This window comes from Pezoporus occidentalis, unplaced genomic scaffold (assembly GCF_034315485.1).
Source record: "Pezoporus occidentalis ecotype Australia unplaced genomic scaffold, CSIRO_AGI_Poc_V1 ctg246, whole genome shotgun sequence".
NCBI lineage: Eukaryota > Metazoa > Chordata > Aves > Psittaciformes > Psittacidae > Pezoporus > Pezoporus occidentalis.
In genome coordinates, this window is record NW_026914350.1 from 365 (window position 1) to 144,543 (window position 144,179).

The 144,179-nt window shown below is 39.1% G+C and overlaps 1 protein-coding gene across 1 annotated transcript; it reads left to right on the top strand.

Moving 5' to 3' along the window:
• Nucleotides 1–8,886: 8,886 nt before the first annotated feature.
• Nucleotides 8,887–93,535, top strand: HIBADH (3-hydroxyisobutyrate dehydrogenase). Its single transcript, XM_062622731.1, has 8 exons — nucleotides 8,887–9,019; nucleotides 17,247–17,407; nucleotides 21,694–21,803; nucleotides 24,274–24,395; nucleotides 80,073–80,206; nucleotides 80,765–80,841; nucleotides 87,826–87,982; nucleotides 92,527–93,535. The coding sequence occupies exons 1-8, from the start codon at nucleotides 8,950–8,952 to the stop codon at nucleotides 92,683–92,685; spliced, it is 990 nt and encodes a 329-aa protein (XP_062478715.1). The 5' UTR covers nucleotides 8,887–8,949; the 3' UTR covers nucleotides 92,686–93,535.
• Nucleotides 93,536–144,179: the final 50,644 nt, after the last annotated feature.

The window sequence follows — 144,179 nt, forward strand, 5'->3', positions numbered from 1 at the left end:
CCTCCATCCCGGGTGCAGGATTCAGCATCTGCTCTTGTTCAGCTTCATGCCGTTGGTGATTGCCCAATGCTCCGGTCTATCTAGATCCCTCTGCAAGACTTCTTGTCCCTCAAGAGAGTCAACAGCACCTCGCAGCAAACTTGCCAATGATGCATTCAACTCCTGCATCCAGATCATTGAACAGAACTGGAACTAGTATTGAACCCTGAGGAACACCACCAGTGACCAGTTGCCAGCCAGATGTAGCCCCGTTGGCTACAACCCTGTGAGCCCTGCCATTCTGCCAGTTCTTCACTCAGTGCACCTTGTATCTGTTCATCTCACAGCTGGACAATGTGTCCAGCAGGGTGCCGTGAGGGACAGCAGCAAAAGCCTCACTGAAACCTGGAAAAATTATATCCACCACCATCCCTTCACTCACTAGGCTGGTGACCTTATCACAGAAGGAGCTCGAGTTAGCTAAACAGGACTTTCCCTGTGTGAACCCGCGTTGTCTGTGCCTGGTGATCACACTGAGTTGCATGTCAGTTTTACACTTCCACATTAAAGGGCATGTTACAATGAACTAAGAGAGGACTGATGATTCTGCCAGGACCCACGGTGCACTGCACTGTAATTTGGGGTGCTGTGTTCAGTGGATTTGCTTACCATCGACATTAACAGACACACACTTGTGAGACTAGATTGGAGAATTTTTTCTGTAAAGGACCACGGGTACAGGCCTGACATTGGGGCCCACGAATGGATGTGCCAGCCTGTGCAGAAGAACACCAGTCCTTTGCCTGTCAGAGCAAAACTCGTCAGTGCTTCCCTTTACCGAGCATGTGATGTGTGGCTGTAACACAGAGAAGAGATTTCAATCCATCGCCTCCTTTCCCCCACGGCCCTGCTCTTCTCCCGTCTAGGGAGGTCACTATTTCTTGGTGCTTTCCTTCCGGAGCACACGTTTGATGCCAGCTCAGGACACCGTGTAACCCGGCATCAAGCTCTCCCTGCACAGCTTCTCCTGTTTCCTGCCTTCGCTTAGGAAAGCTTTTGCAACAGCATCGCTGCTGCAGTTCCCTCCAGCTCGTCTCCCTCTGCCTGGGCTGCAGCTCTGCTGTTTCACACCGGTGTCTTCAGCACACGCCCTCCATTGCACTGACCAGGAGTGCTGTGATGTGAGGAGTTATTTGCACTAGCCCAGGAGATAGGGAGAGAGAGACAGAAATGTAGACATAGATGTAGAGATGTAGAGATAGAGATGCTATAGCTATAGCTGGAGCTAGAGCTAGAGCTAGAGAAGGGAGTGTTTGTGTATATTGTGTTTTCCTTGTTGTTTCCAAGAGGTGCTTACGCTCACTTTCTACCAGAACTGGGCAGAGGCAGCAGCATTTTCTACTAGTGCATGTGAAAAACAAAGGTGTTCTGCCTAAAAGAACAGTTTGCTCAAAAAGACACCAAATGCCCTCATTTCAGAGAGGAACGCAGCTGGGGCTGCCTTCTGCAGCCTGCACCGGCATCTCCAGTAACAATCTCGGTGACTTTCCCTTTTCCCACCCCGACAGACCACTCAAGAAATGAGACCATGGGAGAGACCAGCGCTCATTCTGCGTGTCGAGGATCTGAACAAACGTGCTGGGGGGATTTGTTGCCAATCTCTCAATCTCTGCCCTCCACACAATGCCCCTACGTGATGCTTAAATGCCCTACAGTACTGAGTCAGTGACTTGTTTAGCCTGAGCGCTGCAGGGAAAAGCTGCTCAGTCCACGCAGCTCAAACCACATTGGGATCCAAACACTTTATTGAGCTCTCGAGAACATGGAATTAGGCAGCAGCCAGTGAAGTGTTGCATTCTAGTAGTAATTCCAGAGGTAAACCCCCAAGCTGGACACATGAATGTTACTGAACACAAGCAAATACCTAAGTACCCTGTGTAACAAACGCAGAAGAGGTTCCTGAACTTCTGAACACACAGATGCATTTACAGGGACGCCCCGCAGCGGTGCCCGGTGCGTGGCCGCCACGGGCAGAGCCATCCCCCTGGGCCTCCTGGGCACAGGCACTGCCTCAGGGCCAGCAGCCCGAAGGCCTTTCTCCAAGACATGCTGGCAGAAGGGGCAGCAGCAGCAGGGCTGGGGTGGGGTGAGCAGGGCTGCGGGGGGGGCCCCGTCTACCCCCGTGTCATAGTGCCAGCACCCGGCAACGCAGCATCACAATGCTCCGGGGCACTATAAGAGCAGCGCTCTCCCCCAGTGCTTTGGAGCTCCGGTGCCAGGCACCGGAAGGGTTCTTGCTCCCAGGCTAGATCAGGCCAGCGGCACTTTGCTGCTCTTGGAAGCCCCTGCGGTGGCGCCAGGGGCAGGCAGAAAAGGCAGCGCCAGCGTCCCCTCGTCCCCTCAGAGGCATAACCAGCCCGGGGACCGGGAGCAGGTCTCGCTCACGTGCTCAGGGAGTAGCCGATCGCCAGCACTGGGGTCAGGAAGGAATTTTCCCCCGGGGCAGATTGGCACCGGTCCCCGGGGGTTTTTTGCCTTCCTCTGAGCACTGAGCGTGACCACTTGTCAGGGCTCCTCTGGTCCTGGTGCTCTGCCTTATCGCCTGGTGCTCATGCACCACGAAGGTGGCCCCTCGTGTCCTGCAGCTGGGGGGGGAAGGCTTTTTTGTCCCCAGGCTAGACTAGCAAGTGTCCCCAGGGTTTTTTGCCTCCTCCGCAGCCGAGCACAGCCCCTTCATGGGGCTCTTTTGGGCTATTGTAGCCCAAAGGCAGCTGCTCGTGCTCCACGCAGGTGGCCTTCACGCCCCGCATGCGGGGGGCAGGAAGCCTTCTGCACTCCCAGGGTGGCCCCAGCGTGGCCCCAGGACTTGCTGCTTCTCCTCTGTTGCATTGAGCAACCCCCCTTGTCAGGTCTTCCCTGGCCCATTCTGGCTGGGTTCTTGCACTACTCTCGACCCACCATGGCACCGCTCCTGCCCCGGATTTCCTTTCTCGGGCTGCAAGGGAGGGCTTTTCCAGCTAAACTGAAGGGTGGGTCAGCCTGCTGCTGGCTACATGTCTGCATCGGGTTAATGCTTCCGGGCATCAGCCCTGCAAGGTGTAGAAAAAAGAAAACAGAGTCTAAAGTAAGCTAAAGTTTAGGCTAAGATAAAGTCTAACCGATGCTAAACTCTAAGGTAACCTAAAGTCTAAGCTATGCTAAAGTCTAAGCTATGCTAAAGTCTAAGCTAAGCTAAATTCTAACCTGTGCTAATGTCTAAGCAAAGATAAAATCTAACCTATGCTAAAGTCTAAGCTAAGCTAAAGTCTAAGGTAACCTAAAGTCTAAGCTATGCTAAAGTCTAAGCTAAGATAAAGTGTAAGGTAACCAAATGTGTAAGCTAAGCTAAAGTCTAAGGTAACCTGAAGTCTAAACAAAGCTAAAGTCTAAACTAAGCTAAAGTCTAAAGTAACCAAAAGTCTAAGGGAAACTGAAGTCTAAGCCAAGCTGAAGCCCAAGGTAACCTAAAATACAAGCTAAGCTATAGTTTAAGTTAACCTAAAGTCTAAGGTAAGCTAAAGTCAAAGCTAAGATAAAGTCTAAGCTAAGCTAAAGACTAAGCTAACATCAAGTCTAAGCTAAAATAAACCCTAAGGTAACCAAAAGTCCAAGGTAAACAAACCTCCAAGGTAACCAAAAGCCTAAGGTAAATTGAAGCCTAATGTAACCAACAGTCTAAGCTAAGCTAAAGTCTCAGCTAAGCTGAACATGTAAGGTAAACTTAACTCTAAGCTAAACTGAATTCTAAGCTAATATAAAGTCAAAGCTAACCAAAAGTATAAGCTAAGCTAAAGTCGAAGCAAAACTAAAGCCTAAGGTAACGAAAACTCCAAGGTAACCAAAACACCAAGATAACCAAAAGTCCCAGGTAAACAAAAGACAACGGTAACAAAAAGTCCAAGGTAACCAAAGGTCTAAGGTAACCAAAAGAACAAGGGAACCAAATATCCAAGGTAAATAAAAGTCCAAGGTATACAAAAGTCCAAGGGAAACAAATCTCCAAGGTAACTAAAAGACCAAGGTAACCAAAAGTCCAAGTTAATCAAAACTCCAAGGTAACCAAAAGCCTAAGGTAAGCTGAAGTCTAGTGTAACAAACAGTCTAAGCTAAGCTAAAGTCTTAGCTAAGCTGAACATGTAAGGTAACCTTAACTCTAACCTAAACAGAATTCTAAGCTAAGCTAAAGCCTAAGGTAATCAAAAGCACAAGGTAGACAAAAGACAAAGGTAACCAAAAGACCAAGGTAACCAAATGTCCAAGGTAACCAAAAGTCCAAGGTAACCAAAAGTCTCAGCTAAGCTAAAGTCTCAGCTAACATAAAGTCTAAGCTAAACTCAAGCTTAAGTTAACCAAAAGTCTAAGGTAAACAAAACGCCAAGGTAACCAAAAGCCTAAGGTGACCACAACTCCAAGGTAACCAAACGACAAAGGTAACCAAAAGTGCAAGGTAACCAGAGGTCTAATGTAACCAAAAGAACAAGGTAACCAAAAATCTAAGGCAAGCTAAAGTCTAAGGTAACCAAAAGTCCAAGGTAAACCAAAAACCAAGGTAACCGAAAGTCTGAGATAATCATAACACCAAGGTAACCAAAAGTCTAAGGTAACCAAAAGTCTAAGGTAACCAAAATTTCAAGGTAAACAAAAGTCCAAGGTAACCAAAAGTCTAAGCTAAGCTAAAGGCTAAGGTAACCAAAATCTAAGGTAAAAGTAAAAGGTAAGCTAAAGTCTAAGGTAACCAAAAAGTCCAAGGTAACCAAAACTCTAAGGTAACCAAAACTCCAAGGTAAACAAAAGTCCAAGCTAATCAAAAGTCTAAGGTAACCAAAAGTCAAGGTAACCAAAAGTCCAAGGTAACCAAAAGTCAAGGTAACCAAAAGTCCAAGCTAAACAAATCTAAGTTAACCAAAAGTCTAAGCTAACCAAAAGACTAAGCTAAGCAAAAGTCTAAGTAACCTAAAGTCAAGGTAAAAAAAAAGCCAAACCAAACCTAAGGTAACCAAAAGTCTAAGGTAACCAAAAGTCTAAGGTAACCAAAAGTCCAAGGTAACCAAAACTCTAAGATAATCAAAATTCTAAGGTAACCAAAAGTCTAAAGCAACCAAAACTCCAAGGTGACTAAAACTCCAAGGTAAACAAAAGTCTAAGGTAAACAAAATTCCAAGGTAACCAACAATCCAAGGAAAGAAAAAGTCCAAGGTAACCAAAAGTCCAAGGTAACCAAAAGACCAAGGTAAAAAAGTTCGATATAATCATCACTCCAAGTTAATCAACAGTCTAAGGTAACCAAAGTCTAAGGTAAACAAAAGTCTAAGGTAACCTAAAGTCTAAGCTGACCTAAACTCTAAGGTAACATAAAGTATAAGCTAAGCTAAAGTCTAAGGTATCCTAAAGTCTAATCTAAACTAAAGTCTAAGGTAACCTAAAGTCTAATCTAAGATAAAGATGAAGGTAACCTAAAGTCTAATCTAAGATAAAGATGAAGGTAACCTAAAGTCTAAGTTAATGTCTAAGGTAACCTAAAGTCTAAACTAAGCTAAAGTCTAAGGTATTGTAAAGTCCAAGCTAAGCTAAAGTCTAAGGAAACCTAAAGTCTAATATAAGAGAAAGTCTAAGGTAAGCTAAAGTCTAAGGTAACCTAAAGTCTAAGCTAAGCTAAAATCTAAACTATGCTAAAGTATATGGTACCCGAAATTCTAAGCTAAGCTAAAGTCTATTGTAACCTAAAGTCCAAGCTAAGATAAAGTCTACGGTACCCTAAAGTCTAAAATAACCTAAAGTCTATGCTAAGCTAAAGTGTAAGGTAACCAAATGTGTAAGGTAACCTAAAGTCTAGCTAAAGACTAAGGTAACCTAAAGTCTAAGATATGCTAAACTGTAAGCTAAACTCAAGTCTAAGGTAACATAAAGTCCAAGCTAAGCTAAAGTCTAAGGTAACCTAAAATCTAAACTAAACTAGTCTAAGGTAACCAAAAATCTAAGGTAACCTAAAGTCCAAGGTAACCAAAAGACCAAGGTACCCAAAGGCTAAGGTAACCAAAAGTCTAAGGTAACCTAAAGTCTAAGCTAAGCTAAAGACTAAGGTAACCTAAAGTCTAAGCTAAGCTAAAGACTAAGGTAACCTAAAGTCTAAGCCAAGCTAAAGTCTAAGGTAACCTAAAGTCTAAGTTAACCTAAAGTCTAAGCTATGCTAAAGTCTACATTAACCTAAAGTCTAAGATATGCTAAACTGTAAACTAAGCTAAAGTCTAAAGTAACCTAAAATCTAAACTAAGCTAGAGTCTAAGGTAACCTAAAATGTAAGATAAGCTAAAGCCTAAGGTAACCTAAAATCTAAGATAAGCTAAAGCCTAAGGTAACCTAAAGTCTAAGTTAAGCTAAAATCTAAGCTATGCTAAAGCCTATGGTACCCGAAATTCTAAGCTAAGCTAAAGTCTAAGGTAACCTAAAGTCTAAAGTAACCTAAAGTCTAAGCTAAGCTAAAGTCTAAGGTAACCAAATGTGTAAGGTCCAGAGACAATCGACATCTCTGACCCCCATTAGAAGGCACTGGCCTCCTTCCCACAAAGTGACAGAGCCAACCCCTATGATGGGACGATACCCTTTCAGTCCCTTACGCTAGTGCAGGTTTGGGATGAAATGTCCTCTGGTATTTCCTAAGCATGTACTGTTAGGGAAAGAAGGAAGTTGGGAGAAAAAAGTTGAAACTTGGAAGAGACCTACAATGATCATCAAGTCCAAGTGCTCAACCACTTCAGGGTTGGCCAAAAGTTAAAGCATGTTATTAAGGGTGTTGTCCAAATGCCTCTGAAACACTAATGGGCACATTGCATTGGTCTCCTCTCTACGAAGGCTGTTCTAGTTTTTGGCCACCCTCTGGGTAAAGAAACGTTTCCTAGTGTCTACTCTAATCCTCCCTTCACCGTAATGTATTCTAACCTAACTTAACCACAACTAGCCTAAACTAACCTAAACTAAGATATAAGAATTTTATTTGCAAATAAATAAAACACTTTTTCCACCTGTAACCTGACTTGTGTCTGATTTGTGTCTGAATGGAATGGAGTGGAATGAAATGGAATTGAAGGGATGGGACAGAATGTAATGTGATGGGTGGAATGGAATGTGATGGGATGGAATGGAGTGGAATGGAATGGGATAGAATGGAGTGGGATGGGATGGGATGGGATGAGATGGGATGGGATGGGATGGGAAGGAAGCCTAAACTAGCCTAACCTAACCTAATCTGAGATAAAATAACTTTATTTATTAATAAATAAAATACTCTTTCCACCTTTAACCTGATTTGTGTGTGATTTGTTCCTTTGATAGTGTCTTTGGTCCTGAAAACCTCTTGGCATTTCAGCTAGATAACGGTCTCATCATGATACTACTCACAACTGTGAGTGTAAGGAATGGAATGGAATAGTCACACAATCATAGAATAGTCAGGATTGGAAAGGACCTTAGCATCATTTAGTTCCAACTCCCCTGCCATGGGCAGGGACACCACACACTAAACCATGTCACCCAAGACTGCCCAACCTGGCCTTGAACATTACCAGGGAGAATGGAACAGAACAGAAGAGCTATGACATGTTATGCATATAGTTCTGCATGACAAGCTGTGATCTAGGTGTGAGGGGCTATCTGCAGTGCAGGTCCCAAGGGAGGCCAGTCTCCTGAAAGACTGCGCCCCTGCAGCGAATGGAAGTCTATGAGGAGCAGGTATCTACTTGCAGCCCCTGTAGGACCCCACAGTGGACCCAAAGCAGGCTGTGATCCCATGGGAAGCATGTGCTGGAGCAGGCTCCTGGCAGGACTTCTTACCTTGTGGAGAGAGGAGCCTGAACTGCAGCAGGTTTGTTGACAGGAGTTGTGACCCTGCACGGGACCCATGCTGGAACAGTCTGTTCCTGAAGGATTCACCCCATGGAGGGGACCCACTCCGGTGAAGCCTGTGAAGAACTGCAGCCTGTGGGAAGGATTCACATTGGAGAAGTTCATGGAGGGCTGTCTCCTGTGGGTGGGACCCCACACTGGAGCAGGGGAAGAGTGTGAGGAGTCCTCCACTGAAGAGGAAGGAGCAGTAGAGAAAACATATCATGAGCTGACTGAACCCCCATTCCCTATCCCCCTGTGCTGCTGAAGGAAGGGGAAGTAGAGAAAACTGGGAGTAACGCTGCGCCCCGGAAGAAGGAAGGGGTCCTACTCTGAGATTTGTATGGCAATAAATTAACCCCCATCCCCCCAAGTCGAGTCTGTTTTGCCCATCCTGGTAACGGCATCTCCTCTTCCTTGACACACGAGCTTTTCGCTGTATTTTCTCTCCCCTGTCCTGTGGGAGCGGCTTTGATGCGCATCAGCCGTCCAGCCAGGGTCAACCCACCACAACGACGAAGCCAGTCACAGCCTATGTGCTGACTCGGCAAAAGCAGTACGAGGTGCCTTTTTCGCTCACCCCGAAGGTGCAGCTTACACCATGCTGCCCAGGCCGTGCGTCCCCGCATTTTCGCACCATGAACCGGACCCTCCCTCCACTTCAGCGGCGACACAGGAAGGGGAGGCCGCAGCGGGCAGGCGCAGCGGAGGAGGGCTCTAAGGAAACACCCCCCGGGGGCGCCGCAAGTCGAGGGACGCAGCTCCCCACCGCCCCCCCCCTCCAATGAGCAGCCCCAGCGGCTGCCCGGCCCCCGACCCGCCCCTCTCCGCGCACCGGGCGCGGGGACAGAGCCCGCCCCCATCCGTCACTGGCCGGCGGGCGGGGCCGGCCGGCAGCAGGGGGGTGGCTTTGTGCTCCCATTGGCTGGGCTCCGCCGAGGGGAGTCTGTGGTTGGCTGCGGCAGCTGCCGCTCGCAGTGCGCTGGCGGTGGCGGGCTGGGAGGTGTCGGGGCGGGTGGCGCTGGCCGGAGGTCACTCGGCGCGGGGCGCAGCATGGCCGCGGCTGTGGTGCGCGGGCGACATGCGGGCTGGTGGCGCTGGCACAGGCGGGTCGCGGCGATGGGTAAGGGCCCCTCCCCTCGGCTCCAGCGGGTCCGCTCTGACCGCCGGGCGGTCGTTGCCGGGCGGGGAAAAGCCGGGCCTTCCCCCGGGCTCGGCCGGAGAGCGCTGCTGCTGCACTGCCCTAGGTGGCCCACGGGCCCTCCGCACCCCGGGGCCCGATGCAGCAGTCGGCCCCGCGCCTGGCGGGCCCCGGAGCCGCCTGGCTGTGCAGGACGCCCGGGAACGGACCCCACAGGGCAGTAGTGGGGGTTGTCAGTGGCCCGGCGCGCTCCCGCGAAGCGGCCCCCCGCTGCTGCGTTATGTGGGGCCGTGCTGGAGCTTCGGAGTGGCTCAGCTCAGTAAATGTTTTCATTCACTTGCTTAAAATAGCACGCCTGGGAATTATCAGAGCCCACGAGTGGTGCCTGTGGCACCAGTGACGTGTTGGCAGTGCCTGTTACCTAGATTTGGGGTGTTTGACCCTCTCGATCATTGTATATGATTATTTTCCTTAAATTGAAGGTAAATCAAGCAGCACTTCCCGCTGTTCCATCTCCACAGGCAGTCACTCGCATATATGTTGGTTCACAGGCAGTGGAAGGAGCGAACACATTTAAATGTCCTGTCAGTGTAAGTGAAGGAAGAATACATTTGCAGAACTGGACCTAGATGTTTTCCCTTTTCAGAGTCCTGAAAATCATGCTATTGTTTTTTAGCACTGTTTCCACTGCGGAAGCAAATGATTGAAAATATACCTTTAGTAGCCTTTTCAATATAATATTGATAGCAGCCTGTGGTTCATGTGTGCCACTGTATAGTTAGGCTCCACACCAAATAGGTGAAAGTTTTTCAAGTAGCAAAGAGGAGGAAATATGTATTTTTAATGCTATATGGTTCTAAAATATTGACACTTTAAAAAGTGTTTCAAGAATTAATTACTTTTTAGTAACTTTTAAACATTTGTAATTCTCCTTTAAACCTCATTTAAACTGATCAGTGAAAAGTGTTTGACACAATTTTGAAATTAGCTTTCAGTGTTATCTTTGCTTGACTCTCTCAGTAATGCATGATTTTTATGGTTTTTTTTTACAGTTGCAGCTCTGGTACTGTGCTAAGGAATAGCTCAGGTGCAGTAGGCATATTGGTCACATGCTAGTAAAGTTAAATACAGGAGACCTGTTTGTGTATTTATTACTGTCTGTGATAACACAGTTCAAATCAATAGCTTTCAGTGTATTTTGAACTTGCAGTGCATGGTAGCTGGTGGAATTTTTGTAAGAGCTTTGAAATACACTGTCTTTGTCAATATCCCAATGGTCATATTTAACACAGAGAAGATAGAAGAGATCTTGGTTTTTGGTGGTAAGAGCAGGTGTGAGAAGCAACCGAAAACATTACACTGGCCCTTAAAGTTGAAAAATACAGTTTGTCCATGCCTGAAGACCTGAGTGAGAAACTGTGACTGAGTCTAAACAGAAATTGTGACTCTCCCAAGAAACTTCCATAGAACAGAATTTCACTCACAGCATTTATCTTCTGGCTTAGTAGTGACTGCTGAAAGTCCTGTTGGTTCTGACAAGTGTTTATGAGATGAAGGTCTAAGCATTAAGACTTCTTAACTGCTGAGCTCTACTGCTTAGTTATATGTTGAGATTTCCCCATCTCTAATGCGCTTATTAGGCTTGCCATCCTTTTCTTTAGTTTTGAATAGCCTAGAAGTTGTCTTTAGATCAGTGTTTTCTTCACGTATCATTCTGAGTGAAACACCATCCTAGCGAAAGAACTCTGCCAGATCCAAGAGCTGTCCAACACCATAGCTTGGTTAGTGAGCAGACTATCTTCATTCACTTACAAATGCTCCTCAATTTCTTGTCAGTTGCTCTTTGCAGCTGGTGCAGACCATGATGGTTTGTTTCTTCTGTATGATTATACTAGAGACTGTTAAATCGTCAAGGAGGAAAGTAACAGAATGCAGATTTTGGAGGAGCATCTAAAGTGTGTATGTTCATGTATTACCAAGTTAGACAGAGACCTTGTATTGTAATTTGCAGTTGGCAGTCACTGGCAAATGTGCTTCATGGAGAGGGTGTATATGACCTTACTTGGAGATACGTTTTTGGTGTATGTGGAAAAATCCTCCCCGGGGATTACTAGAGGGGATAAAGTGGGGGTTAATGAGGTGTCATGGCTGAGAAAGGAAGATTTTTCTGGTGAATGAAGATTCATCAACTCAAGTGTTCATCAGAGGAGACAGTACCCTGCTAGAGAAAGAAAATGTCTTTACAAGTAATTTTGAATGAATAGTAATGGCCCATTCAGTTAATAGTTAAATAGTACTTTTGTTCGTGCAGGAGTTGTGTTTGAACTGTCAAATGTTTGCATGCTCTGTTGCACAGAAGCGTTAATTACAAAGCAAGGATTATGACAGAAAGACCCGCCATGACACAAGTCAAGCACATTGCTAAATGGAGGGATCAAGTGTAGTGTACACTTGATACTCTTTTAGACGAAAAGTACTTCCTACATATTTTTGTCCTCAATGTATTAGCAAACACTTAATGAGGTATAGCCACAGATAAGAAAAATGAGGTAAGAAGACTCTGACTGTTGCAGGATTGCATGTCTGGTTTTCATCAGCAGACCTTTGCGGGGGCAATGAAAAGTAAATTGGATGTTTTTAGTGTAAAGCTGGCCAAATTTTGAGTCGGATAATCTTCTTAAATTATGATTTTGGCAGAGTGCAGTTCTGAAAATCATTGCATAACCTTTAAAAGCCTGTGACCCTGGGGCAACTTAAATTCCATTGGCAAAGCTGCTAGGAGCAGAAAGACCTAATTCTGCCTGTGTACCGCTGGCCTCTCTTAACTTCTGTATTTCTCAATCTAGTTCCCTCCAGGATCTAGATCAGTAGAGGTTTTGTAAGTTTCTATAGAGAAGTCTGCAAAGAACACAGAAGCTCTCTCTTTTCATTTTTTTTCAAAACACGAAGGAGAAAAGGGATCATGTCTTCTCTTGTACCAGATTGAGGATGCTAAATCAGTGGCAAAATCCTTTGTTTAGTGGCTTATATTGAATTGTGTCCCTCTCCTTGTTAAGTTACTTCATATGCAGCTGTACTTCCTGAGCAATACTAGTGACATCAGTAGCTGACCTTCCTCTGTGAATCTTCCCCTGCTCCTGTTAAATCTCTCCGACTGGGTTGGGAAAGAGCTCAAGTTTGACTGATGCAGAAAGATCGAGAATATTAATGCAACTTTGATTAGGAAATTTGTATGGGACAGGAATGTGTGGGCTATTCTCTCTTGTTCCAGATTTATTGGTTTCATTTGACTGTGGGGCTACAGATTCTATCCCAAGAGCTAGAAATTTTGGAGAACATGGTTCAAAATAGATTTTATAAAGCCAAAAAGTAAGTAATATAGTTGAGATTACAATTTGAGAGTTGCTGGTTTCTCAGTCCTGTCCTTGGCTGGTTAATCTGTGCTTTCCAGCCGAGTACAACCATGTTGGACCTTCTCCAGCTCTACTGTCTGTGGTCCTATCCAGCTGTTAGTTCTATTTTGTTTAAATACGAAGAGATTTCCTCTACACTGCATATTGTAGTGACTGTGCAGTCTGGTATTTGCAGTGAATTCAAGGCACCACTGGAGCTGAAATTTCTTCTAAGAACTGTAAGAGTCATTAGGTTGGGAGACAGTGTAAAATGAAAGGTAAACATCTAAACTTGTAACTGTAATCATTCAGATTAAAAAGATAATTGTTTTGAGTATCTTTATGTAGAAGCTTGAAAAGACAAGTTTTAGGTCATCAACAGGCCAGATATTCTATGGTCAAGATTGCAAACTGTGCATTCCTGAATTTGCTCTCTTAATGGATGTGTTCTATTCAAGAAAAGACATTCAAAGATTCATAAACAATTATTTTTTAATCAGATTATTTTTAAGGTAAAATTCTTATGAAATTGTAGATTAGGCCAAGTGCTACTATTGTAGGCTGACTTTTCAAAGCAAAACATTTTAATCTGTATTGTCTGTAAACCCCCAATATGGCAAGAGGGTCATAAATTAATTCTTCTCATCAATGGAGTCTCCATAGTCATGGGGCTCTGTGAGCACATGTTCCCTCAAGAGTATAATGAAGAATCTCCTGGGGAAAGCCCGAATTCTTTGGAGTCAGTGTAGCTGTAGCTGGTTTTACTGACTATTAACTTGATCTATAGATTAATCTGTGTTGCTGGTTCTGTTTCCAGTGAAGGAGAATTAGTTGCACATTGTATCAGTGCTTATTTTAAAAGTACCTTCTGTTACTTCTCTGTCCTCTGTTAGAATTTTAATGTGCACTGAGCATTTTTCCAGCCATGTGATTGCAGCAGGTTACTGTAAATTTTATGGTTGAAGTAAAATGGACTCAATGCCACAGGGACAGTTTCTGCGAATGCTTCTACAATTGATTGGATTAGTTAAGCCTATGTGTATGTGGCTTTGCAGAATACCATTGTTTGAATTATACATTTATTTCAAAACTGATCCTGTGCCATTTATCACATGGTGAACAGTGCCTGGATATTCAAGCTGGACATCACTTTCCATGATAGCACCTGTGGAGTTTCATTTAATATGAAGATGTGAAAAATCATGTCTTAAACATCCTCTGTTTGGCAAACCCCCGCTGTCTTAAGCAGTCATTAAAAAATATGCCATGATTCTAAATGCAGTTGATTCAAATTTAATTGAAATCGGGTATATCCGTGAGCTAATTTTGTCAGTCCTTGAAAGCAGTTTTTCTCTATTTGAGTACCTGGGGATCTGGAGTTTTTTTCAAAGCTGTTTATCGAATTACATAATTGTGAAGTGTCTAATTTAACACTGGGCTGTGAAAAGTTTACACTAAGAAGTCAGAAACCGAGTCAGGAATAGGACTATTTCTCTTACAGGGCCCAATTCCTGTGGATTTCAATATGTTCTAGTTAGCACAGACAGAAAATGATCCCTGATTCATGAACTAACATAAGAGAAAATCAACAGAGACAGACAAAGGGGAAAATAATAGAATACAGTGACTCAAAACTAAAAATACCAACAGCATGTTGCCTTGTATTCCAGCTTAGCTGTTGCTATGCCTTGTGGGGATACTGCAAAATTATGATTTTTAAGGAAGGTCTTACAGTAGAAGAATGAGTTGGTTTCATGGATATTTACATTGTGAACAGCTGCCTGAGAGAAGTAATAGAAATGCTTGTTGGCAACAGGCCTGTCATTGCAGTCCAATTACCAGTTCATGTCTTCATAGTAAGATGTGATGATAGCCATGAAAAGTTGTCAAAGCAAAGCAGTCTTAGGTGACATAATAGAGAAAAGTATGGCAGGATGCAAAGAAGGAACAACAGAAAGTAGCATGGGCAAAATGTCCTTCTGAATTCCCAATATTTCCATGAAGATCAAGGCAAGATTATTTCTGTTAAATTAACCCAGATGACCATGTTCTGAAGTAGCTGAGATCTCAGATGTGATGAATGAGGAATTGATCAAATTTAAGCAGATCATGGATGGATCTTCTAAGCTTTAGGTGTGCATGACAGGCATCACTGCTGGTGTTCTGATACAGAAAAAAAAGGTATCAAGAAAGTTTTCTGAAGATGCTGAAGAGATTTCTTGATGTTTAGCTTGAGATGATGGTTAGATATCCATGAGATAGTATGAGGAAAGCAGCAATCAGGATAAAAGTGAAGTCTACAAGAATGAGCCTAGACATGGCAGCCAGATTTATGCTTCTGATAAGGTTACTTGGAATTCACAAAGAAGACTGAGGTTTCGAAGCAAGGCTATCTTTAAAGGTAGACCAGGTTGCTCTGGGTGCTCCAAGGTTGCTCCAAGGATGTAGGTTCCACCACTTCTCTGTGCAGCCTGTTGTAGTGCAGAACCTTTCTCATCATCAGGGATGCTTTTCTTATTTCCAACTGGAATTTCCCTTCCTGCAGCTTCTGGCTGTTGTCCCATGTCCTATTGTTGTGCACCTCTATGAGGAATCTGGCTTCATTTGCCCTGTAACTCTTCTTTCCTCTCACTCTGTATGTAATAGAAGACTGCAGTTAGCCTTTGCTTAAACAAGATAAGCAAAGACAGTTCCCTTAACCTCTGGTCATACACCATATCATCCAGCTCCTTGTTCATAATACTTGATATCTGCTGGGCTGTCTGCAGTTTGACCACATCTCGGTATGTCCTTGCTAATATTGCATGTTATGTCATTTATCTTTTGCTGCATGGATGCACTACTTACTCAACTTGCTCTCTGTGGGAATCCACAGGTTCCGCAGAGCTGCAACCTGTGTAGCCAGTCCTCAGCTTGCCATAACATCTGCTGCCCAAAGCACAGGACATTGTATTTGTCTTTGTTGAACTTCTTAAGGCCCGTGTCCTCAACCTTTCTGACTGGTAGTCCTACCCTGCAGTTTTTCAGCTATTCCCCCCATTTGGGTGTCACATGTGGTCTTGCTGAGGGTGCTTATGTCCCATCACCAGAGTCACTGATGAAATTTTTAAACAGCAGCAGCCCCAGTATTGACCTATGAGGAACATCACACATAACTGACTGTAGCTGGTCTTCGAACCACTAATTACTGTTGTTTAAGCCTAGCATTCCAGACGGTATTTCATCCATCAGTCCAGTCCAGTGCATACTTTCCACATTTGGCTAGTGGAATATTAGAGGAGACTGTTTTGAAAGCTTTGTTGAAGTCAAGGTAAGTAAGATCCCCTGGTGCTAAGTGGTGGAGAAAGAAAGATGCTGAAAACCAGGACTTGAACTTCTTCAGGAAGCTGGAATCTTTGGGCCAACAAGAGGAGCAATCTTAGAGTAGTGTAAGTGATGTACTGGGTACATGATGATTACTATGGCTCATGATGGTGGTTTAGGCTCTTAGTTCATTCGTTTCCTAGATCTGACATCTAGCGCTTCTAAAAAAAGCAATGTGCTCTTTTCGTGACTTATCTCAGTTCTTACTCAGCATTTTCCCAGTGCAGTTTTCTTTTAAATTGTGCTACTTCTCTAGCTATGTAATTGCTGCAGGCATCCGTGGAAATTGTCTCAGACCAAAGTTCTCTCAACAAACCTGATTTATTAAATGTGACACTTCCAGAATAGTGCTGCAGATCAAAGAGCATGGCCATTGCTGGCTAAGAAGGAGCTTGAAGTCAGAAAGACTTTAAAATGATTAATCAAGTGTTATTGGCCTAGAGAGGATTCTTTGCTAAGCATTAGGACCTCTTAGAGTCTCGATCCAGCTTAGACATGCTCTCTGTATGTGTGCTTCAGTTACAGTAGTTCTGTAGTTAGTTAGCCTCTTTCTGGCTGCTTAGATGCCACATTCCTTAGTGTTTATTCTGCATAACCTTTTCCTTTGTTGTAAAGGAGAAATTATTTTATGAATTGGCAAAGAAATCTCAGCGCTGGCAAATTGTGCTAATTTGGAGTGATGAGATGGTAATTGCGGTAGATGAATACCCGCAGTGCTATTTCTTGTCCAGCAGTTGATACTTGCTACTACTTGTAAAAACTGACTGAAACTGTAGCATTTTCCACAGATTGTAGGTTATGCTTTATAGTTCGGTATTGTTAGTACAGCAAATAGAATGCAGGAGTTATTCCTGTAAAGACTTCATAATACTGTGTTTATGCTATAGTTTGTTTCAGTTTTTAGTATTTAGTATTTACATGGCTTAAAGGATTTGCAATGATTTATTATGAAAACTGTCACCTTGTATCTGGGTGCAGGATCAGAAGAGTCTAGTTACTGTCTGTGAGCAGCATGAAATAAAGTGACAGCCTTAGTCTATTTCTAGAGAGGAGGTGCTATATCCCAAGGCTGCAACCAAAGTTGCAAAGGAGTCTGTAAATTATATATAAAATTTTATTTTACCTATCCAGTTTAGGATTTAGACACATTAAAAAATACAGCCAAGCCTGCATGTTTTAAGTCTGTGTTTGAGCCTTCTCAGACTTTAGCTTTCAGGGATGTTGCTGAAGTTTGATTATTACTATACTTTGTGAAACACCCACATAAACCTTTGATATTAGAAAAACCATTCTGGGATGGTTTAAATTATGTAGAATAGGATTCACATTTCCATCGTTTTAAGCATGAAGTTGATTAAATCAGTGAAAACAGATAACATGCTAGCTTTTGTTTCAGCATTGTTACACATTACTCTAAAATACAAATATATTGATATATATTGTTTTGAAATCAGTGTGTTCCAGGGCAATGGCTTCCAAAACCCCAGTTGGATTCATTGGGCTGGGTAACATGGGAAATCCAATGGCAAAAAACCTGTTAAAACATGGATATCCAGTTATTGCATATGATGTGTTCCCAGAAGCTTGCAAAGAATTTCAAGACTTGGGTGCTCAGGTATAGTAATAAACTTTCTTTATTTCAACAATGACTGTATGTGTTGAATGGTTCCTGCATGCAACTCAACTAAATAATCTGGGGTTTTTTCTTGGTTAAGGTCACAATTGGAATTAAAACAGCATAGTGAATGCAATCAGAACCTAGGAGGTTTCACTTGTGGGCAAAGACATGATTCTAACCTAAGTAATTTTCATGCTGTTAGCCAGAATTGCTACCTTGCTGGACTTCTCTAGCTGGTTTTTTCTTCCCCCTCCTTTTTATGAGAGTAGGTTGATGGCCTGTTCTTTCAACCTCCTTCTTTCTCATGCTTCCTCTTCCCCCAGGTCTAGATGTCCAGTGGGCTGCTTTTCATCTGGTTCCTACTTTGACCTTTTCAGGTTAAATGACCCTAGTTAAAAATTCCTGCTGGCATAGCTGTAAGGGTTATAGGGACGTATGAGCTTTCCTGCTGCTTCAAGGTGCAGTCCTCAGGGGTAGGGGAAAATTCTAATTATTTAAGGAAGGTTATGGTGAGAGAAGAGGAAAGAACGAAAAAGAAAAAGGAGGGAAGGAAATCGATCACATTAAGGAGCTTTACCTTCCTGCCACATACCCTGCAAAATCTTGGCCCTGTTCCAGTCAGTGCTATTGCTTTTGTTGATCTGTTAATACACCCAGAAACCCTTTCAGTCTCTCAGATGGTTGGGTTATTTCTAGGTGTCTGAAATGCATTTGAATGTTTTTAACGTGCTTCAGAGCAATAGCAGTTTAGACGGTTGTGAGTGGGTGGATAGGTGCATAAAACACTGAAACAAAAGAATGTACTCGCATGAGGAGAAACCAATGGAAAAATAGTGCTCTGATTTGACAGTGTAGAGGATGGGAAGGAATTCTGTAGCAGTGGCAGGGAAATTGTAGGTAGATCTAGACAGAGGAACTGCATGCATTGAAAGTCTAAACTGTTGAAACTTACTGCAGCTGGTTTATAATAATGAGGTAATATCAAGGTTCCCAAAAGATGAAATGATAAAGTGTACCTATTGGTAATTAACTGCAGCTCCCCTTGAACAATTACAGAATCATGGCCTCAAGTGGAAAACTAAGCTTTGCAGCTTCTTTTCCTAATTACCCTTTTTATTTTGTTAAAGCAGCTGAGATCCTCAGGAATGAGCCAGACCCTTCTTGGGTCAGAGACTGGGCAAATGGAACAATTGGTTGTATTTTTAATCTGCATTCTGCAGTGGGATCTCTTTGCTGTGGCTGCCCGTTTAGATAGCTTATTGCCATAGTAATAGAATCCTTGGCATCCTCTGCAGGACTTAACATGTGATATTAAAGCTGAACTGTAGTACTTTCAAAAATAAATCCCAAAGTATGTTTTAAGATCGTAAATCACTAAGAGAATACATGGGTAGGCTTAAATACAAATAAAACACACTTAAAGAAAATATGCAAACATAACTTCTTCTTCTTGATCTATAGGTGTAAATCCTACCCTGACATTTTTTTTCAGGAGCTGGAAAATTGTGGGTCCAGGGGGCCTTACAGAAAGTGCTGTAGAAGGAATATTGGGCTCCAAGGGCTGGTTTCTCTTTAGTCTGGCTGGTAGGGTAAAATCATCAGGAGTGTTACAGAGGTGAATAGATTCCCCCCAAGAGACAGTAAAGTTGTCAGATGTTCATTTTTAAAGTCAGTGCTACTACCAAGGCATATGGAGGGTGATGGATGCTTGATCATGATTCCATATATTCTGTGACTCCACTTTATCTTCTAAAGTAAAGAACTGCGAGATAATGTATGTCAGGAGGCAGCCACCTGCCTGCTGATGGTGAATAGTAAGGGAAAAACTGTCTGAGCAGGAGCATATGGAACCGCTTGCGGTGAAACTTGGAGAAAGTTGCAAGGCTGCAAACAAAGGCGAATACTGAACCGTGCTGTGAGCAAGTAGGCTGCCTCCACACTCTACTGTCTTTCTCCTTCCTCCTAATTATCACTTTCTTTCTCACACATATGTGTCACACAGTTGCTTTGCTTCAGTTTATGTATCTATTTGACAGTTTGAGAACGTTACTGAAGTCATCTGGTGCATAAAGCAGCATAAAAACAGTTTCCTTCAGTGTATTCAGTAAGAATGGCATTTCAGGCAAGCAGAATTATTGACTTATCATAAATATAAATAAAAAATTAGGAAAGCATTTTGGACAGATATAAGCAGATGCACATGTTGAAGGGCATAAACCAATGTCCAGTTGAAGAAAAGTCTCCCCTACCTAGCTGCGCACTGGAAAAGTTTACTTGAACTGGCAGGTGTCAGAACATATATGAAACTTGGTGAGTATCACTTGGTGATACTCCAAGCCCGTATGCTCTATGTTAGTAATCAGCAATTAGTATTTGGTATGTTTTTTAAAGTTACACACATATTCATAATTATTTCAAATGCTTAATGTTTCTTTATAGCTTTCAAATAATTAAACTTGATTTCTGAGACAGAAAGTCCCAAATAAAATAAAAGAGGTTGTGTATACTGCTTGTTGAACCAGGTAAATAGGTTTCCTCTGGAATTATTAATCGTATTTGTTAACAGTACCAGAAAAGTCAAGAATGGCAATTCCGCTTCAATTCCTACTTGGTTTTTTTTGCTACTTACTTCAAGGTAACAAAATGATTTTCCTTTGTGGGGTTGTGGAAGTACTGTCCTAGTCTATGTACATTTTTAATCTCATTTTCTTCCTATAAAAGGTATGTCAGTATTCTGAAACACATGGATGGAATAAATTAAAGACACTACTATGTTTTTTTGTATATCTCTGTTGCTTAAGAATTGTTTAAATCTGTAACAAAAAAAACATCTATATCCTGTCTAGCCAAGTGCAAATGTGAGGCTGATGTAGTTTTTAAGCTGTGTCCAATATAGTATGTTTCTCAGCTTCTGGTCGAAAGGTGAAAATGTATCGCAAAGTCTTCAGCTGAAAACTTGTAAACCTCTAAGAATACTGGAGATAATAGTTTCAAATAAGAAGATGTATATAAATGCTGGTTCCAGCTACACACATCTTCTCTCTTTCTGTAATAATACCCATTGGAACTGAACCAAACCAAAGATACTCAGAACTAAAGACAAAGGTTTCATACTCTTATATAAAGAGCTAGGTTCTCCGGTCTCCAGGGAAGCAAGTCATAAAATTAACTAATCAGATATAGAAGCTTTTCTGCTTATAATTGCCTCATTTATTCCTCCTAAGCTTTGTTCTTTAGACTAGGGTATGTTTCCTTTTATAACTGTGTGGTATACCAGATGTTTTGTGTACTATTAACTTATTCTTTCAAACCAAAACCTGCCTCTTTCTAAGTCCCGTCTATGCCAGTTTCTTTTCCTTTTTTTTTCTGAGTGAGCTTTGTTCAGTGAGTATATACATTCTTTTCTTCTCTTACTTATTTTATAGTCAAAGTCAAGAAAGTTTCTTCTGCTGTATCCCAGAAGTCCTTCAAGATCGTATTCAGCATTTCTTACAAATGTGTATATAACACGCTTTCTTTGATGCTGAGTCATTATAAATGGATTGTATCTAAAAAGTGAATGTATTTACATAGGGCCTTTAGTCTCAAAACTAACAAAAATGGTAACAAATACCTGTAGTTATCAATAGATAAGGAATGGTGAAATGAGGTCATCAATTTGTTATTTATTTAGCTGCCAATACCTAATGATATGTTTTGAAACTTGGTCAGATATTTTTAGTGAAGGATGCTTGAGTTGATAATTTTCCTTTCTAAAAATGTCAGCTGTAACATTGTGAGGAACATCATCTGATTTTTTTTTTAAGGGGAGGCTGAAAGGTGCATTAAGTAATATTTTCTTTTACCTCAGTCTTCCTCTCCTCCAGTGTTGTACATAAGACAAGAAAAAAAGCGAGATTTTTGTGGTGCTTCCTGTTGTCCCTCTTTAGAAATGTTCTAAAGCAATATTTCCTATAGAGGGGTGGTTTATAGTGAATTGAAGATTCATGAGTGGATTGGTGGGATGCAAGCATCCCCATTGACAGATGTTCTGGAGGACCTTCTGTGGTAGGACATCCTTTCCAGATTTTTTTGTTTTCTGTTACTGGATCCAATTAATCAACGTTTCCATTAGGAGGGCAGGTTTTGCTGTGTTACATTTTTTTACCTAGCTTTGTTGTGACCAGTGCCCTGTGAATACTGAAAGCAAACTCAGGAAATGTGTCTGACGTCTCTTTTTCAGGAAGTGTAAGCTTGCATAATTTTAATATGGGTTTGGTTTTGTTTTTTTTTTTCTTTAAAAGGTAACAGATTCCCCAGCAGATGTAGCAGAAAGAGCAGACAGAATTATTACCATGCTGCCTTCAAGTCCCAATGCAAAAGAAGTTTACACAGGAGCAAATGGAATTCTAAAGTAAGAATTTTTTGCAGTTTGGAGCATTCCCAGTCCTGCTCATGGCTGTATTACATTGTTTGTCAAATGATTGCTGTTGCTGTGACTCTTGCTGTGCCTTCAGGGCACATCATGTTTTCCTCTGCTTTGTCATTACTGATATTTCTAATTACATGAGTTCTCTTAATCTGTGTTTGCATTTGAATGGCTTTTAGCTAAACTCTTCATTTATTTTCAGTAGAACAATAGTTCATGTGAATTTGAGGTAATTTAACTATTATCTACCTTCTCAGTTGCATGTTTCTTTTACTGTAATGTATTACAGACAAGTATAACTAGAATATTTGCTGGCAAAAATTATTTGCTCCAGTGCTTCTTTCTTTAACTTCAAATTCTATAAATTAAATGTTCTGAAGTGGTGTCATTTTGTCTCATGGTGTTAAAGTGCATTAACATGGAATACCTCACAAGGCTTTATTGTTTTCTACTCTTATTGCCTGTTTATTACACAAGAAATTATCTGAAGAGTTTGTTTAATGCAAAACTGGTTTTTAACTTTTGTGGAGAGATTTCCACAAATCCATAGTTTGTGGAATTCTAGTACTCACAGTTTTTGGACTTTTCAAATAAAAAAATAAATAGATTTAAAAGGTTTTTCTGTCCACATGTGCACTGCTCCTGACAGGCTGACTAGGGCTGCTCAGTACCTCTGAGGATTATGTAGGATCTCACAGCTATCCGGGTTAATAATGTAAAGGAAGAAACATACAGAAGACAAAAATACAGTAGATTGTCTAAAACGGATGATAGGCAATATTAAGGTGGACTGATAAGAAAATGAAGTAGAGGAGGAGTATTTCTATTCTTCTTGCAAAATCAGAAATAATAGCTGCTTCCTTCCCTTACTGTCCATAATTAATTCCTCACAAAGTAGGACTGAGCAGATCTAAGTATCCATAACTTAAGACTCTTCAGGGAAGGGTAATTGGATCAGTCCCACAATGCTGGGCAAGCAGCTGCAGGAGAATTGTATCCAGGATGGCGGCGCTTGAAGACTTTGCAGTACTTACTGATGTAATACAGCCAGTTAATCTTTTGAGGACCTAGATGTGGAAGAGCACAGGGGGAGCAGGGAATGTGGAAAGCAGTCCTGCATTGTTGCAGTTTTTCAGCCACTTCAAGAGAAGAAGGCATAATTTGACAGTAGTGGTTAATTGTCACACTAGAGTGACCTGGTCCTTGGTGATTGGTTTGACTTTGATCATATTCTGAAGAAGTCGGTTTCTTTATCTACTGAAGAAAACACTGAGGCTCTGAGTGTTTAAAGGTTAACTTTATCATCCTGTTGTGTTACCAAGGAACTGCTCCTTATTCTGAATGTTAGGGGAGATGATGTAGTACTGTATCTACCACAGTGGTTTTCATTTACATGTGTTCAAACTAACTGCAGCAGCTCATCCCACCTGTGAAAAAGGACAGGTTCTGCCCAGTATGTGGCACTGTTTGAATCTGAAGCTGTAGTAGGGCCCACGGTTGTATGTGTGTATTCAGACTATTTCCATCAATCTAGGCAGTTTGATTCGGCAAAATTCACTGTACTGTCAAGAGCACACAAGGTGCAGCAAAGCTCTTCATCTGTTATGCATAGCTTCAAATTACTTGCTTTTTTATGACAAAAAAATTATGCTGTTTGATTTCATGGTGGTTGCTGGTCCAGTGGACATGAAGTCATGCAATTGAATGGAAAGAGAGATAAAAAAAAAATCGTTTTTATTATTGTTGAGGGCATTAGAAAATTGTACTTTAATTGCATTTTTTGAACACTTATACAACTTTTTGTGTTCTACAGTTTGGGGTACAATTCTTCTGCCTAAATTTAGCAGCTATCAATGGGAAAATTTAACATTTTCCCCCCTGCTTCACTTTAGAACTGCAGTGGGTTTTTGTGGTGTTAGTTAAGACCTTTATGTTGAATAAATTTTAGCAATGATTAAAAGAATGCAGTCAGGCTATTCTGATAAGTACTTAAGATATTGTATATGTATAGAAAGAAAATTGTATTAGTATATATGAAATTTTAGGCTGCTTTACCATTTAGTTCAGTTGCTTGCAGTACATCTTAGATGATCCTTATGTGATATACTGCCCAAACTAGATGATTTTGATGTCCTTTCCAACCCTAACCATTCTATGATTCTATGGCAAGTTTTCCTAAGGCACCGTTTTTGTGTATTTTTTTTAATAATAGTGTTTAGGAAGCATATCCTTTCTTGTGTTCAGATTTTATTGTGTTTGAGTCATTTAGAACTGCGGTATACATACTCAGCAGTGTACATACTGAGCAGATCTTGCTCAGTAACGTTTAAAACTTTCTGTTTATTAGTGTACCAAAAAGTGTCTCTACATTTATCATGTTGAGGAAAGCCAGTACCGTGATAATAGTTGCAGATGTCTTGTACAACAAATAGTTAACAATAAATCTTAATTTTAGGAAAGTGAAGAAAGGCTCATTGCTAATAGATTCCAGTACTATAGACCCTGCAGTTTCAAAAGAATTAGCCAAAGCAGTTGAAAAAATGGGAGCCGTTTTCATGGATGCCCCAGTTTCTGGAGGTAAGTCTTCATTAAGAGTTTGCCCCATATTGGACATGTTGTCTCTTTGTTTGCAATTTCAGCCATCAGTTTGTACCCTTGCTGGTAAAAGTTGCTTTTCTTTGCTACATGTACAGCATTATTTTTTATTTTTTATTTTTTTAAGAAATGTGTGTTATTGTAGAAATATTTTTAAGATTGAAGAATTTGCTTTTATGTTAGACCTGGGAAAACTGAGCTTTCATATGATGTGGTACAGTGGTCCTTTTAATTTATTTTGTAAAGTTGTATTTTTATGCAGGTATTAACATCTCTTCAGTCTCCATACATTTCTTTCTGTTAGGGAAAGACTGTTTAGTTACCATTAAGCAGTTCTGCTCCTTTTTCCGTTAATTAACAAGGAAATAATGAAGAGAGGGATGAAGGATTTTGTTGTCTGAAAAAAAAAGAGAGCTTTCCTCTGGTTTTATAACAGTTGAAGAATGTGGGTGATACTTATATATTCTTGAAGTTGCTGATTACTGATCAATGAAATACTGAGTATTTCATCTCTTGTGAGAAATAACATAGGGCAGAGAGGTCTTTTATTCTGTGCAGAGAGGAAAGCAGAAGCACCAAATTAATGTTTTGAAAACAGAGCTATCATTGAATTCTTCTCTAAAACCCCTAGAATTAGAAGGTGAGGAAAACTCATATTGTGTGGGAAAATCTTGGAGTATTTACAATCCACTCTAAAATTTAATGTTAGTGGCATCATGAGAGTTCTTCATTTTCCTGTCTTTAATGAGGTAATTCAGATAGTTGTACCTGAAAGAGGATAAAAATGTGAAGGGTAAGAGAATGTAGCCTTACAGAATTTATAAGAGGTATGATGCTCAAGCTAGAAAGAGCATAGCCTGAATTACAGCTCATGAAGATGAGTGTGGGTGGGGAGCAAAAACTAACCATCCTTTTAATTTTCAACTGAAAACTAAGGCAGGGTTTGGCTACACACTAGAAGCCAAAATTTTCATTCAAATTCTAACGTTAACAGAAAGTTGGAAGATTAAGGTAGGTAATATTGAAAAAGATAATGGGGAAGACAAGATTCTTGCTTCTCAGACAAAATATTAATCCTTTTTTTTTTATAAAATTAGATAACTTGTCAGCCTGGGAATAAAAACCATGGGAAAAAAGTATACTGTGGGCTGATTACATATATCTGATCCTTTTCTAAACACAGCATGGCCTTCTACTTATCATTTGGGCAATTCTGACATCTTCCATGTGGTTCTTTTCAGTCCCTTTCCCCCAAATATGTTGTTTACCCAAGGGAATTATTTACCTTCTAGAAATCTCTGTAATTGTTTTTTAACTGTGAGGCTTTAAGGCTGCTATAACTACGAAGAATGAAAGAAAACTTTGATTCCAAACAACCCTACCTGTCTTGGGGGTTTTGTTTCTTGAGAAAATGGTGATGTTGAGTCTGGGTTTAATATACAGTGGACTGGTCTGAATACAAATTGCCTTTTTGGCATTAGTGGTTTATCTGAATACAAGTTATTTGGTGTTTAGTGTCAGTTACAGATGGAGTGATATTCTGAAGGAGGGAAAAGAACTGAGATTTAGCTTTCTAGTACATCATACATTTGTGAATGCCAGGGAGTGCTCTGTACAAATCGTGTTTGAAGTGGGCAGTTGCTAGAAATGTGGAGAGGTTAAGTGTGCTGGAAAGAGATTTTATGTTATGCTTTGTTATTTCCATCTTTCAGGACCTAGCATATCAAGTTTTTGGGTGTTTTTGAATGTCCTGACTGGATTGTTGGCCTTCAGACAAAAGACTAAATGGAGAAGTATGCTCAGCTCTTTAGAAATTGGCAGGCATTATTCTGTTGCTGTAGACTTGGCAGGAGTGTGAGGGAGGGTGTTTGTGGGATGCAGTGAGGAGGAAGAGAAAGCAGCATGCCTGAGCTGTTGTCTTTAGATCTGTCTGTTTACTAGCTGTTATTGGCAGACAATTCCACTTGTGTTTTTAGATATTTGGGTGTTGCCTGATGGACGCTCATGTTCATCTGCACTGTGAACAAGTTATTTCTCAAACTAAATAATATTTTGAATATTGCTTGGGTTATAAACCTTACAGAGAAATAATGGTGATTTTAATCCTGTCTTGATATTGCAACAAAGTATCTTAAGGCCTAGTGTTAGTGCCAGATTTTATTGGCTTATTTGCAGCCCTTAGCCCTGAAAGATACCCCTGATCTTTTTCAGATGGCCTGTGCACCAATGTAGTAGAGACGTCTTCTTCATATGATTCATCTGCAGCATTTACTTGCAGCTTACAGTCAGGATGCATTAGTGGAAATTGATGCACCAAGTTATTTTGTATTAACTGACTTTGAAAATACTTCTTATCCCTGTAGTTGCATGCAGATTACGCTGCTAATGCTGTCTAGAGATAGCAATCGGTTTACCCTGGGATTAGGATCTCTTGCAGGTCCACATGAGAAAGTTGTGTCAGAGTTCCCAGTGCTGCCCTGATTTGTGAGCTTTGTGAGAATATAACAAATGAGGAAACTTCTTCAAAATCTGTGTGGTTAGGGTTTTTTATTGTTTTGGTTGGTTGTTTTTTTAAATCTGGAGGAGTGTATCTTTTTGCAAAGATTGGTTTCTGCATCTTTGTATGTATTAAAGGCTTTTAAAGCACACATTGTCACAGAAGCGTATTTAAAACTGGCTTCTCCTGGTGGTGAAGATACTACTGGTTGAATAAAGGATCTAAATTTAGCCTTCAAGAATTGGGTTGAGTTTGTCCTTCCACTGATTTCACTGACAGTATGATACAGATTCCCACCTTGCAATCCAGAACAAGCCTTGCTAATGCTTTCACTGATGTTACTGTAACATTTCTCTCTTTAATTCAGTATACAAAATGTGGATTGTCTAAAGTACAGTCAGTGAAATGGCTTTTTGATTCCTGATGTGATACTTTCTTCATTGTAAGCATTGTTAGTGTTCAGATACTACCTACTGACTCTTGAAATTACATCAGCTCCTCTTAGGCTCAAAATACGTTGTACTGCATTCTGCTGGAACTTCACAAAAAGGTGTGACAGCTGGATTTACTTTTCTGGTTTTGGAGGTACAGATAAACTGTTTTCAATTCTTTTGTACGTGCAGTTCTTTATATCCGATAATGAAACTAGATCTTTTTTCTCATTGTTTCCTTTAGCCAATAAAAAAATCAGACTGCTAATTGTTAGTAACAGCTGTCATTCAGAGAACTGGAATCATGCTACAATGATAATAAACAGTAGAATGAAACATTACTTTTGTAGGAACCATGGCTTCGAGCTGGTTAGAAAAGGTTGGAGATTCTATTGCAGCTGTCATTTCAAACTGTTTGATCTCATAGTACTACTTCCATAAGTTCCAGCTAGCCATTAAGTGGTGGAAAGAACATAAGTAGTAGCACTTGCAAATTGAGATTTCAGCTCTCTGGTAATGTAAAGTAAAATGTGAGTCCTTGAAGGGCAAATTGCAGATTTATCTCCTGTATGACCAGATATGTACTTAATATGGAGCAAAGAAAAATAATGTTTATAAATACTGTGAAGATCTTTTATTTCATTTCAAAGAGCAATATGTTTCAATATTCCAGCTTTTTTATTAAAATTAAAAGAGGGCACCTGCTCAGAACTGAAGTGAATGTATTTCAGTGGCATCATCACACTGATAGCAGATTAAATAGGCCAAACGGTAACTGGTGAATGTGATTCTCTTACTTGAACATTGAACGTTTACTGCAGTGTCTTTTCAAAGGGAAGCAGAAGAGAGGGTCTTGAAGAAAAGTTAAGACTATGTATATGCACACCAGTGCTTGCAAAGATGATTTGAAAGATATTTTCAGACTAGACTAAATAATAAAAAATAGTAATTAGTGGTTCAAATGTTGTATCTCTTAGCTTGTAAATTCTGTTGTAATAAGGAGGCAAGGAGGCATCACTGATGTGTTTGCCAGATGTTTTGTTTGGTTTTGGCTTTTTGACCTGCTAATTCAGTGACTGGAATATCTGTTAAGATCCTTGAAACACTGTCATGATGAAGCAGGTTTATGACTTTGGAACTAATAATTCTGACCTGTCACCCTCTATGGCAGGTGTTCTTGTCGGTGAGGAAAAGATCTAACGGCATAGCAGTATTTGCTCCATTGTTATTTCTTGATTTATGCTTTTATGCTTTCTTTCTAAAGCCTGAATGCGTGTAGTCAGGATGGCCGCAATGTTCTCTGTGCTCCTGGTACTGAGCATATAATTTTCACATCATGTCTTCTTCAGCTCTTCCTCAGCCATTCCACATCTTGCCTAATCTTTCCTAACATGTTTCTTAATTTCTGTGTGTGCATTTTTTCTGGGTATATCTGATCTGATTAACTTTTTACAAAGTTGGTGATGTAGGTATGGTGGTAGAAATTACAATGTGCAACCTTAATGTTAAAGGTCATATGAAAAATGTTGTTGAGTTATTCTGAAATTTAAATGAGGTAAAAGTATTGCAGGAAGTAACTGATAAAAAAAAAAGGGAGAATCAAGTGAAATGAGGACAAAGAAATATTTTGACATCTGAGATGCTTAAAAACCGTCTGATTCCTAATAGCTTACATTTTGACCTCTTTAATAATACTTACGTTTGTCAGAATTAAGCTGGTTTAATAGACTTATTTTGTTTGAGAGAAGATGGAAATTAATTAAGATCTTGAAAATGTTACACATTCGATGAGGATGCAAAAGGTAGCAGGAGGCATGAAGAATAAACAGGTTTGTTGAGGGTATCATCTAAAAGTGTTCACTGAGGTGGAGACAATTATCCTACTATGACTAAAAGGGTGAAATGACTGATTTTATTAAAGTATAGTGTATTTTTTGGCTGTGCAGTTGTGTGTAGTCTGGCCAACTAGTGACCGATGTGTAGGAAATATATCTGTCTCCATTTATTCAAAGGTGTGAAGATGAGTTATTTGTGATGACCCAATGGGATATAACTAGGAATAATAGGCTGGAAATCGTTAAGGAAAGAAAAAAATGCATGCTGTGTCTACCAGGAAAAACGTCCTAATGACATTCTTAATGCATTGTGGAATAATTTTCCAAAGGAGGTAGTTGAAGCCAAGTATCTCAACATGCTTTAAACTGTACTGGGCAAAGTGCTAGGAACTATTCTGTAGGGAAAAATCTTTAACTGGCAGGAGGATGGCTACATGATCTAATAGGTCTTTTCCATCTCTAATGTCTGCAATTCTGTTGTGTTCTCACACATGGTGTTCAAAAACAGTTAAAGGAACACTGTCCAGATGGAAGTTAAAAATCCCTGTGGCACTCTTTGAAAAGGAGTAAGGGATAACTGTGGAATTAGAGCCAACATTCCTTTTCTCAGTAAAACTGGTTCTAATATCCATGGCTGTATGTGAGCCGTTATGGCATTGCTAATAGCTGCTCTGTTTGCTTGTGGTTACTTTAATGCTAGTATCTGTCTCATCCTGTCATGTGTTCTGCGATACACAGATTAAGAAAGTTCTTCACATTTTAGCCTGTCCTAAATCCTAGGGAATAAAATCATTTAATTTCATCTTTTAAATGTTGATTGCTTCTTCTAGAGAACTTTTAAAGTTAAGGAATTGCAGGTGGTGGTTGGAAATGTTTCTGGAATGTGTGATGACTTTGAAGCTTTCTACAAAGTTTGTTTTAATTTTGTATGTTTGTAAGCTTCTTTTTCTCTCTTTTTGCTCCTTAGACAGAGCCTTATGTTTAAAGTGTATATTTTTCATTCAGTCAAAAAAATCTAGTATGACTTCTGTGCTCAGGAGAGTGGGGATGATGAGCACCAGACCTTAATAACCCCTTGACTTCTTCTGAGTACTCATACTGTACTATGCTACTATGCTGAATGTGGATGGCACACGTGTCGGCAGCAAGCCCAACACCCCACGCACCAGAGCAGGAAGTACAGACTGGAAGGTGCAGCACAGAGTAGAACTGTCCTCACCAGCTACAAGCATTGGAAGTGCCACTGGAGAAAGTGCAACTTACTCTGAATCTTAATGCACTGAAGTTATACTTGCAATTCAGTGTTGCCTTAAACAGACTTTTTCAGTCTGTGGGTGCAACTCCTGTTGTTTAAAAATAATCCAGAGAAATAGTCCAGAGAAACCTGATTTACTGTCTTGGTTTTGGCTGGGAGAGAGTTAATATTCTTCCTAGTAGTTGCTACAGTGCTGTGGGTTTTGGATTTTTTCTGCGAATAATGTTGATAATACACCAATGTTTCAGATGTTGCTAAGTAGTGCTTATCCTGGTCAAGGACTTTTCAGTTTCCCATGCTCTGCAACAAGGAGGTGCATAGGAAGCCAGGAGGCAGCAGACAGGACATTTGACCCAAAGTAACCAAAGGGATATTCCATACCATGGAACATCATGCTCCGTATATAAAATGTGGGGAGTTGGCCAGGAGGGGTTGATCACTGCTCAGGGACAGGAGTTGGTCAGCAGGTGATGAGCGGTTGTATTGTGCATCACTTGTGTTTCTTGGGTTTTACTTTTCCCTCTTCCCTTTTTATTGTCTCCTTTTTAAATGACTATTATTATTATATTATATTTCATTATTATATTTCATTTAGTAAACTGTTCTTATCTCAACCCCCAGATTTTACTCTTTGTTCCAGTTCTCCTCCATGTCCCACCAGGTGGAGGTGATGGTGCGAGTGAGTGGCTGTGTTGTACTTGGTTGCTGGCTGGGGTTAAACCACAATACTTACTTAGATGGATTGAGCTACTGAAGACTTAGAATTACATGTTTTATTTTATCTCTGTTCTGGTTTCATCTGGGAAAATGTTAATTCTTCCTAGTACTTCCTATCACAGTAGACAATGGGATAAAGACAGTCTCTTAATCAGCAGGGGAGATCTGCAGATCTTAGACTAGACACATGAGAAGAAACATTAGCATCCTAAGTAAAAAAAACCAAACCAACCAAAACCCCAAAAACACAATAGATGGGGGAAACTATTTGTCAGTCAGGGACAACTGACCTTGCCTTTGAAAGTAAATTGTTTGTTGATCCCCTAAATGGCAAAATCCAGGATCAGCAGGAATAAATACTGGTCTTCTATAAACTCATATCAGGATGATGCTAGTATTCTGGGTTACTTATGTTTTCTTTTTAAAGTCATGGTGATGAGTTGGGCAAGGATGGGATTTAGGTGTGACACTCCAGAGCCATTCTAGGTTACTGGTTCATTGCAGAAAGTTCTCTTGTAGAGGAGGACATCTTTATATTTTGACAAATTTCTTGAGGTGTGCTAATAAAAAAGGGGAGAATGTTCTGTTGGAAGTACTCTCTCTGCGGTTTAAACAAATACCTAAAAATTATTCTGTATTTATAGTGCTTACTGTAGTATCGCCTGTTGTGAACCAATTCAATAGCTTGAGCTTTTGTCCTTGGCAGGACTGCTTGTAATTAATCCCCAGAGAGCACAGAGAAATATCAAGATTTCCTAATTCCTCCTCCTCCAACCACAATTTAAAAATCCTTATTGTTTATATGATTAAATAAAAGCATAAGAGAAACAGTATTGCATTTTACAGTTGATAAGCATTTAGTATTCATCTGTGAGCATACAATCTATGTAAACATTCACCTTTCAGTTTTAGTCCTGTTGGCTCACCACTTTGATCTACCGAAATGCAGGGGAGAGAGGAGTCACATACAGTTCTTTCATGCCAAGCACAACATAGGACCTGAAGTGAAAACAGAATTACTTACTGCACTGTAGTTGGCCTACAACTTTAAACCTTAAAACTTAGTTATCCTTTTCATTGCTGTAGTTTCACTGGGACAAAATCTGTAGAATTTCCTAGACTTTAGACAGCTTTAGTCTGTATCTATTCATAGGAAGAATTGAAGGGTGGCTTGACAGGAATGCAGTAGGGCATGGAAATACCACCCTAACGCTGACCCTTCAGTTTCTGTTCCTGGTTCTATAAGCAGTTGTGTTTTAATTATTCTGTATTTTGAAAGAATGTTAAATTTATCTGAAGTAAAATGGGGGGTGGAGAGGAAGAAGGTGAATTGTGAAATACTGTGTAATGCTTTATTAAAACCTGTACCTATTTTAAATAAATCCACCTAATGATTTTATAGCATCCCTTTAGGTTGTTTAAGTGTTAGTAAATAACAGGGATTTTAGAAGCATGGTTTAGGTCAGTACCAAAATACTAATCTGACATATAATCATTATCCATTTGCTTTATTTGATATGAGCTGCTGCAAACTGTAAGATCCTAGGTACTCAGTAACTACATTGTTTAACCATATGCAGTCAGAAACAACATGTTTTTGCTGTCATTTTGTTTTGCATTTGTGTTTCCTTTGCTTTCTGAAATTGTATGGTGGGAATGCATGGCTTGTGGCTCTTAGCATATTTGCAGGTGTGGAAGTACAGAGAAAGTTACACTGACTTTTAGCTCTGGCTGGGGAGCACACGATTTGCATTTAATTTGTGTTAGATTTCTTGGTTTTGCTTAAAGTCTTGACTTTTCAAAAATCAATATAAAAGCAACTTGTAGATCTGTGCATATACATGACTATACATAGCTCTTCAAACTCTGTTGATTTTTGATGTTGAACATTTCTCTGATTAAACTATTTCCCAGAATCGCTACAATTACCAGAAGTATAAAAGCAGTACTTGGGAGCAGCTAAAGGTTTTTTGTCTTGAATAAGGCATTTTATATTGAGTATGATGGAATAATAGAGATTTCTTCTCTCTTTTAAAAGTTGGAGGACAATTGGGAAAAGGAATTTTCAGTAGTGTAATCAGCATGTGGTACATTGTAGTAGAGCTCTTGTCAGAGTGTAACTTCCTATTTCTGCAGATACTTATCTTAGAATTTATATTAGTGGGGAGTTGGGGGTGTTGCTGGAGTAGTGGGAAGGTTTCATAGCAGAGGTGTTAAATGAGAAGCTGATGGGAATTTGGCAAGCAGGAGAGTTTCCTGAGATGGAGCATCCTCTTAGCAGCCTTGGGCTGAACCCTGGCTGCTTCTTAGGGCTCCCACCCTGTCCAAGATGGAAGTTCCTGCAGAGAGCACTAATAGCATCCCTTATGGCCTCAGTGTATTATGCTAAGGCGTGGGGTTTGACTGCTTTGAAACAATGCAATAAATGCCTCCCAGGGCCAAAATGGACATGCCTAATCACCTAAATGCAGAATTCCTGTGCTACGACAAACTGGACTATAGGAAGGTATTCCTATTTGTGGTGCAGTGACTGCACACCTAATAAAGAAGGTGATTAATCTGTTACTGTTTGGTCACTGGCACTTTTTTCCCACTGTATTAACATGCTTAGCAATTCTTAACACTAAATAGGTGCACGTAGTCACATTTAGTATGTTGTTTTCCTTAGCAGACAATTACACCAAGCCTGAGTGGAGCATTTTTTTGGTAACTGGGTTAAAGGATCCTTAGAAGATTGAAACAGTAGGCAGCAAAGCTTGTTAAGGAGCTTTTATTTTACAAGCCGTCAAGAATTCAGAATATGGCTTGCTTACTACTTAAAAAAGTCCAAACGTCCCTTAAAGACTCCATTTCAGAGCCAGCATCAAATCTATGCTGTACTTGTCTAAAAATCCAAACATGCACTCTTGGCTGTTACTGTTTACTGAATCAGAACCCTACTGTTTCCACTTGCACTGTATCTAATTTATCCTAAGTGACCACAAAAACTAAAATTATTTATATGTTGGCACCTAACAGCTCCACCATAGTTAAGGGTCTGTTGGCATTTCCATTATAAACCTTCCCTTTGAGAGGTTTATAACTTGGTGGTTTTACTTTTGCTTCAGGCTCAAATGTGGCATTTTCCTCCAATTCTTCTACAGAATTTCATTTAAGCCAGTTTGGCCATTATTTATTTTAGAGTGTGTGTGTTGGGGAGAGGAAGGGAACACACTATTTAATTTTGGTTTCAGAAGCTTTTTGGTCAGACTATATAATGAAAGAAAAATGGTGCTTTTTATTTTATTTCGTAGGTACTTAACCCTTCTTTTCATGTGTCCAAGTTACTAAACCCATGCTTTTTCGGGTTGCTCCCAGTGTTCATGTACCACACATTCACTCCCACCAACTCACCCATCTTGCCTGCGCCTACCCGATGGCATGCTTTAAGGAAGCATCCCCTTGGCTTCTGGCAGTGAAAGGTTTTGGGGGGAGTGGATGCAGTAGCATACAGTGGATGTCCTGTTGAGACGCCTCAAGCCAACCAGTCCAACTGAGAAAACAGATGGAGCTTAATTGGAAAAAGACAGGCCAAACGCAGTTGTCAGTCAAATGTAACCCTGTGTGGTTAAGAGTGGCATTTCCTATGGCTCTGCCATTTCTTGTGGGATGTGTGTAAATTGCTGCTTGGGTGCAGTAATCCTCTGAGTCTAAAAGTGGAGTGAGTTGCCAGTTTCCCTTGCTCCTGAATGCTGAACCACAGAGGAATTTCAACACTTTTTAAAGTAATAAATTCTTGCCACAGTACTCTATTATGATGATAATTAAGTTCTTGCCACATAAATAATACCTATCTATAATGTTTCAGTACTAATCATAGTAACACAGTATCAGTGTCCTTTTACATCGTGGTTTAAGAATACAAAGAGGGAAATTGTGTGCAGAGAGGTAGAAGCTTTTATTAGACCAAATGATACAGCTGAAAATAGAAGACAAGTTTCTGAGTCAGTTCCTTCATCACATGGTGCATTAAGCTGGAGAGTACAATAATGCTTTTTTTTTCCCCCTTTTGCTATTGAATTACAAGAAAAAACTACTCAGTGGAAAACAAAGTGGGGAGAGGATATGTGGCTTGACAACTTCTTGCATACTCATCATTGTGGGATCTTCTTTTTGCAGGTGGTTCATGCAGGTTAATCATTGGACAAATAAGTAATGGAACTGCTTTGTTGTATTTTGTCTTCTGTTTTATTAACAAGAGGGGGAAGGGAAGCATGAGTATAATTAATTATGGCAGCAGATACCTGTAGCTCATTGAACCATAAGGCATTAGATCCATTTAAGTACTTGAGTCTTTTCCATCTTGGCTTTTTTTTCCCCCCTAATTCCAGATGTTAATGAGTTCATAGGTCAAACATTCCAAATCTTGAATGTTTAAAATTTTATTAGTTTATTTTTAGTTTGTTGTCATTAACATTTAAAAACGCAGAAAGCTGAAACTTAAGTATATATTCAAACCCTCTATTTTCAGCTTTGGAGTCTAGAAACAGAAGCTTACAGAAACAGCAAATGTCAAAAGATGTATAATTACTTCATCGCTATCAAAACTTCAATTTTAAATACATTTTCACTGGTGTCCATTTATTGCTAAGGATCAAGAAATTTAAACTATATGCAATTGTGGAAAAGAAAATCATTAGAAGTACTTTAATAGAGCACATCTGGAAAGCTCCAGTTCCCATACTTAAGCATCTAGGGAAGACCATCCATTACAATGGGAATTTAGTGCAAACTGAAGAGGTATGTCCTTAGTGTCTGTTCAGTGTCTGCAGGGTAATCTGTCTTACACTTCTGAGTGACTGTCTTTGGAATTGAAGGATTTCAAAGCACTACATAGAGCTGACATCCTGGGCATGATTTGGGTGGAGTTTTCATGCAGCTATAAGCTAATAATTTTAATTATTTGGAAATATCCTTCATCACAAACTAAACATAGAGGATTTATTATTTGGTGTCAACTAAATTCAAGCATTTATTGTTTGCTATTTTCAGAATCTAACCTCACTACTACATTGTTTAAACCCTGTTAAATTAAAACGTAGCACAATGACTTATACTCCTTTCTGCCTTTCCTGGAAATGGAATAGTACTGGGTTAAAATATTTCGTAGTTAGTTTCAAAGCAGCATCTCCCGCAAATGCAACCTTGAAGCAGAACTATGTATTTAGGCTTCACAATTTGTTATGTTTCGTTACTACTTCATTTATGTGTCTTCAGCACAACAAACACTGACTCACTTTAAATGCTGTCCATCTCTTCCTAACTCTCTAACTGAAGCAGAGATAATGTCCATCCACTCTAGTAGGTGTATTACTGTTTCTCATGAGGTAGCAGCTGGGTATGAGCATTCCTTAATCTCTATCACTTTACAACTTGAGTATCCTCTACACTGGCTGATGAAATAAAACACATTTTCTGAATTCCAGTTGTTACCCTGGATTTCCAGTGATAAAATATGTGGGGAAAAAGAACTGGAGGATTGTTAACTGAAATGTACTTTTCTGTAAGTACGTGGTGTAGACTGCAGTTGCAAAGGAGTGTTTCTTTTATTGGTGCATGGCTTTAGTATAGGTGTAACTGTTCCTAATGCTCCTGTAGGTTGCTGAAACCACTGAAGTTTGTTTGCAGCTTTGCCAAGTGTTATTAGAATATATAACAACAGCTCTCACTAGGACAGTACCTACCTGCACTTGGTCACCTGAATGTGTTGCTTCAGCTGTATTTGAACTTCCCACGCTGAGGATGTGTTTTTGAAGGGCAACACGATTTGGATACCTTAGAACTCTAGAGATAATTTGTGCAGACAATCATTACTTTTCCTCGCTCATTGGATAGTTCTGATGAAAGCCAACAGATTTAACTGTCACTGTGAATAAGTACTCACTATGGTTAGACAGAATTCCACAGTTTTTATGTATTTAAATAAGGCCCTGTTTGTAAGTGTTGCACATAGGCTCTCAACATTTTTCTTTTCCTTAAAAAACAAATGAAAGCAAACAAACTAAAAATGGCCACAAATATGTAAACATGCTCCCCAAAAAAGCCAGTTCCTGGGTTTTTTTTCATATATTCGTGGAAATTTCTGTACTTTTTCCCCAGTATTTAGAAATTGTCAATATTCACTCACACTTATCTGTGTTTTAGTGTAGATGTTCACTATAGAAGGATATTCAAAAGTGCACAAGGTAAATATTACATGCAGGTGCTCCTGTTAACTCAGAAAAAAAGATTAAAATTTTAAAATCTAAATCTTAAAATTAAAAATTTAAATCTAAATTTACAGGAAAGACATAGGATAAATCTGATGTATTTAACTGATGATAATGGAAATGGTACCAACAAATACAAATAACTGCTGCCCCTTCTAAAATATGAGATTATAAGAAAGTGATTTATGTTATATTACAATACAGTAAAATCATATAACTTTACATGTATTAATGTTTCAGTTATTAACAGTTAATATTTGAATGTTTCACTTTCTCCTTCCTCTCTATGTTGACTCCATGTACAACTCAGCCCGCAGCAATTTCTTAGTATGAGTTTCTTAATGAGTAGAGATGTTGCACAATTAGTTTGATAGACTTTTCTTCTTTCTTTCTCTAGTTCTGTTGTGTATTTTAGACCTCTTATTCATGTAGAAAAGTAAATAAGGATTTAATTGCACTTCTCCCCTCAATGCTAAGCCACATATATGGCATACAACTGTCATAAGGGTTTCTTTTCTATGCCTTAGAATGACCTTAAGTTGACCTAAAATGACTAGTTTCTGCAGGGATTGGAATTGCTCAGGCTCAGAAAGGTTCTTGTCTGTCACTTGGTGACTGGTTCTTGTGCGTGTGTTTTAAATGACATCATAGTCTCTGTACTATCAGTTCCTAACAAAGACAGAAAAACTAGTTCCACATATCTTAATACAATCTGCATTAAAATGCTTCCATATACTCAGTGGAGCAGCAGAGATATCTATAGACACCATGGTTTTCTTTTTAAATAATACATGCTGGAATTATAATAGGTTTAAGATATCTGTCTGTTTCATTGCAAATCCATCTAAAATACTGATCATAATTCATGTTCCCTCATTCTTTCCACATTTAGGGGTGTTACCTGGGTTTGGAATAGCCAGCTGTCTCAAACACTATCCACGTTTTTAAAGGAATAAGAAGTCTTGGCAGACACTGGAACAATTAATTGGCTTTTTCAGCCAAGTCAGGTTAGGAAAGTATTTTGTGGGGAGGGGGCTGGGTGGGAGGGGAATACAACCTCCTGGTTTCAAGTTTGAGTTCTGTTAACCCTTTAGGAATGCTGGTCAGACTTTGCTATGCACAGTTCTCCATCTCTGACATTTGTGAAATTTATTTCTTAAGTGAAAAGATTCTAAACTATTAACATACAGGACAAACATGTTTTATTAGGGGGAGATGCCTGGTATGAGGTGACAAGTATTGAATTTAAATCATGGTGGGTTTAAAAATCTCTGAGGCTAAATAGAATTAGCATTAGAATCTGTATTAAAGAGCACTAGCCTCCTAGTATATACTTTTAGAACAGAAGGAGGAAGGTGACATCTGAGCACAGGATGACGCTATATTCCCATTGAGTTAAATGAAATATTTCCATGCTGGACTTGCTCACCACATTCAACACCTTGGCTTAACCATGGATGCTTAGTTAATATTTAATTTCCAGTTCTATAGCTTCGCTTATTTTCATTCTAAACCAGAACAAGTACTAAACACCAAATTTTAATTATGTCCTGAAATGTTTATTATGTTTATTATGTCCTGAAAGTATGTCCTGAAATGTTTAGTTTGAAGTCCTGGAATTGTTACTCAGTCTGCTTTTTCACAATTCTGTGTACATTTTAGTGCCAATGAATCAATTTATGGCAAAGAATTTTCAACTCAGTTGCTTTTAACAGTTGGCAGCCCTTGTTCCAAAGACTGTTTGTTTGTTTGTTTGTTTGTTTGTTTGTTTGTTTCAATTGTCTTTTACAGCGTAAACTGCTAGCAGTTTAGACTGGAAACTGTAAAGTTAAACTTTTTGGAATCGTTACTGCCCCAAGTGGGAATATAAACCATATTGAACAAAATTTATTTAGTCTATTAAAAAGTCAGCCTAAAACTGCATTTAATTAGTTTACACTATTACATCACTTCTAGTGGGGAGTAGAACTTAGGCAGAGTAAAAGGAGCTCTATCAGGTGAGCTGACTGTGGCCCATATGGGGCTTTAAGATAATGATGAGTTTAAATTTCCTCTTAGAGCTAAGTGAGAATAAAACTGGAGGCAATAAATACTCTTGGCCAAAGCCATTAAATGAAAAAGCTGGGAATTCTCCAGCTCTTGACTTAAATTGTTTGTTTATCAGCTGGCGCCTAGTCTGGAGTCAAGAGCTGGAGATTTCTATCTGTGACAGAACTTTGAAACTCTTGCAGGACACTTTCATTTTAACTTAAGGTAACTTGAGTTTATAGCTTTGGCTTTAAAGATTACTAATGATTTACTCATTTCCTTACCATTTAACCAGAGAGGACTTTTTCCCAGGAAGGGATCTGTGTTTATTTAGGGCCTTTGTCTGCGGAGGGATTAAAAGGCAGCCCACCAGCATTGTGAACTTGATGGTAATAAAAGGTCACCAACACACACCATAAAAACATTCTTACTATGGAATTAATTATACAGTGTAATTTTACAAAGCATTTCAGTAACCTTCCTTTTAAACTTTTGCTGTATTTGATTTTTCCTCAAATGGGGGAAATTCAACTTTGGCGTTAATTGTGTGAATTAGACTTTGTGTGTATGTGTACAACTGTTTACAGTATAATATACTCATCGGCAAGTTCAACTCACAATTGAAAACAATTGTAAAATTCCAGCTGAAGTTAGACCTAGACGTGAGAGCTTAAAGACTTAAAATACTGCACACTGGGAGCAACAGAATGCAAAAAAGACTTGTTAGCTAAGAAATGCAAATGGTTAACTTAAACATTGTTGCCATGTTTGGTATTTTTATAGAATATCACATATTTTCCAAGCCATTAAACACTGCCCAAACAAAATCCTCTTATTTTTTCTAAGCCACCAGGTGGCATTGCAGCCCAGCCTGCTCAAAATAGGCAATTGATCATTTATAGATTAGTGCAGAAGACATTCTCCCCTCCACCCCGTTCATTTTCTTTTACTTTTAGGGCTTAGCTTAGAATATCTGATAATGATGTTTAATATTCCTTAAAACCATGATTTCATTCTAGGTTTTGTTCACAAAGGTAAAAAGTGTTAAAATTGTCATAGCAGGGTATTGGCAAAACCTTTTTTTTTGCTTCAGTAATGTGATAGCAACAGAATTATGTTCCTGTTTAACTTAGGGAATGAGCTTAGATTCATTGGCAGTGAAGTTCACAAAAATATCTTAAAAGCTGTGGAATAGACAGGAGTAGAAGAATATGTAATCTGTGTGATTTTCTGTATCAAGTGCAATGATATCTTGCTATATTCAGAATAAAGATGAAAAAGTACAATTATGAAGTTGTGTTTTTTTCTCTTTTGCCTTAGAAGGATATATTTCCTCTATTTTCAATTAGCATTTTATTATACCTCCATACTCTTTTATAAATGGGCAAAAGAGATTACATACCCATGAAAAATAACTAGAAAATTGCCTTTCACAGATTAACTGAAATATTAAATAGCTCGTAATGTGTCATGTAGCCTGTTTGACAAATCTAATACAATTGCGTAGTCAAAAACACGGTAAACCTGTAGCGTGACTAAGGAGGATTCTTTTTCCCCCGTTTTGTATTTTTTGAATGTGTACTTTTATTCTTTCTCCGGAGACAGATGAATTTAAAGTATTACTGCAGTAATTTATCTGCAGTTTCACTAAATGCCACTCCTCTTGTGCTGCTGCCCTTTTTCTTAGGCCATTAAATGAGCATAACCCATTTTAAGAAATGTATATGTTTTCAAAGTAAATGTCTCTGACCTCCCACCTTGTTGAAGTCCAAATGTACATATTCTGCTGTAGTCTGAGTATCTGAGATGCAGCCTAACTGAAACACCAAAAATTCAGATACTAGGGGAATAAGAAAAACCCCATGTGGTAATTTAGGTAATGCTTTCAGCAAATCATACTTCAATATTGATTTCTTCACTAAGGAAAGTGGTACCTAAGATTAGGTAATTGAGGCTTTTGACCCTGGATATTAAACTTTTAAACTTGATACAACAGTCTGCCTCTAAGCTTTGTTGTATACTGATATTGCTACTTAACATCAAAAAGCTGTGGTAGTTTGCCTTTATAGATTGCGCCTGTGTTCTGGAATTGCCTCCTGCTGTCCTTGAACTGTTTCTTAGTTTAACGTGTTAGATTTTCTCATCAAAGCTTTTAAGCACAATGTTTAGTTAACACTTGTTCTATCAAATCTGATACAGTAGACTGGTTTGGAGTAAAACTGTTCTTTTCATTAACAAACACGATAGCTTCTTTCCCAGCACATCATGGGGTTTTTGTGTAATGATATGCACATGCAGATTTTACATTGCATGTAATCTTTATGTTTGCCCAGTTTGCAGTCATTGCTCTAGGACTAGAGTAAATGACTGTTCTTTGCCAAGATTCCAAAAGTAAACGGGCCTCATTAAAAATAATGGTTGCTGAGGAAAGAATCTCTGGAAGTTGAAGCAGTTTGCTTACAGACCTGTTTAACCATAACGCAATTTTGATTCCGTCTGCTGGTTCAGTTCAGTGTGACACTACTGCTGCTGAGAGCAGCTAGGGGATTCATGGCACAGAGGTGAAAAACAAGAATGTCTGGATAAAGGAAAAAAAAGATAGATTTGAGATCCGAAGCAGTGTTTGAGCTGGATAGACAAAAACTGGGGAGTGGGGAAAGAAAGGAGAAGAACAGAGTAATAAAATGCCTTTTAATGACTTCAGAAAACAGAATTCTCTTAGACTTTCCATTTGACATAATGTACATATTGTGTCAAAACCATGGCAATGCTGTGGATTGCTCTACCCATTTTTGAAGTAGTTTGAGAAACATGTTTTTTTAAATAAAAAATTCAATAAAAGCATATAGTGGTAATGTTTAATTACTATAATGAGTTACAGCTACAGTCATTTTAGAGTGGGTGGATTTTATAGTATTTGTGTACTTACTGCTTTAAACTTTACAAGAGTTATTTCCTACATAGACACTTCTCTTTTTTTTTTTTTTCACCCTTCTGTTTGTAAATGTTTTGGCTTGCGTCAGTGAAAATGGAAAAGCTTAAATATGCAGCCTGTGATCTTTAGAAAATTTGGAGAATGTTTGGCTACTTTCTTGTTAAAAGTTGGTGTTTTTGAGATACATCTACACGTGCACAAAGGATGTGGCTTTGCATATGATTTTTTGCAGTTGATATTCCTAGTAATATTTTGGTTTAACCCCATGTGAAATTTCAAAAGTATAAAAAGCCCTTTTCTTAAGGGGGGAAAAAAAGTGCATGTTCCTGAAGTCTCTCAGATTTGTAGCAGATGCACTGAAATGCCACAGCTGAAGTAAAACAAAATCCAATTTTTTATGTTTTTTATTAAAAACAAAAAACAAACCACTAGTTAGTGGCCAGGTAAAGATACCACTCTAGTGAGAACATGTAAAACTCCTAACCTCCGGTTTATACTCCAGGTCATACCTGCTTGAAAGTAAATGTAGAGGAAGAAATTAAAGCTGCTTCTGTAGAAAAGCCCTCAGGCTTTTAAAATAGCTGCCCAGAACAATTGTTTTCACCATTTTCTGGGATTAGAGAATTATCATTTCATAAACTGGGGGTAAAATAAATAAGTAGAGAGATTATAAGGTAAAACCCTTAGAAGTCCCAGCAAGTTTCAGAACTGAAATCTGCAGAATCTACTTTTAACGCAGAATTCGCAGCTGGCCTGTGTTGGGTAAAGGAGCAGGACTGAGAACAGTTCAGTGTCTTCAAGAAGGTTAGTAACTTTTCAAAGGTCAGTCCTGTTACTCATAGTTATACTTTCCTGTACCTTTGCTCAGGGCTGTGCCTGACTGGATTGCAGAACTTCTCCTTCCAGGACACCAAGTAACTATTAAGAAAAGCTGTTGTGTGGGAGAAGTGGGGTGTAGGCTGGAGTGTTTGTGAAACAAGTGTTAAACAATGAGGAAAATACAGCGATTGGAGTAAAAACCATTCTACAGCAACAGGAATATAAAATCCTAATTCTTATATGGTCTTCATGTGATCCACTTCATTTGATGATAAAGAGGGACGAGAAGGTGTCAGGGAACATCTTTTAAGTGTGTGTTTGTTTGACTGTTTCAGATTATTACTCTGTTGAAAAAAATAAAAAAAATACTCATTAGTGCAACAGGCAAGGGTTTCCTCTCATAGAGAAATAATACATGGCCTGAAAAGCATTTCTGTCCTTTCCTGGTTTATGAACAATGTGCCTGATATAAATGCTTTTGGAATTTTTCGTTTTCTTAAGAATGTCTGTTAAGTAAGGTGACAACCAGTAAATTCAGAATATTCAGTCTTGAAATTTTAAGTACATCATTGCTTATTCCTAATTTGACTTTTTAAAATTACTTCAGAAATAATGTTTTAAGCAAGTAATAAACTGTTTACAGTTCTCACCTATGGACTATATACTTTTTAGGTGCTAGTAGATAGGACATATTAAATAGCGTTTATGTGCACGTTTATATCCATGTTCTTTTCTCTTATCTTACGGTGCTCTACCTTGCATATCAGAAATTACCCAATAAAATGAATGACCAAAAGTGTAAAATTTGCTTACAACAACAAGAACCTAAAATAACCATTTTATAATGCCAGTGAGGTAGCTGACTATGTGTGTTATGGGGTAATAAGATATTCTCTGATGTGTTTACTGCATTCAGACTTCCATGTTAACATGTATTGAAGCCATAAAATGACAGTAATTGTAGTAGCATACACCTTACCTTCTTGCTGAATTATTTCTGTTGCATTCAACATTATCGAGTTAAATAATTTTTGTTGCAACTATAAACATTTTATGGAAAGGAGAATTGGTAGATTTTCAGTTTGTCAGTAACTTAAGTATGTTGTGGTCTCTAATTTTTTATCTGTGTAAAATCATGTAATGGTTAAAAGTTGCAGCACTGCACTGCCTCACAATATTGAGATAACTTTGAAATTATTTACATATTAATATAGTTTATTACATATGTATGATGTATAGTGTTATAGGAAACTCAGATTAACATGATCAGACACTGGAAAAATATTTGTTACCATTTTTGTCAAAACTGACATTCTCTGTCATTTCCACACAATGTGTTGAATGAGGGTGGTTGTGTTCTAAACATAGTATCAACACTTTGCCTTCTTTAATAGTGTCACGTTTTATATCATATTTTATAAGAATCCATTCCCTTTTAATTTAAAAAGGTTTTAGGTTTTTATCCATACTAATAAACTGTAGGAAAATTAACATTTTGATGGTTTTGAAGAAAAATTAATCAGCATAAGTGCAAGTTGTATCTGTTTCATTAAACTATACTTTGTCATGGATTTAGATTTTATTATTTAATACTTAACAATCTTCCTTACATTTTCCAACGCTGACTCACGTAACTATAGAATGTATCTCTGTTCCTCTGTTAACTTTATTTTTCAAGTGACACACTTGTGTCTTATGTAATGAAAATAACCTGTATCCTTTGAAAACCATTAGAGTAACAATAAGAGTAATCAACAGTAAGAGTACCAAACAGCAGGAGTAATCACTATATGCATGGGAAACAAACAGAAGGTAGCAATTGAGAGCTGTAGATACTGAATGACAATGAACTACTGAACGATGTGCTTTTCTTCTACTGATAGGACAATTTGAATGACTGAGGGCATGAATGTCTATGGTGAAAGAAAGTGAGGATGGAAAGGTATGTGTTTCCCAGTGAAAACAGACTGGCAAGTAAGGTGTTGGAGATAGTTTTGGGGCAAGAATGTTCTCTAAAGGAAGGAATTGAAAAGGCAAAGAGAAGACTGGCCTAGAAGTCTTAGTGTAGTCTAACATTTTCTCCTAAAATTTCTTGGGGAGGAGGAGGTGCTTGACTTTTTTGGGGGAAATTTTTTCTAAAAGTGAAAGTAGCATGCTGAAGATGCTGCTTTGCTTCATCTGTTTTCTTCATGTAGTCTCTGAAGCATGCAGGTCTAGATAGGTGAACAACGAAGAGAAGCAGCTAAGTAGAAAATGCTGTAATGAGTATCGGAGGAGACTGTGACACTGCTGGATTGTGGACTGCCCAAGAAAAAGGTGAAGTGTCACCTACATACATAAGACAGATCCAGAGTTACTAAGGGGAAGCAGGAAGGGGTCACGGGGACCCCTGACTTTGAGAGTTCTATACTGATTAACTCGAAGTGCCAAGGGTTTATGTCTCTCTCCAAATGAAGAATGGGATGCTTTTACACCTTGTTTTTGTGGGAGGAGTTTGTCTGAATGAGTATATTATACCATAAAGGAATAGCTTTGTTAATGTTAAGCTGAAAGTGTTCAAGGACAGGCTGGATGGGGCTTTAAACAACCTGGTATACCAGAAGGTGTCCCTGCCCATGGCAGGGGGGTTGGAACTAGATGAGCTTTAAAGACCCTTCCAACCCAAACCATTCTATGACTATATGATTCTTGCTTTGACTAATAGAAAAACTATAGACCTATTGGATGAAGAACATGATTTCCTCAAAAGCACATACAACCTGAGCACTGCAGAACTACGAAATCTAGAAAGTAATATTGTTAGTACATCCTAGACTACTTCCTGCATGTCAGAGCTGTTGTGAAATCCAGTCTATTTAAGGGGGACAAATTCTGTCACTCATTAGGAAGGAAGTATCAGCATGCTGTACTGTCCTGGTGTCTTATTTTCATAAGAGTTCTGATTTATAAGGACTTTTGGAGGTCATCTAGTCCAGCCTCCCCCTTGAAGCAAGACTGTTCAAAGGTTGGATGGGGTAGACTGTGGCTTTCTTCTGCCAAGTCTTGAAAACCTTCAAGTGTGGAAGTTCCGCTACCCTTGTCTGGTTAACCAGATTTATTGACGAACTCCTGTCCCAGCAAAAAAGTTTTGCAGCCATTTTGCAGAGATCGGATATATATTCCAGAGTTATATCCCAAAATGTTGGGGAAAAGAAGCATATGGAAGAATTAAAGCCCTTTGTAGGTCTACTTTTGTAGTCAGTCCTTATATTTTTGACATGTGACAGACCTGAAAATTCTGTGTCTTGTTTCATGAACACTGTACTTTAGACATGTTGCTGGAATCTTAAACATAACAGTTCCGAGAGTCTCAGAATTGGTCTTAAAATATTAAACAGTGGCAGTAATCCAAAGACACATGTAGCTGGACTTAAGATTCTCATTATCTAAGTAGATTTGAAAATAGGCTTTGCATGTCAAGTTGTGTTTGGGTTCCAGAATTCAGACAAGTTGATAGATGATCCTATAATTTCTTTGAGCATGTGGTTTTCACTGCTTGGATTCAGTCACAAATTTGGTGGCTTGTCTTTGCTTGGATAGATAGTGACAAAGCCAGAAGAAATTAAACAGGCAATACAGTTCTTTTTCTAACTTTTCAGCCTTCAAGAAATTGTTGATATATTTAGTCAATCAGCTCCTTGGATGCTTCTGTAAAAATGAAAAACGATGGTATGATTAGGACGTCTATAGCAATCCCATGACAACACAGTTGTCAAGTGATCTTTTATTGTCTGCATGTAATCTTTTTCTTAGAGGGGGGTCCTTTTATCACAGGGAAAAAAAGCTTATCTTCTTCTTTGATCAGTGTTTTCCTGTGTGCTTACATTAATAAGTCCTGGGAATTCCTTAAGAGTAGAAGCCTAATAATTATCTCTTTGCTGTCAAAGAGCTAGTCTAGTTGATGCTTGGTTTTTGCAATGTCTAATGTCAAGGTTCTATACCAGTAATTAGTACCAACACTTCCCACATACTGAATTTATGGCACTGTGACCACATTTTTACATATGTTGAGGGATACTTCAATAACCCTCTTAACATGAGGATATTAAGAAATATGCTGTTATTTCTCCCTAGAAATTTAATTTGCTATGGTTTTTGGTTTTTGCTGTCTGGCAGCAAGTGTAATATTGTGTTATTCTGTTAATGTTTTTCACCTAATTATACATGATATTTTATAGAAGCATCCTTTCCATCCTGCCAATGCAAAACAACTTCTGTTGAAGACCCTTTTAACTGGTAGAAGATATTAAGTGGCCAGATAAAGCAAAAACACAGGGGGCCTACCAGAATGCAAGTTACTGATATTGAATCTTTAACCTTACAATATTCTAGGAATGAATGAACAAAGGAATAGCTTCTTCTCACAAACTGGCACATGAGTAATCAATGAAAGTGGGATAAAAATCTTTTTCTTTTTTTTTTTAATGCTACATGAGACTACTTCTAATGGGGTCTTAGGAATTAATTTCTGTTCATTGCTGACTGAACTAGAGTTAAGGGATTATAAGAACCTATTTTGAAAAATGCGTACCAGAAGCACTGTCAGCAGCACACATGTATGTGTTATCAGTCTTACCAGCAGTACCTATGTATTTTGCTACAGGTCAGATGGTCAAGCCCTTTTCTGACTATTAACAACACGTCAGCTGTAAATCCTTATGCCTAAATTTCAGTGTTACAGAACTCCTCTGTCCGTTGCCATAATAATTGAGCTGTTTCTGAGCAGAAAATACTATAAATAGCTTCATTTGAAGCTTGCTTAGGTTTTAGGGGATTATTTTCATTTGTATGTGGGAAAACCACACAATCAGTTTTGGCTTGGAATGTATTGTAGCTAGTGGGTGACTTCATATTCTTCTCTTTAATTTTTCTTTTCATAGGATTGAAATCCATAATCTTGGAGTAATCGCCATACAGTTTCCATAACTTGTCTACATACAATTACTGTTGGTAAATGAATATGATAGATGGTATTTTTGGAGGCTGAATTTATCAATGGAAGGAAATGTTTCTTTGATAGCTAGATGCACAATTAGGAACATCAGTAGAAAAAATTATAAAGATTGTGAAATCAGCTTAGGTTGCTGAGGGACTAATACAATGCGGTTGTTACGGGAGAGGAATGGGCATGTTTGCTTACAGTGTTTTATGCCAGTACATAATTTTTTAAGTGTATTTGGGAGTTTCTGCATTGTGCTCTGTGGTGGGGATTTTTTCTGTGGCTGTGCTGGACCTTACTCTTTCTTCGTCATCACTTCACTTCTGTGACATGGGAATTCTATCCTGATTTGTATCTGCAGTGTGTTATTACAGTTTGTCCAAAGCCCAGTAGACTGGCAGACTTCTAGCTAGCCGCACATTGTGTGTATATGTTCTGCTGCCAGAGAGTTGGCAGGATTTGGTATCTGATCCTCTCCTTTACTTGTGTCCTCTACTGCACTCACACCATGGAATGTAGGTTCTTCAGCTCATTTCTGCATTTTGATGACTATAATACTTCTTGCTAGTGGCATTTACTTTCAGTCGTCTGTTTTTCATTTGAGCACTGATTCTGGTTTGCCTTCTTTTAACTTTGAAAAAGGTGAGTGATTGTCAAGAATAAATATAAAGAAAAAGTAGTTCTGAGCTTCCCTTCACGTATTCCTGGTGCTTCAGCCTACGCTGTTTCATTGACTTTCCTACAGATCATAAATACTGTTTGAGTGAGAGCTTTAGAAAATGACATTTAACATTATATAAATGATTGGTGCCTTATTATTCACTGAAAAGGCCAAGGAGTAGCAGTAGATAAGTCATGGGTCTTCTCCAACTCTGAAGTTCAAGTACAGATCATAGAGATGCTTTTTCATACCTTGTGATGAAAAGAGTTGATGTCTGAATGAAATCAGTACAAAATCAGTATAGGGATCTTATTTCCCACTTGTTCTCATGGGAAATAATCTCCCTGGGAGATCTGTAGGAAGGAGCCTATATGCCTCTTTAGCTTAATATAGTCAGTGCTGTGCATACATATGGAGATTACTGTAGGAGTTTCCAGTAAAAAAGGCTTTGCTTTAGGGGTTTGAAACTCTCACTGAAGAAGTACTGTTTGGGTGAATGCCATGACTTATTAGGGTGATGAATCTTAATGAATATTTCAGTTCATTCCTCTTGACATAGCCTTCAGTTCTGGTACCTGCCGTTTAGCAGCATTTCCAGAGTAACTAGGGTACCTAGGGTGCACAAGCACCCTTGTTTTGGTACCTGCAGTTTAGCAGCATTTCCAGAGTACCTAGGGTACCTATTGTGCACAAGCACCCTTCTTTATGTAACTCATACAATTTTACTGTAAGAGCTAAGGTGACTGTACCAAAGTCCACCTACTCTCTTCTCTGGTGGCTGGGAAGATGTTTCTAGGAACACTCCGATGACTTCTTTTTTTGCAGTGGCTCTACATTATCACCAAGACCGGTACTATCAACTTTGAGTCATTAAACATGGGAGAAATTGATTTAGAATGGGGCAGATTTGGAACATTGCTTTTAGAACAGAGAGAAATAAGTGATGAATAAAAAGTGCATTTCCATCTCCATGTCTGTCTTTTCTAGGAGAGCATTTTTCCTAATGATTAATATCCTTTTGCACTTGCTGCAATTAATTAGACTATCCAGTGTGGCTGGGTGTGGGACTGGCCAGAACAGCTATTCTTTTGAATAGATCCCTCAGTTAATACAGCTGAAGGAGAGGCTTGATCAACATAAATAGGATGACAGAGTGCCAGGACAAAAGGGAGGTGGACACGGCTGCTGTAATGAAAGGGGTAGTATCAGACCACCATTGTGGTGGGCTTGTTGCAGTAGAGGTTTGGGGAAAATTGCAGGAGGCTGGCTCAGGCTGGATGCTGGTACTACTATCCCAAACATGTGACCCAGCCTGTGTGCTCAGCAGAACATTAAAAGGGAGTGTATTAAGTGGTAAGAAATTTAATACAGTGCTTCCTACTTTGAAGCTGAGACAAGCCTGCTGTAGGGTTTAATTTTGCTTGGAAACTGATGCAGCAGGCTGTGCAACACAGCAGAGTAGAAGCAGAGTACAAAAACTGCTTGTAACATGTGACAAAGTCAATTGTGAAGAAGCCATTCAAGGGGCTAGAAGGAAGCTTTCTTTATCTAGGATGATTGAAAATTGTGACTGAAAAGTTCCTGCCTGTCATTCCATGAGATTAAATTCTCTGACCCACCATCCTTTTTTGTTTTTCTACTGGGTTATCTTATCTATGGTATAGCTATCGCTTTGATGGTTTAATTGTATGTGTTTCTTGACCTCTTTAATGATAGCCTTCTGTTGGCCTACTCTTACTTGACTTGATCAGGTGACCATATGGCATCATGCTAAGTTCCTCCACTGAAGTGTTTCAATGGAAACTGCTCCTCCTATGCAAGGGAAACTTCCTATAGTATAAATCTCTCTTCTGCTTCTCCCAGGGTCTCCTGTTTGTGGCTTGGGTCTCGTGGGTCTCATTGTGACTCTGCATTTTCCTTCTCCATGTCTCCTCTTGGCAGATCTGCTTCACACCATCTCTGTAGTTTGCCATCATCTTTTATTCCTGATGTTGCAGATTTTTCTTTCCATGTTTGTCTTATTCATAGGTTTTGTGACTCATAACTTCATTCCCACAGTTCATCGAAGTTCAGTAGGAGATGCTGGGAGCAGTGGAGAAACTAAATTTCTTTTCTCATGAAGAAGATACGGCTTGTCAGGTCTGGGAAGTATACTGAGAGTAGTTTCACTTAAATCTTCCATTAAATGGTTGAAACACAAATCTCAGATAATAGCCTGCTTGGCCAAAGCAACTGCGCTGAGGAAAGTGTGGCTTGTAGTTTTTTTGCTCAAACAACAAAAATGAATGCCAAATTCAAATGCCTTAGATTTAGTTAGCATAAACATCTTTTCATATGAGACCTCAGAGCCTCTGTTTGAAGGAATTGTTCCAGAGAACATGATTGAAATTGAAAAGATTTATTCATAATTGGCATCAACCTCACAACTGGGTGATGTTTCAGTTTGTGAGTTAACTAGTTTGTCTGACATGAAGTGTAGATTGTGCTGTAGACATGCTCAAAGCAGAAATCTGGTGACATTGGCACAAGGTTAAAAACTAGAAAATAGTTCAGTATGATCACAGAGTTTTTATTACCTCATCTTGATAATATTTAAATGTAAAATCAAAGGGCAGAGCTGAAAGGAACCAGAAGTCTGTGTACAGAGTGAACTTGTGTATTTCTTGCCCAGACTTCCTTTTGCAAAGTAATAAAGCTGCAGTAGTGGTGTACTATTGTTGTGTCAAAATTACACAAATTAAAGTTTGGGACAAAAATAAGTGCAGAATTTCATCAAGGCAGATCTACATCCATAGCATGCATTTTTATTAAATACTCCTTATTGTAATACAGTCTGTATCCACAAAGCAATTTGCGGAGATATATCTGTAATAAATGTTCTTGTACCCCTGTGGTTTAGTCTTTTTGAATGTTCTTTTTATGTGGTGGAATGGGAGGTAAATGTAAATATCAAATTTTATGGAGAAAAATATGGTGAAAAAAAATCTTTCTCCAGATGTTCACCTAATGATAAAGGAGGGAGCAATTCCTGATTTTTTGGCATATTAGAGATTCATACACCTTTTGGACAGGGCCATTCTAAAATTTGGTTTTGTTTTCATAATAACACTGTCCAAATAGTTTTTGTCCATTGCCGCCTCTTTACAGGTGCCTCTGTCAGGCCATGTCCTTGCCTATATTTGCAATTATTTTTTTCTTTCCAAAGGGTGAAGTCTACAGCTCATCTTTTGTGAAGTTCTGTGAAATGCTGGAACTGTTAATTATTTATTCTTTTACTTGGATCATGTGTGTTAAAATCTTGCAGCTTAACTGTATTTGTGTGTTTAGTGCGAGCTGGATGGAAGCTTGCTATATGGAAATAACGGCTCCCATCTGTTTTGGAATAAATTAGTTGTCATAGTGTCTTTACAAGGTGAACACTTGTCGTAGATATCCTTCTGTTCTGCCTTGATTGTATTTCTGACTTGACCACTTCAGTTTTCAGAGAACTTGAAAATTGCTCAAGAATGACCTTACAGACTCCATTATTAATCTCACGTACATAAAGGAATGGTTTTCACAGAAAACATTCAGCACTTTGCTCATAATGAGCTGAGGCAAGGAACATACGTGTTCCTACTTTCTTACCTTCCTCCTTTGGCTTGTATTTTGATAGAAAGGGATAAAGTAAAAGCAGATGAGCTAGGTTTTTGCACCAAGTGAAATACTGATAGAATTGCACTCAGGTCCACATATATATTCTTTTCTGGGCCAATTTAATGTCCGCACTTAATATTTGTGTACACATTGGGTCTAGTATGAATTCCTTTATGAGAACAGGTTCTGAGAAGACACGTAGTGATTGCTGGGAATGTGGGAAAGGTACAGCAGATACCAAACAGCTGCTGTTGAAAGGAGCCCAATACCATGCAGATGACACCTTCAGTGCAAAGGATACTCTCAACAGTATTTCAGTGAGCCTAGGAAAAACCCTGGCTGCCATCAGTAAGTAACTGAATGCAACAGGCTGGGTAACCAAAGTGAATCTTTACAAAAGGATGGGACCAAACGTTTTCCAGCAGCCTGGATGAATGATAGCTCTTCCTAGACATAAAGCTTGCCCTTTTTAACCCTTTAAAATGCCCTTGAATCAATGTCAGTGGCCCTAAGTGAAACAATTCTGATCTAACGAGGTTTTCCTCTCTAATCCCTCTGAAATCTGCCAGATTTCAGGAAAACTAAAGCTATCTTATTCTTCCTTTCTGTTCTGCACCTTTCACTATCTGCTGCCACTCTGTGAAACTATAAATGTTATGGATGGTAGAGTTGCCTCCCACCCCCACAAATTTATCTCCACATTGTGAACTGATTATCTTGAAATAAAAGGAAAAAAAACATACATTTAGAAGTCCTTCAAAATTGTTTTGGTCATTTGAGAGTAGAAGAGACCAAGATACATTGGCTTTTGTGGGATATGATTCCAAAAGAACATTCAATTAAATTGTACAGCAATAAATTAAGATACGTGATCAAGCAGCATGGGATCAAATACAGTTCAGTGTTGATAAATATAAAGTGGTACTCACTAAGGAAAAAACACCTGATTAACTCCTCATTGCTGCCTGATTTTGAATTAGCTGAATGCACTTAAGACATTTTCTTTTTTCAGGCCCCTCACTGTATATCTTTGCATGCTAATTAGTGAAAGCTTCTGTATAATGTGGATGGATGCAAAACAAATAATGTTAGCATCTATGAGAAGCAGGTCTGAAAAAATAATACTAAAATGTTAATCCAGTATAGAAATGAGTGATGTATCACACTGCTTTATGGATAATATATTCTGGTTGTACTGCTTTCACAAGGATGCAGCTAAAATGGGGAGACTTTCAGACCATTGAAATGGAATTTGAAACAAAGGAAAAGAATAAAATAATAGTTTACTTTTCAAAATTAAATCTCTGAAGGTAGGCAGTGGCAGAAGTGTACACTGGCACAGTGTAGACTGAATAAAGAGCTTGTCCATGGTTGACTTTTCTCAAGGTACGATGATAAAGGGACATTCAACCATATTTTATGGCAACAAAGTAAAAACTAGCACTCAGTTTTTTTCTCATGCAGTGCAGTATTAATCTATTAAATGAATGCACTTATGTAAGTTATCATTTAGGGCAGAAGCTTGTTAAGATTAAATTAAAGAATTAAATCAGCATATGTACCAAGATTTATCAGTATAAATCTACCAAGAACACCCACAGCTTCATTAGACACAATTAAACAAAAACCTAGGAGGCATATACATTTTCATACTTCACTGCATCAGGTACCTAGGAAATGACAGAGGTTAAGAATAAATTATTCTTATGTTATTCTCATGTAGGATTTCAGCCTTTCAGATTGAAAAAAAAAAAAGAAACCCCTGACTGTTAACTGGAATTTTTGAATATGTGTGGGGGAGTCTAAGTTGTTCAACCAGTTTTAATGAGAACTTTGCACCACTTGAGCTTTAAAGCTGATGTTTCAAATGAAACATCAGTGTGGAATCCTGCATAATTCAGAAGTAGAACTTGCCATGTGAACTGCATGATCAGACTTTCTGATTTCTTTGGCATTCTTGGAGAAAACCACAGTGTTTTTATAACTTGGTCTAGAAAAACCTGTGAGGTGCACCTCCTTACTTTTGGTAGGGAACAAGAGATTGGGATGAAAGAGTCAGCAATAAGCTATTTCTCCAGTGGCTGCTTGCATTCGTTCTCTTGGGAGAAATAGTTATACCCTTTTTCTTAGCATGAAACAGAACTATTAGGAGCTAGGTTGTTAATTCTGTGACTAAGGAATACAAAGAGTGAAATTACTAGTTGATGTAGTTAGGGTGGATCAGGGTGGATACTACCAGCTGGTGTAGTCCTGTCATCTTGAAGGTACTTTGCAGGTGACCTAGTTAGCTGACATTAGATTTTCTCCATTTTTATTGAAACACCTGTCTTTGTATTACCTATCCATGTCTTTTTTGCCAATGGAACGTGGGTCAGTATTGCTTCTTAACTTCCATTTATCTTGATTTGCAATAAATAAATGTTAACGTCATATAAATAGCAAAGAGCCTGATAATTTTGACAATATTTGCATAATTGTTACAGAAATTTTGTAGCAAACTTGACTTGGGTTTTTTTCAGACACTAGTATCCTGGGGGTGGTTTCATCAGAACTGTCTATATTGTTTTGTCTGGAGGGTGTCATTTAGGATTATTTCAATTAAACAGAACTTTCCCAGGGTACTCATTGATCCCTGCATAGGAATAATGTGGGTTTTGTGGATGGAAAGTAAAATGAAACTAATTTTAGATTTGGTATTCTCTCAGACTTTCCTAGTCTCCCATTTTTTTTAGAAAATGCTTTATCATGCCACCTCTTTAAAAAGGCGAGGATGAGGAAAAGGGATGTGAGTTCCATGCACAGCCCTCAGTTGATTTTCACAAGAATATCTTTGGCTTCGTTAGGAGTGAAGCCCTTAAAGCTTCTTCAAAAACAATGCTCCTAAATTAAAACCAGATATGCCAATAGTGTGCATTTCTATTATGCTTTTGCTCTTTCACTCTTTTTACCATCTACCCCCGCCCAGTTCAATAAAAATAATTTCCTTTGGGAAATATAATCTTTCTGACTTCTCTGAGGTTGTTTACACCCCTTGGTAGGATCCTTCAGCAAGGCTGTTAAGTTTTTTGATTGTTACTTTGCTTAATTGAATTTGGGTACCTTTATAAGGATTAAAGAGGCTGTTTCAAAATCATTTCTTCTGTCTAAGTTTTGTTCTGAATTCAGACATCCATTTTCTGATGTACTTGCAGATGGGTCTTTATTTTCTTTATCCCTCCCCATCAGTAGTACTTTTCCCTTTCACACTCCAGTCCCACTCTCATATTTCACTTCTGTTCAATTTTTTTTTCCAGTAAATTGGGTGTCTTCTAAATATTGCAGCCATTTCACTTAGTTTTGTTTGAGAATCTTCCCATACTATTGGTATGACTATGGTCCATGACCCAGTTATCTCAGGCCTTGGCAAATTGCATATTTTTAACTTCTCCTTGGCTTCTCATGATCTTTTGTCTCCCTGCTACTATCTTTCACATAAAGTCTTCATTTCTTGCAGTCTGCTGTATTTCCTGGAATCCTTTTCTTGGTTTCTGATCTCTGTCTGCATCACGTATCTTCTCCTTTCAAGAATTAATGCAACAATACCTCTCTCTCAAATACATCTTTCTTCCCATCTCCCTGTCTCATGCCAAGCGTTCTGCCAGCACGGTGTGCTGTGCCATTTTCCAGTTTCTCCCAAAGCTTGACTCATATCTTCCTTCACAACAGCTCAAGTTCCTAGGCATTAATGAACTCATACTGTTATGATTACATCTTGATATTTTTCCTCAGTCTTCCAGCACTGATTTGTTTTAAATTAGGTTAGCAGTCATTTTTGAAGACAAAACTTTTGAGGGTAAGTGATAACTTTTTGAAGTAATTTTTCCCCTAATCCTTTTCTCTTTACAGAAGCTCTCTGTTGAAAGGAGTTGGAAAGATGACTCAACACTTAGAAAGGCTTCTTCATTCCTGTGAAGAGAAAGAGAACTAGGTTAGAGAGACTTGGTTTGATTTGTTACCATCTGCCCTGAGACTTGAGTTGGTTGTAAAAGACACTGCATATTGATCTAGCTAAGTAACCATGCTGTAGCCTTGTACTCACTGTAGTTTAAAAAACCTCTCTAGTATTCCTGTTCACTAGCAATATTTCTTTTGCTTGGTGACAGTTTGAAAAACTGAAACATTTTGAAATTAATAGCTGCTAGTTACATACTTACACTAGTTTGTTCTGTGTTTTATCTGCTAGCATTTGATATGTCAGCTTTTGAATAACTCTTCAAAATTAAGGCATACAATTTCACAATAATATTTTTAGCAGAAACTTTTATTTATGTACTGAGCAAATCAACAGTACAATGCTTTCTAAATCTTCACCAAACTTTTCTATTGTACATTTTTATACTTATATGATGAATTCTTTATGTAAAATCTTTCTTATCTCTGCATCAGGGAAAACTACTAATAGCTCAGACTACATCTAAATTAGAATCAGTAAATAAATATTTTATGAAAGAAGTAGGTGGTTACTGCTGCAGCAGGCCTGCTAGTTGAACAAATCTGAACAGCAGCATGCTGGATAAAATGAGAAATCTTTCTTTTCATTACCTGTATCCCTGTTAAAGCAAATACCTCAAACACAATTCACTGCTTGCTTGAATATTCTGTTTCACATTTATTTGTTTGCCTTTTAAAATACTCGTCAGATGAGCTAGAATTCTGTCAAAGTTTTATAATTCCTGTTTCTAGTGGCAAATTATGTAGATAGTGTGGCTTTAACTCATGTTTGATTAGATTCTGTATGTTTTTAAATTAATTTCTCTCTAAGCTCTTTGCAAGGAATAGTAACCCACTGCAGAGAGGTTACAGTACTATGGACTCTGCCTGTTCTGCCTTAATGATACAAGGGAATAGTTGAGCAAGAATAAATGAGGTACTTTTGGTGGGTAAAAATGTGAGCTGACTGTCAGTGTGAGATTGGTTCTAGGAACAGTTAGCAAGCAGTAATAGGGCACACTTGAGTAATTGAATTTGCATAACAAGGCTTGCTGAAGAGATCTGACAGGGCCAGAGATTTGTCTGGCTGGAGATCTCCAGATGGACGTGACCACACAGCAGCTGGGTGGCACGTTTCTCAGCATGGTCAGCAACACCCAGACTGTCAGCTGGCCTCTGCAATTGCAAAGCCCTGGCAGGCCAGCTGGTGGCTTCTGACAGCCAGTGGCCCCGTTAGAGAATCTTTTCATTCTGCCTGTCAGGGTACAGGACCTGCAGGGACCGGTGGTAAGATGTAACAAGTCACCAGTGAGGGTTGTTAAGATGCTTCAGAAACCTGCTTCTGTTAAATACCGCTGTGAGTGAACCTTCTGAAAGCTTTTTCCATCCTTTAACAAGGACAAGACTAACCTGTTCTCCAGCATTTTGTTTGGAAATCTATCATTTCGTGTTAGTTTCTACTTGTTTAGTTTCAATACCAATATTACTGCATCTGACCATGCGTGCCCAGTGACAGAAATGCATTTTTATGTGCTTAGCAATTCTGTGAGGCAAAATACTAGAGCTTTTTCCCCCTGTATCCCTTCAATGGGCACTAATGTTGCTATATTCTAGATTTAGCAGGTTCAGTTAAGCAGAGCTGTTTATGGAAATATGCTGTAAAGGAACGTGTTAGTAACAGTTGAGGCAACAACTATATTACTCGAGTAGTGCACAGAAGTGTTTTATATAGGTTGGAAAAGAATATGCATAAGTCTAGAAATCTCTTCCTCTCTCATCCTCCAAGAAAGTGATGTAAAAAATTAGGTCTGTCCCTCTTTTGTTCCAAGTTGCTTGGTCCTAACATCCTTGAGCCCCAGGCACTAAGGATTAAGGTGTTGGATTTAAACTCTGTACCCCCTTGCAAACTCGGGAATGTTCCTGTTCACCAGGAGCTTAGCATCCAGGTCATTCCACTCCCAAAACAGTGATTAAAACTACTACGGGGAATTACATACTCTTACCCGCTTATTATTTCTGTCCTTACTGATGTTACTTTTCCCCATTTACAAGGTGACATAGTCAAAAAAAGTAGGTGCCTGCTGTCTAACATACAGGCTACTGATTTGGGCAGGTTTTTTTCTGATGCATGCAAACTCCCACAAACTGAGGGAACTACGAACAGGTTTTTTATTGGAGGTAATATCCCTAGCCGTTCTTATCTCTTGAGGATCAGCTTGCCTCACTGAGTTTATTTTACTTTCTTTTGGCAAGACTGGAGACAGACCTATTTTCTATTGTTCTTTAACAGTTAGTGTCTGGATTGTTCCTATGGTGTAGTCATCTATAGAGTTCTGTCAGATCAGTAGCCCTAACTTTTACCTGTTTTCTGAGAAATTCTGTTTCAAAGTTGAACATCAGTCTCTTCCTATTTTGTTCTCTCTCTTTCTGGCAAGTAGCATTCAGCCTCTGTAAACCTGACCAGTTGATTCCGCCACCAGGTTTTCTTTCTTCCTCACTTGATTAGTCCTGTCACTTACGATTATGACTTATCACAACCTTTATGTAATCCTACCTTCCACTTAAGAAAGCTTGGGTACTTTAACAGGCATTCCTAATTCTACTGCAGCCATGCTCTATTACCACTCTCAGGTCAGGGCAACCTGGCTGTAGGTTCATCTCTACTCCCTTCGTAATTTGAAGGTAGCCCGGAGACCCTTATGAGACTCCTTTAATTTAATGATTCCACCTCTGCAGGTAGGCTGGGATTCCCTGCCTGCACTACTGCACCCTAGCTTTAGTCACACTGCAGTGTTTTTTTGATGGAGGGTATTATACCCAACTGATAGCAGCAAAGGCATTCTTGTGCTCAGAGGATTCTGTATGGGTGAGAGCAGTGTGAAACAGCCTCATGAAGCATCTCATTCATTTGGTCCGTGAGCATGCTCTAACACACTAATTCAGTGCTGGGTTCCTACTCCATTTCTTTGCAAGCTGGCTTGAATTCCCTGCCTGAACTACTGCAACCTGGATTTAACAGTCTGGTGGTCTTCTGGCACTGTCTAGAATCAGCTGTATAATGTCCTAATGTATTTTGTCTCTTTAATGCATCTTGTGTTGTTGCAAGATGCATGAGTTCCTTTTTACTTAAGAAGATACAAATTAGAGTCTAAAAATAAGACCAAAAACTTCAGAATTTCGAGGGATATGTGAGTTTCTTTTTATCAAGAGCAATTTGATACCATCTCAGAAACAGTTCAGAGCAGCTTTTCTCTTTTGAAAGAACTCCATATGAATGGAGAATGAATAAGAGAAACTGTCAAAATAAAGACCACTTTGATTGTTTTATATAAAACAAGCTTTAGACATTTGTACTTGTATTTTTTCTTACTGACTGCAATAAATGCTCAGCATGCAATAAGTAATTTACAGAAAGTTTCACTTTGAAAGGAGTGGAATAATGCCATTAAACCTTTTAATTAATTATTTTTATATTTATATTTATTCATCAAAGAAGACTGAAATAACAAGTTATAAATTTTGTTGAGTCCTGTGGTGCCGCAACATAAAATTCACAGGCTGTGACTTGTAGCATGGGAACCTCAAAGCATTTCTGTTCAAACAGCAATGATCACTAAGCAAACCACTACTTTGGGTCTGTCAGGTTAAAAAAATAGGCATTTAGAGGACATACTTGACAAAACTGTCCTCCCTTGCCACCCTGAATTTTTGATACATATATTGTTTCTGGGTGGGGAAGTATTTTAAGCCTGATGTGTATATAATCCCTGTAAGTCCCTATGCTTAAGAAGCAGAAACCTTTTGAGTGCACTTGTATCTGATTCTGGAAATTTCCTTTTTAGGACATTAACCTGGAATTTAAACTGGTTTTGCATGAAATACCATTGACCAACCAATCTCTCCTGGCACAACAGTGCAAATATCTAATCAAAACACTGAACAGCTACCTCAAGAGGGAAGGCCTGGCAATTTCTGGAAATGCTTACATAATCATCTTACTGTTTCTTATGTTGAGTTCTAGCTAACCCTTGACATGAGATAGAAAATAACCTTTTAAAGCATAAGTGTGAATCTTTGCTTCCTGTAGGTGATTCTGATCCCTTTCCTTCTTGCGTGTGTGTGTGCATTTTGCACAAAGAAAAGCAGGAGTTATACTTGATATAAATACATGGAGACTGCACAGAGGTAGGAATGTATTCTGAAAAACTGTACACACAGCAAAATGAACTGTTGAATGCCAAAGTGCACCTTATATGTTTAGCCAAAAGTGATTAAGGGGCTGGTATTTCAAACAATGTAGCAGGTATGATTACCTTCCCTGATAAGATCATAATATTAGGCTGTGTTTAGCAGATCTGATTACTGTCTGTGTATAGTCTGTGCTAATTTTAGTAATTTCTGGTGTGGATGCTTTACTTTTATGCCAGTTGCTCAGAAGCTGGTTCAGACATTTAATTTTTTATGTAATTTCAAGTTTTAAATTCAAATTTGGGGCAGTAATTTATTTAAGATTATAGAGAATTAAATAAACAACTCTCTTCTCTCTTCTTTCCTTCACTCTCCAGGAAAAGGGAGATGCAGGTGTCATCAAAACCTCTTTTTTGAGGTTTCTCAGTACAGAGAGCACAGATTGGCTTCCTGCTGAGTCTCTGGATATGTAGCCAAAAAAGTTTCTATCAAGTACTGATCTGGTAATATTTCTGTATTTTCCCTACTCAAGCCCCCACAGAACTGTAGTTTGTCGATGAATAAGGGGTACAGCAGGAGCCAGGCTGTGTACTTCATGTACATGATTCACCTGTTAATCTAAGACTGTTTAAGAGTGTTAGAATTAACTCCATACTCTGAAATAAATTGCTGTAGTTCACTTATCATTCCCAGTTTCCTCGTCATTCTTCATGAATGAAAGCCCAAATCTCTGGTTGAGCTACATTTGGGGACAAAAAATGTTTCCTAATTACATAAGACCAGAGTAAGTACAGAAAGACTGCAGGATAACCTCTTAAAAACCTTATTTTCCGTGTTTATATCAGGCAAGTGCTGTTCTTTCTTCATCTACATTCCTGTGTACTTAAAAAGCTAATTTGAAACTGTAATGTTATCTCCCTATGAAGGCAAATGTATGTTTTCTTCTCATTTAGGAGCTTTTAAAAGCATACTTAAAATTATTCTAGCCACTGTTTTCTCTTTGCTAACATTTCAGAATGATCTTGGATATTTTATAGATAGCTATAAACCAAGTAAAAAACATGCCAAATTACATTGTTTATTCCATGTTCTTGCTTCCTTGTTATTTTTTTGTGACTGATGAGGAAAAAAGCAGTCCAAGTCTACTGAAGCAGTTACATACATGCATGCCAAAGTATTATAGAGATACTTGAAAATGGGAGTGTTTGGACTGTTCTCTGACTTCTTTCTTTAGTATTAACAGTAATTACATCTCTTCAGTACATGCAATTTAGTGCATTTCCAATGCAGTCTGATTTTTCTAAATAAAAAGTTTTGAAAATAGAAAAAAATGTGGCTTAAGATGAGAAAATTGTTCACCCTCAAGGATGGCTGTTTCTTTCCTTCCAGTGTATAAATCATGTACGTTCTCTGCTTTATTTTTGGTCCTTCCTTTCAACTATATTCCTAGACAGGATGCAGTTTTGTCCTCCATCCTTGTCTCTCCACCTTTCAAACTGTATTTGTATCTTTCCTTGATTACTTAACATGCGCTTCCACTCTAGTGTTGATACCTGCAATTTTGCTGAGTTTATTTACAGTGCTTGAGTTGCAAATAATATATATTGTATTTTGGTTGTTTTGTTCTCTTATATGAACCTCTTATATAATGAGGAAGAGTAGAAAGCAAATAAAATAACACAGCAAGTAAATAAGATTAACTGAACTACAGAGAGTTTGGAAAATTGGGATTTGTTTGGTTGTCACCTGCCTGCCTCTAGCCAAGAATGACAGGTCCCTTTTTTCTCAAGGTTCATCAGTTCCGTCTTCCATGTTGTGGTAAGCTAAGCTACCACCATCTTCAAGGTATTCCTGAGATGGTTTGGGAATCTGTCTGTCCAACATTAAGTAAGAATTCTCTTATTTGATACATTTTAACTGTTACTTAGAATCATAGAATAGTTAGGGTTGGAAAGGACCTTAAGATCATCTAGTTCCAAACCCCCTGCCATGGGCAGGGACACCTCCCACTAAACCATGTCACCCAAGGCTCTGTCCAACCTGGCCTTGAACACCGCCAGGGATGGAGCATTCACAACTTCCCTGGGCAACCCATTCCTTACATTCCTCACCGCCCTTACAGTAAAGAATTTCTTCCTTATATCCAATCTAAACTTCCCCTGTTTAAGTTTTAACCCATTACCCCTTGTCCTGTCACTACAGTCCCTAATGAAGAGTCCCTCCCCAGCACCCCTATAGCACCCCTTCAGATACTGGAAGGCTGCTGTGAGGTCTCCATGCAGCCTTCTCTTCTCCAGGCTGAACAGCCCCAACTTTCTCAGCCTGTCTTCATACGGGAGGTGCTCCAGTCCCTTGATCATCCTCGTGGCCTTGTTCCAACAGTTCCATGTCCTTTTTATGTTGAGGACACCAGAACTGCACACAGTACTCCAGCTGAGGTCTCACAAGAGCAGAGTAGAGGGGCAGGATCACCTCCTTCGACCTGCTGGTCACGCTCCTTTTGATGCAGCCCAGGATCCAGTTGGCTTTCTGGGCTGCAAACGCCCACTGCTGGCCCATGTTCATTTTCTCATCGACCAGCACCCCCAAGTCCTTCTCTGCAGGGCTGCTCTGAATCTCTTCTTTGCCCAACCTGTAGCTGTGCTTAATACTTAATGTACTTAATATGTACTTAATACACGTTTTTATCTTCAACACCGTGTTTATATGCAAAATCTGCCATTTGTGAGACTTGTAGTGTCTACCCAGCACGGCCAGGACTATGAAGGGTTTTTACCTTAGTCTGAAAGGAATTCTCTATTGCTGGACTTTGATTGTGTTTGGATAGGGGAAGAACAAGTCCCCACTCCCTTGTTCCTCTTTCTTTCCAGGAGGCAGAAGTGGTGAAATGACGTTTATTTGAACAGAGCAAAAATGACTGTGGTGAACAGAATCTCTTAAAGGGTTTGTAGTATGAGTGGGCAATGAGGAGCCATAAAGGCAAAGCAGCTTTGGATAGCGGAAGGGACTCACAGGTGAGCTAATCTGCAAGAGTAAGATGGGACCATGATTATGAAAGTGGTATCACAGTATCACACAGTATCACAGTATGCTGGAGATTGGAAGGGACCTCAAAAGATCATCTAGTCCAATCCCCCTGCCAGAGCAGGAACAAGAGTACACAGGAATGTGTCCAGGCGGGCTTTGAATGACCTCCCTGGGCAGCCTGATCACCCTACTGAGAAGAAGTTCCTTCTCAAGTTTAAGTGGAACCTCTTGTGTTCCATTAGTTACAGATAACAGAAGGGGTTTGGGGCATCCTATCAGACAGGTGTACAGTTTGTGTTTGATGGAGACGTAAATAGAACCTCTCTGTGTTAATGCTTCTTATTGCTAGATCTAATGCTTCCACGAGTGAGCACACCATGGCTGTGCTACTATATGGCAAACCCCTCTTTCCCTCTGTAAGTTCAGAGGAGGGGTGCAAAAGAGGTTTTAAGCTGCTGTCAGATACTGTTAACCTTTCAGACACACTGCAGCTAGCAGTATTTGCAGCTGCATAGGACAGCCTTTGCAAAAAAGCCAACACTTATTAGTCAACTGGAATACAAGAGCTGTTGGGTTTCTGAATGGAAAAGCAAAGCTTAAACATATGTCTGTGCTGGCAGCATGAATTACTTTCCTACGTAAGTATCCAGAATTCTTTTATTCCTTCTTTACGTTTCCAGCAGAGCTCTGAACTGGGAATTCAGACTTTAGGGTTCATGTGTTGTCCAAGTTTTAGTCAAGTCAGTTTGACATACTCTTTCCTTGGCTGCCAGTGGTTTTAAGTCAGTACTTTGAGTGATCATTCTCTTCTCACCCACAGTCATTCCATTCATATGTGGGCAGTTTTGGGGATTTCACTCAGTTCTTTTCCAGTCCCTTCTCCTGAAAATCCCTTAACCCTTTCTGTACCAAATGACAACAATGCAAAGTGAGGAGTTAAACCATTGTGGTTTTCATTTTAAAAGTAACTGCAGCAATTTTCACCTATTTTGCAATACTGTGTGTTAGCAGTAAACCCTAGTAGTCACTATGCTTGTGCCAGTTAGTATAACTTGACAGGTAAATGCCATGTAGTTCTATCAGCTTGTCTGATTTATTTATATACCCTGATGTGCAGAATCCTGAAAAGCTGCCTTTGAAGTTCTGTGTTTTCTGTAAGATTACTAGCCAGGTTAAATTAAAGAGATCTGGAGAAGATACAGCAAAATTGTACTAAACTCACTGTTACGGTAAATGGTGGGTTTTTTTCTTGTTTTCATGGTTTATTCTCCACAGACAATAGATATATTTATAAAAATTGTGTTGAGTGGGGCTGTATCATAATGAATTACAAAAGGAAAAAAGTTCACTGTAAATGTAATAAAATGAGGAGTGCTGCCCATATATTCATGAAGATAACAGGCACAAGTTTCTAATCTTCTTGAAGCGTATTGGTCTTACTAAGCTAAGGTAGCTTTCTACTATGAGCTGTGCAGCATCACTCGTACAAACCTTTTCCTACTTACAGATCTGTATTCCTATTGCTTCATTGACCTTAGAAAAGCAAGAACAATTTCTGATCATTTCTTGTTATGAATTGACAGTAGCAAGTCTTACACTAGCATATTCTAATTGTTTTTTCTTATTTGTATCAACCTGGGGTTTGTATTTGGACAGCCATTTTGAAATGTTTCACTGTACATCAAAATAATGGGTCCTAATGGATTGCTTCCTGCTTGACTAGACAGAAGTATATTTTATTTTATTTTAAATTGTACCGTAGCAAGTTAAAAAGAAACAGCAGAGCAAAATAAAGTGGATATTCTGTTAATGGCTCTGCTTGATCAGGTATTTGTATTCTGTGTATGGTTTTATTATATATTAAATTCTGGCAATAAGGTAGCTTTTCCTCTCAGAGGTCAGTAGTGTTCAGATTAATCAGGCTGACATTTCATGCCGGTGGGTCATGAACTGTTGATAATAGCATTAAATGGTGATTCACTTGCTGCGGGGAGCACAGCTCATTATCCAGTCACTATATTAAATCATCGCCACAAACAGCTAGAATCCTGTGTGAGTGCACGCACACACAGACATGAAAATCAGGGTGGGGATCTCTATCCTGTAGTTGTACATTTCTCTGTTTGTAACAGTTGTTAAAGCCGTTTCCAGAATACAGGGATGATGGACTTCTCCCTGTTTGGGAGACTGGTATAGTTCTCTCTGTGAAATCTGTTTATGTATGAAACGGAACTGTGTGGTTTATTTTCTAGCCTTTCTCTGATAAAGGGACATTATCTTTACAGTCAGTTCCATGTTAGACAAAAGCAAAGAAAAATACATGCATATCGTTCCTACAATGTTAGCGCTGAAAAAAGAAAATACGCAAAATGAAAATAACTGAAATCTAAATTATTTGATTGATTGCATTGAGTATGGATTTTTATTTAATACTGTGTTTCAGGGGCTTCTATATTAGTATCAGATGTGCTACTTCCTGTTAAAAACATTCATACTTAGAAAAAAGAAAAAAAAATCACTCTAGTGTAAGAAAACATGTATCTGTCATAATGGAAAATTTTAAAATAGAAGATTGTCAAAACAGCTTAACAGTCGATTAGTTATGTTGAATGAGGGTAAATTCCACCCTCCCCTGACAAGATTTTGCAGTTAAATGCAAATCTCAGTTAAACTTAAGTTGCATATTTTAAAAAATGAAAGTTGGGTTAATAGCATTGCAAAGTATGTGTTTAACAATTAATATGAAATGTTGGGCTTTTTTCTCCTACCTGGAGCAGAGAACTGGGGATTTTTCTCCCTCCCTATCCTCTGCCCCCTCTATCTGGGCTAGTATAATTTCTTCTAGTGTCTGTTGTTCAAAGGCAGTACTTAGAGATACTTCAAGATACAAAGACTTACTTAAGTATGAGCTTCTCAAGGTCTTTGTAACTAACACTGGAAAAGTGATTTTGTTTTTAATGTGTTATATATTTTTTTCTGGAAGAAAAGCATATAAATATTAATTAGCATGAGAACCGTGGTAACCTCAGTGTTAACTTTAAAACTGAGAAGTTGGGGGGGGGTTCACATGTATGTACATTTTGATACTTTTATGCAAATGGTTACTGAAAGGGAAACCTTTTTCTGAAGCAATTAGCACACTGTATACTTTAAGAGAAGTAAAAAAAAAAAAAAGAAAAGAATTGTGAAGGGAAACATTTTAAATTCCTCAAATTGCCTTTTTTTTCTTTTTCTCTTTTTTTTTTTTTTATGTTAAATAGCAGCTGAAACTGCCAAGAGAAACAAGGTAACATGAAAAAAACCGTAGGCCACTAGAGGTCACTGTTTGGTAATCAACTTCTAATGAACCAGAACTGTCAAGAAGCCCAATAAATTACACTGTGGATTTTTCTAATTATGAATTCCTATTTAATCATTCAATGACAAGTTAACTGTGGCAGCGGCTCTATGTACTTTGCATACGCAGTTATGTTAATGTACTATTATATTTCTTAGGATGGAGGTCCTCCATCATTAGAGCAGTTCATTACCAAAGACTCTCTTATCTAATCATAATTACTGATTATGAGAAATAATTAACTTTGTTACCCTCCTGATTCTGTTCATAGGCAAAATGCACTCTTCTTCTTTATTTTTTTTTAATGGAAGACCAGGGCATGTACTGACTTTTGATACCTTTACGTTAAAGAAAAGAGGTTAGTTTGGTTTTGTGCAAAATTGCCTAAGTTGTAGTGTTGGAATAATTACAGGTAGCGGGGGAAAAAAGAGGTACACGAGTTATTTTATAGTGGGTGTCCTTAAGTTATCATTCGGTACAGTGAAATGTGAAAATGTGTTTTGTTTCATGAAATTGCAGCATTTGGAATATGTAAGGATTTGCAAATTTAAACCATATGATTGCATATTTGCTCGTCCTGAAACAATAAAAGTAATAAGAATAGTATCTCTTTTTAAAGATATTTCCATACTAAACTTAGAATTAGTTCATACATAAGGAAGGATGATCTTTAATTAAATTACGAGGGTTTGAACTCATTGGATAAGTGTCATCAAGTACATTTGAGAACACTGAAGAGTACAGTGCATTTTAGGCTGGAGGGCAATGCTAAATCTAGTTCTCTGAAAAAGATGTACTATCTGTTTTGCAGAGGAGTAATAATAGAATTGTGCACAGAGGATCCCTAAACAGGAAATAGAACTGGGAAAGGCCTTATAACGAAGGGATTCCTTAAATGGAAACTATGTATCTTTCCAATTTAGGTTGCTTTCCTAGCAGTTGTTGTCATCTTGCGTTATTATACTGCTTTGCTTTTTCAGTGCCAAATAAAAGCTTTGAGAATTAACTCCAAATATGCTGAAGTTGGGCAGCAGAAAATGCTTTGTTACTGTAGGGATAGAGAGTTAGGTGTGCTTAAAAATAAGCATAAATTTTAAAGGAGAAGCTGTGTGGGCTGTTTACTGTATCTGAGGATATGATTCAATGCTGAAGTGCCTTGCAGAAAGGACAGACGGACCTGAAGCAATTCACTCTGATGGTGGTTCATGTTATCAAAAGAATCATTGGTTTCACATCACTGATTACACTTTAAGGAACAAGGTTCAAAAGTATGTTCAGAAATGTTCGATGCAGTCTTCCGTCCTATTATTTAAGCATTTCTTTCCCATTTCAGTTGGTAAAGCTGTGTCAGTTGTCCTGTCATAGACCATACCCAAAAGAGGTAAAATCCAAATTCACAGCCGGGCAACTCCAGCAGAACATACTGGAGGTGGATTTATTTTAAACTTATGAGCCTGACACTTTTTTCTGGCTATACATTGCTATTTTATTTTAAAATTTTGTTGAATTCCTGCTATTAAATACTGGATACTTTTTTAATGTTGTGAATGTCAATTTGCCCCTACTGTTTGTGATTGGTATGTGGCATTGCTACATCTTCAGCTCTTAAATAAACCAGAAATTCTTAAGAATAGGTATGCTATGCTATTCCACTCCATTTTAATGCTTTTTGCTTTATTTTTCTGTTTACAATGCTTTATTTTCTTAAATAACAGGAAAGGACTAATGAATGCATCAATAGAAATTTACCTGCATGACTTAAGGCTTCTGCAGCTGGCTTTCTAAGCAAACCTTTTATTAAGAAGAACACTTGAACCCATGCCTACCGAGTAATGAAGTAAAATGTGTACCTCAGTGTGATTATTTTTTTAGCAATGGGCTTAATGCCTTCATTATTCAGCAAAAAAAAAAACCATGCCTGCAGTGTTTTGGTGCTTTGGGGGGCCTATATGAGGGTAGCATGGTAAAGAAAATCATAAAGAATTGAAGTATTTCAAGCATTTTGTTTTTGTAAAAGGGGATTAATGTCTTGTTACAGTTGCATTAATACTAGAGAAATATGTAACCGATAATATTAAATTCCTGGTTTATTTTTCCTTCAAAGATTTTTGGTTTTCTGTTATAATAAAAAGGTTTCAGCTATTAATCTGTTCCACAATGTTGTGTAAACAAACTTGCGTTTTGCTATGGAGTTAAGGTAGAATGCAGGAGTATTTCATCTGTTCCCGATAGACATTCAAGTCCAACTAGCAGAATCTGCAAACAGGGTGGTGTATGTCTAACTGCTTTTTGTAATATAGAGAGTTCAGCAGGGTTGGCCACATGTCTGGTTTTGAATTTGTATGTATGTTGCTCAGTCAGAGTAGATGAGATGAAAAGCCATGATGGCAAAGTGGACTGTTGACTGTATTTGTGGCTTTTGCTATCCCACACAAAAATTAAGCTTTCAGGGTTTGATGTTGTTGTTTGTTTTGGTATCGTCTGTGGATTCTAGTTAGAGCAGATAGAATAGCTCTTGTGGGATTTTGCCTTCTCTTTTTCTAAGGGGACATAATAAATGTTCAACCTTTTGAGTTTTAGCTCCTATAGTTCCATAGCAGTCTTATTTTCTGGTGGCTGATCTTCTGCATAGAGTAGCAACGTCTGAAGAAAGTGGGTTGTTATGATCTCTGTGGGTGTTAAATGTGCAGCTCTGTCACCTTTCTAATGCAGGCAAAAGTTATTCTTGTTTCTGTACTATGTGATTGAGAGTAAGTTTTATTTCTAGGACTTGAAGCCTCATCTGAGCAAGTGGGAATTGTGCTAGAGCCCGTCTGTTGGATTTCAGTTGTGCAGAGGGTTAACGCTGGCCTACACAGTTAAGAAGCTGTGTGCATGTTCATGTTTTATTTTTGGAATTCCCTTAAAATACTAGAAATAAAAACAGTAGTACTGGGCAAGAAGACGGTGGGTTATTTTCTTTGTTTCCCTTGTATTTGATACTTCTTTTGTATTTGATACTGTGCTTACTTAGAACCTAGCAATGGTTAACCAGATAGCTTAGTGCCATGTGCTTTACATTTGGGCTGTCCTGAAGGCTGCTTTGAAACTTTGGTGTCTTGGATATATGGAGTGTACTGTTCTCGTTCTTCACTGGCTGTCCAACCTTCTTGCTAAGATTCAGATGAAAAATGAAATACTTATTTTGAGCTGTGCTAAGCTCTGTGCAGTTAGTTTTGCTGTCCACAAGTCTAGATGCTTGCAGTTGTTGTTGTTAAATTTCAATATTTCTGTATAAGTCTGCAGCCCCAAGTCAGATTTTAACCATATATCTAAGTATTAGAAATGGGTAAAGGAGTAGCTCAATCTGGTACTTGAGCAAAAAACACCTAAGGGCTTTTTCTGTTGTCTAGGGCTTTCTGGTGGAGTATGGATTAAAGGGGAGAATAGGAAAGATGTCTGGCATGAGCTACTATTTTTAGATGGTTTTGATAGAGTGTTTTGGGTACTAAAAATAAATAATTTAATCAATCATACTTCATTTGCTTATTGCAGTACTGTTAACCTTTTTACTTGCTAACTTTTAAGGTGCTTTGATACTTCTCTTTGATATTACAGTGACTAGAAATAAATGTAATGTTTTTAAAAAACCTGCTGCAGACAGAACAATCTCATCAGGCCTTTCAGCTTGTACTCTGTTGAAAAAGTTAAAGTATCTTCCCTGTGTATTTGCCTTTTGCAACTTATTTTCTTTGGCTAATCCTTTTGGAGGCATCAGTTGCTGCTTAATACCATCTCGTAAAATTTTTCTGGTCCGTTCTGCTCATATTAAACTGCCTTAATAACAGCTTCTACTCAGTTTTTGAATGATTTATTGAGAAGGGCATAATCTTTTCTATGTTTTGGCATCCTTCTATAATACATCTAAATCAAATTGAAAATTTTTATTCTGGTGTCCATGGCCAAGTTCAAGTACTGATCCCTATGCAGTTCCACTCAGGGCTTCCTTTAAAAGCATAAAGCTGCTCATTAATATTTTGCCAATTTTGTTTAATCAGTTCTTTATCCTTCCTTCTACAGTGCTTTCAACCTTAAGTTCCTGATGATGTTTACATCATTTTTTGTCCTCCCAAAAGGGATATTCTCTGCTACTATAACACATGTATATGCCTATTGTTTATATACATGTATCCTCATGGTTCATGTAAATCCCAAAGCATGTTCTCCTTGAGGCCCCCGAGGATCCTTGCATTTACAACACCCCTTCTCAGATTGGCATGTGGGACTGGGGAGTTTGGTGCTGTCTTTTGTCTTCGGACAGCACCCAGCAAAATAGGGACCCAACATGACAGCAAGGGAAGTGCTAAGGAAACATTGTTACAGCAGTTTCTGGCTGCACCTTCTACCTTCTTCTGATTATAGGAGGCAAAATCTGTTTAATTACTCCCTTTCATGCTGGGCTGCCAAGAACAGGTAGCATATTGTGCACTTCTCTTGCATCTTTCTTTCGGTCTCTGCTAGTGCTAGGAAAATAGCTGCATAGAGCATTAATGCTGATGCACACAGTCTGATCCACTCGTCTTCATTCTTGCCTCTGTGTGTGGGAGGGGGGAGTGGAGGAGGGGGAGGGAATTATTATTCTGCTGCTGACACAGGGAGAATGAGAGTGGCTTGATGCAACAGAAGATTATGTTCCCTGAGGATAAACAAACAGAAGGAGATAAATTAGGAGAGAGGATAATCCTGTTAATATGTGCATTCCTTAATTCTGATTCAGTTTTTCAAAATGTACAATTTCATACTGGTTAGAGATTTAATTACTACCTGTAAACCATCTCTTAAAGTTTACCTTTTTGATTGTGGAGTACCGCTTTGAGTTGGCATTTGAGATGCACAAATTTGCCCATAAATAGGAATTGTAGGTCGTGATATGAATATCATGCGAGTGAATAATCATGTGCACATCACCATCCTTTCCTCAACTGAAATAATAAACTTTTCTTCTCTGGACTTTTTCACAATACTGTTTGTTAGGAAGTCAGAGCACCTTATCCTTGCAGTCTTCTGTTGCTTTTTCAGCAGAAGCTGGGCCATTGTGATATTTATCTGAATTCAAACAAGGCTAATTAAAAGAGCTGCTGACAGTTGTTGTGATCTGACTTTGACTGGAGCTTGATGGTCATTATGGGTAAATAATGAACCAGGTCTGCAAATGTAGCAGCTGCCAACTTGGGATAGAAGAACAGCTATTGCGTCCAATTTAAGGATCTATCGACCGCTTCCCTTCTCCCTGCAGATCTCCTTCGTAGCAGAGAACTAATGTTTTCTAGTGCTTTGTTTTGTGGTTTCAGCTATTTCTGATACGGTCTATAATTTCCTCTTAAATATTTAACCTAGTCCATTATTAGCTTTCAGAGTTAACAACTTTTCCATTGGGCTTTCTTTGCATTTTTATTTAGTTTTGTTTCGTGGGAGGGGTTTTTTTGCAGTTTGTTTTTATGTACAATGTAACTGCCTAAATAATGATGATAATGTGTATTTAATTTGCCTGTTGCAGCAGAATAAAAATCCACTAGTCTTTTTTCTTTCTTGTAGCCATAATCTAACAAATTATATAATTGGATTAAGCTGGAAAAGAGATGCTTCTACTTCCTTAGGCACGCTTTTGTCTGGAGTAATATTGAATGCTTGTTGAATAAATCTTCAAAGCACTGACCTGAACCTCCATTTCCATTTTTGTCGAAACATCACTAGTTTATGAGGTACGGTGATGCAAAGCTCTATTTATCAGAAGAGAGAAACAGCAATGACTTTCATTAAGGTGCACTTCCAAGTATGTTGTCACTTCATCATGAGCTTTGCCTTGTCCCATTAGCAAGCAGGAACAGTGCTTTAAAGTGAAAATGGCAAATTTTAATAATAGGTTAATTTAACTTTCTTCTAGAACCCCTGCCATTATAAATACAGTACAGGCATTTAAAAGCCACTACAGAATTTGATATACACAAGAACTTGCACATCTACCCAGCATTTGCTCAACTGCCATTAAAAAAGGCAGCGTGCATTATGTAAAATGTACGAAGGCGCGTGTGCATAGTGCATAATGCAGCAGAACTAGGGATCTTGCTGGGAAGAAATGATCCCAAGCGTGCCCCTAAAAGACAAGTCTTGCTTTGAGCTATAATGATGAAAAATTGCCCATTTATTTGTGTCTTTGCGTTTCAGCAAAACCGAAACTTTGACTCGTTGTCTGTGGTGCCGCCGCAGGGGTTTTGTGCATGTATGTGTACGTCCACGGGTGTTTCTGTGCTTGCTCTGGAAAGGCCAGCAATACGTTAACAAGGGGTTATGTTATGCTGGTTTGTGTTAAACCAGATCACCCCCTAACATGTGCAGAGCCATTCATCTGTGTCACCAAAACCCAAGAGAACATCTGACATGGACTTTGAAACAGAAACAGTGATCACTTACAAATCAAACATGGCACGCTCTAAACCGATTGTGCACGGCAATCTTTTTGAGAAAGGACAACTAATTGAACATGATAAAGTGTAAAGTTAATTAACACCCTTAAATTTGTTGATTACTTTCACGGGATTATATTGTTCGTTGAGGAGCAGCTTTCCATCCCAGCTGTCGCCTTTTTAGCGAATGTCGCTGGTAAACAATAGAGACACCATAACAAGTCGTAAATGGTCCCTGTGACAGCAGCCCCTTGTGAGGCTGCATCTGTAGAAAATGATTAGAACAATTGCATTTTAAAGACGGCTCACATTGCAGCCGGGTCCCATAGGCCCTCTTCTTTATCTCCGTTGATGGCAGACTGGTTAAAACATTTAAGTTCTTTTGAGCAAATTAAGTGATTTACTGTGTTTTAGTTATAGAGCAGCAGAATAGCTTCATAGGTCTAGCTTTGATGCTGATTTTTACAAAAGCCCACTGAGTGGTGTGTTGTGGGAGGTTTTTTCTAAGACTGTTCTGTTTACTTGTATCTTGGAAATAGATTGAGGATGGCAGATGTTGTCTATGAAGCAAATAGAAAAAATTGATGCCCTATTAATATTTTATTAAATAACTAGTATCCTCGTGGTTGTTTTAAATGTATAGTATGATCTGCTTTTATTTCCAGGAGGGTTTTGTAGCTGATTTTGCCTATACATGTCTTTTAGTTGGTTTTGGATTTATATACATAGAAAACAATAGTACTTGTGTATCTGGGTTTAACTTTTTGTGAGTTGCAAAAGACAGAGTATTTCATGTGAGTTGGCAGGTACTTAATAAGAACTTCTCAGTCCTTAAAAACACATGCACAAGCTACACAGATGCAGGCTCTCAAGTTCAACCTATCTGAAAGAGAGCAAACATGACAAGAACTTGCTTGTTTGAGGCAACTACGGTCGCTTAAACTGCAAAATTTTGCAAAAATATTGAAATAAAGGACCGGTGTTCCCTTGCACTTGTATAATAGACAAAGCCTATTACAACTCTTAGGCTTGACATGTAAAACAGGAGAGAGGATTCAAACTCTAGCAACGTTTTTCTTGTTTACTTTTTTATCCAGTTTAGGTCACAAAAAGAGTTGTTAAAATGGCTCAGTAGAGTACATGTTGAATAGAAAAATTACGGAATAGATGCTTTTTCCCTAAGCTTCTTGAAGTCATAGCCTTCATCTCCAGGCTGTCCTTTGGAGTCTCTGAAGCAGCTGTGTTCACATTGTCTCAGTTTTTCTTCTCAACTTTGTCTGCAGCAGTTTTTTTTATCTGCAGGTGCAAAGCAACAGCGGTTTCAATATTTTGGCACAAGGGTACACGTGGCTGCTCTGTGTTTTCAGCAGTGTAACTGTTTTCAGTATTAGTACTGTGATGGTGCTGTAATGAGTAGCCTTATAATACCACTTCTTTTTAACTCATTTGTACGCTGCTCTTCTTATAGAAATGTAATAAAACTGAAACCAAAAACAGGTACTTTCCTGTAACATCTTTACATTAACATCTTTTCTCTAGCAAATTGTATTCTTAATAATCACACTGAAAACAAGATACTTTAATGATGTAGCTTTGGAGGTAAGACTTTAAATCTGGAAACGTGAGTGGCAAATTACAAGACTTTTTCCAACATGTTAAAAACTGTTGTAATGAGCACAGAAAAGTGAGTATTGAAGGGTAAGTTGGCTCCTGAACTGCCTGGCCTGGAGGCTAAAGTTTGTTAGGTCACCTCTAAACTGTCCCAAGATAGCTGCGACCAGTTGCTGATGTCATATGTGGGCTCCTAAGCCTTTTCATCTAGTATTCTGAACTCAGTAACTGCTCTGCACCAGGTTCACTGAGCAATCCATTGGCAATCAAAATGAGAAGCATGTGGATTGAACTGTTCCTTGCCCCACAGGTTACTCGGCCAGATGCAACAGGATGCTTTGAAGAGCAGTGGTTTATGTACCGCTCTTGCTAAACTAATTTTTCAGATCTTAGTCCAAAACTGTCTATACCCGAGTGGGAAACCCATCTCTAAGTATGTATGCCATAGTGCAGTGCTAGTCTGTAACTTCTCACCATGCTTTTTCACAGATTAACTTTTTGTATGCCACCTCACTAGCTAGATCTCTTACAATATTTGTCTGCAGACCTGTTCCTGACAGTTTATATATCTGGGAAAAATTCTGGTGGTGTTATGACCTTCGGACTTGATGTATGACGTACTGAGCTGCTCTGTGGGATCTGTTGGTGTGACCTCCTTAAAGGATTCTGCACAAAGATATGGGGGAGTCATCCTAGGGAGGCCACATGTAAGACTGCAGCCATGGGCTCCAGCAGTCTTGCTTTGCAATGGAGGGAATCTTACACATGCTAATCACAAATACAGTTTCTCAGAAAACTATCCCTGACAATGAGAAGAGGCTTTTAGTATCTTAGAAAGAGCAAATAGATTCTGAAGGACTTTTAACCTTAATCAGCAGTGGTACATAAAGCACTGTCTTGGGTGGTAAGATGTCTTTAAAAAAATCAAAATATGGAAAATAATTGTTAGCTTTTTTAAGTTACATTAGCTGCTCTGCTTTCTCCATTTCTGTCTTAGTGTTAGAAGCTGATAATACTTTACTGGCTTGTGTTGTTGGTATGGAATCTGTGATTGTGAAATAAAGCTGTGTGTTCCCATCTCATGATTTTTTATTTCTATTTTTAGCTGAAGTTAGCTTCTGCACTCCTAGACTCCCTGCCAATTGTTGGGTGTTTTTTTTTTAATTGCCAGTGTTACAAATTTGCTGTGTTGCTTGTTTAATTCTGATAAAATAGCTGATCGTTGACAAGGATTCTGGATGAAAAAAAGTTACCAGGTTTTAAATTTAATTTAAATTTAAATTTTAAATTAATTTAAATGAGTTTTTGGTTTTTAAAAGAGAATTTTCCAAGCCTTCTACATTATACAACAAATTACTCTTTTTTTTAGTACTTAACTAATTTATTTTTTCTTCTTGAAATGTAAGCATTTGAACAAGTGAGAGAGTGCAGCTGTCAGAAGATTAACCAGCTGAAAACTATTGTCAGCATTAATTTTGCTGTAATAAATGACTCTCTGAAGCTATTTAGCAGTCTGTAATCTAGATACAAGGCTATTGACCTATGATGGATAGTACTGGATTTTGTTTGTAAGCTTTGACTTAAATTGTCTACTTAATTTGCTGCAGGTCAGATCACAGGATTAGTGGTAAAGGCCATTATGTGGTTTGAATAAAAATAGCTAGAGGAATAGAATGAAAATCATTGTGTTTATTAATGTAGCAATCTTTGCAGTCATGTACATAGTAAACTAGTAGCCAACAAGATGACAGTGACCTATTTGTGTTAGGGTTTGCTCTTAGCCCAGTCCTGTGAGTTGCCTGGGGAGGAGTTGTTAAGTAAGATTAAGGATTGGGTACAAATAGGGTGTCTTTCAACCTGAGCAGGAAGAGCTTTACCACTCTAGATATTGGTGCCTCATAGACTGATAGTTTGTAAATCTATGGGTCTGACCAAGTTCTTCTGGATGCTCTAGTTCTGGACTCACCAGTTTAAGAAAGATACAGATTTACTAGAGTGGGTCTGGCTAAGCGCCATGGAGATGATGAAGAGACTGAGCACCTTTCATTAGAGGAGAGAGAAAGCTGAGACTGTGTACCACAAAGAGAAGGTTCAGGGGGGATCTTATCAATGTCTGTAAAAACCTGATGAGAGAGAATGAAGAAGAGGGAGCTGGGCTTTTCTCTGCAGTGCCCAGTGACAGGACAGGAGGCAATGGGCAAAAAGTAAAACAGATGGTGATTGTAGGAGGTCCCTTCCAATCCCAGCAGTCCTGCAGTTCTGTGGCTCTCGGTTGTAATATAGGTTGAGCAGCTACTTCATCAGTGGAAGCCTCTTTCCTCTACTCTGTTGCTTATTTTCTCATAACTGTAGGCTTTTCTTATTTTTGAGACCTTGATCTGTCAAATTTGTCTGAAATTATTTGGTGACTTCAAAAGATGGTACATGTTCGAAAGCAGGATCAGGGAAATAAATGCATAACAGATACAGAAAGGGGCATTTGTAGACATAGAGGAGTTGCACAAAGACAATGCATCAAGTGAAATTTTTATGGGAAAGCAAACAAAAATTCTTAAAATTCTTCACTGTGAGGAGCTGCAGTGTGGCTGTCCTTGATGTCAGAAAGGAAGTCCAATGCCAACCACTTCATTCTTTTGCTGTGGTATAGTGGTTACCTAAGGCTTAAACTTGAGATAAGCTTTGATTAGCATGCTATGATTGCACACTTTATCAGAACTTTTTGTGCACAAACTTGGTTGCCATGGTGGCTTAGTTGTAGATTTATTATTTTATCTTTCTGATATTTTATCCTGCATAATTTCATTTATTAATGGGAAACAAGGAAAACAGAAATGCCCTGTGTAAGTTACTTTAACAGAATAACTTCCTGTTGTTTGAGGTTCAGCTGTATTTTTTCGTTTGTTTTACAAAACACTTCAACTAATAAACTTTTTAAGAGTGCATTTTCATTTGTTCCTGCACAACATCTAGCTCAGCAAAGGCAGTTCCAGTTACACTTTGGAAACTATTTCAGTTGAAACATTTCTTAATGTTTCTTATGGTAGCTAGTTCGTGAGCAAGAATTATGAACCACAGCTGGAGAGCAGCCTGACTTATGGTAGAAACAAAATGGTCCACCGCGTGGAGTAAGAACAAATTTTCACTTGGACATTCTGTTTGTAAGAACACCATACCTAGTTGAGCACATTTAATTTGAAAGCAGGTCATCATCTGCAGCTGTATATCCTAACAGGCCAAAGTCTGATGCATAGCACAGAAAATGTATAGTAGCTATGCTTCTTGACAAAGTGAAAAATAATGAGGAAGTTGATGTGTTCATCAGTTTGGGCCAAATTTTCCTAGCAGCTAGCAGTTCTATCCATTAAATGTTGTGGATAAGATTAAGGTTGTATCACTAATTCATGTTAGAATTAGGCTTCTTTTAAGAAATAATATATTTCATGGAGATTATAAATATCGCATGACAAAAAAAAATGCTGGTTTTGTCCTTAGGAACTGTATAGTAAGTTCAAGGTCCTACATCTGTGTTGGGGGCAATCCCAGGCACAGGTTGGGCAGTGAAGTGATTGAGAGCAGCCGTGTGGAGAAGGACTTGGGGTGTTGGTTGATGAGACACTAAACATGAGCTGGCAGTGTGCGCTTGCAGCCCAGAAAGCCAACCGTATCCTGGGCTGCATCAAAAGGAGCGTGACCAGCAGGTTGAAGGAGGTGATCCTGCCCCTTTACTCTACTTTTGTGAGACCTCACCTGGAGTATTGTGTGCAGTTCTGGTGTTCTCAGCATAAGAAGGACATGGAACTGTTGGAACAAGTCCAGAGGAGGCCATGAGGATGATCAGGGACTGGAGCACCTCCCATATGACGACAGGCTGAGAAAGTTGGGGCTGTTCAGTCTGGAGAAGAGAAGGCTGCGTGGAGACCTCATAGCAGCCTTCCAGTATCTGAAGGGGGCCTACAAGGTTGTTGAAGAGGGACTCTTCATTAGGGACTGTAATGACAGGACAAAGGGTAATGGGTTCAATCTTAAACAGGATATTTAGGTTGGATATAAGGAAGAAATTCTTTACTATGAGGGTGGTGAGGAACTGAAACAGGTTGCCCAAGGAAGTTGTGAATGCTCCATCCCTGGCAGTGTTCAAGGCCAGGCTGAACAGGGCCGTAAGCAGCTTGGTCTAGTGGGAGGTCATCTAGTTGCAGCCCCCTAAAATGGGTCCTTTCCAACCCAAATCATTCTATGATTCTGTAATCAAAGAGCTATGGTGTGCGCTTACTGACCTGTGGTAAAGATAGGGCAGACTTACAGGAACTATATAGGAACAAAACTGGGAACAGTGTGTTTGTGTGTGAGAGAGAAAATCATGTTTACATTGTTTTTTACAGAGTTCTTTCTGTCTTTCTGTATGTGTTAAGTTTAGGAAACGTAACACAAAGTTTCTGAGATTAAGTAGAATTTCGCTTCAGGTTAGAAACATAGCAGACTGCAGAGGTTCAGAAGGCTTGGTTTTATATGCCTGTGTCCTTTAGATGTTCCATTATGTGACAATCAGGAAGCGTTAATGAAAATTAGCCCAGGTTTGGAAAAGCTGATAAAAGCAGAGTTAACTTTGCGCAGTAGTTTGTCAATAGTCGCATGGGAAGAGTAGTGCGACAAAACAAAATTTTTATTTAGTAGTTCAGATACAGTGAATTTTGTGGGGTGCGAAGGTGCAGGAAGGATTGATTGTTTCTTCATATGAGGCTACAAAGAGCAACATTGTCAGTTTTCTGCATTTCTTGTGAATTGTTTCTCTGCCAGTATGCCTGAATCTAAGGTGACTTTATCTTCACCAAATGTTTGAGAATTAAGATCTGTGATCCTGTAAGTAGTGGGACTATAGGCTTACTGGAACTATAGGCTTACTTTTACATAGACTTTGAGAAGTTCAGAATAAGTGAAGTATGAAGCGCATAACTTTTACATCATCAGACCCTTACTGGTAAGATAAACTACATAAGTTGTTTTTTTTTCAAATAGTGATATTAAATCCAATGTTGCCTTGATTCAGGTGTTGGAGCTGCTCGGGCTGGAAACCTTACTTTCATGGTTGGTGGAGTGGAACAAGAGTTTGATGCTGCCAAAGAGTTGCTGACATGTATGGGTTCTAATGTGGTCTACTGTGGAGCGGTTGGAACCGGACAGGTAATGCTTCCTGAGGCATTGCTAGTTACCTCAATCTTTTATTTTTGTCGCGTTGTTTTTCTTTACCGATGCCTACTCTTTTATTCCAGAACTAAAAGCATGTTAATATCTCTTTATACTTATTTGCTTGTTTACTTGTCTTCAACCATCTGTTTATAAAATAACCTCATGGCACTCTTCTCCACCATGTTGCATAGCTTAGCACCAAAACATCTGATGTGGTACTTCTCCACACTGGCTTGATGATACTATACTTCTTAGAGGGCACAGGTTTAATTTTGTTTCTTCTGAATTTAAGTTTACTGAATGTTCTGAAGGACAAAGAGCCCCATACGTGCCATGTATACTAACTGATCTATTGTACTAAATAAAAAAGGAACCATAGGGCAGCTTTCATTAACTTTATACTGTCATAGATCTGTGCTTACTGCTGCTGCTTTTAGAAGAGAGCTGTCAAACCAGATTTGATCATACTGCCCCAGACCTAGTTAAAGAAGATTCTTACGTGTTAGGTCTATGAAAACGCAGAAACTAATTGATAGTTTAACTTATTTTCAGGCTGCAAAGATCTGCAACAACATGCTTTTGGCCATCAGTATGATTGGAACTGCTGAAGCAATGAATCTTGGAATCAGGTTTGTTTGATTTATGCTACTGGATTGAAACCTTTTTCACTCTGTTAACAGGTTTTGTGGTTTACGGTTGACTTTTGCTGAGAGAATGATGGTTAGATGGCATAGATAAACTTTTGCCAGAAGTTCTCCTATAAAACATGCTAAAGGGATTATTTTACAGAAAGTATGGCTCTGCACAACAGGAATATTCTCTTATATTGGCTGTATAGGTTACATTCTGCATCTGAAGTTATGAGTTCATTTGTTCTGCTGTAGTGCAATGTACAATAATGTTTATCTTGCATTATAAACATGTAGAGGTAATATAAAGGTGACTGTATTCTAAGCTAATGCACAGTGTATTCAGAGTATTACACTCCCATATGGCTTGTTTGCTTTGCTAAATTGTTCCAAAATATATTGTAAAGTAAAATTTCCAGTACAGTGTGTGTATCAAATTAAGTTTCAAAGCATAAAAAAGAATATCTACCTTTCTGTTTGACTTTATCACTGCAGTTTGTCCTAATTGCCAGAACTGCTACTTTGTCAAAAGGATGGAGTATGCTCCACTGCATTATTGTCAATGCTAAAAGTACCATTTCTTTTCTAGGAGGTAATACATTTGACTTTAAGTGGCAGCATATTGAAGCAAAATTATTTTTCCATTCCAATTGTATCCTATTTATTTTGCTGTGGTCTTTGGGATTTTGTTTTGTTTTCCAATAGAGTGCATGGAAGTACCAGTTCAGTATCACAATATTTGAACCTTTCATAAATTCTCTTATCCAGATCTAAGTAATTTGCAAATTTATAAACAGGCAAGTTTTGTTTAAAGAGATTATCCTGCAATTGGGTATATTGTAAGGGCTCTTCATGAATTATTTATTTGCACAGTTGCATCCTAAAGTTGGCCTGCTAAAACTACAGATACCATAGATACTTACCAGCTGGGCTTTAGACCATGTGTTCGTGTGGTTTTGATACACTATAAAAGCCAGCAAGAGGGCATCAAGTGCTTAAATAAATAAAATAGAAGGCCTACATATGCACACATATACAAGGCAATGTAATGGATTCACATTTCCTCTTAATTACCATATCAAGATGCAGTTGTTTTATTGAATTGCCCTTGTCTCAGATGTTAGACTATCTTGACCTATTAAGTTGTCATGTTGTAATTGAGATAAAAGAGGAATTTGCTTTGCATCAGTGCTAATTGGTTTATCAATATCCTGTACCATTTACATTTTAAAATTGAGAGTCTGTAAGATACTGAAGCATGTCTGCATCAAGCTATAATAAAAACAGTAGCATTGTTTACAACTGTTGTAGTCCAATGTAGTGTAAAGCTTTCATCAGGTTCTGGTTTAAGTCATTGTTCACTTAATATAGCATGTGCAACTGATTTTTCGTTATATTTTTATCTACATTTGTAGGAATTACTAGAGTTACAATTTGAGATAAAATAAAATCAAGAGATTTGGAAGACACATATTCTGGCCATGTAAGCCCTGTGCAGAATGAGTTGATGTCTGCAGGCACTATAGCTTGAGGGGTTTAGAATTTTCATTTTTAATTTTGTCCTTTTGCAGTTTAAATTTTGACTGAATTTATATTTAGCATTTCTAAACAGAAACCCAATGTGAAGGTGACTATGCAAGCCTTCCTACCCTATAATCATGGTAATCAAGGAGGAACTGTATTTATTTAGAAGAAACCTCCTAATTGAAACCCAAATTATACAAAGAGCAGAGTCTTGTTTGTCTGAAAGCTGCATGAGATTTAAGACAGATGCAGTAATTTAAAGTCTTACGAAGTAATTTAGAGCCCTTGCATTGATTTTAATGTGCTGTGATTTAAATCCTGGAGAAGATGGTTTCTGCTTGTAACTAAAATAAGAGCTTTTTGCTTCTGGTGTGTACAAATTTCTTATGTACAAATTCACAGTTGCAATTCTAATTCTTAGTTTTGCTGTATTAATACATTTATTAGATTTTTTTTTTTAAGTCTAAAACTAGAAGGATAGTATGGCTGCCTCATCTGGAGAGAGTAGGAAGCTGAACCTGATTTATTAGACTGATGTATATCTGGTGAAGAAACTCTGACTCTGACCTAATAAAGGACACTGGGATTCTAAAAAATTCATAATAGGAATTAGGGAGCTTAGACATGTTCTCAACTTTAGATAGAGTATAAAATATTGTCATGCCATGCACTGTGTATATCTGCAGCATCATTTAAATCTTGAGGTTTAGGGACTTTGGATAATTAATTATTCAAAAAATTGCTGACTGAACTAGCTGTAGCTAGAAAGTCATATTACAGCAGCTTCCAGAAACCAATATATACTCTGAGCTGATACTACCACAATGTCCTCAAAACAGGGTAGTATTAATTCTATTAATAAGCCACCTTTTCTCTAATGTTTTCCTAAACCATGTAGTCTAAATTTTCATGTTCTGAAGCAGAGAGTTACTGGTTTATTCATTTCAGATTTTTAAGTTACATCTGCTATTGGTTTATTTATTTCATATTTGAAGTTACAGGATTTTTCCAAACTTCAACATAAGTAGTAAATAGAATGTGGTGGGGAGGAAGGAAAACAGACATTAATGAACAAAAATTCCACAGTGAACTCCCAGAAAAATAGGCAATATTTCTGTGTAGCTTCTGAATTTATATTTCACTCAGTTTTCTGCTTTAACATCACCTTTATGTACAAATCATCTTCATTAACAAATGAAGATGTGTGGTTTCATTGGAAGTGATTTTGTTTAAATTTCAAACTAACATTAAAAAATAAAAATCTATCCTGAGTTCTGACCACTGAAATTCTTGTTTTGTTATAGTTTGGGTTTTTTCCATTAATTTCCTGATGCTTTACAAATGGTGCCACTGAAAGTTAGAATGTGTGGCAGGTGTTCTGGAAATGAATTCACATTGTCATTTGTATTTTCTTTCTGTTCTAGCATGAAAGTGCGACTTGTCTGTAGAAGAATCTTGAGTAGATTTTGCTATACAGTTTTACAGATAATGTGGGTATTGCAAAATGCCTTACTGACCATGTCAAACCAATACACAGAGTACATGTAAACTTCACAAATAGGAAATAAAAACATTAGGTGAATACTGTCCACAGCCAGAGACTATTTTTCTTTTTGCTGATCATCTCAGTGTCAGTAACTTTCTTTTACTGAGCCCTGAGTTCCAGTGATATAATGTGGAATACTAGCAAAATAAAGATCAGAAATTAAATATTGTTAATACCTGGTTTGTGTTTAGGTCAGGTGGAAGTTACTGCCTGCCAAGGAGTTTGCCATCCCTTCAGAAACTGCCTGCACAGGCACAGGGAAGGGCTTATATGGCAACACAAGGCAGGGCAAGACTGTTTAATACGGTTGGGATATAAGGGACCAGGAGAGGAATAAGGGCTCTATGGTAATAACCTCACTGCAAAATCACTTTTGTGTTTCCAGCAGTAGAGAAAGGCTTCTCTGTGAGGGGGGCCTGCAGAGGCACCCAGATTTATGCTAAAAGTTGCAACTACAGCTCTTTCCTAAGCAATTTTACTGTGTATGGATTTGTGCCTGCTTCCTTTTTAAGATACATAAAGTGAAACAATGGTAAAAGAACCTTGTCCTCTGATGCTAAGTCTAAATGTGCTTCAGTCTCTAGATCTGGTTTCTGTGAGCACCCATGGATTGCAGCGGAAGACATGAGCAGAAATGGGAGTCAACAGCACAGAGAGGAGCATATGCTGCAGGCTGAGGGATGATTAGCCCTGGGCACATCCCCACTGCAAATTTAGAGTGCCTTGAAAAAAGAGAACACTGCAGCTCTCTGCTGTCTTCGGCATGGAGCTATAGCTAAATGTTGTGAAAGTTAGTAATGACACTTGAAAGCACTTACCTTGTTTAAATTGCCAATGGCAAAGTCATTTTTAGCTGTGGTAGAAGGGTCCTAAGGGTCTGCTTGAGTATTTGCAATTTCATATGGTATTTGTCCAAAGCACCTTGAGACAGGAAACTCTCAACAGTTCAGCTACTTCAGTTGTTACACCTTAAAATGAGACAAGGATGTATCTTTTTTGTGAGATGCCATTTAATTTTTCTGTCTGTTTCAGACTGAAATATTGGAGGAGTGTATGAAAATTACAGTACATGGTTTTATCAAAGCTCAGCAAAACTTGAGTTTTGAGAAGTGGCTCGCAGAGATCCTATTTTAACCTTTTTGGGAGTGTGCATGTATTTGTTGCTGAGTTTCTGCTCTTCAGTTCATTAGGAGTGTTATTGAAGAAGCGTTGATTTGAAGGAAGCAATTGGTTTTGCTCTGTTATAAGTACAATTATACATGGGTTTCTTCTCTGCTTATAAGGGAGAAGAACATTTTGGTAATTGTAAATTCACACGCGCATGCACAAGCTCTTGCCACATCCAATGGCAAGTTGTTATGGGGACTGGCAGACTGTCATCATTTTGATAGCTTGAGCAGTATATCTCTTGAACAGAAATGGAGCTCTTATGCAGAGAGTATCGTATGTTCCCAGCCAATTTACAGGGAAACAGCAATAACATTTTATCATGGTTGAGAGCCCAGTAGCTGCTTCCTATTAAACTTGCCCTTTCAGATACCTGTCTTGGATTAATTTGTTGATTTCAAATGGAAACTCAGTCTTCTCCACTGAAGCATGTCTTTCTAGGATAGACTCTCCTTGAATGACAATTACTGTATATTCTAGCTGGTTTCAGACCATTACAAGCTTTGGGCACAGGGGAAGACAGAGGACTTCTTCAGTAACTGATTTTAATATATGTCTAATTTTAACAGTCAGTTATATATGCACCAGTGGATGAATCCTCAGAAAGATGAAAGGCAAAGCACATCTAACTTGCTGTTATTAATGATACACTTGCTCAAAGGAGGAAAAAAATATATATTCAGGTCTCTTGAAGAGAATCTGTGTGGTGTTTAAGAGCAATGAATTTTGAAGAGGCAGGGATTTTAAACTGACACCATATTCCTTTTTCTTTTTCAAGAGCAAAAATATGCCAGATGTAGTGCAGACAATATTTCACATATCTGTATAATACACACATATCTTTTAAAGTATACTTTCACACTGTGAGAAGAGCATTCTTCAGGAAGGTTATATGTGTTTTGAAATAGCAAGCTCTCTGTCTTGCAGCATACTCTCAGCTGTAATTATGGGCCTCTGCATGCAGCTAGATAAGGCACAGGCAGGCACTGCATTGTTAAAAACACTGACCTGGGTGTAACAATGATAAGGAAACAAACAAGCCAAGAGATTTGTTTGGGGGAAAAAAAAAAGCAGCCTCTGTATATTTGAAAGCTCAGGTATTTCCTGCTCCCAGTGTGGGTTTTTTGAATGACAATTAAAGCTGTTATTCAGACTGGCTCTTGATAAAGATTTTGATGCACTGTGTAAGATGAAAGTACAATTCAAATACTGTGAAAATATATTGGTGCTGGAATATTTGGGGTTTGGGGATTTTTTTTTTGGTAAATAAATGGCCATCGAAAGCATTCAGTTGAGTCAGATGGTTGGAAAAAAGTGGGGAGGAGAATAAAGCTTGATCCCATTCAGGCCAGCAGGGGACTTCCCATTGAATACCAGGGGCTGCTGCAGCAATTCATAAATAAAAGTGCACAGCAGTAATGCTAAAAAGCTACTTTGGCGGTACAGAAAGTGATCCTAATGCTTTGTATTAGAAGGGCGGAATTGTGGGAGACACTTGCCGTCACAGGAACAGTAGTCATGCTGCAGGGCCCACTGTCGTAAGTGTATTTTTCAAATCTGAAATACCTATTGGAATAAATAGACATCAATTTTAGCAACTGTTCCATTGATAGCGAGCACCCAAAGCCTTGGGTCCTACAGCACCTGGAAATGGTGCTAGGATTGCCATGGCTAAGGAGATCTGCAAAAAGTCTGTGGTTTTAGAGCTAATGTAAAAAGTGTTGACTTCTATAAAAAATCTTTCTAGAAGGTTGTGATAGATCCCTTTTAGAATGTTCTTTCCTCATCTTGGAGTGTTACTGGAGATAATTCCCTTGCTTGCTTTTTTGTCAGGAGTGTAACTGAATATTTCTACAGGGCCAGATAAACTGCTGCTGCTTGTCACTGGTATAAATGCAGTTGGTGTAAAACTACACTTGCAACTTCATAATAGCATAAATATGAATTCATAAGAGGGTTAATTTCCTGTAATACTGAAGAACTTTCAGGGTCTACACTGAGCAGCAGTTTATGCCATCGGCTCCATGATAGAGCAAATGATGTTTCTACTTAGACAAGCTTTGTTTTATCGGGATCAGTAACCTTATCAACAGTTGACCCAGAACTATAATGCATGTTTGCGAATAGATAACATACGTCACAGAGCCAGATTTGCATGAGTATATGATGATTTAATAACAAATCAAAGAATGTACAGATGTATACAGCAGTAATATTTTTTAAGAAGTGTAGCATTTCTGTTCACATTAAAGCAGGATCATTTGCATTATCTTATATCAAAAATGCACTAGTGTTCACTTATAAACACATCACACAGGTACTTTCATGCTGCCACATTTGCTTGTGCTTTTTTTCCTTTGTTCAGCTTTAGAGAATATAATTTTGATAGGAGGAACAGCTAGGTGACCTAATAAGTAGCAGAACAGAAAATGCCTTTTAGTAATTGAAATACAAGGGAACTAATGTTCACTGAGGACCTTTATTTTTCTTGCACTTTCAGAATTGCTAGGTGAAGGGGATATGCTTAGTACAAAAGGAAAAAAGGTGTGAAAACCTACTGCTTAAATGGTGAATTGATGCTCTTTAATTCAAGATGCAGCATCCCTACCCCCAATATCAATACTCTGTCATTTTTCATGACTTATAATAAAGGGAGAGAAATGATTGTAGGGTCCTAAGATATAAAACAAGTCACCCATGTCTTGTGCATTTTGACATTAACACTTTTCTCCCTTGACCTTTGACAGATTAGGCCTTGACCCAAAGCTACTGGCCAAAATCCTAAATATGAGCTCAGGTCGTTGCTGGTCAAGCGACACATACAACCCTGTTCCTGGAGTGATGGAAGGAGTACCATCTGCTAATAATTATCAAGGTGGCTTTGGAACGACACTCATGGCTAAGGTACGTAACAGTTGCATGTAAAGTATGTGCAGTTGCTTCTCTCTGGGCTTCTAGCAAATGTTCTTCTCATTGAAAATTTATGATTACAAGGAAATATGTGTATATGAACAGAGGGGAAAACAACCTCTTAGGGTGGCTCTGAATTAATGTAGGGGGCTTTTCCTTACGGTCTAGACCCTTTCTGTCCACTGTTACTGCTGAGACACTCAGTGAGATTATATGCACTGTCTTTTTGAGTTCTGCCTTAATCCAGGAGTCCTGATGGACGCATGTGTATGGCAAGCATTCAGCAAGCCATTTAGGTACCTTTTACATGACTGCCCTACAATTTAGGAGCCTGAGCTCAAGAGAACAGTTCAGGGAAATCCAGGTGACCTAAGTAGGTGTGAATAGTGGCATAAACACTAAGATTTTGGGCTTAATCTCTTCTATATACCTTAAACTGTGCTACTGGACTAGCATCCCTTTTTCTTGCTAAGGCAACTGCCTATATGCTTGTCTTTCTGCCTAAGGCCATTTGTAATGCAGAAAGAGGTTTCAACGCACACCCAGCAGACTGATTTTTCTGCAGGTATCACCACGCTGTGAGCTCTACTGAATTGCCTTTGTTGGTGGCAGAAGTAGTGCTTCTTCTTATGAATAATAACCTAGTAATCAAAATTACTTGTCCACAAAGTGAGACATCTGGTCCTTCTCAGTATGAGGAAGTAAGTGGGAAACAAATCCTTCTCAGTATGAGGAAGTTGTAACCTGCAGTTATCCTACCCCAAGAGAATGTACTTACTGCTATGCTCTTGGCTGTTCTAGGAAAAGCTCTCTTCTGAGTCACTCTGTGGTCAGGAAAGCAAAGCTCTTATAGGCCAAAGGAAAGTAGGCAAGGAGGTCAGGGCCTGCATCCCACTGATGAAGACACACAGCTGGAGGAAGGAGCTATAGAACTCTGACTGTTGAACTACTTTTCTTTCAGTGCAGTGGTTGCCTAAGGTAAATTATGAAATCAGCCCTGGAAGAGAGCTCTCATCTAAGCATGCAAGTGCAGTAAATCTTTTCACACTGAATATTAGTATAATGGGGATACCGTCCTGAGGGAAGCATTTGTGTTCATACATAGAATCATAGGATGATTTGGGTTGGAAGTGACCTTAAAGATCATCTAGTTCCAACCCCCCTGCCATGGGCAGGGACATCTTCCACTAGAACACGTTGCTCGAAGCTCCATCCAGCCTGGTCCTTGAACAGATGGGGCAGCTACAGCTTCTCTGGGCAACCTGTGACAGTGTCTCACCACCTTCATAGTGAAGAATTTCTTCATAATATCTAATGTAAATCTACCCTCCATCAGCCTAAAGGCATTCCCACTTGTCCTGTCACTACACGCTCTTGAACAATGCTATGTTAAACTATATGGATGTAAGACTACTTGAATGAGACAGCTGATCATGTTCAGGATATTATTTGATGCAGTGGTGACCTCTCCTATGACACTGCTCCTTAATTTGTGGAAAGACTTCTGCTATGTCCATTTCATTCTGGTAAATGACATATCACGTAGATTGTGAATTGAGTTGGAGAATTTTTTTCTCGGAAATACAGAGCATGCTTTTGCCACTTAAGAAAAGAGAAAAGCTATAGTCAAAGGAGAAAGAGGTAGGCACAACCCTGAGGTTGAGAAGAAAATACTTCACAATGAAAATATACAAGTGACTCAGTAACAGTCACTAAACACAGTTACTAAACTTCAAGTTACTGCTCACATATCAAATATGGTAAAAGTCAAAGGTTTTCTTAAAAATATTTTGTCAGCAATGGGTGTGTCAAGCAAAGCCAGAGGATGCTTAAGTGTTTGGGACAGAAACGTTTGTGAGACACCTCAGAAAAGCTCTTCAGTCTTGAAATCTCATACTGAAACATAGAATTTGGTCAACAATGTGAAACCTTTTAAAAAGGTTTAAAAAAAAAATCTAGTTTACTTCACCTGTCCATCTTTGTGTCCAAGGCGTTGAAGGCCAGAAGTTCCATCATCCATTCACAGCACAGTTGCTAATTAAATGTCATCTTTGAATCCTGAAAAGAGGTAGATTTATGTCATACTATTCTTGAGTCGTGTCAGGACAGCCTTTCAGCTGTATTCCCAATGGCAGTTTCATTTATGTCAATAAAGGTAAGGAACCAGGTATTTCCAAAGTAAGCATTGGAAGCAGATTCTGAAAGAGAATTTGGTTCCCTATTCCAAGCTGAGAAAAAGCGCTTAGAATAGTCGGTACAGTGAGGCATCTGGAAGATGTCAGTTCCAGAGAGTATGACAGAAGCCATAAACAATTATCTGATTTTTACTTTTCCATAAAGGTCAGCAAAAGGCAAATTTATTTCAGAGCTGTTTTGTACTATTTCACTCAAAGAACTTCCAAACTCAAGACAAAAGTGCAAAACACCTCACAGCCTGAAAACTAAAGATAAGCTTTACTTACGTTTTGTTTGGTTATTTTTTTTTTTCTTCAAAGCTCTAATTTGTAGAATGGAATTTAAAAAAACAAACCAACCTTCCTGCACTTTGGGATTAGCAGTACTTGTCAATTTCATTATTGATACCTTAGCTGATGTTTCACCCGTCTTGGAGAGAGAGTTTCATTATTAAAGTGAACAGACCTGATCTATAAATTTATATTTGTGCTAGTAGTCTATTTATTCAGAATTTTCAGGGATTGCTTCTATGAATGTCCCTTAAGGAAGAAATGTATCACAATCATCCCTACCAAAAACAAGCACCTTCACTAGTTTGAAGTTGGCTATTTTGCCATTCTACTATTCCATGACACGATTTAAGCTTTTTTGAATAAATGGATGATATGGTAATAGGTTTCACATAAAGGGATTAGAAGAGGCTAGGAATATGTCATGGCATATCTTATTGTAAGTGATGTTAAAGTAACTGTTCCTGGATTTGTCAGGTCATCAGTCTTTCAACAGAATTGCTAGACAAGAAGGAATGATCTGCCCTGGTGCAGATGAAGAATATTTTGGACCCTGTGACATCTGATACGTATGTTTTTCCCATTTTCCTAGATCTTGAAGTCATTTGAGGGTAATAGGAAGAGTAACTGTAATTCTGATTGGTATCAGAATGACCTTTATAGAGCCGATTTACAGATCAAAGTGACATTTAGAGAGTAGAGTAAGATCTTGAATTTCCTTGTGCTAATTCAAATCCAGACACACAGAAAGTAAAGACCTGTCTTGTAAGTCATCTCTTGAGAAGCCAAAAGTGCATTCAGCAGTACTACAGTCACTCAGTTCTTCTGTATCAAAGATTTGTTATTAAAAGAAAATAAAAATTAAAACACATCAAATTTTATAAACCACCATAGTCCTGGATGGACAGAAAATCCAGGCATTTCCTAGTAACACTTGAGAGGTTCTTCAGCAACTTTTTTAAAATGTGGGCCACAAGCTGATTTTCTTAGCAAGACACTGTGTGCCGGCATTTCTTTCATAAACAAGAGATCTGTTTATATATCTAAGACCTTATTAGCTTTTCCTTCTTTGATTGCTTTCATGTCTGATTCAGGTTAGACTTCAAGACATCCTCCAGCCTGGCTTGTCATTTCTGTACAGCATGCGTGAAGCTGACTGTTTCTAGCTAACTGTGGTTTGTCATAGTTCCTGCTACTCACCTTTGAGTTCTATCCTATTTATTTCAGATTATAGGTGTAGTTGATGAAGGACTCTAGCATACTGTGATACTGTGTGACTCCTGGAGGAAAGGTTTAAAATTCATCCTCTTTGCAAAGTCCCCTTCTTCTTTTGCCCCACATTTAATATTTAAAAATGCAGTGGAATTATTCTCTATATCCCTTTATCTTCAGTCATTAAAGAAATCTTAATGTTGTAGCAGACCCAGGACAGTCCCCTAAGGAATTCTTTAATACATCCTTCCAGTTAGGCTGCAAACCATTCATATTCACAAAGTGGCCTATGCATCTCATTTGGTATTAACTAGTCACATTACAGTAAATGTATGTATGCTAAGTGGCTTCAAGTTTGTTATTATTTAAATCCTTCAGCTTGATTATTAACTTTTTTTTAGAAAGGAAGATGTTCTCTTGCCTGAACAAGAAAATTAGGACATTAGAACCTATGTGAAATGCTTAAGTGAATACCCGGGGAAACTTAGTTTTTGGAGATGACATAACAAAGTGAGGAAAACAAGTCTGAGTCTTGCTACCAGCCTATGTAGTGATCTAGACCCGTAAAATCCCTCCTGTCCTGAAGGAGATCACCTGCCTTGCAAAGTTTGGTTTTTTTCTGTTGAGTAACATTTAGTTACTGTTTTGAAAATTAAAAACTAAACAAAACTCCCTTCTTCCAGAACTGGAATTTTAAGGCTGGAGTGTTGCCTTTGTTGTCATTAGAGCTCTCTTCACAACAGAAACCAAATAACCTATAATATGTACTGGCTATTTACATCCTTGTTCCTCCCATGACTTTTTTTCTTTCCCTCTATTTTTTCTGTCTGCTGCCTTCCTCACTCTACTGCCTTCCCACAGGATCTTGGCTTGGCCCAGATTTCTGCCACCAACACAATGACACCAGTTCCTTTGGGATCCCAGGCACATCAGATCTACAGGATGATGTGTGCAAAAGGCTATGCCCTGAAAGACTTCTCAGCTGTGTTCCAGTTTTTACGTGAAGAGGAAACCTTGTGAGCTGTCCTTTGGAAATGGACATGATAACAAACCACATTTTTTTTATCCTTATGGCTCATTTGAGAAGTATGTGGGTTTAATCAGATACTGTGCGTCCTGATCCTATACAGACTAATCATCTTTGGTTGTCTAGATCACAACGAACTCCAGGGTTTTTTCATGATTCTTGAAAAAGCAAGCCAGAGGACGGGAATGTTTGGCAATTAGCCAGGCAGTGATTTCTTTTTTTCTTTTTGTTTTGTAAGAAGCATCAAAGTTTGTTCTTTTTTTCACTAGATGCAATAAATAAATACTTTTTTTATTAAACACTTAAATACTGCATAAAAAATAACTTACATTATGGCTACAAACTTAGGTGAATCTTGAATAGTAAAAGAATGTTGTATAATGATTTTATGACATAAAGTGATCTATTAAAATTAAAAATTAATACTTTATGGAAAAAGGGAATATTTGTTTAATGAAGAAACACAGCTCAAGATGGTTTGTCGGGTTTTTTTTTCCCTTGGACCTACTAAGCCTTGAATTGATCAGTAGTGAATTTTTCCTGGGATTCAGGTTGCAGATTAAGTTTATAGGCACACATTTCTAAGTGGAGAGCTGTTACAGCATGTTTACCTGTCAGACTTAGCTAAAATAGAATATGTGTCCCTCGTGTAAAGCTCCGTTACTGTATTTTGCTAACCCAATTTTATATTTTCTTGTTTTCTGTCACACATTTTCAGAACTCTAGAACAGCACTTATCAGAAGTTCTAACAAAGTGTACTTTTGTTTTAGGTAATTATTGGAGTATTTTAAATCTAAACAAACCCCATTATTTTGAAAAGAAATAAAAATCTGTACTGGTAAGTGGTTGCTGTATGATTATTTGCTTTTTGTTTTGATGCGCTCCTATACTCCCACAGTTAACCAAAACCTTGTACTAAGTTACCTCAATTTTTAATTTGCTTGGTTTTCTACAGATTATCTTGCAAAATCAAGCTTTTCAAGAGCTCTTGCTGTGAAATGAAGATGGTAATATATTTGCATATGTGTTACTTTAACCATTCACCATCCCTTTGGTCTTGCAACAGTACAGGTACACACTTGGCTTTATGAATAGCAATACTTACGTTGATTTCACTAGAACTACTTACATTCAAACTTACTTGCAGACTCTAGGCTTAATGGTCAATTATGCATTTACATTCCTGTTTTGGTTGTATGACAAATCCTTTTATATATGCACATTTGGGTAACAATTGTGTGCTCGAATTAGCTCAAGTCTGTGAATAATCTTCTGAAAATTTTGACATTATCGTTTAACACCTTAGTAACATTATACAGAAGTCATTAAACAGTACTGATTGATCTGTTCTCCTTTTAGTTTTCTTTGAAAACTGTTTGATATTCTAGGTTATTCAGGGATATGGGGCTCATGAATGTTATGTATGAGTGTAGGACTACTGTGAGCAATCTTACTTTTACAAATTGTTTGTCTCTCTTTTGATAAAACTACTGACTCCTGCCTCACTTAATACAGAGGATGGATCTAGTCTCATAATGAATTTGGGGGTGGGTAATAAAAGATGTTTTCGCCAGTAGGATCCTTGTTCATTTAGAAGTCTTGTGATAATGTATGAGGTAAGGAATTGTAGGAGAATCCTGGTTAAGTTTGTCTCTTCTGTATTTGACTTGGGGATCTGGCTGGCATCAGCAGGACTGCTGAGAGATGCTTCCTTTACCCCAGCCTGTAGCAGTGTTTGCTATGTGTTTGCTGGTAGCACTGGGATTACCAGTAGCCCTGGGCGTCCAGGAACCATAATCATTTGTTTTCTTTATGCATTATATGCACACATAAATGTTGGGATCTATGAGGGAAGAAATACACTCAGTGAGACTTTATGAAGTCTCTAGAAGCTTTTAGCTTCTGAAATCATAAAGTCTCTGTTACAAATGTGGAAACTTCATTGTTACTTTTATGTTTCTCACAAAGGCTTGTAGCTTAGGCTTCCTGGGATTCATTTCTCTTCCCCCACAACCTCTGATCAAATTTTCAGTTCCTACTCCAAAGCATAGGGTGCTCAAGTTGGAGGAAGGGCTGCCAGAATGCTATTTTGGCAAACCAGCAGAATGTTTTGTGGTCTCCTTCTTGGAGGAGGATTTTGGCTGAAATTAAAAACAAAACAACAACAAAAATCCAAACCCCCAGCTTGAGGGCAGACAGCCAGCATGTAAAGTTTTAGAACAAGCAGTTAGTTTGGCAAAGTTAGAAACAACTTTTTAACTAGGTCTTATTATGGAAAGTGCCTTGAAACTTTTAATGATGTCCAGTACCTGAGGCCAGTCATACAATTTATATTAGAATACACATTTCTTTTCCTAATTCTGCAGGGGAATGTTGTATGACTGGATACCTATAATGGTGGTGGTATTCATGCTAGCAATGCTATACTGCATGTGCATATAAATATAATGTATCTTTTGCTTGGGTTATAATTCTGGTCTGTGGAAATTAAGCAAGTAATAAACTTATTGTCACTGCCAGAAACAGGTGTCGAAAACTGTAATTTGTTGAGTTGAACAGAAAGATTGTAAAATTGGTTGAATTTCTACACTAATTACCTCCCAGTACATACACACAAATTAGGTGCAACAAATTAACTGCATATTTTGTATATGTCCCAAAGGGAAACTTGAGGTAACTTCTTTTTAAATTAGTTTGAATGTTAAACTAGCCCTCCCATCATGCTTAGTTTAGAAACTCATCTATATCAAATGCATTTATTAACTAACAGGAAAACATTGACAACCAATAAAAGTAGTGATGGTTTAAAAAAAATACATCCTAAGCAGCCTTCTCTCATTTATGAATCAGTATAACCCGTCTTGAGCGACTATTTTTGGTGGTCGTTTAACAGAGGAGGCCTTCTATTAAAACTGGTGAGTACTATATTGCTTTAACTTTATTTATGGCTCTTACAAGCCTCAGGAGGAAGAAGAGGTATTCTGACCAAGTATTATATGTGGTATTCTGGCTCTGCTTTAATCAGTGGGAATTTTGCCATGCGGTGCAATACAGCCAAGATTTCACAGTGTGTGTTGAATGCCCATGTGATTCCAGTGCAGATGTGGCCAAGATGTAACCCTGGAGCAGTTCGAGCACATCCCTCTAGCCAGGGATTGTGCCACATTACTGGCATCAGGAATATGAGAAGTTGGGGTGGTGGCCGTGAGAGGAAGGAGCCAGCATGAACTGCTGAAGTTGATACTGCCTGTCTCCTTCCCAGCCTTGTTCCACATCTCCCAGATGAGAGAGATGCTGAGTAGGACAGAACAGCTGCTGTCCCTGCCTGCCTGAGAACAGAGCTACCTGTCTTTTCAGCTGCTTAAATCTTATGGCTCTTTGCCACAAGAAGATTTTATTAAATGGTTTGTGGAACAGAAAGACTGTGGACACCCCTAGGTCAAGTAGAGAAGGGCTAACATCATACAGGGCTACTGTATTTATGCAATAGATGTCTTTCTATGCTTTCAGTCCACCAGCTTGATTTGTAAGACCAAATTTTTTTTTGTCCAGGCACAACACTGAGGGTACTAAACTGATTGGTAGCAATACCTGTTGCCTTCAGTTTGTATTTACATCATCATTGTTGGCTTCTCCTTCATATAAAAACAGATTTAAATCAGCTGTTCTCAAGAAAATTTGAGAATCCTGTCTGTCTTTACAAGGCTGGCTAATTTTGTTGTGGAAACTTCAAAGCAGTTTAGAAAGCTCTGTTGGGTTTTCTTGGTGCGCTGGCACATGTGGAGCTGGGGTTCTCTGCAGTATTTTAGACCTAAGGTTTGCTAAGACCCTCTTAAAGTCTGTGGGACTTGTGGGAGGGATGCCTTTTTATTGACTTCAGCCTGAAGTTCTTAGAACTGTTACTGCAAGCCTTGCAAAAGTGAAAAATGTGTTTCACTAGTGGGAGAAGTTCAGTTCAACATCTACAAATTAGAATAAACAGTGATTTTGACATGCTCAGGCTTTCAATGGCAAAGATGTCTTTGCCATTCTGTGCAAGAGCATAATGGATGTACAGTCTTTGAAGGCTACTGGTCTGTTTAAGATTTGTTGTTTTCTGTATGTGATTTGTCACAATCCATCCTGCCTGCTGGCACAGTTACACATTCATTTTTTTTCCAATAAGAATAGCAACAGTTACAAAATTCTCTTAGGTGGACAGAGAATGAGTATTTCGGTGGTTGCTGTGTTCAATACATGTATGACATGCATCTAGGTGTCCATATGGTGATATTTTTTGTTGTTGTTTTGGCATTCGCCATGGATTGTGAGCACTTGGGGTAAATTGAAACAGGTGGACAAGCCTTTCTAAACTACTCTATGTCTCATAATAACCAGTGTATAATTAAAAGCCATAATACATTTCAGTCCTTACAGCATTTTTTTAAATTGTATTTTGTCTTCTTGAATTTCCAAAGAGAAACCAGACAAGTAAAACAAAAGTAATAAATGTGGTCAGACATAAGCTTTATTTGGCCAGAATCAAGTGTTACTGCCGTCTGTCTTCCAGTTTGAGATGCATTACAGAACTAGCTTGGATTTATGCAGGCAATTTATAGAACCAGCAGCTGTAGCGAAGCAAGTGATGTGGGAAGCAACTTAAATAATACTTCTTAAAATCTCTGAGCTGCCTACTTTCTTCTGAGCACTTTCTTCCAAATGATTTAATGGTGTTAACTGGACTGTAATCACTGAATGCAGGCATGCCTGAGCCAGCTGTAAGCTAGCTTGTTTGCCTATCTGCAGATTTCTAGTCCCAGAGGCTTTCCTAGGAAGCTGGGTAAATAGTGGGGCAGCAGTGCTGTGTAGACAAGCTGTTTCCAGTAGCTAAACTGTCTAGTTTGTGGCTAGAAATAGTAGGCCATTTTTGCTTTCCAGTCATGTTACTCCATGACTGTAGAGCCTGGAAGCTTTCAATGACTGGTATTTAGTAGGCTAATAGTGCATTAGATGTTGTAGCTGTTACCTGTTTTACAACATCATCTTGGCAGTCTGTGCCTTTTTCTCTTCCTCTGTACGATGCCTAGGACAAGTCCCCTTGGTATTGTGTAATTGTGTCAGCCAGCCATCAGTCTGCTGTTCACAAAACAGACTAACTTCAGTCACTCACTGGTGATTGAAGCTGGAGCCACAGACACGTGGATTTAAGATATGCTTGGATTCTTCTCCATTTCTACACACAAGGTTTTCAATACAAGCTCTACCTTGTTTGAACCTGTGTATAGCATGGCACCAAGAGTCCGCAATATGTCAGGTGGTTCTTTTTTTCCTGCATTTGACTGTGTCTGGGGTACATTTACTGTTCGTGCTTAGAAATAGCCAATTCCTCATCCCTGTCAGGAGAAGGGGAGAAAAACACTGCTAAGCAATTGGAGGTTGGTAGGTCACAGCAGCTGATGCCAACATGTTACTCACACTGGAAAGCAATTGGGTACTGTCCCTACCCCATATTGCTATGACTTGTTTCCTCTGCTTGTCCCTGGGCAGAGAACTGTGTTAGCTTATGTGCATGCAGTGGAGCCTGTGATTAATAAAAGAGGAGAAGTAGGCAGCATCTTGTGCTGTGTGACCTATCAGGGGAAGGTGGTTTCTTGTTAAAGAGATAAGGGAACAACAATCTGCTCCCTCCGGCACCATGATAAAGACGGAGACACCAAGTCTGCAGACATCTTTAGATACCACCACTAAAGTCGCAGCCAGCAGAATGCAGTTCCTGTCCCGCACTGCACCACCCAGCTCTGCGTCTGAGCAATAAACATCACACCAGCCTCTCCAAACTCTCCCTGGGGCCACTTGTGGCTCTAGTTTTGGCAGCTTTGTCTGCCTTGGCCCTGGCTGCCTGGAATCTACTTCTGCGCTTCCTCCCAAAAATTCCTTTTCCAGTGCTGTGCCCGAGCTGACTGTAGGCCTTCAGTGTGCCTGCAAATAAGATGTTAGGTCTTACCCACTTTCCATGTGCTCCCAATAGTGCCAGAAAGCACATAATGAATGTGTCTCCCTTGTTTCTTCCAGACTTAATAAGTAAATGGAGCTATAAACAGTAAGCCAAAAGGATGGGGATGGCAGGCATTTATGGGGTAATAGGAATTTGTTCATTGAACTGGTCGTTGTGCTACTTCATGACTGTGGTATCTCAGCTTTTTCTGAGAGTGGGAGCAATGTGTGTTTCTTTTCATAGAAAGAGGAGCCAAAACTGGCTCTGTCCACTGACCTGTGGCTGTCATTTTGAAGCAGACTCATTTGTTTACATTTGCAGTAAAAACGAAAACTAGCCCTTTTCTTGTATTAAAAAACAGCTGGTTTGCTTTGTTGGGATTTTTTTTTTTTTTTAATCCATTTTCCAGAAATGGATGTTCTAATCTGTTTGCTAGTGTTTTATTTGCTTCTCTATCTATGTAACATCCTGCGTGGTTTAGGCTACGTATAACATCTACAGTCACATTCCGGAATCTATGAGAAACTGGAGTCTTAAGGTACCCCTGCCATGGTGCTGTTAATAACACATTGCAAACAAGAAAGTAGTAAGTGGAAATAATGCACTCATTTAGAAGTAATAAATCCTTTGATCTTTCTTTGAAGCAAGGGTATATGCTTAAACTACCAATTCAGGGACAACCAGATGCCCATAAAGAATGGTTCTTTGCTTTGATAGAAAATCACTGAGGCCTGCCCAGCAGCTCTGGTCTGTAAACAGATTAGTTAAGTGCTCATCAGCTCCGATTTGCATAGGACAGTCATTGCACACAAACCCTACTTTCAGCCTTAACGAGCTATTTACTTGCGGGAAAGCTACTGGGTTCCTTTTAGATATCTCAGCAGAAAATTGCTTTGTGAGGAGGGGCAGGATCCTGATTTGGAAATAGTGCCTTTCCTCTACATAGATGTTAATAGGCAACTGATGACTGGCAGTCTGGCATGTTTGCTGAGCCTCTTTAGACCCGGAGTGGGGGAATTAGAAAAATAGCTCATACTTGGAAATTTGGAGAAGAATTACTTCTCATTGGTGGCTTTCACCCTTGGCTGGATAAAGAATGTACATGGGAGAGGACTGGGAAGCAGACACTTGTATCTGCGGGAGAACGATCGCAGAGCTGAAGTGTTCACTGAAGAGGATTTCGCTAGGCTGTAAAATACTCATCGCCTTTGAATAAAAATAAATGCCTCGTGGATGCTTGCTGGTTTGTGTGCAGAAATTGTATGCAGCCTGCAAATCTGGCACTTACGTTTTTTCCTCATTTAAACTTCTTTTGATCCCCGCAATTACTTTTGTCTAATACAAAGGGAGGTCAGTCTCAGCCACAAACATAGCAGATGGTGAGATTCACCCTGGGTTGTAGAAGAGCTACAGTACTTCAGTGTCTTTGCATTTTAAAGTGCATTACATCTCAACTGACTTCAGCCTGGCCAACAGTTTGTTTTTCTTCTGAATCAAGAAAGCAGCAAAACTGCAGCTTTTTCTGATGGGTCGAAAAAGTATCAGAAGGGGAAAAAACATCACAGAAGTGTTGCTGACCAGTGTGAGCGGTTTCAGTGTAAACCTGCTGCGGCTGTAAAGGTCTTAAAAAGGACAGACTAGATTCTTTCTTCATTTCTCACAAACTTTTGCGTGACAGGTATACAAATAAGGGTATAATGCAGGTATGTGTGGTTTAAAACATAATATTGATGCTAGACATAGGGAATTTAATTGTGTAGTTCTGCTGTGCCCTCATAACAATGAAAAATGTTACAAATATATTTTTTTCACTGCTTATGTTATTTCCATTTTGTGTCCCCTTTTGCATGGAAAGTAAACTTAGCTTTGTGTCCTCGTGCCTGAAAACATAGGGTAGAAGGCTGGGCTGAGGAAAATACATATAATTTTCATGGACAGGCCAAATGTAGTTAGAAACTCTTCCCTGGTTCTCATTTATTTATTTCATCAGCCAGATGCTAGTTTTTCAATACAACTACGGTAAGAACATTACCCAAGCACTTCCTCAAAAAAATAAAACCTGCATTGTTGCAGGGCACTCTGCACTAGCCCATCAGCTGTCTGCCTTTGAAGGCTTGTGTTCAGCCCCTTGGTTTTATAGTGCCAAGATTCAAATATGGGATTGCTAGAGGAAATTAATTACTAGTAAATTTAGAACAAAGGAAAGAACCTGCAATTTCACAGCATGTAAAACACCTTTTGGAATTCTTTGCTCTCTTCTTGGAAACCAGTGTGTCAAATTCTTGGAGTTATTTTAAACAGCTCGGTAAAATATGTAGCTATCAAACAGGCCATAATAAAATCTTATGCTTAAGGATATAAATAGCAGGCAGAAAATTATTTTGTCTGTAGCCACTTTAGACAGCAGCTATTCAATATGCATTGCAAAGCACTGCGGGGCTTGCTTTTCTGGTGCTGAGGGTGCTAAGTATGGCTGTGGGCAAAGAGTGGAACCTGATGGGATAAAGCTGTGATCCAAGGTGGAACATTCTCTGTTGCTGTGCCTGACCCCTGAGCTCTACAGCTTCTGCCTTCTTCCCTTCTAGCCCAGCTCCTATCCACCACCAGAGTCCAGCCAGGGGCAGGAGTGGGCTCAGGGACCTGTATGGCTTCACACATCAGATGTCCCACATGTCCAGCAATACCTGCATCTTTCCTAGCCTTCTGGAACCCTCTTCTGTCTTCAGCCACTTCTTAGGTACCTGTATCTGTTCATACTGCTTCATGTCACCTCCAAGGTGGTTAAGGAAACATCTTCATTTTAGTGTGTATAAAACTAGCCTTTTCTGTTATTCTCTTGATGCTGATTCTCACTTCTCCCTCTCTGACAGTTCTCCTCTATCATTGCATCCACATCACAGGCTGTAAAAAGTGTCTGACTCGCCTCCTCCCATAGCCACTGTGTCTTGTGGTCTTCTCCTCCCTTCTTCCATCACACCTGAATGTGTATGTCTTTTTCTGTCTCAAAACACCATCTGCAGAGACACATCATTCTCATCCCTAAAGTCAGCATATGATTCCAATTCCACCCCAACCATTGCTATAGGTCTCCTTCCTTTTATCTTGTTAGCTAGCATGTTTTGTCTCCATTGGCTCTCCTGCTCAACTTAAACTGCACTTTTTTTCTCTTGTACCTTTGCAACCCCTAACACTCACACAGGTGTTATACACACTGTGTGGTCAGTTTGAAGAGTGATTCCTGAATCTTGCTGAAGTTATTAAGAAGGTTGGATTTTATGTCACTGAATTCACTTTTTCTCACATCTTGTACCTTGTCCTTGCTCCCAGAATTGACTTTTTGACCCAGTTAGCATCTAGTGTCCTCTCACTTCTTCAAAAACAGCTGCATCACTATCAGTCTTTAAGGCTGTGCCTAAACCAGTGGGGCAGCCCAGAGCAGGAACCTCCTTTACAGCGTATTTTCTGACTGTACCCATTTACCATACTTGGATTCACATTGCAGAGCAATCCCAGAGTATACAAGCTGGTTTTCTTTCATATGAAGCAATGTAGCAGGATGGTGCTCCAGCTCTGTTTCAGACTTTGACTTGCTCATGGGCCCTCTGTGCACAGGACCCATCCTAAGGCTGGGTTGGACAGGGCTTTGAGCAACCTGGTCTAGTGGAAGATGTCCCTGTCCATGGCACAGGTTTGGAACTGCATGAGCTTTAAGGTCCCTTCTAACCCAAATCATTCTATGGTTCAATGAACAGGCTGCATCTGGTCTGAGCAAGCTCCAGATACATAACACGTACGAGTGTGGACACCGGCTCTCCAAAACCAACTGTGTGGCTTTCCAGATTGCTCCTGCTGTGCTGCTGGTGTAGACAGATCCTGTTCACCCTTTCAGAGGAGCTGGTTTTTCACTGCTGCTGTAAACCTCTGTTATTTTAACATCTGAGAACACCTGTGCCACATCAAGTCAATGTGAGATTGCAAGCTTTAGCCTTCCACTAGTGGGGAGCGGATCCTGTTCTTACTTACACTGATTTTGTATCCGAGCACATTCATGGACTTCTGTGGGGATTCTCTTGATGTCATCTGAGGTGAGCTTCACACTGAAAAGTATCTTCTGTTTAGAAAAATATCATGTCTGCGACCATATTCTGCATATTGTAAATACTCACTCTGGGAAACATACTGATAATGGTCTAGATGTTTTTGTGATACTGGAGTTGCAACACTCAGTTGGCTTTATATTCTTAGTCGGCTAACCCAATTATTATTGTGGAAACAAGACATAAATTTGATTCAAAACCTGTTCTCTGTGGGGGCTCTTTTTATGACCCTGGATTTTAAAAGATTTCAAAATACATTTGCATTCATGAAAAATGTGTTTTAACAACATAATGGCTATCAATCCTGCTAGTTGTAAGGAATTCCTTTGATGGTGAGCTACAAAGTCCTCAGTAGCCCTGGCAGAGATACAGGGTTTCCAACCCATCAGTCTCCCCTTTATTTTATTTATTTTATTTGAAAGCTTCCCTTCCCAAAACCCACAAAGGAAGAATAGGAAACAATCATCCGTGTGGAGGTGACTCTTCCACTTCCTTCTCTCTCATGTAGTTGTTAACAGTAATTTACAGTTGCTCAGTTACATTGAGAAGGCTGTGATCTTTCTACCTAAAGTAATAAAAATGAGTGTGTAGCTCTTATTAATTTACTGCATGCCATAAAGGCTAACAAATTGTACTGTACTAAAAGAATGCTATCGAAGTATTTACTAAAAGCATATTATAGTGAAAGTAATTCTGGTTCCTGTAGACTTCCTTATATCTGTGGGCGAAATGGTCATAGCATTAGGCATGTTCATCAACAAGACCTGAGAATCATAGTGCTTTTCTGAATATGAAGGAGAAAAACTGCAGCTGATATTTCTGACACATTGCTTACATCTTTTTTCTGTCTTTGAGCTGAGTTGTGCCACTTGATCATGATTTTGCCTTAAGCGAGTAAAAAAATCTGAGTGCTTCTGGAGTCAGTGGAAATGTTACGATTTACTGCTGCATACCAGCTAATGATCTGCCTATAGGACAACATCAGTAGGACAGGACTTTTTCCCCTATGTTAATTTTTTTGGCACTATGAAACTGGAATTGGGTTCTTCAAGTTACGAAAAGTGTCAGGTGTTTTATAAAAACTGGGTCATATCATTAAACCAATTAATTTTGCAAGAAATAGTGAATATGAAGAGTGTAGCTGATTTCTGAATTGTATTGCTGTATGACAGGATCTTTCAGAAACAGAGGAGCAAATCGTCTAGACTTGAAAGTTGAGTGAGATCAACAAGTTTACTGGTGAAAGGTAGCCAAATACTGAATAGCCAGAATTCAGGAATTACAGGGTCACAGTTAGGAGCCTGGTTTATTTATTATTTTCGTAGATGAAGAGGTAAACAAGGACAACCCATTGCTGAAATTTGCAGCCACTGCTATGCTGAGTAGCAGTCTGCCATCCCTGTGGCCTCAGGTGTGTGGAAGAATCGCAGAATCCCAGATGGCTGAGGCTGGGAGGGACCTCTGGAAGGCATCTGGTCCAACCTCTCCTGCTCAAGTAGAGACACCTAGAGCCAGTTGCCCATGACCATGTCCAGACAGCTTTTGAATATCTCCAAGGGTAGAGACTCCACTCCCTGGGCAACCTGTGCCAGTGCTCAGTAAAAAAGTGTTCCTCTGTACACATCCTCTTCCACAGTGTTACCCACAGACACCCAAGCACGCTGATCTGCAATGAGATGGCTTCTTGCTTCTTTACCCTGTGGTAAGGTTAGAAACCTGTGGCTTCACTGCAGCATTCTACCCGCAAAGGGACCACTTCACAACTGTAGAGATTCCAAACCTTCAGTGAAAGAGTAAACTATCCTTTCTAAAATAAAACTTTCTTGTTCTATTCATACTATAATAATAAGAACTGGCAAAAAAAAACCCAGGCTGTAGGTGAAAGATCTGTGCTGGTGGCCAAACCAGCTGTGTTAAAGGAGCCAGAGTGAAAAGAGTTAGGGGTCTAACTCAGAAATTCTTCCTACTGTGCAGCAGTTTTAAATGCTAAGTTAATTCTTTTTATGGTGGAAAAGAGCTAGCTTATGTCTAATACTGTACAAATTTATCTCTTTTCCTTTGTAGGCTGGCCCTGTGAGTTTTTATAGTCTAAATCAAGGTGAAAGGCAAGCTTTGCCAGGCCACCCTGAATGTAGTGGCAATGTCCTATGAAAGCTTTTCTGCTAATGGGTAGAACATACTTAGAATTCAACTGGCAATAATTTCATTTGCTGCAACTTGATGAAGTACGATGAATTTACACATGACTGCCTAAATCTTCCATTGATCTAGACTCAAGTACTATCCCTAATTTGAGATAAGAAATAGCAAGCTGATCATAAACAAATAATGAACAGAAGGAAAATCTGAATTGACTGGATAGGTTATTTGCTGTGAAATATTGACTCAACTCTATAAATAACATTTGGTTTCCATCCAGAGGAGGAATCATTTACTTCACCGAACAGGTAAAATAGAAAATATAACAAGACCCTAATACACTGAATGAAATGAGAAAATAAAAACTGTGATAGATGTGACCTTTGGAGAAATATTCAATTTTGTTTGTCACTGCTTGGAAACAAAACAATGCACCTACCAGGAGGTAAGAGCCAGTCAGCAGAAATGTCACTGTTTTCTGTTACTCTCTTAATTTGGAATGCAAGTTTTTAAACAGATCTAATATATTTTAATAGTTTGATCATTTTCTCTCATTCATAGAGTTTTTGTATGTGGAATCCCTCCACCTCGTGCTCTATAGCTTGTCACTGTCACACATGACCTAAGTATTGCTATAATGTGCAAATGTGTCTACAGTTTTTTCCGCAGGATTCCTGAGCCTTTAGTGTGCTGATGAGCTGTTTTTTTCACTTTGTTTCTTCTGATTTAGATCAAAAGAATGACTTGCACTTGGGTGAGCCCCTTGCAATACATTTGATGCTCTTCCAAAACGGTGATAAACCTCATTTTTATTCCCCTGTAAGTCTGCATGTTCAATACTTAGGAATTTTGCAGAGTCTTTACTCACAAACATTATACCCCAAAAAATAAATCTCTCTTCTCATACAGACCCTACTGAAATGAGCCCCTGGCTACCTTATGTTCCCTCTTTAGTTATCATCGACCTTTAAGGAGGGAGCATGCTGTGTATTGACATGCAAAACCAAGCTCCAAAGAAGAGACCTGCTGTGTCCGGCAATTTCTCTACCAAGTAGCTTTTAAACTAGAGTTAACCTGAGATTTCAGCCAGTCTGCTCATTTACACATCAATATCCTAATGTTCCTCTTTAGTACTGGTGATGTCCCAGTGTTACTTTTAGGATAAGGTGGCTAGCTTTGATATTTAGAGATATGCGCACATTAGAAAGCTGGATGTGATCCTGAATAAACTTTCAGGAGTGTTTTGGATAACTTCATGGGGCATATGTTAGAGATCTTTGTAAAAACTACAACTTGGAAAACACTCATCACATGCATGAGCTGTCATTGGGAAAGATGTGTTTAGGACAGCTATAGACAGGTTACACCACCAGAAGTGCTGGGGAACCATGAGTCAACTGGCTTTCCAAAGAGGAAGTAAAGAGCAGACCTGGTAATGATGAGAGAACACATCCAAGACTGGCCAGCCCTTTAGCCCAGCAGAGACACAAACTCCAGTTCTCTTCCAGTGTTCAACACTGAAGCCTGAAAAATCCAAGTCAGGGAAATAAAGGTGCTGTTTGCTGGCTGACAGCAACAGTAATTAATCATCAAACAGTTCACAAGAAAAAGTGACAAATTCATCCTTGGGAATTCTTTTAACAAGCATATTCTAGCTCAATCACCCAGCTACTGGGTTTCACAGGATCACTAGAGGATGTGTGACAACATCTTTGAATCTTTGTCATCTTCTTTGTATTCAATATTAAACAGAGGCTCTGGCCTTTAATTAGTGTTCAATACATTTGTCCTTTAGGATTTGGGGTGAGTTTTTTGGCTTTTTGTACTAATGATTTGTGGTACAAATGCCCAGTGATAGCTAAATGTGAGATACAGGTGTCTTCCTGATGGATTTGGGCACTTACTGCTATTATCATAGCAATATAAGTTATTCCTGGGTCCATCTTCTCAATGATGTCAAGAAATGAACTTCTTATTGGCATGAATTATGTTCTCAGCTATGTCTCCCGTTCTTCATTCCCCCCTGTTTAGACTCAACTATACTTGGAGGAGAAATCTGCAAAAGTTTGAAGTTTGCACCTCAAGCAAATATGGCTGTTAATAAATGCTGTGATTTTTTTCCTCTGTGAATGTCCGTTCATATAATTGCAGTGAAACAGTTCCTGTGAAACAGTTCTCTTTGAACTGTAGTCTTGTGTAAGAAACAGCTCACGTCCAACCATAAAGTTCTGCCTCCTGTCACACATAGCAATAAGTGATGGAAGTGGAGAGAAGAGTGTGACAGCAAGGGAAGCACACCATGAAATTTCTCCAGTCTGCTCTCCTGCTCTCTTGCTGGTTTCTGTACTTTTTTCTAGTTTTCCACTGGCCTGATCCAGTGAGTAAAGGGCATGTAGCACCTCTCACAGTGCGCTTTGCATGACTTCATGAAAGATGTATTAATCTTGCCAGATCTCTGGCATTTGAGCTGAAAGGTGCAGAGAAACTTCAGGGTTAAAATGGGCTTCCCCTGGAGACAAAAGCCTCAAAAGAAGCTGTCATTTAAGCTGTGGAGGCAGGTAATATGACTATTTCAATTTTTTGCTGTCAGGAAAACGGCTTGTGCTTAATCCCACTTGTGTTACATGTACAGAAATAATCTCTTCAGACTCTGGAAATGTTACATTTCCTTTTAAAAGCCCAGGGGGAGACCTCAAGCGCACAATCATTGCTTGTATTCTACTGGTCTTGATTTCCAGACTGTGTTTCCAACTTTTGAACAGATGCTTCTTCCATTTTGCCTTTGTACCTACTAAGCAAGGAGTGACCAATATCTGAGTTGAGATAATGTTAACAAATTCCACTGGTGGTCCGCTTTCATCAAGTCTAGAATTGAATGCAGAATAACATTAAAGTAAATTAATCCTTAAAAACAAAACCAAACAAACCAAAAAGCCCAACAAAAAAGCCAAAGGTTTTGAAATTCAAGTAATATCTTGATATTGCCAAAGCATCGTGGAGTTAAACCTGCTTTCATGGACCCTGTTGTTGTCAGTAAAGGGCCTTATCCTCAGTCAGGAACCAATCCTAATCATCTGAGAGACATCCTTTGAGCATGGAAATATATGTTACAATGTTTTCCTATTTAATTGCTCCAATTTTATTTAGAGAGGAGGTTAGGGTATTAGGAAACACCTTCAAAGCATGTAGAAAAGATTAGTTGTGGGATAGGTAGGAGGCTGTTTTCTCACTGGGATCTTCAAAAAGCAAAGATTTGTAAAGCTTTCAAGATGACTGGGGACAGGATTGACTTCTTGTTAAATCAGATAGGGACCTAATTAGAGATTTATGAAAGCAACAAAGCACCCTGCAGCAGGCAGTTTCCCTGCTGGGAGAGAACTCACTGAAACATGAGGGTAAGGCTAATAGCAGCTACTAAGAAGAAAGAAAAGAAAAAGAAGGAAAAAAAACCCAAACCCAAACACATCCCTTTTAGCTGTTTTAAACCCTGAAGCAATTGGACATCCCTGTCAGGGTTCAGAGGAGATAGCCTAACTTGCCTGATACGAAGACAGGAGACACAAAACTGTTGCCAAAGGGAGCAAAGAAAAAAAGACTAAGGTGATCAACAGATGAGCAGGTATCTCCCCTCCAAGTAGAGGGATGAATTAGCTTTACAGTTGCTAAACTCAGCATAACAAATCTGCCTAAAGCCTTGCTTCCTCATTGGGAAAATAACCATTGAATGGATCTCTGGAGCAAGAGAAAGAGATCAAGGAAAATGTGTCAATTTGGGATAATAAAGGAAGCAGAAGGGCCATAAATAGAGCAGATATGCATCCCTAGGCAGCATCCACCTTTTTTTTTGTTCTAGCAATTGAGAGTAGCCCTCGAGGTGTTGTTACACATGATGGGTTCTCAGCCTTGATACTGCATTTCTCTTATTGCCATCTGCATAATATATGACCCTTTGCTTTTGTATATATGAAACAATCTTGTGATAGAAATGTGAACACATGGGGGGAAATTACCCACGCTCCATCTGTTTTGGTACATTCGGATTCAAAATAGGTATTTTTCTGAATCCATTTTTACAAATGGAATACAAAGACTAACCTGAACTTTTGATTTTCCTTTTTCTTTTGCAACCAATAGAGGTTGAAGTCTGGAAACTGAGAAAGCTTTAGGGCAGAAACCTGAATAGCTTCACTTAGAAACATTCTCTCATAGAAACGGGCATTCATAGCTCAGAAACAACATTTCTGTGTTCAGCAGGAGCTAGGCAGTCTGGCATGCTGGACCTCCTTTTGTACTGTCTAAGTGAAAAAAGGCTGGTCATTGTTTTCATGGATGAAGTTATTATTATTTTAATACACTGCAGCACCAAAACTATTGTCCTGAAAGTTTCTTTAATGGGAAATAGCAAACAACAAAAATTACTGAAGTCATTTGCCACTAAGCATGATAAGCTCATTTATTCAGCACTGAAGAGGTGACAGAGGTCATGCCTGTATGTCCTATCATTCTAGATGAAAACAAAACTTCCACTATTTTCCCTAATAAATGTTGAATACTTCAGTAATGCTTGCATGCTTAATTTATGCATGCTGTGCTAGTTTAATTTTCATAAACTTGATTGATTCAAATGTTGACTTTACTACCATAGCTTTTATATCCTCATCTAATCAAACTACATGTTTATTATTTCAATTTTACATATTTTAGTAATTGTGTACCTTAATGGTACAGCAAGGTTTTGCATAGTTTACTAATGAAAAAGCTGACTTGATACTGTTTCTCCTATTCCAGTGCAGTATTCTTAATCTTTCTGGGACAACCTAAGATCTTCAGAAATTACTTTACAGGAAATATGTATGATCAGGTTGAAGGGAATTAAATGAGACACAATTCATGAGCTCTTGCATCGCAGCATTACTTCTGCTTATCACTTGCTACTCCTCCCCTGAAGCTGCCTTAGCCTGATACAGTGGTCATAGCTTTTCAGATTCATGCAGGTGGACCCAATTCCTATGTGATTCTTATGGCCTTCTACTTGGACAATAAAAAACTTTGAAACTTGCAACAAATACTCAGTTTTGTCTTCTCCTTCCAATTTCTTATCATAGGGACAATCCACAGAAATCATTCCTTCTTTCCTTTAATTTAATTTTCCAGATAAAATAGTCAAACAGGATTTGAAATGCCAAATTCAAGACTTCTGGTGAAAATTAAAGGTGTATCTGGTTGGACATAGGCTTCCCAACTTGTTAGTCAGTCTTGAAAAACCTTTATAAACATATGAACCATATAAATATTGCAAGGACTGTTTTTCATCTCCGCATATTTTTAAAAGTTTAGTAATTTAAAAAGGTAACAGCCTGAATCCAGTTTATCACAATGCAAAAAGAATTTTTTATAGATAATTTGTCATCAAAATATTCAGGTTGATTCAGAAATCTATTTTTGCTGATGTGCTCTATGTAAAATAGACATCCTCTATGAATTGCTAATGTTATTGGATGAGTCTAGGATTTCTGAGGAGAGGGATAATCCAGGTACCATTTGAAATGTATACTCCTTTCATTCATGTTTTATATTACCAGAGGGGCTGTTACACTTATTTTTAAAACAGATTATGTGGTCAATACATGAATTAATGTAATTTATTGATTAAGCTTTATGTGTTAATAGCTTGATTTCTGTGCCTCAGTGGTATTATGTTTTAAGCAAGTACCTTTATGTGTTTTTTATAAACAAGATGATAACTGAAAGTAGATCTGACAGGTAGATTGTATTTTTCTAAGAAGAAAGTGTAGATTGGATGGCAAGTATTTTTTTCTCTAATATTCTTCTCCCTTTTACCATGCTTTCTTACACTTTCCAGTGCAGGCATATTGCTTAGGTTGGGGTGGATTTGTGGCTGACAAGGGCTTGAGCAAAAGGGCTCTGAGGAATGTGTTGGTGCCACCATGAGTGGCACCCGTACTTAGTAAGTGGCAGTCTGGAGTTGGAATTGAACTGCCAACCCAGCCTGGAGCTTAGGAGACCATGCTCATGGAGCTACTGTGTTTTGGGTGAAACCTAAAACCAAGGCCCTGTCTGTTGTGGTCATTAGAGACTTTTGGCATATATCCTCTACTAAGCTCCTACATGGTATCGCATTAAGAGTTGTTATTTCAAAGCGGATTAAGAGATCCTTTTGTATGGTTTCTAAAGTACTTTAGGATTTGGGGGATAAAAAAAAAACTATATAAATGTAAGTTACTATAATAATAAAATGAAAACACTCTCTTCTTCAATGTTCAAACAGGAGCACATCACCTTTGAAAAAACAAAACCAGCTCAATGTTTCTTTAGAATGTAAACTCAGAAGCTGTTGACCAGATGTGACTTAAGATCAGCTTTAAATTCGGGTTTGGGTTTCAAGTTAAAGGCTGAACCTTGGCTAAGTTTCAGATTCTGGCTTAATGGTAGGGAAATCCTTTAAGGGTCTCCAGTCTCAACTTTGCGATAATTTCATGAACTCATGTGTTCTCCTGAGATTCTCGTATTTGCCCTCATGTTCAAGAGGATCCTTCTCCTCAGGCTCTGAAAGACAAAGGAGCAGAGGGACTAGATTTAAGTCGTTGAGTATGACTTAGTGCTGAGACCTGCATGGCAAGGGTTCACGTCTGGTAATCTCACTGGGGCTTGGATCTAACACCAAACACAAAAATAGGTTTGGAAGGAGAAAGAGGAAAGTGCTATAGAATATAATGTAGCTTTACTGCTTTGTATTTAGCATAACTCTGCAAGTCTTCACTGGTCACTTCTAAGAGCCACTTGGTAAGCAAAACTGTGTAGGTACTTAGGCAGCACATAAGCTTAGATCTAAACTATCCACGCATCATTTACAAATATTCACAGTTAGCACTTTGGGAACCCATGAAAACACATGCCTTCAACCCATCACTTTCTAGCCCTGTGGTAATCCATTTTGCTGAATACTTATCTTTGCACAGGTCAGCACATTTCTGTCACACAGGCTGGCAGTGGGGGCAATATAGTAGTAGATCAACGTTATCTGTAATCATGGCATGAAACCGCCTGCATGCTTCAAGTCTGTCTTTGCCTCATCTCCTCCATTTATTGTAGGATCTGTTTTGGGACAGATCTGTCCCAAACTGTCCAGGTGGGCATGTCAAAGAGAATTTCCCTCTAGAGATTAAAGACCACATGGTGGTAAAAGCTGATTTGGGGATAGCTCAGACAGCTATGTCGTAGTCTACATTTGTGATAAGCAACTGTTGGTGGAAATATATAACTGTTTGAAAACACAGTTGACTGGTAACCATGAGCTAGAGGAATGAGTTCAGGAAGAAATACTGTCCAACAAGATAATATGGTATGAGATCAGAAAGCCCATGCAAGTAAAAGATGATGGGATGATCAGTTTTACTCAGGTAAGTGTGGCTGTAAAACAGGAATTTTGTCTGGAAAAAAAAAATCCCAGTGTTTGACATTTGCTTTGTCTTGTGATAAAACGAGGCCTTAAGCTCTATCAGTTTTAAATGGAATAAAAAATATCCAGCTCAGAATAGCTGAGGCAAACCCAGGAAAGGTGGGTATTTGGGAATTCAATCCTGTACATTACCAGCTTACTCTGTTCCCTCTGACCAGCCATTCCATTCTGGATCCCCCAAATCTTTGCAATATTTATGTAAATGATATTTTCTCACAAAACGTTCTGATGGATGGACCTTCATTTTTCTATCAAAAATGGTTTAAAACATTATTTTCCTGATCTTGCTTTCATTTTCATGAATAGGTGGGTAGGTGTAAAGGAATGTTTGGATAACAGGGCAATAGGACAATATTCTGTAGAAGTTGGCAGTAATAGACCAAAAAATTAAATAGGTCCTTAAATATGCAACCTAATCCATGGCTGCTTGCTGACAAAATCACGAACCCTCTGAAGACAGTAAAAATCTTCCTGAATGATGCATCAGGCACTTGGTAGAGTGTTAAATAACTTCAGTTTCTCTTAAAGCTACAACTTTCAACGTTGTGTTCTGTGTATAAGCGGCATAACCTTGGAATACTTTTATGACCTTTTCTGTGTCTCTGGAGCCAAGGGAAGTATTTGGGCTGAGAACATCACAAGACTGGGACCAGGAACATCAAAATAGATGCATGTACTTTAAGTTGTTCCAGCAAAGGAAACTCTTTCATTGAAGTGCTGTAAGTTGATCTAAGTGAGTTTTCTGATGTAATGAACTTTATCACTTTGATCCCCATGAAGAATCCATCTGAGTCAAAGCCAGAAAAACATGTAAATCTGATGCTACAATAGGAACATTTGTTTAAAATGAGTAACACATCTTAATAGTTTTTTTGATAGCTAAAGTTTATGCAGTACAGTCTTGAAAGCCTGAATGGATAAAACATGTTTTAGCTCTAGTCAGCTATTCTTTCTTTCTGATTCAATACAATAAAAAGTTAAATAGTTAAATCCTCTGAAGAGTCATTGTACCAAACTGACTGGGTCTGTTATGATAGAGCACATATTATAGTAAAGAACTGGTTTCATACAGATAATTGTTGTGGCAATAGAAACTGAAGCAGAGGCACAGATGCTTGTTGTGTTCTGCTAGTCCTACCAATGGTTATTTGGAAGTCTGCAATCAAACAGAAAGATGAGAGTGTGTGTTAGGTTGCTGCACAGAGTGCTTTCCTACTAGGGTTTATGCAAACAATTAAAAATATATATTATCATATAAAGCTTATGGTGGTTCTTTCCATCTATAACTCCTGTGACTATATCAAAACAAAGTCCCTGGCAACTGCAGATTTTTATAATAAAATCAGATAGTGAGGAATATGTGTAGCATATTTATTTCAGACTATTTAAATGTCCATCAGTTTTTCAGAGTTCTTTACAAAAATACAAAATTTGAAGCTTAATGTGCTCATAATGGGCATCACAGCTACACAGCTCCCAGTGAGAGGCATCTGCAGCCAGTTCCCCTGCAGGCTGTCAGCTGATATTTTATCAATTAGCCAGCAGACTGACCAAAGACATCTGTGCTATGTTTTGCCTGAAGATTGCTGAATCACATTGCCTGGTACTCTAAAACACTGATGACTAAGTGCATTAGAAAGGGCAAGATGGTGGTCAAGCAAATCTAGAGGAAAAATGGGATCCTTATTGTAGAAAAGGCCAGTTTTCCAACTGCTCTGTACACAGCTATGTTTATGATCTTTCCTGCATGGCTCACATTGAATTTCCTATTCAGTGAATGCAAGTAGTTTTCCAGCAGCATCACCACAATACTGCAGTCTCAGTTCTTACATAGGGACAATTTAAAGAAACCTAATGTGTGAATACATTTTAGAAGGTAAAGAATTAAGGGATGATCGTTTCTGGAATAATCTGTTAATTGTTTGTGAAATAACTCAGTAAACTTAGTTCAATAGCTCACATTTAATAGAAGTATGAGACTTAAATGAAAACTGGCAGAAAGAAAACATAAAAACTTGAGTTAAAAACACATATTTTTGCAAGAGGCTGGGAGGGAAACATCAGTAACCAAATTCTTAGTGATTATTTTGTCTCAAAAGTACATGAACCTCACTGCATGCTATAACTTATGATTTCTTATAGGGAGTGTGGTGCTGGCATAGCAAGAAACAGCAGCTGAGGTGAGTGGCTGGCTGACAAACCAATTTAAGATGATGATAAGCACAGCAATGATGAGAGGATGTGCAGAGGTGAGACTTCCCCACATCTTAACTCCAGAAACGCTGATTAATGGGTTCATTGTAAGCCCCCTGCTTCTGCAAAAGCTTTGGATGAGATGAAGTATGAGCAGATGAGTAACAGAAGAGGGCAGTGAAACAAGACAGTAAAGAGACTAATATTTCCCAGCTGAGATGGGAAGGCTTTGTGGAAGGACTAATTTCAGGCCAAAAATATGAATAATAGAGATTATTTCTGTAAAGAGAACATTAGTTTTAAGTCTACAGGGACTATTTCTAATAATAACACAGGAAGAAAACTAACAGAAAGCATCCTAAATTTGTATTTTTTTTAAGATAGAATCAAAAACATCAATGCATATGGTGAAGAAGCTGATAAAATGGTATCTTCTATAATATGAATTTACTTCTTGACCCAAAGTGGAAACAAAGCTCAGAAAAATATGAGATTTTTCCCTCTCTTATGTATGGTATATAACTTAGCTTTGGTCCTGTCCTTTAGGGTTTTGAAGAATTCAGATTTTTCAAGTCTTGGGTCAGAATCATAACCACTGTGCCTTCCACAGACATGAGCAGGGTCAGACATGGGAAGGATTAAGACCCCAGCATGCTTGTGGGGACATCACTTGATTCATGAAGAGACTTAGGCACTGGTTTCTGCAAACCCTGTCTGCTGCGTGTTTGTTCGGTGCCTCCAAGAAGTTTTACCAGGCACTGTCTCTTGGACTGTGCATACACATGTGCATCTGCACAGCTCTGTGTGTGTGTGCGTGCATACACATGCGTGTACTTGGGGATCTCATTTGCAAATCTAATGAATCTGATCGTGGATCTTGGTTTTTCTTTATGTTATTCTCCTGACTTGACTGACAACAGTGCCCTTACCGATCTGGTCGAAGTCTTTCAGAGCAGAAAGGCAAATATTCTCAGTCACCACAACTGAAGCAGTTGGGGACATATGCAGATGCTGAATGTCACCTGTCTGGGTCAGCTTGCTGTTAAAAATTGAAATGCCAATAGGTTTAGATTGCAGTTTCAAGGAGCATATTTATGGGCTTGATTACTCGTGTTCTGCCAAGTCCTTTACAAGTCCGTAAAAGGCCACAGAGCTCCTTTTGCTGTGTCTAGCCTGGCAGACAGAGCAGGGAGGCAGCAGAGGCCAGCGGTTGTCCATGCTCCTTAATTGCAAGCACACTCCCAAGTGCAGTCCTGGCTGTGCTGATTGCTGTTCTTCCAGACAACACACAGACACGCTTCAGGGGAGAGCATGTGCCAGGGACCATTCCCAGCAGGCAATTTCGACTCCAATACCCTGGCTCTGAGGGGGTGGGGAAGGGAAAGGAGAGACTATGGTATGTAGAGCTGAGCCATGCTGTGCTGCCTGGCCTCGGGGCCAAAGCATGGTCCCTGGTTATTTTACTTACTAGACATTTCCTGTGTGTCTCAGTCCTCCGTCTGCTCAAGAGCAATAGCAGCAGTTCCCTGCCTTGCAAAAAATAAGTGCCTTTTTAATGTGCTGCAGGAAAGGTGCTATTTTAAGTGTTCACCAGAGATGAATCCAGTATTTTTGCACTCTGCGGGGGGAGTAGCCCCATGGTAAGAAATCTTTATCCTGCAATCAAGATTTTGACTGGGTCTGAACCTGTGGTGATCTCCAAATCTGTAGGTGTTTGAATTTGCTGTTTAAGTTTAGCCCACCATGGCAATAGCGTTTGTGCAAAGTTAAAGCTTGAAACTGAACTGGAGTGGAAGGCGAGAAGGGTTCATCTTCATTGCTCTGCCTATTGGGTTGCTTCCTCTCTGGGCTATGTAAAAAAGTCAACTGTCTTGTTTTTTCTTTTCCATGGCCAGGGCCAAAGAATGTAGGAAAAATAGCTAAGAGCAGGGGGAAAAAATGGAGCTTTGCTATAGCTTCAGGGATCCAGGATACTTGCCTTTCTCATCAGAGAGAGAGCGACCAGACTGATATACTATTTTCCATCAATCAAGTCAGCAAAGCCAGGCAGAGCACTTCCTTTGACATCAATGCAGTGGTGACAGTTGTAGAGTTAATGCATTCCTTCTTAATGGAATACCATAAATCTAGGTTCAATGCTGCCAAAATAATGGCTGCAGTTCTCACTGGAGAAGTCAGCTCTCTCCCTGAATTCCAATGGGCCTAAAACAGTTTGGTTATACAACTAATAGTAATTATTTACTGTTATTAATAAGGATCTCTAAGACAGTTTACAGGGATGATTTACCTGTTTGAAGTGATGCTGTTGTCTCTTCATTGAGCACACCATAGCCTTTTAATAATTGCACCATATTTAACAGCTTCAGAAGAGCTATATTTCTGGTTTGAAACCATAGGACAAATCTAGAATGGAATAATTTATATTTTTTCCAGGAAGATGTTTGAATTATGTCAGAGACTCCCTAAAGCAACCACAGCTTCCTCAGGTTTAGTGTCTTATTTGTAAGGGAATATATAAAGAAGAATGCAAATGTGACAGTAGGATACAGTACTGATATGTGAGGAAAAAAAATCACCAATTAATTCACCAGCTGTATTATATTTGGGAACCAAGAGGTAGAGAAGAAACAGGTATACTTGCTCAGGAAATCATCAGATCGGATTTAGAGACACTCTGGAGGTTCAGATGAGAGTCAGAAGACCTCTTTGCAATCTCAGAGAGTGGCTTTGCAGGTGGGGTGCATAGCCCAGCAGCCTGTGGCTGGAGGAGTGACGAGTGCATGCTCCATGTCACAGGTAAAATCCCTGACCCCACCAGTAGCACAGCATCTACCCAGCGTATCTTGATCCTCTTCCTCCTCTCCCATGAGAATTTACTCAGCCCCCAAGGGGATATTATTTGAGATTGTCTAACTTGCTAAACAGCTTTATAGCACTATTCAGGCTCAAGGCTCTACTTCTCACTTACAAGTTTATTTCACTCTGCAGGGATCATAAAGCACTTTTCAAATTACCAGCCACTACTGCTGGGACACAGCAGAAACCATTGTGGTACAAAGTCCATTGAGCATAGGATGTAAGTGTAGCAATGCTTTTAACTCCTCTCTTCATGACAACCTGGGGACAGATGGTAAATGCCCAAAGGGTAGGTGGTGCCGGGAGCGAAGGAGGTGGAGCGTGACCCCATGGGGTAACCTGCATTTTGGTTCAGTGTACTTCCAAAGTACAAGCACATGAGCAGGGCTTCCTCAGAGGGGAACCCCTAGTGAGAGCAATAGTACCTCTGCCTTCCCACTCACTTGAAAGTACCTCACTGACATACAGCTGGTGACAAGAGCAATGCCCTAATGCTGCCCACCTTCTAAAGGAAATGAAAATTGTTGCCCATATTTTACAGCAGCCTGTTAAATTTGGTGTTCGATTTAAGCACCTACAAGTGATCATATGAAAATCACAGCTTTGGTTTTGTTGGCAGACCTAGACACTCACTCACAAAGAAAACGTGCAGGATACAAGTAAAACATAAGCAGAAGGTAGCCTAAGGGGTCCAAGCCTTGAGGGCAGGTAATATCCTGATTCAATTTTTGAAAGGAATTTCTTGTTTATTGAACAAACCACCTTAACTGGGAAGTAAAAGCTTGATCTTGGCACATCTAAATCATAAATGTTCAACTTGCATTTAGTTCCTAAATGGAGTTAACAGTGAAGGACACATTTGGGGAGGGATAGCAGGACCTACATGCTGTGGGTCAGGTGAAAACTGTTCATGTTGGCTGAGATCACGGGACGTGGAGGAAGAGTGATGCTGGCTCTCGTTGCAAATGCTTTGGTCTGGATGCGTGTAGGTTGGCCTTTGGTCCAGAGCTATGAAGACATAGTAGCAAAGAAGCAACACTCATTAGGTTGCGCATGGTGCTGTGCTGATGTGTTTGCCTTCTGGGCCAGACAGGCTTGCATCTGTCCAACTAAGAGCATGGGCTCATCCAGGCAGGCACTAAATCTGATCCCTGGGCCATTCCCCGACAGAACCGCAAAATAAACACATGCGCGTTCACTGCTTTCTAAAGCATACCGGATGTTCATAAGCAGAATAATTTGCAGTGGCTTGACTACTGCCTTTGTTTTTTAGCTTGTAGCTAATGCAGGAAGGCACTGCTGATCATTATTGTGCCAATGACCTATTGTCACGTCAGCTATTGCAAACTGCATTACTCAAAATATTGATGGTGTTCTTTTTTATTGGACTGAAAAAAACACAAGTGGGCAAGCTTTCAAGAATCGCAGTCAGAGTACAGTATGTCTGCATTTAATTATGCGGTTGGAGCAATTAACACTTGGGCTCTGCTTTGTTCTGTATTCCATGGCTGGTTGTTGAGAAAATACAATTCTCAAAAGCTTGCCATTTAAAATGTATTCAGCCTATTTTTAGTTAGCGTGAAGGAGTTTACATACAATGCTTAGGGCTGTGAAGGTTGGGTTAGGACTCAGGAGACCCTGGTTCAATCCAAAGTGTTCTTTGTGACAGGGGGGAAGTCTTAATTTGTGTTGATATCTCACTGGCTTGCTGGAAAGTAATTTCTTGCTGTAAGGCAGGACTCCATTAGCTGTAAGGTGGTCACAATGTGGGCTGCTTAAAGTATGTCAGTCCTTCCTCAGGTTTTATTCTTAATGTATGTGACTAACACAATTTACATCAGTTTTACTCTCTTATGACCAGAGACCCTTAAACTAAAGCATTACACAATGTGCAGTTTGTACAGCTTTGCCCCTCGTTCATGAATTCCCTTAAACATCCAAGTGTGACCTAATTCAAAACGATATTTCTCAAGCATGTACCTTAGATTAAAACATATGCTTCAGACCCACTGAAGTAAAAGAAAAAAAGTTATGTTACTAAATACCTCCTTTTTTATTATTTCCCCTCACAACTTCACCTTGCAACACTTTCTTAATTGCAAAACAATTTTGGCTTGAACTTCTATGTCTCAGTCCGCTGTACTGTGACCTAAAGAACAGTACATACACATGCAGAAATTAACTGGTCCCTCAAGACTCCTCTTGCACTGGCGAGTGAAGGAGGAGAAGGCATATTTGCAAATAGCTATATTTTCTTTCACCAACTTAATTGCTTCTGTTTGGAACTTTTAAAATCTCGCCTTACTATGTAACCATTTTCAAAGTGAGCACAGCATGACTGACCCAAAACAATCTGTTTGATTTTTTATTATCATTTCAGTTGTGATATTTTATTAGTGGGGGCTGCAACACCCCAGAGGAGTAACAGTCGGCTGGTTGTGGCACTTCTGGCATTTCATAGCATATACTCTGATTAACTCTGCTATATTAATAAAGTCCTTTTAATATGCTTTGGTGAGAATAATTTCCTAGGGCTTTCAGGAAAGCATATGGAAAAACAAGCACCATGTCCTGGTGTTACACTGACACTCCTGTGGATCATCAGCAGAGCTGGACCTTTGGACCTCTAGTAGGTGAGTTAATGGAGTAACCAATAATAGTACTAAGCTGTCATCATTCTGGGAGACTAGTACTGGAAATATTTACCAGTTTTCATAGTATTTTTTTTGACAGAAGAATAGTGAGACTCAGACCGGGGATCCTAGTTACCATTTTGCAAGGATACGTAGTGACAAGACAAGGGGGAAAGGCTTCAAGTTCAAAGAAGATGGATTTAGATTAGAAATTAGGAAGAAATTCTTTACTGTGAGGGTGGTGAGGCACTGGAACAGGTTGCCCAGAGAAGCCGCTTTTGACCCATCCCTGGCAGTGTTGAAGGCTAGGTTGGATGGAGCTTGGAGCAATATGGTCTAGTAGAAGGTGTCCCTGCTCATGGCAGGGGGGTTTGGAACTGGATGAGCTTTGAGGTCCCTTCCAACCCAAACCGTTCTATGGTTCTATGATTCACAGCTTTGGAAAGATCTTCCTCTTCCCTTTCAAGTGCAACCCTTTGCTGAGTCTCCTACAGCCTCTCTGTCAGAGTGCAGTATCCTCTTACTCCACTGCCCTTCCTCACTGAGCTGGGCAGCTCTTCCTACCCATGTTCACCATTCAATCCTGCCTCATATCTGAAGTCTTCTTTCTTGTCTCAGTCAATCAGACCCAGCCTCCTTGCTCAGCACTTTGTGTGACCGATTTGGTCCCTTCCAGTACACTTCTCTTTCACTGGTAACCTCAGTGGTGCTTCTGATGCAGTCTCTCTCCTTTCTCCCATCCCACAGTTCCTTCCCAGTGTCCAAATCCTCTCTCCTTGCCCAGCTAGTTGTCTTCTGGCTGTCTTGCCTTCATTTCTACTTTTCTGTTTCCTTGTCAGCCTCCAATGTCAAATTCTCTGTATTAAAACCACTGGTCCATCTTCCCCACATATCCCATCCTTCCCTCTTCCTTAAGGTCAGAAAGAACAGTTTCTTCTGCTGAACTGGCCTGGCTTAACCTTTGCTGTTAGCTTGGTACCTGACTTAGACCAGCCAAGAGTCAGGAATTTTTCAGAATAAGGGGATACACAATATATGGTTGTTGAGTCTTCATGACAGTTTCTGGGTCACTGGAAATGGACACCGCTTATGGAAAATTGTCCACTTCAGCAGTTCTCCAGTATTACTTTTCTATCTGTAATCCTCAATATTTCAGTTCAAAACAAAGGTAAAACTAAGGTTAAGGGTGATACAAACCAAGTTAACACAATCGAAAGAGACTCTTTGATTTTGTTTTTTTCTTTTGCAGCCATGCCCACAACATTCCTTATCCAGCCAAGTCCATAAACTGTGCACAGATTCCCACGTACGTATAACCTTTTGTGCAGTCCTTTGATCTTTGACAGGAATCTTCAGACACCCTTTGGACTCAGAGACACTCTCATAGCCTTCTACAGTTGTGGATATATTTTTAGTCTGGAGTAAACACTTGATCTAGTTCGGGAGGTTTTCTTATTCCTAAAATGACATGAAATCCTCAGAAGGAGATGAAAGTACATCTTTATAGCTTTGTACTTGTGGGAATATTAGCCATTTATAATTATCTGGAATAAAATAGAAATGGAAATACAGAGAACATGATGCATAGTAAACAATCACAGACCTGTAAGACATGTATTACTCATGAACACATGATCAAACAGCTGCTTTTCCTGCTTTTTACAAAGCATTCATGACATACTGTTCTCCTCCTTAAGCAATTACCGTATTTACTGCACTAATATAGCACCTGATGCTGATCCCTCACCTCTTTCCATAGTTTCTTTTGTTAACATTCAAAAATTTATTAGGAAATTTTGTCCTATAATATCTTCCCACACTGTTTTCATCTCCAGAGGTCTACAACTACAGAAATTCCTACTCTTGTCCAGCCCTACCTCCCATCTAGTGATGTGTTTTTTCTGGCTGTCTGAAACAGACTTTTTCCTCCCAGCATGAGAGGCACAAGACCTTGCTCAAGTTGGGAGTGCAGAACCAAGGATTGCAAATTGTCACCTGATTCCTTTCATCAGTTCTCCAGAGCTCCCATGCATGAGAACATGACCACAGCTGACAGAGGAAGAAACCTTACCTTCTGTAATTACAGCTGGAGAAGGATTTTGAGAAATTGCTATTGAGAAATACATCAACATATTGTTGATGCCTTTGACCTAGTGAGTGATGATCTAATATCTGTTTAATTGACCAGCAGCCAATTTACGTTTGCATCAAAGTTTGAAGTTTAGTTTGTTTCTTCATAGTGTGGTCTGGTCTTTATAAATGTGAATCATAATAGCCCTCAGTAAGGGATTAATCCTGCAAGAGGCTGAACACTCTGTGTGGGAAGACAGGTACTCAGTATGCCACCTACTTTATTCTGTACTTCATCAAATCTCTCAACATCATTTCTCTCAAGCTGATTTGACAAATCGTTCATAAAGATCTATACTGTAAAAACAGGCATTCGTACAGACAAATATGTTGTACTGTTCACTGAGGAAGCAGAAATTAATTACGCTCAAAGATACTCATTCACACCTGCTTTACTGGAGTCTTAGGTCAATCTAAATCCATTACTAGCTCGAAACTGATGAGAAATGGTCTTTCAATTATTTGTCTACTTTACTCTGTTTTCTGTCAATTAAGATGGCAAAAATAAATCAAATGCCTTGGTCAGTGACAAACAGATCTAACCTACTTCTTTTTAAGAAAAAAATCTTCATAAACTTGATCAGTAGTAGCATAATGCATGACACAACTGACATAATTATTTTAATTATTTAAATAATTGGAATTAGTTAAAATAATAAAAATACTCTATGTCCCTCATTAAAAATCTTTACAAGAGTAACTAAAATTGAAAGGAACAGTTGAAAGATCAGGGTCAACAGCTATTCCTTTTTTAGCTATTTTAACTCTAGCTCTCAATTATTTTAGATGCTATCCATAAGGGTTAAAGGAAAAAGAGTGATGGGAAGAAGACAGAGTTTTTCAGGGTAAAATTCATCAGTTAATTCAATATATGGTGTATGAGAAAAGAACGAACAGAACAGAGTTCCTCTGGTCATGAGCTAATAATAGAGTCTCTAGCCAATGCGAAGGGTAGGGTCAGGCCTTCAGTGCTTTGAATTCCTGACCTGTGGCACGTTGCTAGAAGTGTAGCACACATGGAGAAGTAGTGGTCTTCAGTGGAAGCAGCACTGACAAGAGCCCCTCTCAACCTGAGAGGTCATGTTTTGTTCCACAGTGTCCCCAGGTTCACAGCACCTTAGTCTGGCATGCAGCTAAGGGACTCCAGTGAGGAAGAATCGCTGAAGAAGGCCCTTGTGTAGTCAATAGATGCAAAGACAGGGAACCCTCCAGAGGACAAGTCCTTTCTTGTGGCTAAGAGTAGCTTGTTTTTTTTAGCCCATAACTAGCTCAAGGTCATTTGACTTACCTCAATGCACAACCAAATAGCCTTAAGAGAGGTAAAATCACTTCTCACTTATAGCCAGCCCAAAAAGAAGAAAGAAAACTCTTCTGTCTTCTCCTGTTTATCTTCTGCCTTGGCTATTGCCTGGGGCCTGAAATCTCTGCATTCAAAGATGTGAAATGGAGCATGTTAAAAAGATGAGCTACTTCTTTCTCTGTGGGGAGTCTTCAGGTTCTCCTTCACTATGTGAAGTGGAGCGATCCAGCTACCCTTTTTCAATACAAATTTCGCCAATAAAACGAAAAATCGGACAATAAAAACACACTTTCTCCTGATGCTCTTTTTTCTCTTCCCTTCCCTCTCCCTGGCCCCACCTGTACTAACACAGTCACACTTTCAGTAGCCCATACTGGAAGCAATGCCAGCTTTCAGTTTTTATTAAGAAGGCTAAATCAGGAGTTTATAATAGTCCTTTTATACTTTTAATGTTGCCTATTTTACTGCTGCTTTAACATTCACTGCCCAGACCTGGCTTGTATTCCATGTTCCCAGATCTGAACAACAGAACAACCCTATTAATTTAACCATGTCCTTTCTATTGCTACATTTCTTAAGCAGTACAGCTGTGATTTTGTCTTAACTTCCCTGTGGCCCTTAAGCATCTTTCGAATCCATACATGCAATCACTGCAAAGGAAGAAAGTCAAAGGGGAGTTTGCAGTCCCCAGTGCCTTCAAGAAGTCTGCAGTCATAGATTGCCTTTGCATTGGCAGTTGCGAAAACCTGCCCCGTACCAAAGGGGAATAGCTATTGGGTGCACTCAATGCCTTGACATGCCCAAGACAAGGCTCACCCAGCTATACCGGTGTTCGAAGTATATATTTGGTTTTGTACTTTACTCTCACAGAAAAACAGGGTCAATTGTTTGCCTTCCTGATTTTGAGATCTGCTTTCAAAATGTAGGTCATGAAAGGACCAGCCTTCTTCCATGCACCCATATCCCAGGTTTAGGTATCATTCAGCTGCTTATTGTTTCCTGCAGCCTGGTGAAGATGCCAAAGACAGGAAGATGAGGAAGAAGAATGACAGAAAAGTCTGTGTTTTGGTGATGGTCTGTAAGATGCTTCTCTGTACGGCTGTTTATAGATCCAGATTTCCAAAAATATTTTGGTTTCTAAAACCAGAAGTGGCTAGGATCTTTCTCAAGAATTACCTTGCTGCTAAGCTGTAATTGGTGTTACAGCTAGTGGACATACCAGCATCCAAACCTCAATTCCAACAGGAATTCAGGCCAAAACTGAGATTCAGAAAGCCCCTATCTGGATGCTGCTCCCTAACATGCCTAAACTTTCACTGAGCTGCACTTTGCTGCCATGACCCATTCTTGAATTTAAGTCTAGCCACCTACCTGTGTTTGCTGGCATTTGCAACCTCAGATAATTTGCTTGTCTGGACTAAAATGCCTGAGACAAATATTGATTGAGTTTGTGATGCAAGCCACTCCTTAGGCACACTATTGCTTAAGGCAGGTCAAAGATTCATTGTGCTCATTGTAAGGTTAGAAATATTAGAGAGAAAAGCATTTGCACAGCACTGTTCCTGAGTGGAGATTGCTCCTCCTCTGGGGTTATGCACCGATGTACCTCTCCACCCTCAACACACTAATGAAAACAAATAGTGTGGTAGAGTGTGACCTCTCTACAAGCAGAAAACAAACACCATCGTGTACCTAAATGACAATATATTAAGATTATTATCGTATTTAATATAGTCAACCCTATCACTAATCAGTAAAACCAGGAGCGGCAGTATGTTCTTTTCTAAGGGACAGGTTTGTCAATAGAATAAAAAAAGCCTTTCTGTTGAGACATGGCAACATAAATACAGGCATCTTGATGGAATAAAAAAATAACAGGCAGAAAGGAGATCTCTTTTACTAAAAAGGAAAAAAGTTCAGTTATTGACTAATTTGCTGTAAATCTGTCTTTTGCTTTCTAATCAGTCGTTAACAATCTAAGGCCACCTGGCTTAATTGAGCCTAATTTTAAGGAAGCCTGATCTGGCATTCCTCACACACTGTTTGGTTGAAATGTGTGTAAGAGCAGGAAAACAGTAGCACTAGTAAAGAAATTAAGAAAACCTGACATTAAAGCATCTTCTTGAGCATCCACAAAAACATTTTCTCAGTAACAGAAGACAAAATATGACAGTCGGTGGTCATTCAATAAACTAGCAAGGAAATAACATGATTTTTTCTCTCAAAGGCTTTTAAGAGGGCATGCACACATACATTATCACAACTGTATTTTTTTTTTTTTTTAAGCTGAAAAGCAACAGGCTACTGAAGTGAGTGGTTTTGTACAACCACCGCTCTAAAGACATGCTCTGGCATGTGGGCCATAGAAAGATTTTGAAGGATTTCAGCCTAACAGAGTAAATGAATATCCCAGATAGCACAGTTCCTCTTTGGCAGTGGGAAACATTTAGTGGAAAGCTAATTAGAGCCCTCACAGCTCTCTCCCTCCTGTGCAGGAAGATCTCTTGTTTGGACTCTTTACCTGGCTCCACCTTTCTTGCAGAAGCAGAAGAGCATCTCCAACCCTTGCATCTGACAGGACATAACACCATTTACACAGGGTGAAGGTTGTGGGGTCCTGGTCCTGGGCTCATTGAAAGTTGTGGGAGCCTGGTCCTGAGGTCATTGCAATGGTTTGACTGCATGCTGGTGATGGATGAAGCCTTTGTTTTACATTCTGCCTGAGTAATTGTAATAAATATTGATAGGTGTGCTCCATTATTAATTTATTTCGGGCAGATTGTGTCTGTGAAGCTGCAGAATGACCTTGACAGAGGAAGCAGTGCTTACCAGGCATAAGTATCTCTGCTGAGGGCACAGCAAAGGCCAGGGGTTCCTGTCAACACAGCTGAAAGATATCACTACACGTCCATAGCTTCCTTGGTGCTATGGAAAGGTAAAGTATTGCTCAAAGGCAGAAATTTAAAAGTATCACTGAAGTGTTTTTCAGGATTTCCCCCAAATGAGGTCATCAAGAGATGCAATAGCACTGGGGCACCAGAACTGTGAAAGAAGGCGTTTCATTCCTTTACAAGGAGAGGAGACGTGTCATTCCTGGCCTGGTCTTCTTATTTGGGATTGAGCTTCAGGTCTGAGTTATCCTGCAGCCATGGCACTGGTCTCCACGCCATTCAGGGCTGTGTTACCCATGCAGGCACAGTGCTGTGCTTATGTGGTGTGCCTCAGATCCTCTCTCTATAAGCACAGACCACTGCTTGGTCTAGTCTTTTTATAAGATCAAGTCTTTAATCTCAATTTCAATTTCCTCCATAAAATTTGTATGCAAATATTATCGTAGTTCACAGACTTATTATGAATGGGATTGCCCTCTGGGTGGTTGCCATTCAGCTTGGCTGCCTTTACCATAGACTTTACTGGTTGGCATTGAGTTGGTTTGCATGTACAGACTCATCTGCAGCTGCAGCAGCAGGTTTCTTCCTGGAATTTTGCATTTCAGAGGTCGCAACCTGTTCATGGAGCTTTGTTTGTTAAGGTACTTTACTTAGAATATGTATATAGCTTGTTTATTCATGGCATCACTGAGAGCGAGACAAAACTCAGAAACATATTTCTTTCCTCCTCCCCTGCACCAAAGAGGAAGCACTTTGTGAGCAGCCTTTTCAGCCCCTAGTTGTTTTTCTGTTGATTAATATATAGTAAGGATTTTGAATTTTCTGCTCTACCTGACAAGATACATCCCTCTGTCCTGTTTTATCCTTAACTTGTACGTCATCTCTCCAGACTGACTGTTAATTTAGATAGACAAAATGATTGTGCTTTGGATTAAGGTTCTGAGTAACTGATAAAGGACTAATAAATGGTTAATGGATGTAGTAATAATTTGTTAATCGAGTATTACAGAGTCCAACAGGTTAACTGATTTCAAATAACCATTGCTTAAAAGTATTATTCTTTCTACTGATGTCCACATTTAATTTAAGCCATAAGACACAACTCTGGTGACAGCGATACGTGTAGTCACTCCTCTTAGTGCCTCAAATATGGAACTTCGCAATGCCAAATATTTTAAAGCACCACACACACACAAAATCAAACTAAAATATTATGAAGCCAGTGGAGTTTTGTGGAAACCTCCCCCCTTACTTTTTAGATCAGATACTTGATGATAGTGAGGCATTTTTGGGAACAGGTGATTTGTGGCTTCTCACACCAGATATAAGAAGTGCATTTTCCATGTGTACTGGATGTGAGTGTTTCTCTGAGAGACATGTCACTCCTTTAATGAATCATGCCAGCTGCACCCACTTTGTCTGCTAGATATATAAGTAAGTGTACTTTGGCTGATGAATATGTAAACTACAAAAAAGTAATGTTAACAAATGTCCCCCTCCTCTCCACCTTTTTTCTCCCATAGTAGCTTTATTATAGGAATGAAGCTCTGAAACTTCTTCATGCTTACCAAGCAAGACTGAGTTGGCAACAGGGAAGAACACTGTGTTTCCTGAACAAAACTAATACCAATGAATCACACAAAAGTCTTGTATGTTCCAGCTCCAGTGCACCCATTAGTCCCATTGTAACAAAGATGCTTCTCCTGCTCTGTATTTCCTACATCTGCTGTTTTGCTGTGTTGCCTCATTTTACCCAGTGGCAAATGAGCCATACAGTACTGAAAAATATCATCTATACTTTTTCAGCTATGAAAAAGAGCTGGGGATAAATTCTGATCCTTACTGCAAGTAGCAAGTATCTCCACATAAACCAGAATGATGCCACTATGATCATGGAGATGAGACTTTGGGGTGATTTTGACAGAAACAGCTGGGGAGACCCAAAGCTACACAGTAAAGGTGTCACACCTCTGTTCCAGGAAATCATCCACTCTTGGTGGACTGTAACCAACTAGTCTTCACTCACTTGCAGATTTCCAGTAACTGAATCCTAACATTTATTCCTATCCTGCTAGTGAAAGGGTTCATTAATAGCGACAGTGATGCTGGGACACTGGGGCAATCATGGTAGTGTTCTGCAAAAACATGTGGGAGAGCACTTCAGCATGCCCACACCAGCATAATCAATGGAGGGTATTTTCTATGATGAAAAAGACAACTGCTCTATTTTAAGGGCATTCCCATCATTTGCTTCATTCTAATCAGAAGGAGAGAAGTTTATGTTAAACAAAGGCTCAATTTCTTCACTTCCCTCTTCACATCAGTCACTGTCAGCTTGATATAGAAAATATGGCTGTTAATAGCTTGCAGTGGAACAAACATTTGCATAACTGTTACCTCAGAGCCCATAACTCTGAGCTAATTGGCTGGTGGTGATTAAAATGATTAAGTGACTGTAATATATATGATCAACCAATTAAGCCATTCTCTTGTGATTGGCCCAGGGTAGTGTCTGGGATGCAAGCTTGTTTCCCAGCATGCATGCCGGCAGCGCACAGTATTAAATATTCTTTTAAATACTTGCTGCTTTTCCTGCCAACAGCACTCAAGGTGCTTTAAAGGTAGTTTAATTACTCCATGTCATTTGCGTGGCACAGAGAGTCGTACATTGAAAGCAACCCATGAATTATTAACCAAATAAATTTAGCACTGGCTAGGATAACACAGAATTACCGAAGGCAGTAAGTAGGACAGTGAATTTGATCATCCAGAACTGACGTATGACTGACCTGTGTAAATGCAGACAATATCACTGCCTTGAACAGAAGTTACGCTGATTTACCCCAGCATGACATCCAGATTTTGATCCTTGGAAACTACAAGTTCACCAGCAGGTCTGAAGAAAAGATAGAGCAAAATAATTACAATTCCTTCTAGGTAAAAGAAGCAACAGACCTGGTTAATTTGTAACTGCTTCCATTAGGAGTGCATTTGCCAAGGGAGTGAATGTTATTTGAGTGAGCTCTGGTTCTTGAAGGAGCGAGGCAGGTGGGCAGGAAGCAATAATTAAGCATATTCTTTGTTAATCTCCTGCTAGGTACACTGAAGGGAAAACTTGCTGTGGCTTCACCCCCCTCATTTCTCCTCCACCACCACCTTCCTGTGGGTTACTGTTGCCAAAACAAGGGGCTGCTCCCTTTCCAGCTTTTTCCCTTCTCACCCTCTACCAGCAGACAGTTTAATTCCATGCTTCCTGAGGCTAAACACATCACCTCTGTCCACATTACTTTCAGTTGCTGTGTGTCCTGAAACCTTAAATCCGCTGCCAGTTAGCCTGGACCATCAGTTTTGATGCTACAGCATGGTAGTCTTTTAAGGGATGAGAACAATACGCTTTTCTTTTCAGCATACCTAAGGATGGACTGCAATTTCCTTTGTGTTTTCTCATCTTTCCTGGCTGCTTATTAAATGTCAACACAATACAGATTGCTAGTATTTTAGTATCACATGGGTTAACCAGTTCCATGTGCAGTTTTTTCCCAAACGGTGGCCTTGGCAAACAGGCAGATGTTACACCTTGTTGCTACTGCTGCTACTTAACTGTGATGCTGTATTCCCAGTACCTCAGTGAATGGTTGCTTAGGGTATGGTATTGAATTTTCAGGGTAACAAGGTTTGAAAAGTAAATTATTTCATGAAGGGTATCAGAATCTGAACAACTGCTTTTGATCCAGGTGTTTTGTTCAAAAAGGCTTTGGCAGGATAGCTGTAGCATCAGAATGTCTGTTTTGCAGTATGCTGCATGAAAAATAAGAAAATTGCCGATACTCCCATGCTGAGCCAATGGTGGAGCCAGAAATTCAACCTCTGGCTTTGTGTCTGTTGGATGATATTGTCTCCATATTGCTCACAGAAAGTGCCTGGTGGAGCTCTAGGGATGTCTGTGAAACCGTTCACAACGCTTCAGTCCTGACCTTTGTGTACGTGTGTATCCATCTGATTGGCTATCACATTACTATCACGTCTATCAAATCATCTGATTGTCTATCACAATATACCACAAACATTTTAGACTTGACCCTGGGAAGTTTCATGAAAGCTCTCAACAAAGTAAATAGCTATAATTTAAGCAAAAAGGAGAGCAGTAGTTAAGGCTGAGGCTGGAGCCCAAGAGATTCCTTATCAGACTCTGTGCATGACCTTGGCCCATCACTTCACCCCTCTTTGCATCAGTTCCCTGTTGTCAGAGGGAGGAATCGCACTTTCATCACTCCTAGCAGAGCTTGAGTACAAGGCTATTAATATACATAATGCACTCACATAGTACCAGGATTACATCCATGAGAAAGCTTATAAATAAACATAAATAAGGACCTGATGAGTAAAAGGCTGGGTCCTGCGCAGGCTTCAGTGAGACTTAAAAAGACCACACAGAAAATGAATCTTAAAATAGACTATTTGAAGGTCGTAGCCTCCTACCCTTACCTGTCAAGACCTGAGTGGAGGCTTTGCCTGCAAAGTGATGGCAATGCTGATGACATCAGCACTCTCCATGCAGGTTTTGGCAGGTGTTAGCCATTTGCTTCACCTTTGCTACTGTTCACCCAGGAATTCCTTCGGAGTCATGACTCGCCATGTGCTTCCGTGGCAACTACCATTCAGTTGTATGAAAAAAACCCACCTTTCTGCTGGAGATCCGCTGCCGCGATACCAGGACTTGAGAAAAGGCAGAGCCTCTGACTGGGTTAGTTTGGGTGGTTTTTTGACATGTTATAAAATATTCAAAGATGGCAAAGTTTTAAAACTGATTTTTAAGTATCTATCTGCAGCCAAGTGCTGCTGGCCTGAGGGATCAATCAATGAAACAGCATTACATAGAAATGCTGAATTCATGTTCTCCTGGATAATCTATATTTCAAAAATGAGACTGAGCTCTTAAATGACCCGCACATGGATTTGATCTGCTCCTCCCTTTTAACTTGCACTTCAGTAGCCTGGCTTTAAAAAAATTAACTGTTTCAGTAATGTGGGAGTCCTTTCATTCCTACAGTCTTCTGATTAGTTCCAATAAAACTGGATAGTAATAAAGTTAAAATCCATTAGTGGGTACAAGACACACAACAGAAGTCATGCTGGTATTTAACAAAATTCAGAGCCACTATTGCCTCCTGTGTAAGCTTGAATTTAGCACAGATATTTTTCACTTTTTGCTTTTCACTTTTCGCTTTTTCTTTTCACTTTTCGGTTTTGGGCTTGGGTTTTTTTCTTTCTTTTAATGTCAAACACAAGTCTCATTTCCCCATGTAATACTATAAAAACTGTTCTGGCAGAGTACTGTGGAGTGGCTCAATACATGAATGATGAAAAGCATAAAAAAAGGACAGAGGTACCTTAAATAAGAATTAGCCTGATTTTGAAGATTTAAGACTTCATCTACATATAAAGTGGTGCTGTAGAGGGAAATTTTTGGTCCTCCTTTGGTCTTCCTTTTTTATTGGGAACCCAGTGTCCACACTGTTCGTGTTAGGGCTGGGGGAGCAAATTAAGGAACTTCTGGACCAGCACCAGTAGATGTCCATAAGGGAATTGCAGCACTATGCTCTCCCAGAGATCTTGCACCCAAAATGGTCCAGATTTGCAATGAGGCAGCACCCTGATGCAGCTTCAACAGCCTGTGCAGGAGCTCAACCTCATACCTAATGCTGCTGAACAAAAATGGTGCAAAAAGCCTCTTAGCTGCTTGGCCGAGGAGACATTTCCAGACCCCAGCACTCAGCAGCAGGGTCAGGTCCCACACAAAATGCTTCTAGTTAAAAAAATGCTATGTCAAGGAATCTCCCCTTTTCTGAGCTCGTCCCCAGGAAGGTTGGCCAGCCCACCCCAAGGGGCTCAAAACCCTTGTCTCCCTCATTGCTGGGCAGGCAGCAGGGCTGCAGGGGAGACTTCCCTGCTTTTAGCACCCCTGCCTGAAAAGGAAACTAGCCCTGGCTTTCTCCTTCTCTGGTTAAATGCCTGAAACACCTATACAAAAGGACAGGCACCCCCAAAAACCTCCACCAGCAGCTGGGCTTTAAAAGGGAAGACAGATTAACACAGTGCATAGATGAAGTAAAGGCTCTGACAAGTGCTTGGATCAGAGGGTTTCCTCACAGGAAAAACAGTAGACTTTCTCCTCCTGAGGAATAATTGGAAGCCTGGCAGGTGTGCCTGGTGCTTAAAATAAAATAAAAAATTCCATGACTGCACTGTTTAGTGAAGTCCTCTTTTCCTGGATGAAAATCAATTAACTCTTCACTGTGCCTTGAGGCTAACAGACAGGAAAGAGATTAACAACAGGAAAAGAGACTTCAGCTTTATTGTACAGCAGCATAGGCCTCCCCATGCCTGATCCACTCCATGAGCCCTCTAATCCAGGGTCCCGTCTCTACCATGAAAGTCCAAGACGCTTAAGCACATGCTTAACTTCAGGCATGGGAAGATTTTCAACAGCCTGGTGGAAGTCTGGCATTCGCCTCTCCTCCTCCCCCCTGCCTTGGGTGGGAGTTACACACCTAATTGTTTTCTACCCCTTTGAACATTTCCACTCAACAGGCTTTCCTAACTGGTGAAGAACTGCTGAGCAGCGGCCTTCTGGAGTAACTGCTCTCTTAAGGAAGCTTCTTGTTAACTCTCTGTCTAGTGGCTGGCTTTTGTCCCAGGCATGAGGGTTTATTCGCGTGCTTAGGAAAAATCTGCTTAAAATTCAGTTTCAGATGATGCTGGCCATTCTTTTAGGCAGCGGTCCTGTCTTTCTCAGTCCCGTGAAGTATGTGGTTAAAATGAGGGTTTGTGTCAACACTGGTTAGGCACTGTTTAAATAAATAAATTTTTTAAAAAGTTGCCCTTTAATTATATTGACTGCCTTTCATTTTTTAATTAAGATAGAGGGGAACCAAAAGTGCAGACATCCCACCTTCATGCTAGACATGACACTGTATCCTGTTGTTAGCAGTTAAATTCACCTTTTCCTTCAAGTTAATCCTCTCAAAATAAGAATCATTTATATATTCGTTACCATCCATAGCTGTTTCCAAGCTCTCCAATTTCTGTTATGTCATCTTTTAGATGGGAAAACAAAAGGATTCTAGTAAGATTTACATCATGCTATTACAACAGTCCCTGGATTAGTCGCTCTTATCTTTTTCTTTTCTTTTTTTTTTTTTTTGTGTGCTATTTCAGGTGGTTCTGACAGGTGATTGAAGAGTAGCTACAGTGAGAGCAGAACCACATATGACCAGATAGTTCAAATTAAACTTTCCTCTATGGATTAGTTTCCATTTATCACTTAGAATTAATATCAGCATATTTTCACCTAATTTGGATAAGACCCTCCCTCAAGTTCCTAAATGATTTTGCCTTCTCTGCAGCACTACTGCTTTGCTATTCATTCTTACAAAGAGTGATGGTTATTCTCCCTCTTGCTTTGTGCAGTGCTGTCTGTAGGGAACAGCAGAATATTTGTGCTGTCTGCTCCTGCTACCTTATTTTTTGTTTCTGAACTTCATAAGTACCAGATACATGCTAGGGCAGCCTGTTCCACGATGTGCCACATACGATGGTTCTCTTCTGATATATCCACAAACAGTGAAGACTATCTGGAGCCTAAGCATCATCTTAGCAGACTGCTTGCATGGACTGTAGGTGCTCAGCTACTAATATACTCTTTTAGTTCAACTACAGCACAAATACTAGTGGGCAATCTGATCTTAATTTTAAAACATCAGGTTGTAGAAAACTTCTTCCTCTACCATCAGTCTGTTGTAAGATCTGCCTTGCTCGTCTTAAAACCTGCATGCTTCTAGTTTCAGTTCTTTCTGCTTTTGGTTTCTCCTGCCCGGACCCTGTTATGCGCTTGTTAATTGAAAAGGATCAGAGTTACTTAGAACTTCTTTCTTTGGGCGGATGTTTATAAACCAGAACTGCTAGCTCTTAATTTCACTTTCATAAGCTAAATATATAGAATTTCTGTCATAAGGCAAACTTTCTAGTCCTCAGATTATTGTTACAGCTGTTTATCAACCAATGGTTTGATACCCTTATCAAGGAAGGACACTAAAAAAGAGAGACACAGCAGTCTACTGGTGAATTAACTGATACCGTATTTATAGACAATATCACCCTCCTATCCTCAGTTATATATACTGAAACATTGCATAAGTGTTTTAACCATAGTTTAACACTGAGAAATCATATTTAATTGTCTGTCTGCTGTGACCAACCGGTCCTTTCCAAAATCACTTCTTTCCCAGTGTTAATAGTATGCCTTCTCTCTACCTGATCTCTCCCTACCTGTATGACCTTGTAAATGACTGCTAAAATGCATATTGTTTGACTGTTTCCAGTTCATCACATTACGAGGATTATAATAATACCTGACCTATCCTCATCATTATTTAACCACTTCCTCCATCCTTATCAGACATGCTTCATAACTTTTACGTTCCATATAAAATGATTAATATTTCTTTTTAGCAAAGAACCAATCTCTACAGAGCCCCACTAGAAATGCTCTCATACATTCATGACTTTTCATTTATAATTATGTTTTGAGATACAATAGTTAGGTAATTTTTAACAGTAAGATACAGTTTGTAATGACCTGTTTTCATGAAATGTGTATGTTCTGCATCTGGGCTTAAAAAAAAACATAAATATTAGGATAGAAAATAATTGGTATCAGTTTGTCCTTTCGAAAGTTTGACAAACATAGGAAAAAGTAATTGTCGTCAAAGTTTTCTACTGAGCAGTCATCTTCTCACAATGAAAAAAAAAAGCAGCAGAACTGAAAACTTGCATTAAAAAAAAACCAAACCAAACATTTAAACGGGAATTTCTGTGGTGCTTTCTGGGAGTCATTGAAATGCTTTAATTTTTCTTCTAATTCCCTAAGCAGCCCGCATATTTGACCTTACACCAGAATCTCTTTCTGAGAAATGATGGTACATTGTGAGACTCCTTGTTTCACTGTATTACAGGCAAAACTGGTGAATCAACATTGAAAGGGAGGAATCTACATTATGCATAGCATGTTTGCATAGACATATTTGGGGTCTGAAAGGAAAATTTACAGCCTTTCTGTGTTTGGATTTTTTGAAGGAATACTACTCTTTCTGCGGAAACTCTTTGAAGCCTTAATTTGTGAAAGATGCAACACTGTCCCGTGTAGAAATGCATTTAAATGTTGCCCACTTGCTTCTTCTTTTTCAATACAGCATTTAAGCACAATTTCTTACAATTGAGTACCTATGTGCTTTGTGAGTAAAGCTGCCTTGCTTTTATAACCCCCCAAATTTCTAGTCTTGAGCAATGATTTGCTTTATACTGGTTTGGGTTTCTTCCCTCTCATTTCCAACACAGCTCAATCCTTAAAGTTTTGGTTAACTCAACCGATTTTCTTTACTTTCACCAAATAAACTTATTCCTGCTTAGCTGAAACTCTCTCTTGTGCCTGTCCTCTGAGTAATTCTCCTTGCATATGATTTCTCCCTGGGCACATACACACACACACACATAACCCCTCTTCTCTTTCCCTTCTGGTCTCGCTCTGCTGCTCCACTCCTGCCAGTTCCTTAGAAAATATTGCTAAATGTATTTCCCTGTAAGTAAGTTTGTTAAATGGCCTAAATGGGGCAACCATTTTCCTCAGTTTCGTGATTGTATATCAAGACACAAAGCCACAGAGATTTTATTGTGCTACAAAATCTGGTCAAATGTACCTTCTGAAAATGCTACCCTCTCCTGAGAACAGCTTAGCCAAACACATCTGTTAGTTGAACCATTTCTCCCTTCTTTAAGAAATATTGGACCTCAATCTGTACGATTGCCTGTAACAATTGTTAGAGAGGATTCAGGTGGTTTCCCACTCTGCAATTGGCACTTTGTGTGGTTTGATGTTTAACAGGCAAAACATCTCATTGCAAAGGCAAATATACCTTCTTGGTATGCACAAGAAAATTCAGACTCCGATATCATCTTATGTGAAACCAGTTTTACAACCACCACTATTCAGCTGATTGCATATCTCTTTTGTAGTTCCCTTCCCCTTAACAGAGACAGCATATAGGCTTAACTAATGAAAAAAGGTCTATTCAGTTAAAATAATTTATTGCCATAAATCAAGAGGATACTGGTGGTACTGGAACAGCAAATGGAATAGTGCTGGTGAGGGTGCATCCTCAGCTCTGCAGGAGAAGTCTGTATGAATACCCTGTACAAGTAAAACAAGTGCCTAAGTTTTGCCCTTTCTCCTTCATCTGGACATCTCCTGTCTCTTCCTTTTCACTTGCAGAGTGTGTAATTTATACAAAATACTGCTTAGCTTTACAGTATTTTCTCATTCAAGTGGAAGGTTATATTCAAAATTTTGGTGTGAGTGCAAAGGGAAGTGCTCAGTGAATTAAAGTAAGTGGAAAGTAGCCGGGAAGAAAAACAAACACTTGTCATGTTCATAAACTATGGACAGGCAAAGGGACAAGGTGCAAGCTTCCAGGCAACGTAACTTTAAACATTGTCAGTCTTTGACCTAGAAATAAGGAAGGACAAGTGACAGGATATCCAAAATGAGACCATACCAATGACACAACTGTGGTGGCAGCTCTAGATTTGGCTCCTAATTTGATGGCACAGTTGCGTTTTACCTGCTCAGAAAAGGCTTTTTCCTAACCTCTTATGAAATTTCCTCCTAAATGAGTGTCCACATCTTACCTACTACAACAGATGTGTGATTCTCTAAATGATTTCTAAATAATCCCTGCTTAACCTTGAATCATTATGCCACACCAGCTAGAAATACAAATCTTGTTATGAAAGCCCTTATAATCAACTTGGCCTTAAATGTTTATTACAGCTTAGTGTCTGAATTAACTCAATCCAGAACTTCTAGAATATGGGGATAGTGTTCTTCTTTATAAATGCAGATATTCCTATTCCAAGATTGGAGCTGCCCAAGGTCTTTATAGCTGCTCCCTATGCTGTGGGAAACTTGGGTCTGAGACCAGCTCAGCCAGCCTGGATGGTTCAAAGTTTACATCTGTATTCTGAGCATTTAAATGCACAGATAATAGAATAGAATAATGAGATGTTACACTGCAGTGCTTGAGTCTTTTTCTGACATTGGCTACCAAGAACAAGAGAGGTCAGAAATCTCTCTCCTTCTTCCTCCAGGTCCCTTATAACCTTTGATTGCATGAGTTATTCACTGTGGCAGATGAAAATCAATTAAGCAGTCACAACCAAATGGTCAGAGAAGAGCTCCCTGAAGAATAATGACAAAATAATTTCTCAGAGACTTGCAGCATCTTATAAAAACAGCAATACTACCACTATGACCAATATACACTTCATTATGGTAGAGAGTTAGGATAATATCTAAGAGGCATTCCCTGCAGTGTCTACTCCAGCAATTCTTTCTGTATGCACATAGGAAATGGAGTAGGAATAGTGGAGAAATGCCACACAATGCCTCTTTGCTTCCCTAGCCATGTCATACTTGAAATATGAAGCACTCTGAGCTGATGACTTCCTTGTGCTGCTTATACATTATCCTGCCTGGACAACAACCAAGTTCTGTGTAACAGTACTTCATTATTTTAATTAAGCTCATTGCAAGAGTAATCATCATTGCCATCAGTATCAATCATCAGTAGTATTTCCAGTGATGTCTGTAAGTGATGAAGTTCCTAACTGATGATAAATAATACTGCTCCTCGCTTGAGCTGACACTTCATTGGACTTTGCTGGGTTGCTCTAAATACTCCAGGGCTTGCCACAAAAAGAACTATTTATCTAAGACAAAGCCAGGTCTACATCATATTTGTTTTGACTTCCCAAATGGATATGTTCATAATATTTGAAAAATTTATCCTTTTTATCATGACAGCTACCATGTCTGAAACACATTTTAAAAGAAATTTGAGAGGTCTCACTCCTCTGCTGCAGAAATACTTTTCCATATATCCTTAATTAATATTTATTTGAGTAATTTCTTTATTTTCTTGGAAGAAGACAGAGTACAAAACTGTATGGATTACAGAAATGCTTTTGCCATTAGTAGGGAAAAGTCTGAGGGGACATCTCTCCACTCGCATGTAAATAATCCCACAGCATCAAGATCTGATTGAAATGTATTGCTTATATATTTAGTTCAATCTATCAGTACGCTTGCTTATTCTTGTCATTATCCTGCTGCAGTTTAAACACTCTGCCTCTTCTGGTTTGTGCTACAGATTTTCTTAGCTAGACAAAGACATTTCTGGGATTTTAGAGTATATATGAGAATACAAATAGTTCTCTATTCTCATTTCTTTGTGTGCTTGTTAATGCTCTGAGGCGATACAATGCAAGAGGAAATACAGTTGTTCTGGAAACATAGAACTTAAAATATCAACATAATATTTCCAAGAAGTTTCAAAATATTAACATCATAGACAATAACCCTGAATTATCTTTTTATTGTCGCTCATAAAAAAGCAAAATCCAGGACTATTCAAGAACAGTCATCTACCTCAGCAACAGCCAAGCTCAACTGCGAGGTCACTAGCTGACAGTCCACCCTTTTTCCTCTCTGTCCTTCTTTCACCTCTCTTTTCCCCCTGCAAAGCAGATGTCACTGGGGTCTTTGATGGATGATAGCAGGGGCTTCTTTATTGCACCAAACATTAGACAAGACTGACATTTTCCTAAATCAGATTTTCAGGGAATTGAAAGTTTAATAATTTGTACATATTGATGGGTAGCACAGTGCAGAAAATCTCTTTAATGATATAAAACAGCAGAAAACACATCCTACGGCAACTTGCAGGACAAGAGCCCTTGTAAATACCCACCTCAGTCTGTGTGGGGGAAGTAATTATTCAACACGTTCCAAAAGAAAAGCTGCTGGAAGCAGTCATCCAAATAATCATGTCAAGCAACACTTTAAACAGGGCCACACAGGCATTCTCCAGAGTCCCTCAGGAGCTATGGCACCATATCTGTCCCACTCTCTCTCTCCCTCCTACCTACCTACCTACCTATATCTGTCTTCTCAACAAGTCGTTCCAAAACCCAATGTAAAAATGCAAATAGTGGTCTTTTTCACTTTCAAGGGGCTGAACCGATTAAGTATTATTTTAAGGTCAGAGAGTTTGGCCCAAAGGACACTCTTGTGTCCCTCTTTGTGACTGTTCACTGCTGGAGTGGTCCGTCCTTGGGGCTTATGGAAAAGGAAACCCTCAGAGGTAAATATCCTGTGCTGCATCAGGAGCTCGTCACACCCTCAGCTCTGAATACAACATAATGCAATTTTGCTGAAAGCCAGCCTGCTCCTGACCAATCCATCCCTCTGAGGACTGTGAACACAGAAACAGGAACATTATCATTATTATTTTGAAGCTTTGTTCAGTCTGTAAAGCTATCATCACTTCTCTGAATGGAAGTTGCTCTTTCCATTTTTTCCACTTTAATGGTGCATCCCACCTTCACAAAGATGTCTCACTCTCCCAGTTTCTTCTCCTTACAGGTGTTAGACATGTCATATATCTCTTTCTATACATCATCTTACAGCAAGTCATGCTCCTGGTGCTTTGGGCTCTTTTTAAAATTACATTTTACACATCAGTAAACTTGTAATGTAGGAACTGCTTTCTTAGTGTTATTTATATCCCTCTGTAGCAAAAGAATTTGTCAGAGAGTAGTATGAATGTTATTTATCTGACGGCTCAGCTTTATTGACTGCTACATTTCATATCCTTCAGTACTTTTGGGCAGAGGAGTAAATAACAATGCTATTAACCTCTAGCACCAGTATAAAAATAGGCATTTATTAAGGGGTAAATATTACTTTGATTATTATTGCCCCAGTTTGCTTTCTTTGTAAAAAATTAGATTCCTTTGTGGGTCTAAAAAAACCCAAAAATTTGTTTAAGTTTTAGGCAATTATCCACCCACTTGCTGTGGATAGTTTCCTGTGCTTTCAGCAGTAAATAAGGAATATATCATGCTTCAGCCACCTGACTGGGTAAGATTTAAATAAGGACATGAAAATAGTAAGAACTGGGCAAGTTAAACCAATGTGCTTAGGGATGCACTAGCATCTGTCTGTGCTGCAGCAGTGGCTGCCTTCCACGATCTATTCTAACCTCAGATAAATACCAAGAAGACTTATGAAGACCTATTACTGTTTAAACAGCAGAAGTCCCAGACAGTAACAATAGGAAATGTGTTAAGTTCTACACTTTCAGCTCTTTTAGCAACAATTAAAAGGCACACGGGGATCACATCCTCTGAAGTCATTTTACATCAAGCTACCTTTGGTTTTGAAAATCAGTAAATGTGTTATACGTAAATACCCTGGAAACCAGAGTCCCAGCACCTCTCCAGGGGTGTTCAGAACCTTGCAGGATCAAGGCCTTTGCATACAACCCTCTAAATCCCTTCAAATGGCAATATTTCGTTACAGAGAAGGGAGAGCAGTAAAGTGGCATTTCTGTTTCTATGGCAATTGCAGCAGCAGGAAGCAGAAGGGTTTGTTACTCCAGAGAACTCTTATCTTCTGCTGCTGGATGGAAGTTTCCTCTTTAAAAATCTCATCTGCTTCCCCTAGGAAAAAAAAAAAAAAAAAAAAAGGGAAAAAGGAAGGACTGATAGCATGAAGAGATTTTCAAATATCTAGTAAATAAAGCAAATTTGTATATAAAGTGTAAATGCACATATTGCATTACATGATGTAAAGAATTGGGATACCTGATAACCTTATAATGCCTAGACATTACACTCTCAGGTTTAACCCTTCTGTGTAAGAGTTCAACACAAAGTTGAAAGTATCATTACTTCAGACTACACAACATGCTGGTTTTTCTCTTATGGAGTATCTTTGCTCTGGAAGGTATTTTCACCCTCTTTATTTCATTCCTCAGGAGGATTATGACAATCTTTTAGTGATGGCTAAAGCTAGCATCTGCCAGGCCCCATGAATCACCTCAGGAAAGCAGCCACTCTCCTTTCTGGAATGTGAGACAATGTGCAAGCTATTGTGAGTCTCAAATGGGGCTTAGCAGCTCCTGTGCTAGTGCAGGATGGGACCAGAGTTAACAACCTCCACGTTCTTAACCATAGTCCTCCCTGATGACCCAGTGAAAGTATTCAAGTTTTTAGGTTAGACAATAGCATCAATGTGAAGAACTGAAGCTTAGCCCGAAAGAAAATGAAAAGGTCTTCTTTGACAGACATGACAAGGTGAGACATTTTCTCCAGTCAGCCTCTGGAGCCCAAAGTGCCACAGAAGTCCTGGTTTTGACGTCAGCAGGAGCTGAAACTGACTGGCAGACAGACCACAGGCTCACCCCCAGCCACAGTGGCAGGGGTGAAAGGTCTTGTTCTTCAGGTGGCAGCTAAACTTCCATCCTGGTACCAAATAGGTCATGGCAGGAGCATGCTTCCAATAGCATGTAGAAAAAAAGGCTTGTTAATCCTGGCCAAAGGAGCATCAGTATGCATATGGCCATTAAAGAGGAATAGTAATGGGAACAGTACAATAGGAAATATATGAGGCCATATCTTGAGTTTCTTTACTTTTGTTGTGAACAAAGATTCATTTGGTCTTGCCTAACAGAATCACATCTGCTTAAAAGGAGCTTTCAGAGATGTCTGAAACATTTGCTGGATTTTTTTAAGAATGGGGAATCAAAATGACTTGATGGGCCTATTGAAGATCACAATCACTGAAAGCCAAAACTGATTTGATCAGGCTGAAACAACTTAGAGCTTTGACACTCAAAAATAAAGAAAGTAATTCAGGAAAGAACAGTGGCTAAGAAAAGTGAGAATTTGGAACTTATTATTTTGAAAGTAACAATATAGAATGATGACAACTTTTAAAGTGAGTTCTTAACTCTTGGGCCAATTTACTGTATCTTCATTGGGTGGAGAAACTTTTGCTACATGCATTTCATACAATGAGTCTCATTATATGCTTGCTGATCAGATAAGAAGCAGATGGAAAATGAAATTAACTGTAAGAAAGCAACAGCTAAAGCACAGTGTTCTTTGTATACAGACATGTTTGATGAGGTTATATCTGTTCTTGCTGAAAATCTGATCTTCATCCATTCAAAAAAAATTAGTCACTACTAAAAAGTAGTTTGCAGTCTTACCAAGCATGTCTCCAGAGACACTTACAAATTCATTGTTATCTGTTTAATTTTAAGTTTGCCAGTTTATTTTGAAAGATGGTTCCAAGTTTCATTCATACATGCTGCTTTAAAAGCACACACAGAAAAAAATCTCTATATTGAAAACTTCTATTTTCTCTCCTAGTAAGGAGGCAGGAAGTTAGCATGTATTCAATAGGACTTAAATGGAAATCATAAGGAAGCATGCTGTATCTAAAAATCTCACTTAACAGTATTTCTAAAAAGACAGGGAACAATAATCCCAGAACTGTATCTGAAATAAAACCAACAGTTGTTTCCCAAATTATTGGGTCCTTACCCAAGTGGATTACAGCACTGATCCAGATAAATGGATTGGGTACATCCAAGGCGGCCTATGTATAACATGTATTATGTTTATAACTTGGTATGTGTTAAAATACAATATTTTTGTTGTAAATAAGATAATGAAGTCATATTGAGAGAGAAGATTTTGAAAGCTCAGGAGGACATTTGTTCTTATAGACTTAGAAAAATGTCTTCCTCTCTCCCTCTCTCTGTTCCTCTCTCCCTTTTTCTCTCTCATTTGCAGAGAAAATCCTAGAAACACATTGAGTACTTTTTCACTAGGCTGTTTCTCAGTTTTGTTTTTTGTCTCAACCCTCTGTATGCTGACTTTTTCAGAAATAATAGATTGTGTAGGATGAGTTATTATGCATGTGCTTCACTGCTGCACAATGGCAGGGCACTGCAGAAGCTCACATCCGAGGACAGATCATCTTCAGCTCAGGGGATTGCTACACCCTGACCTCAGGAAGAAGTTAAACACTTTCAAAGCTCTGCAAGTCACAATTTACCCTAAAAATTTATGACTCACATGAAACTGATGATGTCCAATGTCTCTTGAATGGAGTTCGCATACCTATCAAGTTTGAATCTCTCTGTCTCTGCTCACAGAGGCAACATCAGTTGCAGGTGCCCCCATTGCCAGCTCCTGTTCTTAGACATGACCCATTTTACTAGTAAGGCAGAGCCAAAGAGAGCAAACCTCAAAACAGATAAGAGGTGTAACGGTGCAGGAGCTCAGGAGGAAAGAATATATAACCAGTGTAAAGAGGAAGCTCAGAAAGAAGTTACATAGAAACTTACACAAATGTTGCAGCTCCGTTTCTAAGCATAAGAGATCTTCAGGAGAACACTGGCGTACAGGATCATGCATTTTAATGCTTTCCAATAATACTTGTAGTCACCTGCTACCCTGGACTCTTTGTGCATCATTAGAAGCTGATAACATATTTTTGCTCTACTGAGAAAGCTACATTCACAGGAAATGTTGCAAAGGAAAGGTCTGGGGAAAGATGATTACGGGTACCAGGGTCTCAGCTGGTGTGTAGAGCTTGTATATCTGCAGGTACTGAGCAAATCTTTGTCTTTCAAGTCTTTGTGGTCATGGCAAGGAAAAAAAGAAATACGGGGGAAAAAAAGCTGGAAGGAAAAGGTAGTAAAAGAGAGAAGAAAACCTAAGGGTCATTGAAGGAATTCAAAGAGGTTAGATGGGGTTTCTTTTCTCTTATTTGTTCAATTTTGCATGTGAAATTATGATTTGGTGGTGAAAAGCATCATAGAC

Bases quoted from the DNA above. Each gene is read 5' to 3' on its own strand.
- HIBADH (XM_062622731.1), top strand. From the start codon at position 8,950: ATGGCCGCGGCTGTGGTGCGCGGGCGACATGCGGGCTGGTGGCGCTGG. The intron at 24,396-80,072 runs GTAAGTCTTCAT...GCCTTGATTCAG, and splicing joins GGATGCCCCAGTTTCTGGAG to GTGTTGGAGCTGCTCGGGCT. The intron at 80,842-87,825 runs GTTTGTTTGATT...GACCTTTGACAG, and splicing joins GCAATGAATCTTGGAATCAG to ATTAGGCCTTGACCCAAAGC.